At 37.7% G+C, this 144,179-nt stretch overlaps 1 protein-coding gene and 1 pseudogene across 2 annotated transcripts; both read left to right on the top strand.

The window, feature by feature from the left end:
* Positions 1–23,872: 23,872 nt before the first annotated feature.
* On the top strand, positions 23,873–113,558 carry GABRG2 (gamma-aminobutyric acid type A receptor subunit gamma2). Of its 2 annotated transcripts, XM_059699120.1 has the most exons (10): positions 23,874–24,107; positions 51,858–52,009; positions 53,835–53,902; positions 55,927–56,147; positions 59,234–59,316; positions 62,743–62,880; positions 103,481–103,633; positions 106,612–106,817; positions 109,041–109,064; positions 111,111–113,558. In XM_059699120.1, exons 1-10 carry the CDS (start codon positions 24,001–24,003, stop codon positions 111,384–111,386), a joined length of 1,428 nt encoding a protein of 475 aa, XP_059555103.1. In that variant the 5' UTR covers positions 23,874–24,000; the 3' UTR covers positions 111,387–113,558. The 2 variants fall into 2 exon arrangements, with proteins under 2 accessions (XP_059555105.1, XP_059555103.1); XM_059699122.1 differs by lacking the exon at positions 109,041–109,064 and having other exon boundaries at positions 23,873–24,107.
* LOC132234354 (large ribosomal subunit protein uL23-like) lies at positions 33,147–33,618 on the top strand (annotated as a pseudogene).
* Positions 113,559–144,179: the final 30,621 nt, after the last annotated feature.

A 144,179-nucleotide genomic window follows, 5' to 3' on the forward strand; every position in this document is an offset into this window, starting at 1 on the left:
CTATAACCCGAATACTGATGTCACTATTTGGCAAGAAGCCTCTTTTTGTCTAAGTTGGTAGAAAGTGTATTCCTGAGCAGCTAGTACGAGGCTGCTTTTATGGGCTGCTGTGTGTGCAATGGCTCCTATGTTTGTTGAGGCTGCTTTGTGTGGATACTGCTTTGTAAGCTACTTTGACGAACTGTTGTGTCTGATGGCTCCTTGTTAACAATGGATACTTGGCCTGCAATAAAGCCTCTCCTATAGGCCTATACCTTCTCCTGTCTTCTCCATCTAATGAAGGTCCATGAAGGTCCAATTCCTGGCAGGGGAACTAAGGCCCCGACAGTTGGCATAGTTGAAAAGGATCAAGGAGGAACTTACTCCAACAATTAGGTATTATGAAAGACACATGGTTGATACATATTATGTTACCTTCAAAAAGTATTATAATCTGTCTGGAAGTTAAATTGTAGGCATCACCTTGACCATGTTAAACTTTGGTTTTAGCCTTTTTGGTGAGTCTATTTCATGTTTGTTTGTTTTTTTCTCAAAACTATATCATGATCTTTATATATATCCTAGGCCAGTGATGGCGAACCTATGACACGCGTGTCAAAGGTGACACGCGAACTCATTTTTTTGGTTGAATTTTCTTTGTTAAATGGCATTTAAATATATAAAATAAATATCAAAAATATAAATTTTTGTTTTACTATGGTTGCAAATATCAAAAAAATTCTATATGTGACACGGCACCAGAGTTAAGTTATGGTTTTTCAAAATGCTGACACTCTGAGCTCAACAGGTTTGCCATCACTGTCCTAGGCTATGCCTCTACTATATGTTTCTGGAGCTGGGCTCAGTTTTTAAATTCTATCTCCCAACAATGAGCAAGGAATGACACATCTGCCCAGATCTCCAGCCTGCAATCATCTTTCCCTGTGTATCTATAGCTTAGGAGTTGGTACAGAAGCCAAGAAGGTGACCTTTGAAGCTCTTTCCCCACTTCCTTCCCTTTGTGGCCAGGTTTCCCAAATCCCAGCTTTCTGGGCAGTCCGCAGCTCCAACTCTTCCTGCTCTGTCTGATGAGACCACAACTTCCTACTTGAAATCTATTTCCTGCACCACACTTTAGAATAGGGGTTGAAGAAAATTCTGAATAGAAATGGTGGCTATAGTTTGCTGACCCCTTTCTACAACATGCTCTCAGATTAGAAACCAAAGTAAAAATGGAGTTCAATTCCGACACATCCCTTCTATCAAAATATTTATATGCCGAACATAGCGCCGGTAACTAAATACTACGCAGTCAGCTCTGGGCAGTGAACTTCCACTGGAAAGAGAGGCCCTATAGCCCCAGAGGCCAACCCCAGAACACTGCCACCCAGAGGCTGACCCACAAACTGACTCTTTGCTAAACACAAAATAAGGCAGTCTGGGAAATAAATGCGACCTGCTTTAAAATAAGGACTGTGGTTCACAACACAGAGGAACAGTATATCGCAGGGAAACTCAACACTCTCCTGAATACCTGGAAGGTCTAAGGCGAGCCACACTGAAGAATAGAAGAACCGAAGGACCTTCACTACTGCATTTTTTTTTTCTTTTTTCACTTTTTAACTAAGAAATCAATTTTTTTTTCTGTTCTTTTTTTTTTTTTTCCATCACCTAATTTTACCCTTTTAATTACTACCTTCTTATTTTTTAACCAGTATTATTACTGCTACCATTTTACCATTTTTTAAAGTGCCATTTTATTTTCTCTTTATTTTATTTTGGGATTAGTGTTCTCCATTCTATTTTCATTGTTATATTATTGGTTGTTTCTAGTTTGCATTCATATCCAGGGAGCTGTTGCTGGAATTTGTTGGGATTAATGGCAGTTCTATAGGAGTATTCTCCTCATATAAAAAGTCTCTTCCCCTCTTCCACTTCATTCTCTCTTTTCGCTCTTTTTTTTTCTTTTCTTTTCTTTTCTCGCTTTTATTTTCCCCCCTCCTTTTTCCCGATTTCATTTTTGCACTCCTTTTTTTGGTCCCTACTTTTCTTTTCTTTTTTTTCTTTTATCTTTTTCTCTTCCTTCTTCCTTATCCCCAAATTCTCTTAATTCAGGTGGTCACCTTTATTTGGAGTTATTAATATCGTGAATATATTTGTGTATAGTGCCTGGTACGTGGTGCCTTGTTGTGTTGTATTTTGTGCCTTTAAATCAATGCAGCAGATCCAAGCAACAGCAACCTCCTGAGCACCACATCCTCTGCTGAGGAACAGCAGCTGTACGTGAAACCTCGCCCCACCAGCCAGAAGAGCCACCACAGCTGTGAACAGCACCCACCAGAGGAGCTGCTGCCAACTGAAGAGCAGCAGCTACCGCAACCGCCCGAAGAGCAACCACAGACCAAGGAGTCACTGCCACCCAGGGAGCAACCACTGAACAACTCAACATCTAGATATGTCAGTGAGATCAAACATGGGTAGACAAAGAAACCCCCAAAGGAAAGAGAAGGAGGACTCTCCAGAAAAGTAGCTAAGTAATACAGAGGCATGCAACATGACAGATAAAGAATTCAGAATAAGGGTCCTAGAGTGCATAAACCGGATGGAGGAAAAAATCGACAACCTCTTCAAGAAGCAAGAAGAAACAGATGAAAAAATCAATAACATATGGAAGAAGCTAGAAGAAACAGATGAAAAAATCAACAACTTAAGTAAGACCCAAGAAGAAATGAAGAGTGATATAGCTGCAATGAAAAACTCCATTGAAAGTATCAACAGTAGACTAGGAGAAGCGGAGGACCGAATTAGTGAATTAGAAGACAAGGAAGCAAAACACACCCAAAATGTACTGCAATTGGAGAAAAAAATTAAAAGACAGGAGGAGAGCCTAAGGGAGCTTTGGGACAACATGAAACGAAACAACATACGAATAATAGGAGTACCAGAACAACAGAAGGATGAACAAGGATTAGAAAACCTACTTGAAGAAATAATATCAGAAAACTTTCCTGAGGTGGGGAAGAAAAAAGTCACACAAGCCCAGAGAGTCCCAAACAAGGTGAACCCGAAAAGACCCACACCAAGACACATCATAATCACCATGGCAAATGTTCAGGACAAAGAGAGAATCTTACAGGCTGCAAGAGAGAGACGGAAAGTTACATACAAGGGATCTCCCATTAGACTGTCAAATGATTTCTCAACAGAAACACATCAGGCCAGAAAAGAATGGACTGAAATTTACAAAGTGATGCAAAGCAAAGGACTGAATCCAAGAATACTCTATCCAGCAAGGCTATCATTCAAACTTGAAGGGGAAATAAGAAGCTTCACAGACAAAAAAAAAGGCTAAGGGAGTTTGTCACCACCTAGCCAGCAATGCAAGGAATGCTAAAGGGACTGGTATAAAAAGAAGAAATAAAAAGCTCAGAAAGAAAACAGCCACACACACACACAAAAAGAAATGGCTACAAACAAGTACCTTTCAATAATAACTTTAAACGTAAACGGACTAAATGCTCCAACCAAAAGACATCGAGTGGCTGAATGGATAAAAAAACATGACCCATACATCTGCTGTCTACAAGAAACCCACCTCATTAGAAGGGACTCACACAGACTGAAAGTGAAAGGATGGAAAAATATCTTTCAGGCAAATGGAAAGGAAAAGAAAGCTGGGGTAGCAATACTTATATCGGACAAAATAGACCTCAAAGTGAAGGCCTTAACAAGAGATAAGGAAGGCCACTTCATAATACTAAAGGGATCAATACAACAAGAAGATATAACCCTGGTAAACATATATGCACCCAATGTAGGAGCACCCAAATTCATAAAAAAACTCCTGGAAGATATCAAAGGAGAGATCGACAACAATACAATCATAGTAGGGGACTTTAATACACCATTGACAGCACTGGATAAGTCCTATAGACAAACAATCAGCAAAGATACAGCAATCCTAAATGACTCACTAGATCAGATGGACTTAATAGACATCTTCAGAACACTTCACCCCAAAGCCAGGGAATATACGTTCTTCTCAGGTGCTCATGGTACATCTTCAAAAATAGACGACATATTGGGTCACAAGCAAAGTATCCCCAAATTCAAGAAGATTGAAATCATAAAAAGCATCTTCGCAGACCACGATGGCATAATACTAGAAATAAACTACAATAAAAACAACCCAAAATACTCAAACACCTGGAAGCTGAATAGCATGTTATTAAATATTGATTGGGTTACCAATGAGATCAAAGAAGAAATTAAAAACATCCTGGAAACTAATGACAATGAAAACACAACAATCCAAAACCTATGGGACACAATGAAAGCAGTCCTGAGAGGGAAGTTTATAGCTCTACAGGCCTATCTCAAAAAACAAGAAAAAATGGTAGTAAATCATCTAACTCTACAACTCAAAGAATTAGAAAGAGAGCAACAAGAAAACCCCAGAGTGAGCAGAAGGAAGGAGATAATAAAGATTAGAGCAGAAATAAATGACATAGAGACCAAAAAAACAATACAGAAAATCAATGAAACCAAGAGCTGGTTCTTTGAAAGGATAAACAAGATTGACAAACCTCTAGCCAGACTCACCAAGAAGCAGAGAGAGAGGATCCAAATAAATAAAATCAGAAACGATAGAGGCGAAATAACAACAGACCCCACAGAAATACAAATGATTGTTAAAAAATACTATGGACAGCTCTACTCCAACAAACTAGACAACATGGAGGAAATGGACAAATTCCTAGAAAAATACAACATTCCAAGACTCAATCAGGAAGAATCTAAAAATCTCAACAGGCCAATAACTATGGAAGAAATTGAAGCAGTCATCAAAAAGCTTCCATCAAACAAAAGCCCAGGACCAGACGGCTTCACAGGGGAGTTTTACCAAACATTCAAGGAAGAACTAAAACCTATCCTCCTCAGACTACTACAAAAAATTCAAGAGGAAGGAACACTTCCAAGCTCATTCTATGAAGCCAGCATCACCCTAATACCAAAACCAGGTAAAGACAACACAATGAAAGAGAATTACAGGCCAATATCCCTCATGAACATAGATGCCAAAATCCTCAACAAAATCTTAGCAAATCGGATCCAGCAGTACATCAGAAAGATCATACACCATGACCAAGTAGGATTTATCCCAGGGATGCAAGGATGGTACAATATCCGCAAATCAATAAACGTGATACATCACATAAACAAATTGAAAGAAAAAAACCACATGGTCATATCAATTGATGCAGAAAAAGCATTTGACAAAATTCAACACCCATTTTTGATAAAAACTCTCAGCAAGGTGGGAGTAGAAGGATCATACCTCAACATAATAAAAGCCATATATGACAGGCCCACAGCCAACATCATACTCAATGGACAAAAACTAACACCATTTCCCCTAAGAACAGGAACAAGACAGGGATGCCCCCTCTCACCACTCCTGTTCAACATAGTACTGGAAGTGTTAGCCATTGCAATTCGGCAAGAAGAAGAAATAAAAGGCATCCAAATTGGAAAAGAGGAAGTAAAACTGTCCTTATTTGCAGACGACATGATATTATACATACAAAACCCTAGAGATTCCATCAAAAAGCTACTAGACTTAATACATGAATTTGGCAATGTAGCAGGATACAAAATTAACCCCAAGAAATCTGAGGCATTTCTATACACCAATAGTGAACTTTCAGAAAGAGAGTTTATAAAAACAATCCCGTTTACCATTGCACCAAAAAAATTAAGCTACCTAGGAATAAACTTAACTAAAGAGGTAAAAGACCTCTACTCAGAAAACTACAGGACGTTGAAAAAAGATATAGAGGAAGACATAAACAGATGGAAGAACATACCGTGTTCATGGATTGGTAGAATCAACATCATTAAAATGTCCATACTACCCAAAGCAATCTATAAATTCAACGCACTTCCCATTAAAATACCAACGGCATACTTCAGAGATCTAGAACGAACTCTCCAAAAATTCATCTGGAATAAAAAAAGACCCCGAATAGCTGCAGCAATCCTGAAAAAGAACAAAGTAGGTGGGATCTCAATACCAGATATCAAGTTGTATTACAAAGCCACTGTTCTCAAAACTGCCTGGTACTGGCACAAGAATAGGCATATAGATCAATGGAATAGAATAGAAACCCCAGAAATCGGCCCGAACCAATATGCTCAATTAATATTTGACAAAGGAGGCAAGAACATACAATGGAGCCAAGATAGTCTCTTCAATAAATGGTGCTGGGAAAATTGGACAGATATATGCAAGAAAATGAAACTAGACCACCAACTTACACCATACACAAAAATAAACTCAAAATGGATAAAGGACTTAAATGTACGACAGGAAACCATAAAAATTCTAGAAGAATCCAAAGGCAACAAAATCTCAGACATATGCCGAAGCAATTTCTTCACTGATACAGCTCCTAGGGCACTTGAAACTAAAGAAAAAATGAACAAATGGGACTACATCAAAATAAAAAGCTTCTGCACAGCAAAAGAAACCATCAACAAAACAACGAGAAAACCCACTGTGTGGGAAAACATATTTGCCAATGACATATCTGATAAGGGCCTAATCTCCAAAATTTATAGGGAACTCATACAACTTAACAAAAGAAAGATAAACAATCCAATCAAAAAATGGGCAAAGGACCTAAATAGACACCTTTCAAAAGAGGACATCCAGAAAGCCAAGAGACATATGAAAACATGCTCAAAGTCACTAATCATCCGAGAGATGCAAATCAAAACAGCAATGAGGTACCATCTCACACCTGTCAGACTGGCTATCATCAACAAATCAACAAACGACAAGTGCTGGAGAGGATGTGGAGAAAAAGGAACACTTGTGCACTGCTGGTGGGAATGCAGACTGGTGCAGCCACTATAGAAGACAGTATGGAGTTTCCTTAAAAAACTGAAAATGGAACTCCCATTTGACCCTGTGATCCCACTTCTAGGAATATATCCCATGAAACCAGAAACACCAATCAGAAAGGATATATGCACCCCTATGTTCATAGCAGCACAATTCACCATAGCTAAGATCTGGAAACAGCCTAAGTGCCCATCAGTAGATGAATGGATTAGAAAACTGTGGTACATCTACACGATGGAATACTATGCTGCTGTAAAAAGGAAGGAACTCTTACCATTTGCAACGTCATGGATGGAACTGGAGAGCATTATGCTAAGTGAAATAAGCCAGTCAATAAAGGAAAAATACCACATGATCTCACTCATTCATGGACAATAGAGACCATTATAAACTTTTGAACAATAATAGATACAGAGGCAGAGCTGCCTCAAACAGATTGTCAAACTGCAGTGGGAAGGCCGGGGAGGGTTGGGGGGCAGGAGGTAGGGGGGTAAGAGATCAACTAAAGGACTTGTATGCATGCATATAAGCATAACCAATGGACATAAGACACTGGGTGATAGGGGAGGCTAGGGGACTGTCTAGGGCGGGGGGATAAAATGGATACATATGTAATACCCTTTGTAATACTTTAAGCAATAAAAAAAAAATATTTATATGCCATCCAGATTATGGAAAAGAACAAACAACTCATATTTTAAAATATCCACTTAGTTTTTATAGTCTTGTTTTGTTTTTACATTGAGATGGCCTGATGACAGATCATCATCTTTGTCAGGACCAGTAATTTTTTTTTCTTATTTCCACATAAAGTTTATATTTCAATTATAACAAAAATAAATATCAATTATATTGTAGTGATAAATTTCCTCCTTGACTTCAAAGGCAGATTTGAAGCATAAAGTTTAAAGAAGGGGTGGAAATGAAGGCAAATGAAAAAGGAAGTGGGAAAATCTCTATAAAAAACTGGTTTTGCTTCAACCACAGAAGTTACATTGTCACTCTGTCTCAAATTGAACATTTATGTGAATAGCAAGCATGTTTGCTTAGAGCTTTCTAATTTGACTTGAGTAATTTCTTATTCAATTCACAACACATCAGATACATTCTGATTTGAGAAATATATAAATATCTCAGAGAAATATATAAATAATTTGAAGCTTGCTTGAAGTTTTAAATTCTCTGAAGTATTTCCCATTTCCATTAACATGTATTATTAAGAGGTACTCAATTATTAGAGGCTGGTATAGTCTCGTGATCTTTTTTCTGCAAGAGTACCTATGTCTAAGAATACATTGAAAAGATGTATTCTGAGAGTGTTCTGTTCTAGGATTTAAATAATAATGTTTGAGAATAAAAATTAATTAATGCAGTTGATTTATTTTATTTTATTAATCCTCACCTGAGCATATTTTTCCATTTATTTTTAGAGAGAGTGGAAGAGATAGGGAAAGACAAAGAGAAACATCCATATGAGAGAAACACATTGAATGGTTGCCCCCTGCATGCACCCCGACCAAGTCCCAGGCTTAGGAGGAGCCTGCAACTGAGGCACATGCCCTTGGTAGGAATCAAACCCAGGACCCTTTAGTCTGCGCTCTATCCACTGAGCCAAACTTGATAGGGCAATTCAGTTAATTCAAAGGTCAAATATTTTAGCCTACAATTTATTTTTTTCCCAAAGGATATTTTCTAACCCTAAAGAAAAGAAAATAAGTGATAGTATTTCCTAAGTAGCTAGAAAGTATTGGGGAAATAACTCACAAAACTTAGAGACAATATTTATGTCTCAAGGTCATGCAGGCATTCTGATTCTGACTTAATTCAGCTCACATCCTTCTCTCCACTCTAAAGCAATGTTTGTGAATGTTAAAATAAACCAAATGTTTTGTATTTGCCAGAAATGCATTTGTAAAATCACAAACCTATTGCAAGGAAATGTCCTTGATTTATAATTTACTTCCAGTAAGCTCAATCCAATATGAAATAAAGAACACTCAATTGGCATATACAGACATTCCTTGCTGCAACTGCCTGTGGTGTATTTATACAGAAGAAAGCTTTGAAATATTTCCAAAATATTGGTGGATAAATTGCCTCTGAGAAGAAAGTATATAGAATCTCTCAGTGTCAACTCCTTACTTGTCATATAACTGATGTTCCCATTCTAAATATAAACTTTGACATGTAGAATTAAAGATTAAAGGACATGAAGGAATATCCTATTTGACATTTGTTGCAAGTGATAACCTATGGACAGATGAATTCACTGTGTAAGGAGGAGGAGCACCACAAATTTCCTATTATAAATCCCAAGAGTTACCACTTACTGAGTACTTCATACAGTGTCAAACATTTATTATGTCGAACACATAGGTGACTGTTTTAACTTTCCCACTATGTAGTTATAAAGAATTATCTCCATTTTGTAGCAAATTAAACTGAAACCCAAGATGTTTAAATGATTTGTTACAATTCTGGGAGCTAGTAATGCTCATCCCAGGTCTCTCAGAATCCAAAGCTAAGGATTTCAATGCCTTTGCCATCTTGCCTCTGAGCTAATATGAGAGTTATGCAAACTCAGTTTAATAATTTTTTGATTATCAATTAAATTGTATGCTCATAGAGAGTAAGACTATTTCTAATCTACCTCAAAGTGGTGTTCATTTTTATTATTTTATTCAGTCATTTGTTAATTAATTTAATAAATATTTATTGAGTCCAGGTTCCTTGGACATTAGGCATTTAAAACAAGACAGATAAAGTCCCTGTGGAAATCACATTCTAGTGAGGATGACTAACAATAAGCATAAAAAAGAAAAAAATAAACAAATAAAATAATTTCCAATAGTAATAAATTTTATGGAAATAATTAAATATACTGTGTCCCAAAGAATGTATACACATATTTTGAATAGGTAGTTTATTAAAAGACATTTCATTTTCAAAATTGAGCTATCAGCTATTAAAGTGTATATGCATTTTTGGGACACTGTATAATAGAAATGAAATCTAATTGAACTAGCTGGTCAAGGGAGACACCCCTCCTTTTTGCAGAATTAACATTGGAGTTGATAAAATGCATAACACACTCACCATTTTGAAGGCTGGAGTCCATGTCTGTCAAGCCTTGAGATTAGTTCATTCAAATTCAAATTTGCTACCTATTCCTTTAATATTGATTCAAAGGGAGAGCCACTGAACTCTTCAGATAGAGATGCATCCTTCTATTGCTAATATTCTTTCTAATCACGGCTATTGCTTTATAGTACGAGCATTTTTTGAAAAGAATAATTGGCTCCTATGATAGTGTAACTTCAAAGAGAATGATACTTTTTCCTTACTTGTTCCTTACCATTTCAAAGGCTCCCTTCTCCCATTGTTAATCTCTTTGAACATGGTTCAAACAGTGAGAGTGACCTGCTTAGTGGAAGGGGTGTGTCCATTCATGACATGGTGGTGAGTTTCTTTTTTACTGATATGTTAGGAAAAGTGATAATCAACCAGGAAAATTGGGAAAATGTAGTCAGAATACCCAACAGTCATTTGGGCACTATTGTTTAGTTGGTTTTCCCAATTTGAGTAACTATTCATAGCTTGTATGAACCAAACTCTTCCCTAATGTTTACCTGTAATGCAACAAAAAATAATATAGGCTAAAATTATAAAAATTAAAGACATCACAAAATTCTTATCACCATAACAATACACTGCCAAATTTATTGTCTGCTTACTATATTAAGGTAACCTTTGAGTCAAATTTTTATTTGCAATGTTGCCTGATAGTATCAAATAAAAGCTGTCTGTAGTGGTAGTGAGAAACTTGCCTAATACTGGGGAGAATGAACCACTCATGAGAAAGGCTTTAAGAATATATTTGTTTGGAGGACAAGATATCCAACGTCTATTAAATCTCTGAAACTGCATTGCAAATTGTAATTACATATTGTTTTGTTATGGCAAACTATGGTTAAAAGAATATTTATATTCTTGTTATCAAAAAGGCACAGCACATTTTTCTTTTTGCTTCCTATTAATTGAAGTGATATAATCTCTAAAGGTGAGAGTAGAGCCATCTGCTTTCTTAGCTTCCTTTAATTATTTTGTGTTAGCTTAGACAAGGTGTTATTGGAGATTTATTGCAAACAATTTCACTTCACTGCGGCTTAGGCCTGATTGTGTAAGCATGGCCAAACCTGAACTCTCTATGGCTTCTGTACATCATTTTGAAATAGCTATATTTCTAAAACAAAGCTCAATATCTAGAAAAGAGACAAGATATAACAGGTGCCATATATAACGCATGATTGCTGAAGGAAGGACTTGCTAACCAAAATTACTTTTTTAACTCCTTTATATCTTGCTTGAATAATCATTCTATCTCCTCAAGCTTTTGTTCCACAGATGTTCAGTCCTCTGCTTCTGTTGTACCTTCTTTGTCAAGTCCATTAGGGATGGTTATTTGAAGAATAAATGTTTCCTGTTCTCCCCCGCCCCACTTGCTGTCTCTTTGTAACTGTGTTAGATGGTGATACTTTCTTGCCCTCACTAGTTTGGCTCAGTGGATAGAGTGTTGGCCTGTGGGTTCAATTCCAGTCAAGAACATGTACCTCCGTAGAAGGTAGTAACATCAACTCACAGAGATTTTTGTTCCCATATTATATGTGAAATGTGCAAGGTCCACCTCACTACTGCCTCAATACTCACAACCAGCCAGTTCTTTACTAAAAAGTTGATTCCATCTAATACAAGTTCTGCAAAATATGTTTCCATGGGCAAATAAGGTTGGGAAATACATTGTCAAACAAAGGTAGTAAGTTTACTACAGCACATTTTAGAGGATGTGAAACACTGAACTGCATTTTGATTCTCTTCTAAGTGGGAGACATTGTACACACTGTTCCTCAAATTCATTTGATCATGATGACGTTTTCCTCCTTGGAGAATCACACTGAGGGGGTTAGTAATTTGTGTAACAGACTTTGAGAAATGCTTCTAAAATGTATTCTATTCTTTTCTCTACCTTTTCCTCAAAAGATATGGTAATCAGAGAACTTAGGCCATGTCAATAGATTTTTAGAACTTATTCGGGATGAAGGAATGGGAAGAGAAGCAAACAAATGAAACTGATTACACATAAACTCTTATTAGAAAAATCATTTTATAAAAGCATATTTTATATTTTTTATCACCCAAGGTGCTATAAAAGGTTCCCTTTGCCTTTTTAAATATTACCTGTTCATCCTATTTTATCTCTTCCCCTCTCCCCCACCATCAAGATACTATATTAATTGATTAAATCTAATTTGGCCTCTAAACTAAAAAAGTAAAAACAGAAATCTTTGAATAGATTCACCTTCTCTTTAATCAGGCCAAAGAATTTTCACTTTAAATATAGAAATGTGTCTCACTCACGCTTCTGTACAAATATCATGAGACCCACATCCTACTTGGTTGTTTTTAGATTCTTACTCCTCATGAAAGGATAAGATCAAGAGGTGAGAAAAGTTAGGTGCATGTCCTGAATAGAGTGGAATAAAACATTATTTTATACTACATGGAACTATGCTTTATTTAAGTGTGAAATTGGTATAAAAATAAGCTATCATGCTTTTATTATGACTTATGGGTTTTCAGAATTTTAAAGTTATTTCATGCCCACCAATTCCCTCCACAACTTTATTGAGCTTATGCATATATGGGATTATTATTTCTATGTAATGATTGGAAATGTGCAATACAACAAATTTAGATAACCTGTATAAAGTCACAGGGGATAGTATGACATTCATAAAATGAGTGGGTTAAATTAAATGAACATTAAGAGCTGAGTTTAGATTTAACGCTATTGGATTCTATACTATAATAATGTTTTTTCTGGTCACACTATATTCCAGTAATATTAAGAAGATACAGTAATAATGAATACAACCAAGATCATATCTCAGCAATAGTCTTGATACATAATACTAACCATTTACCAAATTGATTAATTTCTAAATCAGCCACTAATCTTTAGACCAAATGTGACGGCAGGTGCGGACTTACCTGGGGTTCATTTGTGCCCTACTTGCCTGGGAATGGGTAGGCAGAAATGATAACCTCTATGTCTACAATAGGTGGAATCCTGCCTGCTACAGGTGCACAAAACAAACTAAAATGACATTAAGATGCTGGCTGGATTAAACATATTAAACAAATATAAAATAAGGCAGATAATGGGATGCCTAATTCCATAATTCTTGGTCTACTGAGTACATGAGATTTATAGTTTGTGCTATGAAGTCCCCAGAAAATGAAGATTGGTGGTAATATCAGCTATTGGGTAAACAAGTGGTAAGTATATTTGATAATGACTCTTGCAACTTCCACATAGATTGTACACATGAGCAAAGGATAACCAGGTGTTAGAATTATAAGTATTAGCGGAAGTGTAGAAAAATATAGGGGAGACTTATCTTGTGCTGAGACTACTCTGCCAATTGAGAACTTGAAGCAAATCTCTGGTTGCAACCTGCACCTCTTAAAAAGATTAGGTGGGCCTTGGCACTACAGAACTGTAGGAGGGTAAATTCCAATGTTTCCATATTACTTAAGCCTTGGAAACAATTCTCACAGAATACTCTGACTGTTATTCCAACTATATACAACAGGAAAAAATACCTCAGATGGGTTAAGAAAACTAACAGAGATTTAAAAACTGAAAATGGCCAATCCAGAATTCCAATTCAAATGTTTCTCATTCCAGCGCTCAAAATCTTAAGTCCTAAGGTCTGATGATTCTACAGAAACGAAAAGCACCTAATGTGGAAGAGGTGTTCTGGAACCCTGAAAGAATATTGTTGTGATCCCCGCTATGTGGAAAGCCAGTTCTGCATCACTCCCACATTTTCCTCACCATCAGGGATCAATTTTGACATATGTCAATGTGAAATTCAGGATACTAAGATCTGAGGTAGGTCACATCCCTGTTTCAGAACTCAGTTTCCCCATTCATATAATAGGAAGGTTGGAGCAGATGATCTTTAAGATTCCCTTCAGATTAAACCCTGTTCAAAATTCCATCATAATTTTCCTTTTAAGTCTAAGATTTAAAAACACTTCTAATGCATGATTCTATTTGAAAATGAGATCATACCATAAATAACTAAATAAATGTATTGACATTAAGACTTTTCAACCTAAACATTGTAGTACTTTCTACCTTATTCATTTTCATCTTTGTATAGTACTCCATAGAACTCTGTGGTATTCCATAATACACCCAGTTTATTTAGTTCTATATCTATATAAAATTATATAATGCATACCCCCTTCATCCTGTTTACTTATTTAGGAAAATATCACAGACATTTCCCATATCTCTTAATATTAGTGTATACTCTTGGTGAAACATTTATATTTCCCTATTTTTAAGATTATCTTACCTCTCTTATCAAAAGTGGATTGTGCTATTTTTATTTTCTTCTTACTTGAAACCTGTCTCAACACAAATTAATATTTTAGCTTCTTAAAAAATAAATAGAAAAGCATGGTATTTTACTCAAGAATTATTCATAAAACAGTCAAATATGGCCCTGAATTTAATTCTGTAATCATAAATTAAGTACAAATTTATAAATACATAAGTAATTTTAAAAAATTCCCTTTAATTTAATAGCTACAGATCATATAGAGTTTGAATTTTCCAGGAATTTTTCATTCACTTAAAACTGAAGCTCAAAGTCTAAAATAAAATGATAAATGACTAAATGGGTTCTCCTCAGACCGATGGAGATGACAAGGTTAATATGATCTAAAGAAAAATGAAAAATGTTTGAAAGCATGAATTTTTATTTTTCATTTTTCTTTGCTCATACTTTATGCCACCCCAGTTGAAATGAACACATTTTTCTCAAACAGAAATAAAACTTAAAATTACTGCTTACATTTCTGTAGATGTAAGGTACACAAAGTACTTTTTAAAAGTATCCACAATAAAAGGTTTGGCTGTCAGTTCGCTAATTACCTGAGTAGAATCAAGATTCCAAGAAAGAAATAAAAGAATATTGTTTGAAGGGAAGAGTAGGAAGTTGAGAATGTCACCAACTCAATGGTTCAAACCAAGTTCTATCATTAAACTAGACTTTAAGCCACCAACACCACCTAACTGAATCCCACCCCCTATGCTTCACAGTAAGTACTCCCTTCTTCTGCATCCCCAGTATAACAATTGATAACCATGATACTTCTATATCAAATAGTTAAATGTCAGGATTCAAATAAAGAAAATCGTCCTTTGAAGACTGGATTAAATAAATAGGAAACAATCTCATATATTGCAGGGTACTGGATAAGAAGAACTGCCCTAGCCAGTGTGACGCAGTTGGTTGGAGCATCGTCCTATACACAACATCCTGTACACCAAAAGGTGGTAGGTCAGGGCACATACCCAGGTTGTGGTTCGACCCCTGGTCGGGGCACGAACAGGAGGCAACCAATTGGTGTTTCTCTTTCAAATTGATGTCTCTCTCTCTCTCTCTCTCTCTCTCTCTCTCTCTCTCTCTCTCTCTTTTGCTCTCTCTCAAATTAACAAAAAACATATCTTCAGGAGAGGATTTAAAAAGATTAGAAAATAAGAACTAAAATATAAATACTTTACGGGGATATTCTTTATCTTTGTCTTAAACTACAAATTGAAGTTATTTTCATGGGGGTAAGTACTTGGGGGTGGGGGGATATTTGAGGCCTAGCAAACAGAAAATCTGCATTTCTCATTGTGGCTCTGTCATAAATCAACTCAGTAACATGGTATCAGTCATTAATTTCTCTGGGCTTAAATTATTATTATTATTATTATTATTATTTACAAAAAGAACCTTTGGTTGAATATTTTCTAAAGTCAATATCAGGTCTAACATAACTTTTACTGAGTAATTAATTTGACATTGATTAATGGAAATGTGGGGGAGAGTAACAAAAGTATGAAAGTATCAAATTTGACCAATATAACATCAACGGACTATGGTGATTTCAAAAAGTTTTCATTGACATTCCACTCAATATCAATTCCCACAACCAGCCATGGGTAATTTCTTAGAATGCCAACAAATATTTCACCATCTTAACTGTTTTTCCAAAACGTGTATATAGTGCCTGAAAAGTGAACACCAGACTGCCTTCCTCGTGAACCTGTGTGAGGCTTGAGGACAAAAACCATGACTTACTCACTTTTATATCCCCTGTACCTGGCACAGCATATGAAACTGTAGTAGAAGATCAGTAGTATTTATTAAATGAGCAAATGAATGGATTGATAAATTGATTTGATCTGGTTTGCCTAGGTTTCTGAAGATTAAGTGCAAAATGATTTCTATTAGAAATAGGATCCCATCAAGTAGAAATAAACCTTATAAAAAAGTGAAGTAAGTAGCTGCCCTATTAATATGAATTGAGTTAATGACAAAGAAATTATCTCTCCTATTTATTGTCATAATGTTGTGTAACCATCACTACCATCCATCTCCAGAACGCATTTCATCTTGTAAAACTGAACGTCTATACCCATTAAACTTCATTCCCCCACACCACTGTCCCTGACCATTGTGTCACTTCCTGTCTATAATTCTGACTACTCTAAGTATCTCATGTTCTTGGAATCATGCCGTGTCTGTCTTTTGATGACTGGCTAATTTCACTTAGCATAACAATCTTGTTGTTGCCTATGTCAGAACTGCATTCTTTTTAAGGCTGAATATCTCATTGTATGCATATACTACAATTTTCTTACCCATTTATCCTTTGATGGACACTTGGATTGCTTCAACTTTTTAGCTTTTGTGAATTCTGCCCCTTTTAAGCCACAGATTTGGAGTTCAAGAGAACCACTCAAAGAGAATGATATGCACCCCTTGGCAAATGTAGAGGACTTGGGGATCTACACATGACTCAGAACTGTAATAGTCTAAAGGCAAGAGGCTGTGACTAGAGCTTTCTGGTAACAGAGGAAGAGACTGGATGGATTGGAAACATTCTGCACTTTGAGAGCTTGGCAACAAAACTGTGTGTTCACCATGAGTCAGATGTTAACTCCCAGGAAAGGGTTGGCCATGGGCCATCTTGACAGAGTCCACATAAAGGACAAAGATACTGAGATCTACCTAGAGGTGCAGAAACTGAGGGAGATCATCGCTACCACTCAGATGCATTGTCAGAGCCAGAAAACTGCTTTTGGTGGCCTTTAGTGGGTATCTCCTAGGAACTGTTAAAAGAGCCTCACAAGAGAGAGACAGTAATTGTGTATCTAAGGCCCTGACACCAGATTATAATGTACTAGTCGAGTGGTATCTTTTCTCCTCCTCACCCTTGTTAAAAAGCAGCTTAGGGTACGTACGTGTTTGGGTGTGAATGTGGTGGTGGGGCAGAGAGTTCTGAGTTAGCAACAGAATGAGGGAAAGTATGCCAAGAAAGAAATGATTTCTCCCTTCCCTTATCAGGTTTCTTATCCTGAAATAAATCTTTTCAGTGCCACAGGAATGATTCAAATTGCAAAGTGTTAGAGTCTTATGCTAAGTTGAATTGCACATGTTAATACTTGGTAAAGAACCTACTCATCTATTAGCTCTTCTTATAGGAAGAGCTGTGGGATATGCTTGGGATTTCATGTGGGAGAAAGAAGAGAGTCCACAGAGAGACTTGAAATACATTTTTGTGAGAAAGATCTTGCAAGAATCTATGTCTTAGACACACTGAGTTAGTTGTTTTGGGAGACTGCTAAGTGAAGGGGTCTACTGGCCAGTTGGCTATTTGTTTATGAAACCTGGAAGAGTGTTGGCAAAGGGCTTATTTTGTGTTCCAGTAAAAATAAGAATAGAAAATTAAGTCACTGATCTATTATCTGTTCAAGGGCAAGAAATATGTTTAATGAAACTTTAAATGATACCTCAATTGAGGCCTGGTAGCAATTAAGTATTAAGAAATGTTACTGATTGTTGTTAAATAATAGAACAATAAGTAATAATAGTAATGATAGATAATATTTTGAACATTTAATATGAGCCAGAGATTTTATAAATTGTTTACATATATTAATTCATTTCATCCAGAGAGATCTGTGAGCTCAGTATTAAGATGATTAGGCTATATGCAGATGAGAGAAATGTAAAAAAATCTTAACAGTTGTGACTTGGGCATGATATTAAAATTTCCGATAAGACTTAAAAAGTGTATCAGTTTTCTTACTTAAACCTCTCACTTTTTGACAAAGAGAGTAGAAATTTAAAATATATTTTCTGTAAATTTAAAGAACAGCTGTTTTCTTTAAAGTATTAATCTGAGATGCTAACATTAGTTTCCTCAATGAAATGGTCTTATGACTTTAAACTGAAAGTCTTCCTACAGTTTAGTAGATCCATATTGTATTTTCTGTTTTCACATTTGTTTTCTGCTTATGCAAACTGTGTCAAATAAATGGTAATGGTTGCAATAATGATTTTATATATAGGTGTGGTTTTGTTACCACAATTAAACTTTTAAAAAATGAAATCAATCATTTAAGAACTGATTCACTTTTCAATAGAACCACAAAAAATATGAAATTATTTTTTAAAAAATTCCAGAAATATTATAAATTATCACTGCCATTTTCACATGTCTTTTACTTTACTTGCAGTTTATAATCCTTCAATACTTGAAGGGATTCTAAAGCCAACAGAGAAGGAAATTCATGCTCTAGTTCCAGGCTGCCTGCTCTACCAGTCCCATCCACTAACAGTGTCACAGTAATGACACTCCTGTGACTCCAAAGTCTAAGAGAAAGTCCCTGGGAGGCATGTTATTAGCAATGAGAGACATTTGCCCAAGGAAAGTCGGCTTTACCAGGTCATGATTGCCAATGATATCTGAGAATCATTACAAGATAATTCACAGCCTTGATCAAAGTTCTTATATCATGTATAAATGTTGAGAATGTTTACAATTTTCAGACAACAATTTGACATTTAAAATACACATACACACACACACACATTTCAAAAGATTGGTCAGCTTAGGATCTGAAGATTCATACATTGTTATTCAAATGCACAATGACATGCATCTGGAAGATACCTTATAAGATTCAACTTTTAGATTTCAACAGCTTTTCAGTGAGCATCTACTATGTGCCAGGTCCTCTTCTGGGTGCTGGGGAAAGTGCATTAGATATGGCAAGTAAATACCCTGCTGTCATGGAGAACTGATGTTCTTACATGGTGGTAGGATCATTACAAGAGGATGGAAATGGAAGTGGAGATGTCTTTGGGCTCAGACTTCAGAACTCACATATACATATATTCTATTGCACAAAACGAATTGAAGGCCAGCCCCAATTCAAGCTTGGGGAAACAGACCTGACTTCTACATCTGGTTCATCTAGTATCCTGAGCAATGAGGTATTTTCACTCTCCCATGAGATTTGAGAAGATTAAGACTGAGATAACTAAGCCAAACTTTTTCTTCTCAGTTATTTTAATACTGTGTGCAATAACATGAACATTAACCCTTGTAATATCATGCTGCAATTACAGAAGCTAACATTTGAAAGAGCTATAGATATCTCTTCTCATGTCACTCACAAGGAAATGCTATTCAACTTATAGTCACTAACTGTTAAAACTGAAAAGTATCACCCATCATTTTATTGATGAGAAAATATGACAGAGAGAAATGAAGTAATTTTCCCAAAGTCACAGAGTTAATGACAAAGCCAAGATTTCTGATTCCGAACTGTATGCTCTTTGTATTATATCATGTTGCCTCTAAAGTTTTATTATAGCTGATGATTAAAGAAGTGAATTAATAGCTATGTTATTTATTACCAGAATCATGTTATTGAGAAATGGTTTACAACCATGCATAAGAGTTCAATTTCTCACATCGGATTGCCTGGATTTAAAATCTTTTCTGCCATGAACTATATAATGAACTCTATAGATTATATTAGGCAAGTAATGTACCCTTTCTAAACTTTAATCTTCCCAGGTGCAAAAATGTGGATATTAACAGTACCCACCTTGTAGTTTATTAATGAAGATCCAATACGGTCTGTCACACAGCACTATGCCTGATTATGCTTATTTATAAGGATAATATTTATTTTATCAATAGGATTTTTATTGAGGTGAAATTAGCAAGTTCAGATTTTAAGTATATCATTTCATAAGTTTTATCAGTGTATAAGACTGTGTAATTAGATATAGAATATTTAATTTACCTCCAAAATTTATCTTGTGCCTCAACTGTTATAGGCACACTCTGCTCTTATTTTAATCACATAGAATTCTATGGCTGCCCTTGAAGATAATATAAACGGCATCATCAGGCAGTATGTACTGTTTTTTGCCTGACTTCTTTTGCTTAACATAATATTTTTGAAATTTGACCATGCTGTTGAATATATATATATGTTTGTATGTATATGTATATTACATATTTATATGTGTGCATTTATTTATATGTGTTATTCATAATTATCTACTTTCCTAGTGATGATATTTGGATTGTTCCAATATTGAATGAATCTTCTACAGAATTCTTGTTCTAGGCTTTCTTTGGGGCACATATTTTTATTTTCTTTGATAAATATCTTGAGAAAGAATCAGTTGGTCATATGGAAAGAGAATATTTAACATTGTAAGAAACTGCTCAAATATTTTGAAAGTAGCTGTACTGTTTTACATTCTCACCAGAAAGTATATGAGTTTTGTTTACTCTATATCCTCAAAATTTTTTGTTAATTTTGTAACTTTTGTTAACTATCAGTTTTGTTAATTTTAGCCATATAGTGCATATAAAAAGATAGCATTATAGTTTTAATTTCCATTTCCTTAATGAAAGCTAATAATAAAAACCTTATCATGTACTTATTAAATACACACATGACTTTTTTCATAGAGTCTGTTCAAGTATTTGGACCTTTTTTATTGTTTTTTTACATGTTCATCATTAAGATTTAGAATTTCTTTCTGTATACTAGATATATGTCCTTTGTTAGATATTTTCATTGTGAATATTTTTTCTCCATATGTGACTTTGTAAGTTACGTAAATGTCTAATGACTATACTGTACACCTGAAATTAATATAATATTCAATGTCAACTGTAATTTCAAAAATATTAAAAAATTAAAATAAAACCCATGCACAAACTTTTCTTTTGGGGCATTATAAATTTTAGTTCTAGAATTCTCTTTTTCGCTTTTAAAAAATAGTTTTCATATATTTGCTGAGATTCTCTACTGTACAGTCATTGATCATATAAACATCATGACCATTTTTCTTTTAAGTTCTTGAACTATTAGAAATAGTTAATTGAATGTCTTTATTTTCTGGTTGCATTTCAGGTTTTGTTGGTGTATAAAGACTGCTCCATTTTATATTTTTATTGACTTCAGAGAGGAAGGGAGAGGGAAAAAGAGATTGAAACATCAATGATGAGTATCATTGATCAGCTGCCTCCTGCACACCCTTACTGGGGAACCAGCACAACCCTGGCATGTGCCCTGACTGGGCATTGGACCACACTCAACTACTGAGCCACACTTACCAGGCTTAGTTGCTATTTTTTAATGTGTCTTATTATGCTGCACTTTGTATATCTCATTTTTTTACCATGTGTCAAACATGTTATATATTATCATCATTCTGATTTTTAGTACACCTCTGAAGAATGTCAGCATTTGTTCTAACAGGAGTTAAAATATTAACAAATCACCTTAATCTTGTGCAGGATTAGTTTATATTGCTTCCAGATTAATTCCAGTTTTGCCCTTAGGCTTCCAGCAAATTCTTAGTTCTAAAACGGGGAAGGGTTATGGTACTTCTAGGGTTTTAAAGGAATGTCTGAAATGCTTATTATTAAGACCCTCTCTCTGGTGGGATTCAAACTCCAATCTCATTATCCTCTGCAATGAGTGGCAGCTGAAATGTTGGCTCAGCTTTTTTAGGATTTTAGTTTTTGCTTTCTTCCAGAATTTTTTTGGTGTCTTTTCCCTCTTTCCACCCCCAAACAAACATCTAAGGAAAGTTTGCATGTGAATTTGGAGTTTTACCTCTTGGTTGTTACTTTGTTTCTATGATTTGCTCCTCAATTTGAGCCTCTCACTAAAAAAAAAAATAAATACAGAGCCATAAGCCACCTAAGTTTTGTGGGGCTTTTCTTTTTTTTAAAAAAAAAATAAAGGTAAATATAAAGAGGGCTAAAGTTTCACACAGTGCAGCAAGGAACAAGAAAGTTACTAAGAAAGGGGCTTACATTTGTATTGCCTCCAATTAAATCATTATAGAAAGAAGTAAATTGACTGGGTAGTGAATGTTGTTGTTGCTTTAATTGGATTATTCTCTAACCCCATAAAGAAGTGTCTAAGGCAGAATTGTAAAGACATGCAGGTGTCCAGGTGTGTCTGTTAGGCCCTTTTGGCTTCCTAGTCAGAATGTGTCTCCTCAAGCCTCTGTCATGAGCAGAAGCCACCAGTAATTATCTCTGCTTTCCTTGAGTATGTTTTAGGGTTGGATATGGAGTGTGGACCTACTCATCTCAGGTTCTATTCCTAAACCTCCTGGACTCCTTATTCATGTTGCCTCCTGGGAACACTTAGTTCATATAGAAAAGGCACTGGCTTTCATATAACATCTTGCTATGCTCCAGAATGGAGTCCAGTTGGTTCTCTTCGCCTGCATCTCTGCATGAACATCTTTGCTGTGGACTGGACTCTACAGGAACCTTGAAACACACCTCTACTTTCTTCTCCATGGTCAGTGAATGGAGTTCTCTCTGTGGTGGATGAACTGGGTGGTCATAGAGGGAGGTCTCCCATGTATCAGTATCCATGGTAACATTCTAGGTAAGAAGGAAGCATGCTAACCACCACTCATTCACCACAGAAATGTTCAGGATTGTCACAAAGCAGAATGAAGAAAGAAGGTCAACCCTGCACAGCAAACATTATATTGTTAAAATGCCCTCTTGACCTCCCTGTGTCCAACTTCCCTTCAAAAAGTCCCTCCTGTTTTATGGTTTATATTCTTTTCCCAGGCAGTTATCCCCATGCAGTTACATTATTCAACCTTCAAGTAGTTTGTGTCTTTATATTTTCACTGGGGGTGGAGAGCAGAAAAGGGAGGAGTGCATCATGGGGACACAGAATTTCTTCATGTCTTTCAAATCTATCAATGTTTGCTTCCTTCGGTCAAATTGAAAATCCATCAACTCTCTTTTCAAACAGGATGGTTTTACAGTGAAACAGCCACTCCTCCCCCACACTGGGCTCTCCCTCCTCCCACTCGGCTCTCCCTCCCCCCACATTGTAATCAGGATTTCTAAGACTGCTCGATTTTAAATAAGGATTCTTGGCAGATCTGAGGGGACAAACCTTCTGCCATTGGTGTATAGTTTATGGGCTTGCTAAAGCATCTCCTGGCTTTCATGGGGATGAAAGCCAGCCTTGCATACTTGTGTGTGCAGTGAAGGGTTAAAAAGCACTAGAGAGACACAGGCATGTGTTAATTCCTGCTGCTGCAGCAGCATGCATTGCTTCCACTTTGACCTCATAGTTAATCTGCGTGGTAGCTGATCACGCAGAGATTCTTGTGGTTTTTATATGTCTTTTAAACACACACACACACACACACACACACACACACACACACACACACACACACACACACACACACGGCCCTGCCCCCTCTAAAAGAAAAATAAAAGCAAAGCAAGTAAATAAACCTACAAGGATGGAACTGGAGGAGTACGTGTGAGTGTGAGGGACATGAGAGTGTGTATTAGGGTCCTTGCTTTCTCACCCCCCCTTATTTTTCTCTGAGTGTCTTTCCCTGAACCCTCCCCCTACCTCAATTATATTATTCCCCCAGACTTGGAAGCTGCTCCCCGAGCTGATGCTCTGATGGTATCTGCAAGCGTGTGCTGATCTTATTTCTGCCCTCTGAATATTAATTCCTGAAGCTGGTAGCAATATATCTCCCCAGTGACGGGACCTACTAGAGGCAGGTGGGGGGAGCCACCACCAGATCATAAGCATAATAATAATACAAAGGGGAGGGATTCTTCTGCAACCGAGAGGCAAGAAGCAGGGGGGGGGAGCGATGAGTTCGCCAAATATATGGAGCACAGGAAGCTCAGTCTACTGCACTCCTGTATTTTCACAGAAAATGACGGTGTGGATCCTGCTCCTGCTAACGCTCTACCCCGGGTAAGATGTGCTGTTTTCAGCTTCGTTTTGTTCCGGAGAGGTGGGGGAAGGGTGAGGATGTGGCACTACGGAGACCACCCAGATTGAAAACACTCTTCTAGGATTTGGGGCTTTGTAAATTAGGGGGATGTGAATGGGTGAGGAGTGGAGGAAGGGAGGAAAGAGGAAGGTCACTTTGGTTTATTTATTAATTTATCGCGTTGCTTTGTTTTGTTTTAGAGTGGGCAAGCTAATGTATTAAAGACTTTGTGTTTGAGGAGTAGCATGTTGATATTACCGCAAAATGATGTCTAGGTGGGCTGTGCTGATACATGCTTGGCATTGAGGCCATGTTGGAGGAGGCGTTTGGGGTGGGGGGTCTAGAGGAGAAAACTGCAAATGAGGTCCTGGCGTACACCTGGGAGATACACGTTCGGGGGAGGGGTTCTGTTCTTATACATCAAAGTATTGCTTGCTCCTGCACTTTGGCATTCTTAAGATCAGTTTTCTATCCAGCCCCACTGACCAGGCAGCAGGCTCCGCGACACACAGGCACGGTTCAGCACCAGGGACAGCAGTCCCGCTTAGAGCCAAATGGAAAGAGGCTTGTCTAACCCGTAGGACACCCCTAAATTCACACAGGACATCCATGTAGTGCAGACAGAAGGCCAACAGAGTCATGGAGCACTAATGACATCCGAGGACCCTACTCTGATTATTCCTACCTCCTCCTTGAGATGAGGGGGGGAGGGGCTTTGGGGCATGGGCTTAGGAACCTAGTTGATGAATGCATGGAGGGATATAAGTCTGGAAAGAGTTGTCCTTGCTGCAGTATTGAAAACTATGCAGAACCAAGGGAATGTGATGCCAACATTGTGAAGTATGCATTAACGCCCTAGAGCCTTGATTCACTGAACAGAAAAGATGGGAGGGGAGTATGGGTTTCCCAAAACCCTGAGCAGGTGTGTCATCTGAAGTGCTTTCACCTACATTCTTTGAACTTCCTTGCACCACAAGTATTAGTGGAATATGCTTCCAACTATAGTTCACCATTGATCTACCCACCTACACATCCACAACCTCTCCCCGCAACACACCTCAGGATTTCCAGCAAGGGCAAAGTGCAGGTTAGATAGCCACTATTTACAGTACTTGAACTCTCCTGTATTGCTATTTTGAAATAAAACTCTATATTTAGGGTAATTCTACATCCCTCTAAGAAAAGAAAAAAGTAGCTACAGAATATATCAAGCCATTGCCCTAAGGGTTTTGTGGGAATTGACACTCTTATGTAGTAGTTGTAACAAAGTGAGATAAGAAGGATGGAGGTGAAACTGTTATTTTATTAAAATTACGAGTTAACTTCTCTGATGCTTCATTTTTTAGGGCAGGTAATGGAAGATGCAGATTTCTGATAAAGAAGAGACTCAGGCAAAACAAGGAGTAAAAGCCTCTCTTGGAGTTTCTAAGCAGAGAGAGGACCTACTGAATTTTTCAAGCATTTTTTCTCACTTTCCTCCTTCACTGTAAAAATAGAGTGCATTTTCATTAAGAATATCATATTAAGCAGATTTTTTAGAAGAGAAGAGGTCCTTTTACTGGAAATGGTTTATGGGCAAATATATTTTAGTGGAATCCTGGAAAAACATTTTCCTATTCAAAATTTGCAGACAGTTTTTTTCTGTCTAATGTTGTGGTAGCTCTTAATCTGTTTCAGAAATTAGACAGTTGATGGTGGTTTTTGGATAGAAAATATCATTCTCATATCCCTACTTTTTATGAAACCTGTGGATTAAAATCTACACAAGACAGAGGGAAATAGGTCTTTCCTTCCCATGCACCTTCCATCCATCTTAATAAACAACTTTGCAACTAAATAGATAAGGACATTCTTATGTATTTTATCCTAGTGGTCTTACTTCAATGAAAAAAAATGTGTAATTTTATAGTTACTCATAATAGTGGCTATTTCTCAGTTATAATTTCCTAGCCATTCCAAGATAGACGTTCCACAGTTTAACTACAAATAGCTATAGTGAAAGGGAGGATATCTAAGATGTCTTACTTTTTTGCAACAGTACCACCTTTTCTTTTCCAATATACAAAACATAACACTTGGAAATACATTTTTCTTTTTAATTCTTGGCCGAGTATTTTAAATAGCTCTAAATACTGGGAGCCACGTGCCACGCGAGCTCTCCCATAGGGGGATTTCACATTTTTTCAGTGATGACAGAAACAAGGCAGGTCGGTGCAGAGGATGAGATCAGAGCTTCAGTTTGCTGCAATCCCATAAAAATGCCAGTTGCATGGCTGAATCGGGATGGATGGAAATTGAGGCTTTGCTCTGAAGCTGCTCCTAAAGAAGGACCATAAGTAACTGGAAAAAATGTGGGATCCTAGGAGACATCCTTCTGAAGAAGGCTTTGGGGTTAAACAGTGGCAGTAGAACCACCTAAAACTTTAAGGGACATTTTAAAAACATTTAATTGACTTTTTCATTTATATAACTCCAAAGGATATGTTTTCCTTCTCATTAATTGATTAAATTCATTAAGTTGTGTTCACCTAAGGAGGAAGAGAAGGTTTGGAGTGAAGATATAAATAGCTAATATCTCTTCTTATGTGTGAAGTCGTTAATTTATAAAACTCAAAATTACCTAAACTGGCCTTATCTTGTATATAGTGCTGTCATTAGCTTCGCCTGAAGAAAGTGCTAAAATGGAGATTCCTGGACCATACCCTGGAAGATTCTGAACCATTATGTCTGGGGTGTAGCCCAGGAGTATTCATTTTCAATAAGTACCTTGGACCATCATTGAAGAAAAGTGGCATATGCCTTATTAATCTCCAAAGTCTATTTGCCACCATATTCAATGTTTACAAGTGCTTGGATTATTGCCACTTTTTTCATCAGCTGAGCACAAATAAGTCAGAATTTTTTGTTTGTATGTAAATCATTGAGTATATTATAGAAACCATAAAGGGTCAGAAATAGCTATAAAAATTTTAGTAAACCCACCTCATGTATTAAAAAACATTGATTGAAAAATAAACAGAGACTTCTCTCATTAAGAGTATGTATGCCTGTGTATGTAATTGAATTTTCAAACTATATACACTTTGTAAGGTCCCTATAGTCCTAACACACTCCATGTACACATACTCATACATTTAGGTTTTAAGACAAATTTTCTACTTTTATAAACTTTTTTGATATAACTACATTTCATCTCAGAGTAGAAATACCTGAAGAAGAAGAAAGAAATGAATATAAAAATGGAGAAAAGAAATGGAGAAAATTATTTAGAGTAAACAGGAGTAAATGCTAGAAGTAAAGATGGTTTATTTTTTTCTTAGAACAAAATTAGATTTCATAGTATAGTTTGAGTGATAAAGAACTAATTCTAAAGGACAGACTGAGCAGAGGTGAATTTGTTTAAATTTGTGGTAATCTAACCCTTACTTGAAGTGCTAGCATTTAAAAATGCACTGAGTTACACTTTTGTAAATGTTTTCTATTGCTTGAACAGAAATACTTCAGGTGACTTTTCTTATGAGCTGCTAAAGCTTTTTATCCCATAACTAGTTTTTCAATTTTTAACTTTTAACATGCATGTAGGGGAATACTGTGTCTCTTCACTATAACCCTGCTCATTCACAGCATTAATCTCTACAGACAAACTTGTTATTTCCTATCTTTCCTAATGTTCCACTTGGTTTTATTTAGAAAAAAAAATGTTTCCTCAGCAGATTTAATTGCTTACTTGTAGACATAATATTGCAATTAATCTACACTGAGGCAAACATCTACCTGAAAAAAAAAAAAAACAGAGGGGAAAAAAAAGTGTCACCAAGTACTTCTAAAATCCAGCTGCCCACCACCCTGTAGACAAAACATCTGGATCATAGGCAGAAGTTTAAAACTTGGCTTTTAATTTAAATAATTAGTTACTTAAATAAATATCTGCTTGATTTGCTAGACTCCATTTAGAAGAGCTAAGAGATAATCTACTCAAAACATTGAATTACAGAATATTTAATGCTTGAAGCCTCTGTTGTACATATCTTAAAAAGTGTTTCATGCAAGGATTTCTGCTCAAGTTCAAGTGAAGTTAGGACTAACTTTAGAGACGTTATCTTTGCTGTAAATATTAGATTACTAAGGTTGTGGCTATTTCTCAGTTATAATTTCCTAGCCATTCCAAGACAGACTTTCCACAGTTTAACTACAAATAGCTATAGTGAAAGGGAGAATTTGCCATCCCATAATATGCCTCCTTAGCATAAGGAATATTTTAGGCTGATTATTTTTAAGAAATAGCAGACCCAGGAGAAGCTCTGAAAGCCAGTAGAAGTTACCCTTTTTGGAAGAGCCATTTATATTTATAAGGGAAATCTCCATTTGTAAGGGTGTCTCCTTCCCCAGTGCCTGGAAGAGAAGGATGACTAAATCTGTAGGAAGTCTTATCAATTGAGAAGGCAGGAATTTAAATCTTCAAAATCACCATGCCTCCAGTTTACTGTGCTTGCTAGGTAACTTCCTATATCTGCCTCCCCCCAACATAATCTTTTGTCTTTAGCTGGAGATGATATGTAAGGTGACGGATTGGGCATTCCAGGAACTTACTCATTTTCCTGGATACTTCCCCTCCATATAGGAGGTTATACATGTTACCAAAATTGTGTTTAACGCATCTTTTTATTACAGCCAAGAACCTAGAGAGGTAGAGAGAAAATTATTTTTCCTCCCCTGCATGTTTCTCCAAAGTACTTCGGCTAAATTTACAGATCACAGAAAAGTGGTTAAAAGTTATAATTAGCACAGTTCCGGAATTGTTTGACCATCGTGGGTGTCAGCACAATTCATGTGCTTAAATTTCAGTATTTCAATTGGAATGAGCATTCCAGATATGATAACCTATTCAGATAGATGTAAAGAGAAGAATTCATCCCTCTACTACTGGGTTATATCTATGTGATATCTTCAAAGTTAGTGTGGGTAATCAAGAAATTTCCCTCTACTCTCCTAGGTTCTTTCAGCTGGTCTAATAATTAAACCTACATGAGCCAGATTAAGAAAAGAAAATAACCAAATTTAATGACATATGTACCCATGACAACCCCACATACCTGAGAGGGTCAAAGACCCCACACACCCCAGAGCTTCAGAGATAGAGAGGGAAAATGTGATATATATGATATTCTGAACTAAGGATGAGATAAGGCCCCTTGGGGCTTCAGAGGGTCATTGTCGGTCAACAAGAAGAGTAGATGTTCAGTAACTGAATGTTTGCCCTGTTCTATGCTAGATCACAAAAGCTTATCTCTGATAATTTCTTATTATGGGAAAGGCCTCTAATTCAATTTTTTCTAGGTATCTGGGGAAAGGGCAGGAGCAGAAATTTCTGTTGAGCCCAGAGGGTCTCAGTTACCTTTAGCTCAAAGTAATCCACATGCCACAGAAGCACATATTGGGATGACCTGTTCTGAATACCTACATCAGAAAGTAAATAGTCACAACATAATGTCAATTTCAGACATTCAAAGCTACTCATGCCATGCACACACACACACAGAGAGAACCAAAATTTTACATATAAATATTAATTTAGAATATATATTTTAATTAATATATAAATAATATATTTAATATATATGAAATATTTTAATGAATATATGATTAATATGTATTATATATACTTAATTTTACTAACATCTGTGAAGTAGTTATTGTCAACCACATTTGAAAAATTAGGAAATCAAGATTACAGAGCGATTAAATGACCTGCTTAAAAGCAACAGATAATTGGAAATATAAAACATTTATTTTATAAAGTAATAAAGTGGTAAATTAGTAAGTTTGTGGATAGAGATAGATGTAGATGCCTAATGATAAAGTCAGATACACATATAAGTGTGTGCATGCATGTGTGTGTGTATATCCCATCCTAGGCATTCAGTCCCCTGTCCCTAGTGGGTACCTTCCAGAAACCAGGGAGCAGCTCTCACTCCAGTCAGCAGCATTAACTGTGTCCCCTAAAAAATTATCAGCAAGGTCACTGTGAATCCCTCCCCTGACCTATCAACAGTGCTAATCAAACTGAAGTTTCTCCTTCCTGTGGGCCCTAGCACTCACGCACACAGTACTTCTCACCATTTATCTAGATCCCTTCCTTCTCCAGCAGGGCCTCAGAAGGCCTGCCACCTCTTTGCTTTATTTCCTGGGCTACAGCCACTCTATTTCAGTGTGTCCTTTTCTAAATATCTTTTTTTTTGTATAAGAAAAAGAAGATTTGGAGTCTATATATATATATATATATATATATATATATATATATATATATATATATATATATATATATATATATATATATTTTCCCCCCAAGTGATCATGAGAATGGGTTATATTTTAGATTTGTCACTAATTATTTTCTATACTTTTTGACCAGTTTTACCCTACCAATACTCTTCTCTCACAAGAGTATTTAATTAGTCTAGATTATATATATTTATCAGCATTAATTTTTATAATTATTTGATTATATCTTCAGACAGTAGAATTCAGGACAGATACCTTACTTCCAATGAGCCTACTGAAGAAATTAAAATAATCTATATACTAACATGTTTTGAGGTCCTCAGTCTCCATCAAGTACACCATTCTTAAATTTATCTTATTTTTATTGAAAGCTTTAAGCAGAAATGCTTAGGAATAATCCACTATTTGTGTTTTTTTTAATATGTTTAAAAACATGTTAAATAGCATTATTTAGATCCCAAACCAATATTATACTTAGAAAATACATTTTCTTAATGGTTAATTCTGTGTATATAACGCATAGCTTAATCTGCAATTTAGTCATTTAGCTTCTGCATGTCACCCCATTTTCAAAGAAGAGATCTTGCCCCTCCATTTAGTAAATTTAAGGATAATTTGTTGCAATTTTCCTACAAAAAATCCTTTGAAAAATGAAAGATAAAATCAAGGCAACTATAATGAATATTAAAATAGAAATAATATTACTATTTTAAAATCTGGATATTTGTACCTTCAGTATATAGATACTTAAGGTTGATGTTTTTAATCACCTCAATTATACATGCAACTGCTCTGATAACTTTGGCATGTGATCTTTAATATCAAGTTTAATTTCTAGAGGAATAAGAAGATATAATTTCTAGAAACTGGGGCTTTATTTTTTTTTGAGAATTTTTACATGCATGTTCTTATTCTCTCTATAGCCTTATGAGTTAATTAAAGAAGATGATGGCTATAAAAAATGAGATACAAAGAGCCTAAGGGACTTGAACATTATCTGTAAAGCAGATTTTAGCCTCCCCAGTTTCATTTTAGTCTATATGCCATATCATACAAGTATAGTCACCCTTTTTATTTCTAAAAGTAAAAAAAAAATATTTGGATTGTCTTGAGATATAGAAGGCCTCTTCAGTTTGCATTAGTGGAGTGTTATTTGCTATGCATGTTTTTATTATTCTAGAGAATAAATATCCTTTAAGAGGAAATAAAAAGTTCTTTTAAGGTACATATTAGGGTAAAATAAAATTTAACTTCAAATCATATTAATTTGTATACTTTTATGATATGGGTACAAAATATGGTAATAATTCTATATCATTAGGAAACACATTGTATAACTCTACAGATAAAGTGTTATGTAAATGCTAAATAAGTAGTACTGATATTACACTCTCCACCCATTCATAAAAAAAACTGTATGAATCCCAAATAACATAGTAAGAAAAACAAGGAAGTCTTTTAAAGCAAAGATCTCTGCAATCACTGAAACCCTGCCACAAACTCAAGTTTAGTTGTACAACCAAAATTTGCTTAGTCAGACAAATACATACTGAGTTCTGTAATTTATTTGGATGTATTTAAATAAAATGGCCAAAACAAACTGAATATAACTTGCCAATGTAGTTTTGGTAGAAAAATAAGTGCCTGACTCTTTTTTTTTTTTTAAATATATTTTATTGATTTTCTACAGAGAGGAAGGGAGAGAGACAGAGAGTTAGAAACATCGATGAGAGAGAAACATCGATCAGCTGCCTCCCGCACACTCCCCACCGGGGACGCGCCCGCAACCCAGGTACATGCCCCTGACCGGAATCGAACCTGGGACCTTTCAGTCCGCAAGCCGACGCTCCATCCACTGAGCCAAACCGGCCTCGGCACCTGACTCTTATTTATGTTATATTTTGAAGGTTATCAGTCCTTTTTTATAAATTGCTTTTGAGGTACATTTGAAATACATTGAGGAGAACTACTCTAGATACAAAATGTAGTTAGGTTCAGTGTTTCAGATGGGTCTGTGCTAGGAACTGGATGTATAAGTATGGGGCAGTAGAAGCCATGATTTCTGCCATCATGGAGTTTGAATCTCAGGAGATAGCAATGATCAAAGAGGTGTCAAATAATTATTAAATTTTAACTCAGGAAAATACCACATGAAAAAGTCACACGGTGCTATAACAGCTCTCTAGCATAGTGAAAGCAAAGGACAGAGAAACGGAGATCCACAGTCCTGCTGAAACAGATCTACCATCATCTAATTGGTTGATTTTTAATAGTCCAACACTTTTCTTGGTCATAATAGTTTTTGCTGAATTTGTTAGCTTCGATTACAGAGATTTTCACTTGAAAATCAATGGTATTATTTTGAAGAAGTAGAAAAGTGATGTAATTTTTTAATGTTCTGAAAACTATTTTTTCTTTAGTATTTTAAACGTCATCTACATAATAAACAAAGATCGATCGTATTAAAAACAATTAAATAAAGCAACATGGTCATATATGACACTATTTTAACATAGGCTAAATTTACAAATCAATGCCAGCTGATGGAGTTTTGCTCCATTTACTCCCTATCTTATAGGTATTCAAGTTGCATGCATGGAAATGATCTATTCCACCCCCCACCCCCATTACCTGCAACTGATTCACCTTCTCTGAGTCATTGTCAAACTAAGTAGTCAAATACAGTCAAACAGTGGGGAAAACAACACAAACATAACCACCTTGACCTTCTTACGAAGATGGTGCCAAAAGCTAAGAAGGAAGCCCCTTCCCCTCCTAAAGCTGCAGCCAAAGCAAAGGCTTTGAAGACAAAGAAAGCAGTGCTGAAAGGCATCTGCAGCCACACAAAAAAGATCTGCACATCACCCACCTACTGATGGCCAAGACGCCCAAGGTAGCCCAAATATCCTCAGAAGAGCGCACCCCAGAGAAACAAGCTTGACCACTATGCCATCATCAAATTCCCCCTGAAGAAGACAGAAGACAACAACACACTCGTGTTCACTGTGGATGTCAAGACCAACAAGCACCAGGTCAAACAGGCTGTGAAGAAGCTCTATGACATGAAGTGGCCAAGGTCAACACCCTGATCAGGCCTGTTGGAGAGAAGAAGGCATATGTTTGACCGGCTCCTGACTATGCTGCTTTGGATGTTGACAACAAAATTGAGATCATCTAAACTGAGTCCAGCTGCCTAATTCTAAATATAAAATTTTTTAACTGTAAAACAAAACAAAAAAGCATAACCACATTAAATATACATACCAGTTGTGAGCTTCAATTAATTTCAGAAATATTAGGGCTTGAAAACTTAGATGTTGTAGGATAAAGTAACACAGTGGACATTTTGAAGCTTTTTAAAATTAAGTGCAAAATACACTGCATATGGCTATTAAAATACATACAGAACAAGATTTTAGTGCCTTGGTAATTTTTCAGTGTTGATACATTATAATCTTTGGTAGGAGTATAGATCATAGTAATTATCTATATATATATATATATGAAAGCCTAAGCAACCATTCAACTAGTAGTTATGATGTGCACTGACCACCAGGGGACAGATGCTCAACACACAGGCATGGAAACATGGAACAGACTGATGAATCTCAGAGGGATGGGGGTAGGGGGGAGGGTGGGAAGAGGTTAACCAAAGATCTTGTATTCATACTAGAGGCCCGGTGTGCACCAGTGGGGTATTTAGGCCTGGCCTGCAGGATTAGGCCGAAAGCAGCAGTCCCATATCCCTCAAGGGGTCCAGGGTTGCAAGAGGGCAAAGGTCAAGCCTAGGGACCCAACCGGTGCATGAATCCATGCTACGGGCCTCTAGTATATTAATAAATTGCCATTGACTTTTTAAACATAGATTTAATTTTTTTTCATAAGATGATGCCCCCTTCATCATCCTATTCAATTAGAATAAGCAAGGGAGCATTTAGTTCCTTTCGAATAATCTACATTCTAAAAGCAAGGTGTCCTATCCATATGCACACACATGCAAATCTGTCACCTTTCGATGTTTTATTTAAAGCTCTAGAGACTCTTGCGTTTTAGCCATTATTGTGGGGCTAAAGTTGTATCTATTAGATTCTGGGTTTTGTTTTATTATATTTTATTTTATTATGACTTGAAGCAGTACTTTATGGATTTTACTTAAAAATCCATGGCAGATATCTATAGTGAAAATATTTTACCCGTTTTGGGGTTGATTATTTATTTATTTGAAAGTAAAATTTATCGTGTTTTTTTTTTTTCTGTATTCTCTAAGAAATTTTACCTCCCCTAAGTATGCAAAGATATTTTTATATTTTTTGGAAGCTTTGTAGTTACAGGTTTTTCATGTAGCTCTATGGTCCATCTCAAATTATTATTTTTATATAATAGATGTTAGAAGTTGATATTCATTCCTCCCCATGCATTTATCTAATTGTTCCAGCCCCATTTTTTTTTTTAATGATTTTACTTTTTCCATTGACATTCCACAGTAACTTTGCCAAAATGTTATTAGCTTATATGTCTAGGTTTCTTTCTGGAATCCGTATTCCATTTTATTGATCTACTTGTCTATGCTTATGTCAGCACTGTATAACTTTGATCATTGTAGCTTTATAGTAAATCTTAAAATCAGGTAATAAACATGCAACATATCATATGTGTTCTTTTTCAAGACCAAATTGTCCATTTTAAATCTTTCATATCCTTATATGTTTTAGAAAATTTTCAAATTTATACCAAAACAAATCATCTTTGTTGAAATGGTATTGAATAAACAGATCAGTTTAGAAAGTATAAAAATTGTTGACAATTTTAAGTCTTTCAATCTATAAGCATGATTTATTTTTATATTTTTTCATTCTTCTCACTAACTTACTGTATATTTCAGTGTCAAAATTTTGCACATTTTTCTCAAGTTTATTCTTAAGTATCTTATGTGTTTTATTCTATTTTAATATTTATTTTCCAAATGTTTATTATATAGAAAAGCAATTTATTTTGTATGTTAATGCATATCCTATGATATTAGTTCTATTAATTAATTTTAATAGTTTTTGTAGAGTTTGTGATTTTTATATATAATTAGAGGCCCGGTGCATGGATTCATCCACAGGTTGGGTCCCTAGGCCTGACCGGTGATCAAGGCGATCGGGCCAACTGTGGGGAGGGACCATGGGATGTTGGCTGGCTCGGGAGGTTGGCTGTGGGAGTGCATTGAACTGCATTGAGCATCTTCCCTCTGTTGGTCAGTGGGCATCATAGCTAGCAACCAGTCGCCTGGTCTTCTTGTTGTCCAGTCTTAACGGTCACTTAGGTTTTATATATATAGATAGTGTCATCTGCAAATAAAGACAATTTCACTTCAGAATGACTACCTAAAACATAAATATGGTCATGTTATATTGTTGTATTAAAGCTTCGCAATAACTCCCATTTCTTCCTAAGATCCAGTCTTATTTAGAGTTGTAGGCAATATGACCATATATTTATTGTGCAAAATGGGAGAACTTTTTTTAGTGAAAGAGGGCATCATTATGAATAATTATGTCAGATTCACAGATGCCAACTGGAACTTTCCCAGGCAAACTGGGCATATGATCACTCAGTATGGTCTTTCAGGATCTGATCCCTGACAATCTCTCCAGCATCAAGCTCCTGTCCTCTCTCAGACACAAGTCAACTGCCACCTGTATTTCCTTAGATTCCTATAAATATCAGCATTATTTTCTGACCTTCTTTCCAGCTACCCGAAGAGCTTCTAACCCTTCTTCCATTTTGTTTTAAACTTTTTAGTCTTTAATACAGAATTTTCATCTGAGAGATGTTTTAGGATCTGTGAGGTATTTTTATTATAAATTTTTCTGTTTGTGGTTAAAAAGGAGAGATCACAGTAAGTTAAACTAAGCTAATATTTTTGAGAGCATGAAAAATATTCAACAGGAAAAGTGACTCTGAATAGATTAAAATTTTTTTCCAGTCATATCACATGTCACTTGACAAAAAATCCTTTATGTAATAAGATAAACAGGAAATAAAGTCAGCTCAGTGCCATAAAACCAAGCATATCTTGGCACTCAAATACTGCTAGAAACATCCATCACAGTGGCTAGGTTTTTCCAGGTACCCTTGTGGGCAATAGGCCCTTAACAGAATTTCCAAGGTCTGTTCCAGGAGCTCCTTTTTTGTAGACCGTCTGCCATTTGTATTTTTGCAGATCAATTTCCCTGATGAATGAATATCATAGTAAACTCAGCAGAGAATCACAGGGGGAAGGAGAGATTTCCTCATTCAATTTTATTCTCCTTGACTTCAGACTTTAAGTAATTTCTCAAACATATTCTTAATAGATGCTTAAGTATCAATTAAATTGATCAGAAAATTGCAGATGAACATAAAGCAGAAAATTGGAGATAGAGAGGTTACACACTCTGATTTAGGTGATCTGAATAGTGACCTGTTTAATTCCTATTTATTTTGTGTATCACATTTGGTTTGATCCACATCCAATATGTTCCTGGAACTATACCTGATAAAGAAAAGAGCATTGAACAAGGAAAACATACTCCTTGTTTCTGTGGAATTTATAATCTAGAGTAAAGACATGCTTTTAAAAAAATACACTATATTATATTAATACTAGAGGCCCGATGCACAAAATTCGAGCAAGAGTAAGCCTTCCTTCCCCCAGCTGCTGGCACCGGCTTCCCTCAGGTACCCAGTACCCGGGCTTCCCTCCAGCCACAGGCAGGCAGCTGGGACCCAGGATTCCCTCACAGCCCCAGCTTCGTCCTGAAGGATGTCAGGTCTAATTAGCATAATATGCTTTTATTATTATAGATAGTAAAATATTTTATATATCGTAACCATACTTTTACTTATCAGCAGTGTTCTACCTTTATATTGATTTGTTTCACTTATTATCTCTGATTTAAGTAAGTTGTGTAATCAGATACACATTTTATATTCAACCATTTTTAACCCACAAATTTATGTGAGTCTGTCCTTTTCCCCTACTAAATGGGCTAACATGGGATATCAATTGACTCTTGTTGAGTTATGTTAAATGTGGAATAAAAATCAATGCAAAGTGGACAAATTTCTTTCTTTATGCTTCTGGCCTTCTTGGCATACTTATTGAGTTCCTAATACTTGTTTTGCACTGTCTGGAGATAAAACAGTGAGAAAAACAGATATCTTTTTAATCCTCTTAAGACCTTGAAGTTTGAAGACAGGCAGACAGTAAACAAACTTCTAAATATGATCAATGCTGAAGAAATCACCAAAAAAGTGGGGCGTCATGGAGAAAAATCAATAAAAATGTACTTCATATAGATGATCATGAAAGACTCTTGAATAATGGATAAGAAGTTGAGATTATAAGGAGATGAAAAAATCAGCCAGGAAAAAACTGAAGGGAAGAACTTTGTCATCATTGGTAACAGTAGGTTGCAAGGACCCGGAAAGGAGTAAAAGCCTGGTTTGATTGTGGAACTGAAAGATGCCCCAGAAGGCTGGAAGACGATGATTAAGAATGAAGAAATAGGGATATAGGGTTTGGGGGACAAAAAGATGCTTTCTATTGCACAGCCTTGCAGCCACACTGAAGAATTTGAATTATATTCCAGTAAGGGATTTGAATCGTCAGAAATACTTCAGTTTCCTGTTTAAGGAAGAAGTGTGCCTTTATGATCTGGGAAATGGTGAGGGTTGCAATTTTTTTTTAAATATATTTTTTATTGATTCTTTACAGAGAGGAAGGAAGAGAGATAGAGAGCCAGAAACATCGATGAGAGAGAAACATCGATCAGCTGCCTCCTGCACATCTCCCACTGGGGACGTGCCCGCAACCCAGGCACACGCCCCCGACCGGAACCGAACCCGGGACCCCTCAGTCCGCAGGCCGACGCTCCATCCACCGAGCCAAACCGGTCTCGGCGAGGGTTGCAATTTACCTATCTATATTTAATTGCTTGGTAATTAACTTAATGGTTGACTTTTAGCTTCCTTAGCGTTATATATAGTATTGCATATATATGGTTTTATATATAGTTATATATGATTTTATACAGTTATATATGATTATATATATATGTATATATATATATATATATATATATATATATATATATATATATATATATATATATATATATATACACACACACACACACACACATAGTCACAAAATTTTATCAGGATCAAGAATTAGTTATTTGAAGCATAGTAATTATTTTATGCAATTGTTATGAAATTACTGCACTACAAGTAACTAATGTATTTAAATTGGTATATTTTTATGAACATAAATACTTTGCATCTATTAATGGCAAAGAAGGTTCCTAAATTCCAAATTAACCAATATGATTTGGGAGCAATTATTTGAATGACTGATTTTTAAATTTTAACAAATTCTCAGAGGATTAACAAAAGCACATTTATTTCTTGTCCACAACATACACTGTTGGAGTTAATTTGTGTACAGCAGAACCATGGAGGGTAATATCCCACATAAATCTGAAAAAGAAACAAAAATCTATATACCAAATTAAAAAGAAACCACAATACCATTTCCTTTCTCACCAGGAGATTTTAAAATTTTAGACTCAATTACCTCATACTTTATTATAAGGAAATTTCATCAAAAATCTCATGTCAAAAACTATTTTAAAATTCAGTGATTCACTTTACAACATGATAGTTTTGTTTTTCTTTCTTTAGTTATTAAATATACTTTTACTGATTTCAAAGAGGAAGGGAAAGGGAGAGAGAGAGATAGAAACATCAATGAAGAGAGAATTGGCTGCCTCCTGCACCCCCACAGTGGGGATCGCACCCGCAACCAGGCATGTGCCCTGACTAAATTGAACCATGACCTCCTGGTTCATAGGTCAACACTCCCCCACTGAGCAACACTGGCTGGGCTTTTATTTTTAAGTTTGTATAGAGCAAGATTGACCTTTATTGGTGTAGAGTTTTGTGAATTTTAACACACATTAAATTCTTGTAGTTCAGTATCCCAAGTCAAGATACTGAACAGTTCTAGCACCCCTTCCCACAAATAGTTGCCCCTGCCACCTGTTTGTAGTCACACTCTCTCCCACACTCCAGTCAACAACTGTTGTTTGATTTCTCACTGTAGTTGTTTTTCTTATCAAGAATGTCATATAAGTAGAATCATATAGTTCACTCAGCACAGTGCTTTTAAATTCATCTAAGTTACTGAGGTGTTAATAAGCACATTAAAAGATGTTCAACATTAATAGCCATTCGGTAAATGCAAATTAAAACCATAGTATGATAACACTATATACCTATCAGAATGAGCAAAGTAAAAACAATATTGGCAAGACCAAGTGTTGGAAAGGATGTGGGGCAACTGAAACTTTCATACATTGCGAGTGGGAATTTAAATATGGAGAAAAGTTCCCAATTTTGTTTAAGATTAAACATGTACCTAACATATTATTCATTTTTAATATATGTTTAATATGTTTGAATTTGATACAGGTGAGTATACATCTAAATATAGGTAGATACTTCATGCAATAGAATCAGCCTTCATTTTTATCCCATTGCTCTCAGTGACTAAACTATTCTAAATCTGGGATAGTTTCACCTTTTGTTCATGGACCATGAGAAAGTACAGAGATTCTGCTATACACCTGTGACCTCCCTATAATTAAGTGAACTATTTTAAATGTTTATATGTACTACATCAGCTTCTATTTTCTAGAAGAGGGAACAAGAACTTTTAGCAGTTCCCCAAAATGTTTTATATTCTAGAGAAAAAATATTCCTCTTACCTCAGCAATTGAAATTTGGAAGTGAATACAGAGTCACCCTGATAGAAATAACCTTAACAGCAAGTTGGAGATGCTGGTAGACAGAGATTAGTCATAGTCTCCCCTGTGACAATGTTTTTTTCTATTATTGCCTTATATTGTTATGGGTGTTGCATTTTTCTAGCTGCTAGGGTATTTGTCTCCTCAAATAGATGAGAGGTGTTTTGATACCAATATTGCAGTTTGCACTTCATCCCATCTGTGACTGCATCTTGCACAAAAGAGTCTAAAATACACGCCGATTAACAGAAGGGTGAAGAAATCTAAACCTATAAGTGATTGCTACCTAAGTTTGGCCACTTGCGCAGCTTCACTTTTTATAACAGAAGAAAACTACAGAGTAAATACAATGAAACCAGAATACTGTGCTTATGTCGTAATTATATATTGTTTTCTACCAGAAGTGCTGAGCTTGATTTGGCTATCATTAGAAATTAGGTTAGCAAATTGGAAAATGTGGTTAAAGGCAAATTGCAAATATAATGAGACTCTGTCCTTAATATAATTGGAGGTGGTGGAAAAAATTAAAAAGGGGACATTTTTCTAATTATGTGTTTTCATGTGTTTTAATGCTATGCCTGTGTGACATTTAAAATTGTCTTGGGAGTCAGGGGCAGGTACCCTCAGCTTTGGGAAAGGCTAATATGGGGTAAGCTTAATAGGACATAAATATCGATGGCAATCGCATGATGATGGCATGTTATATAGGCAGCACATTTCCATATTAGTTCCCACTCTTAGATATGCATATTTGTAAAGAATGAGTTTTATCAAGTTAATTTTCACCAACACTGAATCTTTAAAAATAACCCACACTCTCGTCGATTCGTTTAATACTCTGAAAATCATTCCGTTGATGTCTTATCAATTGCCAGATACTTGAAAAGGTTTGGAAAAGACACTGTTGAAGATAGAAACACTTCTTGCTCTCAGGGACCTAATAAAGTTCTACTTTTAATCCTCACACCTAAACCTATTTTTAAATGCCTTTGTTGTTTTTAATGTGAGGTAACATGTGTGAAAATTCATAATACATAAATATGGCTTCATGAATTATCACAAATTGAAATAAAACCCATACAATCACCAACCACATCTGAAAATAAAATATTGCCAACATCCCAGCAAGCACCCTGAGGCCCATCTCAATCCCTTGCCTATTTCTCTTCCCTCAAAGGGATCTTTGTTCTTTCAGCTCTATGGTTGAAATTTGCTGATTATTAAACTGTACAAAAACAAAAACAAACTGTGTATGTGTTCATAGGTATGTGTAGCATCTTTTGCTCAAACTTTTAGTTTTCAGATTCATTTTGCTGCATGTTGCAGTAGTTCACTAATTTGTATTGTCATATAATATTTCAGTGTGTGAATATACCATATTTTGTCCATTCTCCTCTTGATTGTGATTCTAGTCATTTCTATTACCAATAATGCAACTGTGAGCATACTTGTGCATGTTTTTGAGTAGACATATGCATGCATTTCTTTTAGAAATCTAGGGATGGCCTTTCTGGGTGATTGGATTACCTGCAGGCTCATTATTAGAAGACTAGGGGCCCGGTGCACGAAATTCGTGCACTGGGTGTGTGTGTGTGGGGGGGGGGAGTGTCCCTCAGCCCAGCCTGCCCCCTCTCACATACTGGGAGCCCTCAGGCGTTGACCCCCATCACCCTCCAATCGCAGGATCGGCCCCTTGCCCAGGCCTGACGCCTCTGACAGAGGCGTCAGGCCTGGGCATGGGACCCTCATTTCCCCCATCACTGGTTCTACCCCCAGCCCAGGCCTGATGCCTCGGCCAGAGACGTAGACCCCCATCACCCTCCGATCGCCTGATCGGCCCCTTGCCCAGCCTGACGCCTCTGTCCCAGGCTTCAGGCCTGGGCAAGGGGACCATCATATCCCCCCAATCCCCGGCTCAGCCCCCCGCCCAGGCCTGATGCCTCAGCCAGAGGAGTTGACCCTCCTCACCCTCCGATCACCAATCACCGGATCGGCCCCTTGACCAGGCCTGAGGCCTCCGGCAGAGGTGTCAGGCCTGGGCAGGGGACCCCCAGCTCCACGCGGTTGCAGGCTCCGCCCCTGCGCAGGCCTAACACCTCTGGCCTAGGAGTCTGGCTCAGGCAGCGGGGACCCGCAGCTGCAGCGGCCCCGCGATCGTGGGCTTCGCTTTAGGCCCAGGCAAGGGACCCCTAGCTCCCGGGACTGCCAGCGTGGGGCCGCCTTTGCCCTGCCCCCCAGCTCTTAGCTCCCCCCTGGGTTTCTGATCACTGTCAGTGGCAGGGGGCTTCTTCCTGCTTTCCCTTTCGCCTCCCTGCATTGTGCCTACATATGCAAATTAACTGCCATCTTGTTGGCAGTTAACTGCCAATCTTAGTTGGCTGTTAATTTGCATATAGCCCTGATTAGCCAATGAAAAGGGTATCGTCGTATGCCAATTACCATTTTTCTCTTTTATTAGATAGGATAATGCCAAAATGTCCCTCCAAATAGCATTGGAGTCCTTGCTGCTCCACATTCTCCCACTTTTACTTAAGAAGGCTAAAACAAAAAATAGTAACAAAAGGGGGCCAACCCAGAGAAAATGGACTTCGGTAATAATCCTAGAACAGTGATGGCGAACCTATGACACGCATGTCAGAGATGACATGTGAACTCATTCTTTTGGTTGATTTGTCTTTGTTAAATGGCATTTAAATATATAAAATAAATATCAAAAATATAAGTCTTTGTTTTACTATGGTTGCAAATATCAAAAAATTTCTATATGTGACACGGCACCAGAGTTAAGTTAGGGTGTTTCAAAATGCTGACACCCGAGCTCAAAAGGTTCGCCATCACTGTCCTAGAATATGACCTGATATTGATGGTCTTTGCTTATTTACACCTCTTGCCCCCAGTGAATGTTGTAAGTTGCCTTCTCCACACTTTCCCTCCTCACCTTCTTAATTATCCCAACTTTCATTTGGTATTTGTGAAACTCATATGCTTTTTGAGAAGGCGATTCCATCTTTGATACCACTGGTGGAACAGGAAATTAGACTAAATAATTAGTATAGTCCAATACTGTAAACAGACATATCAGTTTCAAAGTATTCAGGCTAATGATACTCAAAATGAGACAGGCTTTGTAATTATATATGCCAGTGCCTCCCAATTTAGTTTGGAGGTCCTAATTCTTGCAATAAAGTTCATCTTAGCTAATAAAATCATACGCATTTATTTGATATGGGTCATTCGTGATTGCTAGTAAAATACACAGTTTGCACATATTGGAACATATAGTTCTGATAATGGACTGGGTCAAATATACACTCTTGGCAACAGCTGTTATTCTAACATTAAAAAATAACCTAGGCATGAGCTAAGGAAATCATTACAAGTAGGACAATTCAATATCAGAATTGATACTTAGGGATTTACTTCCCTGCCCTAGCTCTACTGTATGTGTATAATGAGCAACTGCGCATTGAGCACCTTCCCAAGAGGTTCTGTGCAGTATACGCATGTCCTTCCTGGGAGGTATAGAACCCCAGAGGCTACTAAAGGCTCTGTATGGAAGTGCCATGGGTGCCCCAATGCTCCTATTCACTGAACACCACCAGTGTCCCTCAAAAGCTCCCAGTCCTCCAGAGTCCAGACAGTACAGAGTCCCCTCCTCCCATGATCAGACTCAGACCTATGACCTTTGATGATATCTACTCACCTTACTAGTACACACCTGCTCCTATACTTTCTACTAAAACCTACCTTTTGCATTGGCTGGAGGAACCCTATGAAATGACCTCGCTTACATGTATGCCTTGCCCCTGCAGTATGCATTGCTTTCTAAGCCCAGAAATTGTTTTAGTGGGGCATCTTATCATATCCATTAAGTGTAAATTGTGAGCTTTGCTTTTATTCCTCAGCGTGGGGAAATCAAATCATTGGTATCTTCAATGGCAAGCTTATGAAATTCGAATGTTATTAACTTTGTGCTGAGGGTGCCATACTTTTATTGAGCTCAGGCATAAACTAATTTATTGCCCTAAGGGAAAATTAGCTTAAGCAACCATTCATTTTGGTTGATCCTATTTTTTGATGAATGTCCAGTGGCAGGTTCTCTGGCCCCAAATCCTGTTTAAAAGCCTTGTGGCATAATGGTATGACATTGTGGTTTTGGCAACCTAAAGTGACTATTGGTAAATATCATTGTTTTCCTTCAAATCTAATGGTGTTTGGCATCATGAAGACAGAATACATGTATTTCTCTGACACAGATATGTAAATAGGGATAACAATAGAAATATCAGTGTTTTAAGGATTAAGTGGAAAAATGTATGTGAGTCCCCAAGTTATTCTTAGAACACAGTGAATATTTACCAGTAGCTAGTGTTGGTTTTATTATTTACCTTAGGAAAACTAGTTAGCAAAGTAGCTCAGCTGATTAGCGCTTCATCCAATATGCCAAGGCTGTGGGTTCGACTTCAGGCCAGGCACATACAAGAAGCAACCAATGAATGCATAAATAAGTGGAACAACAAATCAATTTCTTTCTCTCTCTCTCTCTCTCTCTCTCTCTCTCTCTCTCTCTCTCTCTCTCTCTCTCATTCTCTCAACCAATTTAAAATTATTCTTCCCAAAAATCTTAATTAAGCATGTACTCATGGAATATATAAATATATAATCTAGTAATAGAGACAGACAATGGATAAGTCAATCAAAAATACACATTATGAGAGCATTACCCTAAGCGAAATAAGCCAGTCAAAGAGAAATATCACATGATCTCACTCATATGTGGGATATAATGATCAACATAATTTGATGAACAAAAATAGATCCAGAGACAAATGGCAGGGGAGGTGGGAGGGGGGTGTTAGAGAGCAACCAAAGGACTTGTATGCATGCATATTAGCATAACCAATGGACACAGACTCTGGGGCGGTGGGGGGCTTGTACGGGTGGGAATGGCTGGTGGGGAAGGGGGTGTCAATCAGGGGAAAAGGAGACATATGTAAAACTTCAGCCAATAAAAAACACACACACACACACACACACATTATGACAAATGCTAAGAAGCAAATCAGGGATTGGATAGAACATACAAAGATGGAACAGGTGACACAGGTCATTAAACAGTAACAGATGGCCTGCATGAGAAGGTGATGCTTGTGTTGAAAATTGAAAGGGAAGAAGGAATAAGCCATGCCAAGCATTGTTTTGGCAGATGGAGAGAAGGAAAGGTTATCAGTAGAAAGGACAATACATGCAAAGGTACAGGAGTTTGGCCAGGTTTCTGGAACTCCACAAACTTGCAGGTAACACCCTGATGTAAGGAACAACACATTCTCCTGTTACTGTGAAAATCCCAACAGGATCTTATAGCCTGATGAGAACTTAGGGTAGCAGGGGATCCCTGTGGTTGTAGTAAAAAGAAAGAATGGATTTTAAGTTATATAGTGGAGATACACAATACAGGTAACATTGACGGAGCAGAAAGTCCAGTGCACAGGAATTTTTAATAGGAAATTTTCAAAAGGTTTTATTTTGCTGACATACTAGCATATGTATTGGGAGATTTATATTGACATCTAAAATATTATGCTTTTGACATTGCACCAATAAAATAAAATTAATCCAAAAATTGTACCAATAAAAATATTAATGGTTCAAAGGAATCAAATAGTAATCACTTAAAATATTTCAAGTATAAAAATAAATGAGTTTTTGTTTATTCAACTATTTACCTACTTGTGTCAGAGAATATCTATCTGTATCTATATATACAGGGTGTCCAAACATGTATATACACTTTAATAGCTGTTAGTTCAATTTTGAAAGTGAAATGTATTTTAATAAACACTGACTTTATAATTATTCAAAAGATGTGTATACATTTGGGGGACTGTATATGTAATCTGTCTTTATGAAGCCAAACTATAGATTTAAAGGTACCTAAATGAAATGTTTTTATATTCATCTAAATGTTTGCTGTTGTACTACCTGGGGAGAGTACAATGACTAGATTTTCCCCTCACAAAACTTAGGGCTTTTTTGAATCTATGGGAATCTGAAATACCTGAAATTGAAGATTTCATAAACTGCATTATTAATGTTCACAGTGGCAAATATCCAGGAAATGTAACAAAATTCAAATATTTAGAATCTTCTACATTAATGAGAGCAATCTCTCATTATACTATGTCTACCCAGTATTTGGTTTATTTTTATAAGCCACTTGTCCTAAATAAAATCATTTTTTGTTTCTAATTATAAATGTGGACTCATTACATGTTTGTATTCATGCATAAATTTAAATCATGCATAAAACTGTAAATAAAAATTAATAATCTAATTCATAACATGGTGATCCAGAGTCATATCTAAGGTATGAACCTGGGAATCTATATTTTTAAAAGAGCTCACCCCAGTACACACACACACCCCAGAGTGAAAACCACTTATTGAAACATTCTACTATTGGGATTCTCAAATTTAAATACATATATGAGTCACTTGTAGATGTTGTTAAGACAAAGATTCTGATTCAGGAATCTTTGTGGAGCTCAGGGTTCTGAATTCCTAGCAATTTTCCAGGAGATGCTCATTTTGCTGTCCAAAGTGCTGGGTCAGATGGCTTTCTAACAATTTTTTGAAAGCTGAAAGCTTTATATTTTCTGTCACTGTCTTTCAGAAATTATCACTCAAACTATTTAAAAAGTTTCTATTATGATAAGATAATTTAAGAGTAATTTCAATTTTAGCTCTTCCCCTTTATAAGTTTTACTTTTTTAACTAGAGACCCATGCATAATCACTTCTAGAGGCTATTTATTTAAATAGGTGCCTTCAGCTAGAAGTTTGAATTTGTGTTTGCTCTTAGCCCTCTCAATGTTAAGGAGATTTTCTTGAATCTTTATCATTCAAATAGAGGCCCGGTGCATGAAATTCCTGCACGGGGGTGGGGGGTTCCCTAAGCCCAGCCTGCACCTTCTCTAATCTGGGACCCCTCTCACAATCCTGGACCACTGGCTCCTAATTGCTCACCTGCCTGCCTGCTTGGTCGCCCCTAACTGCCCCCCCCTGCTCACCCGATCACCCCTCACTGCCTCTGCATGCTGGCCTGGTCGCCCCTAACTGCCCCCCCCCCCCCGCTGGCCTGGTCTCCCCCAACTGCCCCCATGCCAGCCTAGTCACCCCTCATTGGCCCCCTTCCAGCCTAATCGCTCCCAACTGCCCCCCCTGCTGGCCTGGTTGCCCCCAAATGCACCCCCCGCCAGCCTGGTTGCCCCTAACTGTCCCTCCTGCTGGCCTAATCGCCTCTTACTTCCGCCCCTGCTGGCCTGGTCACCTCCAACTGCCCTCCCTGCCGGCCTGGTTGTCCCTCATGGCCCTCCCTCCAGCCTGATCGCCCCATGCAGCCTGTTTGTTCAGTCATTTGGTCGTCCCTCACTAACTCCCCTGCTGGCCTGGTCATAGGCAACCATCTTGTGAGGGCATGAGGGTTAATTTGCATATTCCGTCTTTATTATATAGGATTAGAGGCCCAGCATGCACAAAATCATGTGTGGTTAGGATCCACAGGCCCAGCCTGGCCTCCCGCTGGCCTCTGCCGCCCTGTGATACTATGTGAAGCTCCCCACCCTGGGACGCCCCACGGTGCTCGCAGCCCCTCGACTGCTCCACAAGGCTCCCCCAGCCCCGCCACTGCTCTGCGAAACTCCCCCAACCCCGTGACTGCTCCGCCAGGCTCCCCCACCCTGTGACTGCTCCACAAAACTCCCCTGCCCTGTGACTGCTCTGCCAGGCTCCCCCACCCTGTGACTGCTCTGCCAGGCTCCCCCACCCTGTGACTGCTCTGCCAGGCTCCCCCACCCTGTGACTGCTCTGCCAGGCTCCCCCACCCTGTGACTGCTCTGCCAGGCTCCCCCACCCTGTGACTGCTCCGCCAGGCTCCCCCACCCTGTGACTGCTCCACAAAACTCCCCTGCCCTGTGACTGCTCTGCGAAACTCTGCTGAACTCACTGCAGCCCTGTGAAGCAGCCCGCCGGAACTCAACAGTCCCTAGTCCTGCCCACCGCCACCTCCCCCTCAAGGCGAACAGCTCAGGGGCCAGAGGGAGGGGTGCTCCATGCACTTCATGGTGACCGGTCATCCGTTCAGTCATGATGACACCTGTCTCTTTATATATTAGAATTCCTACCCTGGCATTCTCATGATGTTCACAATTCTATAGAATGCCTTCTTGAATGGTCAGACCTCATTACTCCTATAGCTTGTTCACCTATAGACGTTTTTGACTCCAAAGAATGATCAAGAAACAGGCAACATTGAGTGAGAAAGGTTCTTTTTCTTTTTTAAAGACAAATCTGGACACAATCCCAGATTATTCATCAGCCCTATTCATTTAGACCTCAGCTGGGAAAGTTCTGGAGAATAATAACTCCATTTATTTATAATGGAAGGGCTCATTATTTTTCTTCCTGGAAAACATCTGTTTTTATAGTCCTTCTCAGACCATATTAGTTAAAAGGCAGCATCTGTAGAATCAGGTTGTAGTTACATGGTTGGAGCTAATATTATAAACATAGTAAGGGTCTCTTTATATTAATAATTATAATAAACCTGTTTTCAAAACTATGTGTCAGGCATCATGCTAAGCATTAATAACCTTACACAAAAATTCGATATAAACTCTAGTATTAACTTTATTTTCAAATGAGAAGGTTTCATCCTAGCCGGTTAGGCTCAGTGGATGGAGTGTTGGCCTGTGGACCAAAGGGCCCCGGATTCAATTCAGGTCAAAGGCAGGTACGTTGGTTGCCGATTCCTCCCCACCCTGGGCCCTGGTCAGGGCTCCTGCGGAGGCAATTAATTGATATGTTTCTCTCACATTAATGTTTCTCTCTGTCTTTCCCTTTCTCTCCTACTCTCCCTAAAAATCATTGGAAAAAATATACTCAGTTGAGGATTAACAAAACAAAATAATAATAATAATAATAATAATAATAATAATAATAATGAGGTTTGTTAAGCTAGGTTAAATAATTTGCCCAATGGCATAAAATAGTGACAGAGGCAAGATATAAATCCAATAAACAGACCTGGTAATTTCTAATTCCCAAGTATATATTCTAGTTTCTCTACTCTGTTTAACCTCTCTGTGGCTAAGTTGGTTTCCTGAAGTCTGGAAAAAAAAAACACACAAAAAACCATCACTGACACTTTTAAATGAGATCAATTTAAGTACTGTTATGGCATCCAATAGGTGATAATATTAAGAGAATTATTGGTGCAATTCTGGAAAGTAGCATTCCTTCTAAGCAAGTATCCCTTATCTTTTCATTTGATGTGTTTTTCCTCCTAGTTGGCCCAATAATAGCAATGTCAGTAATACAGCACGTTGAGGCTTGGATAATTTCTTTCTTAGTATGAAGCAGTGCTATAAATAAGAAAACCAAACAACTTACTATATATGTCACCTTCCTTTGAGGAAACTTTAATAAGGTGTATCTGTCTGATAGAGAGACAGAGAGGCAGAAAGAGAGACAGACACAGAGGGAGAGAGGCAAAGAATGAGGGATAATTTTTTTAAAGGCCCTATTGCATGACCAAATCAAAAAGGAGTAAAATTCTATTATGAGGACATCTAATGGGCCAAATATATTCTTTTCCCCAGTGATTTATTGGAAGGACTTAAAATTTTCTTAGAGAGTTTTTTTCTTACTAAACTAGTAAGATTTGGGTCATAGGATTAGAGTCCCATTAGAGTTCCATTAGGCAGAGTTCACAGTGCTCTGGAGAAATGATGAATTGAGGCCCGAGAGGGATTTTCCTGGCAAGAGAACTGGTGTCTCTGCTGGTTGGAGCTTGTCCAGCCCTTCATATCCTCTACAGGTACGCTATGAAATTCACATTTTGTTTAAAGTTCCTATGCTACTAAAGTGCAAGATGTAAAACATGGGCTATGTTAGGTGTTATGCAGATGTGTGACTCAGTCTGTTTCCTTTTCATAAAGCTTTAAAAGAATATAAAGAGATCACTTGCTTATTAAGTTGATTTATGGCAGTTATTACTCTTAAAACATCATCTCCCTGTCCTTGCTGGTATGGTTCAGTTGTTTGAGCATCTTCCCATACACCAAAAGGTCAGGGGTTCAATTAACAGTCAGAGCACATATCCAGGTTGGAGGTTCGATCCCTGGTCAGGAGGCAACCAATTGATGTTTCTCTCTCACATCAATGTTCCTCTCTTTCTCTCCCTCTCCCTTCTTCTCTCTCTAAAATCAACAAAATTGTATTTAAAAATAATAAAAACGTCATCTCCCTCACTCATTCTCAAATCACATTAATTACTTATCAGCCTTCTTCTACCATATTTAATCATCTATCCATCTATTTATTTATCTCCAAGTTACATATATAAAACACAGTCATATATATGATTATGACTGAAGAAAGGTGATAAATATGGTTTGATATATATATATATACTTTTTTTATTCAGAGTAATGTGGCAGTGATTTATTTTCTAACAAGATCCAGTCTATACCATATATATTTGGGAAAGTAAACTGACGATGGGATAGGAAATTTTATATTTTACATTTGTAATTTTTTCATAATAAATAATAGAAAGAACCTATATTCACTGAGTGCTGATAAAAATGAAAATGGCAGCTTTTGCAAGGTTTTGCATTGCCCCTAGGTCTGGAAAATACAATTATCTTGTTGTGGGGGGTGAGGGGGATTGGAATGTGGAGCAGTGGAGAGATAAGCTATAGAAATTTTAGTATCTTTCCAAAGTCAGCCTTAGCTTCTGGCCCAATCGTGGGGCATAGAAAACTGAGTCAGGATATTATGTGGCTTTCTGATCACTCAAAATAGGTAATTTCATATCTATGATTGCAGTACAATAAGCAATAGTATGAGTTTCCAGCTTAGGAACTTTTGCTGTAGTAAAAGGTGGCTTAAAGTCTGTGACTACATTTTCTTTCATAGTCCCAGGTTCTTAACAATCAAAGATAAATGAACCGCCCTTGCCTTCAGTGCAAGTCAGGAGACAAAATGCACATACACACACCCTGGGGGAGGAAAAGGCAGCAAGCCTGAGCTCTCCTCAGTAGTTCAATTGAGGAGGGAGAGGCTCGTCTGGCGGTTTGTGGGAGTGAATCTAATTATCAGTCTCTTACTTTCATTAATAGGTTGAAGCAAGTTAACTTCTCAAAGGAAAAAGAAGTAGACATTATGCCTGAATTCTTAGCCTACATTATGATAGTTTAAGCATCACTTTCACAAAAATAGTGTGTGGGGTTTTATCCATCTTTCATAAGGCTGGGCAGGTGGGCAAAAAGAACCGCTATGGAAAAGGCAAAAACTGGTAAACATAGTCTACTTAGAGATAGGAGGGCGGAGCATTCTGCAAAATGGAAGAGTTCACTTTTATAAATTATAATGTACATCTGTACAGTTCAATTACCTAGACAAATCCTCAGGTGAAAATTTACACTCTAATCCATTTTAATGATTTCCTATAACCTGGTGTCACTTCTCCTTTTCCACCAATAGTCTGAAGATAAAAATTAATTTGAGTATAGTCTATGTGTTTTGTAACCAATATTTTTTGTTTTCTTAGCCTTACTAGCCAAAAATCTGATGATGACTATGAAGATTATGCTTCTAACAAAACATGGGTCTTGACACCAAAAGTTCCTGAGGGTGATGTCACTATTATCTTAAACAATCTCCTAGAAGGATATGACAATAAACTCCGACCTGATATAGGAGGTATGTTGAAGTCTTTTGTACCTTGGTGTGGATCGAAACTCATAAACATGCCTACCATATTAGAAGACAACACTAGCATATTTCGATAACCAGAATTATTTAAATAAAACCTTCACTATATGTTATAAAAACAGATTAAAAAATACATAAGTAGCATTCTGGCTTGAAGGTAGGATGGGCATTGATAAGTTCAAATGAGGAAAGATGATTTTCAAGTGAGATTTGAGAGCTAGAAATTCAATTTTTGCTAGGTATCCCAGACAAAGGCTGTAGAAGAAAAGTGACAAGTTCTTTATAAAGAGACATAAAAAAAGCATATTATGATAAAGGAAATATATACTTGTTACCTATTGCTCTTTAATAAACAACCACAAATTCTCAATGGCAAATTACAATAGGCATTTTCGTAGCACTTGTTAGGGGCGGTGATTTAATGTAAGCCAAACGGGCTGTTCATTAAGGAAATCTGTACTCTCTCTTATTTTACTCCTGGGACCAGCACACTAGCTGGGAGTATTTGTCTCATGGTAATAGCAAAGAGCAAAAGAGAAAGTAGAAGCTCATAAGGCTTAAATGCTTGTGGTTAGAACTAGCACACTCACTTTTGTCTATATATTATTAGCCAAACCAAATCAGATAGTCAAGCCCAAAGTTCGAAGAAGAGAAGTAGCCTCAATGAGGTGACAGCAAGGTTGTAGATACAGGGAAAAGCAAATAATTCAATCCACCACTGAGAATTAGGGCACACTTTCAAGGAAAGTGGATAAAAATGAGATACATGTTGAATTGAAGCCAGGAATGATATTATGAACCCTTGTTCATAAAACGTGAAATGAAAATAGAACATATGCATTTGGATTTAGTCATAAATGTAACACTTCATGATTTTTAATATCAGCCCTCTTTGACAAATAGGTGTGTATTGGGTTTCCATATGGTTTCCTCATATTATTTGATGAATCACAGAATCCATGAAGTCACTGAGGAAGATTGATTTTGTTTTGGCTAGAGGTATATTTGGATAAAGCGGTCATAAACGGAACCAACAGGTGCAAATATTCCAAAACAATTCACAATACTTGCTCTTTATATCTACTTCATGTTTCTCATGCTTATTTTTATAGGTCACTAAGTAGTTATTTTTTTCAAAATGGGGCAAGTCAGGTAATGAGGCAGGGGGTCCCACGGGGGTGAGGCCGACAGAGTCCTAACGAAGCATGCCCAACTCCGGAGACGCGTTCAAGACGCAGTCTGAACTTTATTGTTTAAGTACAGGGACATATATAACTTTTTGGACCAATCAGAAGTTTACACCATCCTTAGGGCAACCAATGGTAGTAAAGATAGGGTACTATGTAGGGGCTCTAGGGGGCTTACTCAGGCGGGTGCTGCCACTTCCCAGTGTGCCGAGGAAGCTTGTACAGGCGGAGTGCGCTCACGCCATTGCATCTGCCACTGCACTGAGATAAATCTCCTGAGCTCTTCCCACAAGGTAATAATGCCTAAATAGATTTCAGAGCTTGAAGGAAAAATGGTAAAATTCAGGATATCTGAAGGGGGGGGGAAATCTGAGGAGTTTTTTCTTATTTGTTTATCTTTACATAGTCTTGAAAGGAAAACCAGTTATGAAACTCTACTATGCTTAGTTATAGCATTTACATGCTAAATGGAGATATTTCGTTGAAAACAGAGTCGTTTAAAAGAAGAGAATTAGTCACTGGCACCAAATTAGTTGTAAATAAACCGCTTCTAAAATGACAAAGTAAATGTATTTCTAGAATAGCACAGTTTAAAATATTGTGCTTCTCTGTGGTTCTCTTTACAGTGAAGCCAACATTAATTCACACAGACATGTATGTGAATAGCATCGGTCCAGTGAATGCTATCAATATGGTAAGTTTCTAATAGTTTGTCTATATTATTAGCATATTAAAGGGTCCATGTGGTATGATGAAAATAGCAATAAATATGCCAACAAAAAAAATTCAGAAGGGAGAATCTTTCAGTTTTTCTCTCTTGCAACATAAGGATAATTTTAATGATTTGTTATGAGAATTAAATGTGATCATATGTATAAAATTAATTTGTGTAAAATGTTATAATTAAAATTCAATAACTGTTTACTTGGTAAGTACTGCTTACTACAAAATACAATATAGGGCTCCACTACTTTTTAGAATAGTGTTGGTGTGGAGAAGGCATAGTTTGCTTCAAATCAGAACTGTTTCTCAGAAGAAAGAATTGATTAGTTGTAACAATAAATGCAAGTTATTATTGTATCACACTTTCTATCCAAATCTGAAATGAGAAACTAAATTGGAGTCTATAGTATAACAACATCATATAATATAACATAACATCGTAATGCTAACACCTTGAAATAGTATTTACCAAACTAGCAATTAGTACACTCTACTGAGTCAGAAATATGAGGAACTTTAATTGCTCTCAATTGGGGTGATTAAAAAGTATACCACCACCTGCATAATTCACAAAACATAAGCTTACTTACTTAACCATTAAACAAATGCCAACACATTTCTTCTTTACAACTAAAACTCTCAGAATATTTAGCATTTTGATGCAAACTATAAATCTAAGAAGAAGGAATAGAACTTTTACTTTCCGGAATACTAGTCCCCAGAGCTACTGGTTTGATTACTCTTAAAGCTCTTATTTTTAATTTTCATTATTTATTTGTACGCGTTTTGCCAAAGTGTACATCAGAAATTGTTAATTTACTCTACTTACTGGCATTAATTCACCGACAACGAATTTCACAAGATAGGTTCCCTTCTCATGCTGTGTAGACGGCAAATATGGAATTAAATGGTGAACCAAGTGCCATGTCTTACCCCAGTGGAAATGTAGTCAAGTGCAATGAGGTGTGGCACCAGGAGGTACTAGGAAATAATACAGAACAGTAAGGATGAGGCAAAGTAATGAGAGTCAAACTAGAATTTGGGTGTTCTGATGCCAGGCCTCATGGTCTGAATTCACATCATATTTAATTCTCTTTGATTACAGTCAATCACTTGCCACTTTAGTGGTATGCCCTTGAGAATAATCATTGCGGAGTAATTAATCACCACAGCAATTTGGCATTTTGGGAATATGCTTTGTGATAGAGATTAGTAAAGTGTTAAAATTATTTGGAATTGGTTTATTTCTTCTTGTTTGGAGGAAAAGACAACAACTATAATAGTTTTGTGTGTGTTTTTAAAGGTTACCGTGTACATTATATTGGTGTTTGCTATCTGCCAGACACACTGAAAAGCACTTGATGTGTGTTCTCTTTTTCTGTCCTCACACTACCTAGCAAGATAGATTCTTTAGGGTCCCCATGTTATTATGAGGTGACTGAGGCTCCACAGCTCCAGCTTAGGACTGTGTTAAGTATTCTTCACTTTCACTCTACAGCAGAGGTTCTCAACCCAAGTGATTGTCTTCACTGAGACATTTAGCAATGTCTAGAGGTATTTTTTAGTTGTCACAGCTTGGTGGGTGATGTTTGTGTTGGTGCTACTAGCATCTAGTGAGTAGAGGCTAGGTATGCTCCTATCTTAAAATACACAAGACAGCCCCCACAACAACATATTAGATAGCCCAAATAACATGAGAAACTCTGCTCTATCCACATCAAATGCAAACAAATGTACCAGGGCTCTGATCTTTTGCCAGAATTTATTTATACCATCCTTTTTTATTGTTTTTTTTTTCATAAAAATATCAACTCGTCTACCAGAGATAGTGAGTCTCCTTAGCAAAGTCTTTGCTTTCTTTTGGACTATTCAAAGCCAAAGTGTAGCTCAAAATAGCAATGAGAACAAAGATGACAAATACCAAAAAAAAAAATGCTCTACAATATAACCCAACTGAAATATAAATATTGTGTTTCATCTTTTTCTTTGTAACAGGAATATACAATTGATATATTTTTTGCTCAAACATGGTATGACAGACGTTTGAAATTCAACAGCACCATTAAAGTCCTACGATTGAATAGCAACATGGTGGGAAAAATCTGGATTCCAGACACTTTCTTCAGAAATTCAAAAAAGGCTGATGCACATTGGATAACCACCCCCAACAGGATGCTGAGAATTTGGAATGATGGTCGAGTGCTCTACACCTTAAGGTATTCTTTCAGAAGAAAAAAAAAGAGTAATTGCTGGGAATAAAACAAAGATCAACCACACTCTCCTTGAGACCAAACACACACACACAAAACCGCCAAGCCAACATCAGGGTTGCCATGTTTGAAAAAAAATAGTATGTGACACTACAAAATTAGTTTTCTTTCTGTTGTCAGTAAGCTTTTTCAAAGGACTAGAAATAGGTGAAACTTATTTTCTATGACTGATGTGAGAACTCTTTTTTTCCTTACAAGCACATGAAATTTTCCTTGCCTTTGTAAGATCACCTGATCTTGCATCAATCTTGGCTTTTGTGTGTGTGTCCTGCTACTTTAAAATATGGAAACTAAAACATAGTCATCCTTAGGACTACTAGTTGTTATGCTTGGAAATATCTCTGTTTCCAAGGAAACTGTTGCAAAAGAAGATTTTTTTTTATGCAGAAGTCTCCTGTATGTCTTTCTCTTTTTAGCTACACAATGGCAAGTACCTAGAATGAATTCTATCTCCCAGCACCAACTCCCCACTACACTTGTAGGCTGTTTGAATTAATTTACTGGCTATTTTGAAAGACATCTTTAGGGAAAACTTGGAGCTTTTTTTATTTTTTGAAGTTAAACATTAAGTAATATTTGGGAGGTTTTCTATGCCATTATCTTAGCATAATACTTAGACATATTTAAAATAATTCTATGCTGGATTTTTTTTTCCATTGGCAAGCATATATTACTAAATAATATAATAGAGAAGCACATAGACTTAAAAATTAGACAAACCTGCCTTTAGTTCCTAGCTCTACAGCATACTATCTATATGTACTAGGGCAACTCTTCAGAATTTCTATGTACAGGACTTGGGGGCAGCTATTTGTAGCAGGGGTCTTAGTGCTAGATAGAAGATATATCTCAAAGCCTTATTTGTACAGTAAGTTTGATGTTTTTAGTTGGTTACATTTTTATTGAGAGGATTTAGGTTGAAAATAATGGCGATTATTGGGAAAGAAGGCATGACCACCCCACAACACACTCCCCATCCAACTGAGCTAACTCTTACATTTAATTTCTTTGATTTCTATAAAATAGAGATGATGATTCTTATCTTATGGAGTTGTTAGAAGGACTAAACAGTGTGATAAGAAAAGTGCTTAGACTCTGATATATAGTAAGCATAGCAGAGACTAAATTTATTATTAATTTTTTTTAGTAAAAGATATAAATATGATTCTTCTAGGTCTTAGTATCCTAGAACTATTAACTTCCAAATGATTCATGTTAAATGCCCTTGTGACATATACATAATGCCTTCCATAATAGTCAACATACAAAATAAAATACTTTAAAATGGCTTCAAACATTTATATCAGTTAAACAGAGTTCATCACTAGGAATAAATGGCTACAAGTATAGAAGGAAGTCATCATATATATTTTGAATTCATCATGAGTTTTATTAAATTAGACATACGGTAATGACTGTAATTAGTATCTAGTGGAAATCAAAGTTTGATAAATCAGGGCTTGGTCTAAGCTTTTGAAGTATTAAGTTACACTATCTCAAGTTCCTTTATATTCTCATAACATTATAGTCATTTTTCTAACTTCTCTTGATTTGCAGAATCACTATAGAATTTTTAATTATGGAAACCACCTCAAAAATGTCACTCATAAAATTCAATCAAAGTTTGAATGAGTTGCCAATCTATGCTGAGAGATGATTTTATTATTGTTCTTATCTATAACGCATTATGAACGTGTGTGCATAGATATATATGTACGTATCTATCTTGGTTTCTGCAAATGGCCTATATTGTTTTCAATTTTAATAATTCTAGTTTAATTTGTAAACAGCCTAGATATATCAAATTTAATTAAAGTTTTACATATGACTAAAACTAATCTTTTCTTTGAAAGAGCATATAATTATTGAGTGACAATGATTAAAACCTCCAGCTTTGGAGATACATCATAATCTTGGGTTCAGATCTCAACTGTGCCACTAGTTTGGTGACTTCGGTCAAGTTCAAAGAAAATAAAGCCATAATAATGCTTATTAAATGATAGAACAATTCACCTTTGCCCCGTGCCATATAAACAATTAATGGCTCAGTGATTATCAGTTATATTTCAAGATCAGTAATTGCTCTACTATACTACACAAAAATAAAATCTCCCAAATGAAAAAATATGCTAAACTGTAAAATCTTTTACATTAATAAATGTTCATCAAAAAACATTTTAATACTTCAAGGTTGATATCACTGTAAGAAATATAGCTAAAAAATGTGAAATTTAAAATATCAGTCCATCACTAGTACAATTTTAGAGTATGTTCATACTGTCTCCTAAAGTGATCAAATCATCTGAACACCTTTAAATTTTCTCCCTTCTAGAGATCCAGCCCATTGGGATTCAGAAAACCTGTATGTTTAATAAGTATTCCCAGATGTAAACTATTTGAAACTCATTGGCAGACATATTCCTAGTATGTCTGTGTCTATTTATTCAACATTTCCTGTTTAGCATTAGATATTTTTCTACTTTATAAAACCCTAGTTAATGGCATCATGGTGTTCCATTATAAAATGCATAATAACCTACTATGAAACATAGGTATTTTTAAACTCACATATAGTAATTTAATGCTAACAGCTAACAAGTACTTACAAAAAGTTCTGCTTTAATTGCCAGATAAAATCTGAGAATTATCAGCATTCATTTATACGCAAACAGTAAATGCACTTAAGTTCTTAAAACAATTTGTTCTGTTAAATATATTCACTGAACAATTTCATTTGTGCAATTAATTTGCCAAAAAAAAAATATTGTGATCCTAAGGTTTGAAAAAAATGGAGTTGAGGTCAATGAAAATGTTCAGTTTGTGAAAATGAAGGGACCACATTAGGTTTGAAATGCTTTTCTCCTGGACTCGGTGGATTTCTTCAGTGAGAATCATCTTGTGTTATCCGTAAGAATGTGAGATATACTCCCCAAGAATGAAGATGGAGAATGGTCATTAGAAATTGTGCTAATGTACATTTTTAAAACTATGTCTAAAATATTTTTAGTTATCTTTCGTATGTTTCTGTTTAGGTTGACAATTGATGCTGAGTGCCAATTGCAGTTGCACAATTTTCCAATGGATGAACACTCCTGCCCCTTGGAGTTCTCCAGTTGTAAGTAACACTCATTCTGTGGTCTGTAGCTCCTCTCACCAATAGTCTAATTGCGTTGTCAATTAATTGGGAGATTTACAGAAAATACAAAATTGCATTAAGCAATGTTGTTTTCTCTGAAGATTTTGACAGTTTCTTTCAACATAATACCAGCTTGGTCTTTTTAGAGTGATTCTTGCAGAAAAGGGTCTAATTTATCAGGAGTTACAAATAAGTTTTATTGATGTATAAACTTTTAATAAATTGGCAGTGGTTGCTAGGAGCCCTTTGTTGAGGAGAACTGTAAAACCAGGCCTATGCTGAATAGAAAGGGGTAATGGTGGATTATACATCTCCCTCCCTCCATGGGCCCAAGAGAAGAATAGCAGCAAATTTGTTACTTATTTTCTCCCTTACCTGTCAGGATGCACAGAGATCAGCAGTGTGGTTTGTACATTCCAATTCTGTATACCTGTTAAAGACAACAAAATTAATGACTACCTTCCCCTCTTGGAATTCTAGTAAAACCTAGAACTAGTTCTCCACCAGTGAGTAAAAAACTGATTATGGGCATTCCATAGTCCAGTTCAAATTCCAACTCTATCAACATAGACTTGAGCAAATTACTAAATCTCTCATCAGTGAGTCCACATTCCCAGATACCCAACAGAGATTATAAGACCTGCCCAGCACAATACTCTTTTGTTTGTAAAATGCTTGGTATGCTATCTTAGTACACAAGATTCAATAAAAACCTCTATTATTTTTCTTAATTATTATTACCATAATCAGATAATAGACTATAGTAAAAAGATTCATGATGATTCTAGCATAAATTACAATAAGCTTTAGTAATATTCACATATTTCCTGCCTGAATTAAAAACAAATATTTGTCTCAGTACTTGTTCAGCAAACGTGTTAGGTTGCTCATCTCCTCCTTATTATTGATCTTCCAACTGTACATATAAAGCAATGAAAACTGATTATGAATTTTAATTTTTTAGTTTCATAAAGATAATTTCCCAGCCTTGGATTGAAGGAGACTCTTAAGAACCAATTAAATCATAATAACCATCATTTAAAAAAATCAGTGATGAGAGAATCAATCGTTATTTTATCACTACAGCAATTCCCGATGGAATTAAAGGAAAAGCATCACTGTATCTTATATAATAAAAGCTAATATGCTAATTATCTAGTCGTCCAGTTGTCCATTCAACCAATCAAAGCATAATATGCAAATGATATGCTAAGGGCACTCAACTATTCGCTATGACATGCACTGACCACCAGGGGGCAGACGTTCCGACCGGTAGGTTAGCTTGCTGCTGGGGTCCAGCAGATAAGGACTGAGCAAGATGGCTGGACATGCCCTGGAGCCTTCCCACGGTCCCTCCCCAGCTGGCCAACCTCCCACATCACTCCCCAGCCCCAATCATGCACTGGTGGGGTCCCTTGGCCTGGCCTGTGCCCTCTCACAATCGGGACCCCTCAGGGGATGTCAGTTTTGGTCCGATCCCGCAAGCCAGACTGAGGGTGCACGAATTCATGCACCAGGCCTCTAGCACCATATAAACAGGATTGTGCAAAGTAGATTTATAGTTGTTCGTATAAAAATACAATAATTTATAAATAATAATATAAGAATAAGCTCTGCCTTTTGATACTCACAACTGGAAACCCACTTTTTCCCCACCCTGTATTTACAAAAGGTTTTACTATAAAACTTATTTCATATGTTTTACTTCATCCAAGAATGGAATATTTTTAAGTGAAAACTTCTCCAAGCTTTAGGAGATTAGATTTATTTTCCTTTAATCTTTCAACTGGGATTTCTCCTGAATCAGCTAAGCTTAAGAACTGGTGATTTCTGTGCCTTTACATCACCAATTGACAACCGTCTTCTGAACCTAAACACAACTTAATATTACTTATTGCTATCAAAAATTAAATCATAATTACATTCTCCATAGGAAGTTCCTTAATATCATCATTATTTTCCTGTTTCCAGCACATCCTGCCTCCCCAATCCTGCTCTATCAGGGGATACTTCTTTCTCTTTTCCTTCTTCTTAATTAATAAATACACAACAGACACAGAGTTGGGCCAAAAGAAAACGAAGAAAAGGAAGACACAAATAATTTTTTGCTAAGTAGTGAATCAGCCTCCATAATCAAGACTCATCTTTCCATAGCATTATTAGTAGACAAACAGTTGAGATGCTTTCTAATTTTTTAAAATCTCTCCTTATTTAACTAATTTTTAATTGAAAGTTTATTGTATTGTTTACTTAATAGTAATGTTTATCCATTAAGTGTACATTGATCATCAATTTCATGAAATAAGTATTATCATAACCACAATAAGGAAGCAAATAATTTGTAAAAAATTAAGAAACTTGTCTAGGGCCGTGGTCGGCAAACTGCGGTTCGCGAGCCACATGCGGCTCTTTGGCCCCTTGAGTGTGGCTCTTCTTAAGCCTTAGGAGTACCCTAATTAAGTTAATAACAATGTGCCTACCTATATAGTTTAAGTTTAAAAAATTTGGCTCTCGCCCTGACTGGTTTGGCTCAGTGGATAGAGTGTCGGCCTGCGGACTCAAGAGTCCCAGGTTCGATTCCGGTAAAGGGCATGTACCTTGGTTGCGGGCACATCCCCAGTGGGGAGTGTGCAGGAGGCAGCTGATCGATGTTTCTCTCTCATCAATGTTTCTAGCTCTCTATCCCTTTCCCTTCCTCTCTGTAAAAAATCAATAAAATATATTAAAAAAAATTTGGCTCTCAAAAGAAATTTCAATCGTTGTACTGTTGATATTTGGCTCTGTTGCCTAATGAGTTTGCCGACCACTGGTCTAGGGTATTGGGCAAAGAAATGGTACTGATAGTCACTGCATTATCATTATAGATTTCTGTGTATACTAAAATGAAAACCAAAAAAATGAGAAAGAGAATAATTAATGTAAATAGTTGAGGTTATTTTTCCCCACCACCTTCTACTAAGGGTGCATGTCCTGGAGAGGAACTTAAGGCTGCTCTTCTCTCAATATTTTCTGTTTCTGCATGATTCCTCTTCCCTGGTTGACTGCCCTTCATGCTGAAACAATATCTTACATATGTACTGTCTATTTATACTGACCACATATATCTCACCCCAATGTAGACTGTGCATATAGTATACATTAAACCATGTATTGCATATCTGCTATGCAATTTAAGTGACTTGCAGGGATGATTTTAACCTCATAATGTTTAAATCTAACTTCCCATTAGGATAGGATGTCACTGTATTTATTTTCTCTATGGTGAGACTTGTTAGTCCAGGGTTCTCATTAAGTCATAACTTTATCTCTCTCAGCACATTCTCTGGTGTCTTGTTCCTGGAAGGTGGTTGCTACATATGTTCATTTATAATCATTTTAAACATGTGCTTTCCCACCTCTTGGCAGATGGCTATCCACGGGAAGAAATTGTCTATCAATGGAAGCGTAACTCTGTTGAAGTGGGTGACACAAGATCTTGGAGGCTTTATCAATTTTCATTTGTTGGACTGAGAAATACCACAGATGTAGTGAAGACAACTTCTGGTAAGATACATTTAAAGAGAATTCTAAATGACCCTTTAAGAGCTAAATTTGTGGTGTATATGATCCAGAAGGCTTTTTAGTAGTTGTCTACAGGTGATATTCAGAAAATTAAAGTGTTTTAATTTACTAGAGAAAATTATAATTGGTATTCTTGTATAATCGAATATATATAAATGGATTATTTCAATCTGAAGCAAATTGAATTCAAATTGGATTAGTAAATTATTTGCTTACTTTCTTTAAGCAAGAATAAGCAGCAATTATTTAAAAAGAAAATATTTATTAGGTATAGATATAATGCTTCCTTTAAGAAATGTTTTGTAACATATTGAAGTAGAAGTGTTTAAAGTAATTGCACAGAAAAAAATCAATTGTGCAAAAATGTAGAAAAGTGACCATAGTGAATATGGACTAATTCTCCATTCAATAAGTTAATCTTTTGAACTGACTCCATCACTGGAGTATCAAATAGGTCTGGGTTCAAACCCCAGCTTCATCAATTACCAGCTGTTGATACTGAGAAATTATTGAAATTCTCAGGCATCAGTTTTCCCAGATAACTAACGTGAACAAAAAGAGCTGTACCACAGGCTTATTATGTGTAGGAGGAAAAAAGTAAAGTGCTTCCAATTTCAAATATAAACCATGTGTTCTCAGATTACCATTTATTAAGACATGTCTTTCAATTGGTTGAACTGTTTTCTGTTGATTTACTCACATATACCCGATTTTCCCTCCACACCTACCCTGGATTTTGTAAGACACAGTGACACGGTTTTCTGCTGACTTATAGGGAATAAGGCCTTGGTCTTTTGTACAGAAGCAAATTTAAGACCTATACAAAAATGGAAATTTAAGATTCTACCTTCATAAAAACCATCCTCAAATTCAAAGAGCTATCTGGCCCTCACATTGTTATTGGCATTTTCAGATTTCTCCTAAATATTCTTTTATTTTGAAAAAAGAACCTGAATGAGGGTCAAAGAAATGCTCAAATACACATTTTTAAAAGGGGCCTTCTGCTCCATTATTCACTAAAAACCCTGACCATCAAGTACTAGAACAGTGTTTCATTTGGTGCCAAAAAAAGATTCAGGATTGCCTTAGAAGTAAAATCTTCCATCTGTGGAAGGAAGAACATGTGTAAAAATAATCTCTAAGTCTGCACACTTCCAGAATGTGAAATTGAACATCAAGTTCTGTTGTATATTCATGTCTATAATTATTTCAGTACCCTAAAACAGAACCCACAGAGTCATGACTAGCCAATCTTTTGTTCAGTTATTTGAGCTCAGAGTTGCATTAAAACCAAAAGGTGATGAGGAAGGGGTTGGGTTTTATCACAGGGACTAACATCATCCCCTTCCCACTGTCTCATATTGAGGACGATCTAGAGTATTTACTGTCTCTTTAGAGATGCTGCCAGAAGAAAGTGATCCACTTACTGAAAGCACAGCAAGAAATATCACCCAGGCGTCACACAGCTATTAATCTTCCTAGGGAAATCCAAGCAAAACTGCTAAATATCAGATTTGATACTGAGTAGCATCATCTAATTGATCACTTCTTCTCAATGAAAATTTTAATATGGTAGTTAGTCTTTGCACTGGTCTTCCTGTCCACTCCCTGCTCTTGCTGGTTTGTATTTGTGGGCAGTCCTATTACCGTTGCCTCTGTGAAGAGGGCTGAACTGAAACTGAACACCAGTGCTGAGAGGCAGCCTGATTCTTGTGATGGTTGATTTTGTAATGACTGGAATTTTCCACATGGTCTTTTGTTTGATGCCTGATGTCATTCCTGTCTTCAAGCATAGCTCCATAATTAGTTAACATCCACAAAGTTATGTTAACAACTTTCTTGGAATATCACATTTCTAGTTCTAGTTCTTTTTCATCTTAGCCATTATTGCAATATGGTTTTCTCCTAGACTAATATGAAATGTTTTCCTTTAAGAGCCTTTGTGGAAATGGGGTGAGAATATTGCTTAAACTGGTACCTAGCTTACTGTAGGAGATTTCTAACCTTCAGTCATTCAAGCCTACCTTTCATGACTTTGTTAAGCCAAGTGACTCTACTACTGGTTCCTTAGTATTTTTTTTCTTTAAATTGATTTATTGTTTTTAGTTATAAAATTTTTAAAGAAAAGTTCATATTAGGGCCATAATTATAAACTAGAAGCATTTGATATCAATGTAAATTTATATCAAAATTTCATTAAAAAACATGTTTTTATATTATTTAAAATGTCCTTAAATGTTAAGTGCATATATATTTGTGTTCCCCAGACTCTGAATATGTTGAAAAAGAAACAGAAAGAGAGGTATTAGAAAGAACAGGAAAATACAGCTATTACCAAAGTAAAAATATACTTGATGTAAACAGAACAGAGAAAGCATTTCATAGGAAATAATTTTCTCACCATGGAGACAACCCATGCATCCACCACTCGGATCATCTCCTACCACCAGTTGATCTGTATCACACTTGTTTAAAACATTGCCTTGGTGACATTCTGATAAAACTTGAAGAATGCCTTTAATCCATAGTCAATACATCAAAACAGATTATGGGTCCATAATTTCTTCTCCAAATCATCATGTCTTCCTGGTTATACTATATCTGAAAATAGCGAACCAGGCATGAACACTCGAAGAGTCACATCTCTGCCTCCCACACCTAATGAATCATAAAGGCACTTATGAAATATCTTGTGTAACTGTTCTCTTTTTAGTTGCCATCGCCATAGTCTTAGTTCACGATGTTGTCTATTATCATCTGGACTGTATTGGTAGCCTATTAAGTCCGTCCCTGTTTTCAGTCTCTTCTACAATCTATTATTTACACATTAACCATAAAAGCTAGCACTTACTGAGTACTAAATACATGCACCATAGCAAGAATTTTACATAAATGTCCTACTTTAATTCTCATAACCATAGTCATAGTTACTATCATTAACACTGAGGGTAACACTGTGGATGAGGAAACTGAGATGTCTAGGGGTTCACTGACTAGCAGGGATCATTATGAAAGATAGGATATAAATTCAAGAGGCTTACTGGCAGACTCAGGCTCTTAATCATTACACTATGTTACCCCCACCACGGCCCAGGTCGTCTGAAGCACAACTTGCATCTTGTCTCAAGAATTCAGTACATTCCATGAAGCACAAGCTATTGCTCCTAATATGTGAGCACCTGATCTCAAGAACTTCCCTGCTTTTTTTTTCTATAATTTGCCAGCATGTGATAAGACTAATCTAATCTGTTTTCCTGAATATATCTAGCCAATCTCACTGAATCTCAGCCTCCTTTCTCTATCAAATGGTTTCTCCACTCATCCCCTTCTTCTTCGTGACTTTAAGGTTTAAATAAGCAGCACCTCCTAAATGAGGCCTTCACTGACCCTATCGCCAAAACAAAGTCAAACAATTTTTAAGAATGTGCACCCTTGGAGTCAGGCAGCTCACGTTTGAATACTGGCTTGTATACATGATTTAATATAATTAAGTTCAATAATATTGCTGGGTTGCTCTGAGGATTAAGTAAGGTACTCCATTAAAATGCTGAAAACTTTGTCTAGCACATACAACTGACTCAGTATATAAAAGGCATTATCATCATCATCATTATCCCATTAATTCCCCTCAGAGCATTTTCACCCACCATCTGAAATCACTAGAGGCCCGGTGCACAAAAATTTGTGCATTTTGAGGGGTCCCTCAGCCCGACCTGTGCACTCTCGCAGTCTGGGACCCCTTGGGGGATGTCCACCTGCTGGCTTAGGGCCACTCCCCGGGAAATGGGCCTAAGATGGCAGTCAGACATCCCTCTGGCAGCATGGGAGCCCTCGGGGGATGTCCACTTGCCATCGGGGAGCAGGCCTAAGCTGCAGTCGGACATCCTTAGCGCTGCTGAGGAGGCGAGAGAGGCTCCTGCCACCACCGCTATGCTGGCAGCCGTCAGCCTGGCTTGTGGCTGAGCAGAGCTGCCCCTGTGGGAGCGCACTGACCACCAGGGGCAGCTCCTGCATTGAGCATCTGCCCACTGGTGGTCAGTGTGTGTCATAGTGACCAGTCATTCCCAGTTGTTCTGCTGTTAGGGTCAGTTTGCATATTACCCTTTTATTATATAGGATAGAGGCCTGGTGTACGGGTGGGAGCCGCCTGGTTTACCCTGAAGGGTGTCCCAGATCAGGGTGGGGGTCCCGCTGAGGTGCCTGGAAAGCCTGGGTGATGGGCTCATGGGTCTTTGCAGGCTGGTCACACCCCCTTCAGGGTGGGGGTCTTCTGTGGGGTGCCTGGCCAGCCTGGGTGACGGGCTGAGGGCCGTTTTCAGGCTGGCCAAGGCCCCGGTGACGGAAGCTCCAAGCCTCTCCTTTTTTTCTTTTTCTTTTTTGTTATTCTGGGATTTATTTACCTTCTATAATTGAAACTTTGTAGCTTTGAGAGGAGCTCAGAACTTGCCAGGGTTGGTGGGAGGGAAGCCTCCTGCTCGCTCCAGCTCCGTGGCCACAGCCGGCTGAAAGCAAGGTATCTGGGGTTTATTTACCTTCTATAATTGAAACTTTGTTGCTTTGAGTGGAGCTCAGAGCCGGTGAGGCAGGCAGGAAGCTTGCTTTCTCCATTATTTGGGCAACCAAGCCTCCTGCTTGCTCCAGGTCCATGGCTTCTGGCCGCCATCTTGGTTGGGTTAATTTGCATATAGTTGCTCTGATTGGCTGGTGGATATGGCTTAAGGCATAGCGAAGGTACAGTCAATTTGCATGTTTGTCTTTTATTAGTGTAGATAGAGACCTGGTGCATGTTTAGGGGACGGCTGGTTTGCCCTGAAGGGTGTCCCGGATCAGGGTGCGGGTCCTGCTGGGGTGCCTGGCCAGCCTGGGTGAGGAGCTGATGGCCATTTTCAGGCTGGCCATGGCTGCAGGCTGGAAGCAGGTATCTAGGATTTTATTTAACTTCTATAATTGAAACTTGGTAGTCTTGGTCCCACTCGAAGCCTGGGTTGCCCCTGGCAACCCATGTTCCCAGCTCCTCCTTGAGCAGAGGCCATGCCAGCTGGAAGCAGGTATCTGGGATTTATTTATCTTCTATAATTGAAACTTTGTAGCCTTGAGCAGAGCTCAGGGCCGGCCAGGGCAGGTGGGAAGCTTGGCTTCCTCCATCGCTGGGGGCAACCCAAGCCTCCTGCTCGCTCCAGCTCTGTGGCTGCCACCATCTTTGTGATGGAGTGAGGGTTAATTTGCATATTACTCTTTTATTAGATAGGATAATTTCTGCATCATGTTGCTGGGCATTCATTTTTCTCCTTTTCTGCCTCCTCACTCCAATAAATTGCAAACTTCAGTACAGAATCCTTTCAGTAATTACCGAGGTATCTATCATGCTTTTAGCATGGTAGCTTGCCTAGAGTGGCTAATTAGTACGTAAACTGTTGTTTATGACAAGTATATGGATAAAACTGTACATTCTTTCTCAATTTAGTAAACAAGGCAGGATCCTAGTGTGTATTTTTCTATCAATGTTTATTCTAAAGTAGAAGACTTCTTTTTGGTCATGCTCCCATTTCCAGTTCACTAAATTATCTAACCCAATTTTCAGTATTAAGCAGAACTTTGTTCCTTCATGTTTTCAATGTGAAATGTGGGCTAGAAAAGAGGGAAAATTAGTCTCATAGGGGAACCTATCTATGTTCTTGGGATCCAAATGCCATCACATTTATTTAAAAAATAATATATCCCATTCTTCCCATATTAAAATGCCATTAAAACTTCCATATTGTGGCCCTGGTCAGGTAGTTCAGTTGGTTAGAGCATCATCCTCGTAAGCCAAGGTTGTGGGTTCAGTCTCCAGTCAGGGAACATACAAGAATCAACCAATGAATGCATAAATAAGTGGAACAACAAAGCTCTCTCTCTCTCTCTCTCTCTCTCTCTCTCTCTCTCTCTCTTCCTCTCTAAAAGTCAATAAATAAAAATTTAAAACTCCCATATTGTCTTTAGAAATGCAAACATCAGTGTTTCATGAAATAAATTCATAATTTTTTGACAAACCCATGTACATTAACTATTATTTACTTCCTTTTTGTCTTTAACGTTTTCTTTTTTACTTAGATTCCATATCCTAGTTATATTTTCCTGGTTTCCAATGCAAGAAATGCATAAATGTTAAAATGAAAGGTTCACATACCACTAAATTCATCTTACTTTCCAACAGTGACATGTAGACCACAATTTTAGAAAAGTCAGCTGCATGGGTAAGTCTCTGTTCACTGCTTGATTCCTAACCTTTCCTACTATTCTTGCACCTTCCTTCCCTTTTCTGTGTAAGTTGTACTCCAGGTCTTTGTGCCCAATTTGCCTTATTTAATACCAAGTCCAAACTTTTCTGCTTATATCAGTGTATATATACTGGTCAAATAATTCAAAATAACTCTCCAAATAAGAAAAAATTAAAAAGCTCCCTTCTTCCAGGCTGTATTTTTTTTTTTTAAGAATTAACAGGCTTGCCCTGACAGGTTTGGCTCAGTGGATAGAGCGTCAGCCTGCAGACTGAAGAGTCTCAGGTTTGATTCCGGTTAAGGGCATGTACCATGGTTGCAGGCACATTCCCAGTGGGGGGTGTGCAGGAGGCAGCTGATCAATGTTTCTCTCTCATCGATGTTTCTAACTCTCTATCTCTCTCCCTTCCACTCTGTGGAAAATCAATAAAATATATTAAATAAAAAAAAGAATTAAGAGGCTTATAGCCTCTTTTTTTAAAAAAAAAATGTTTATTGGTGGTGTTTTTGTTGTTGTTGTTGTCTTTTGTGTTTTTTTTGAGAGAGAGGAAGAGAGAGGGAGAGAGAGATAGAAACATCAACGATGATTTGCCGAAACCGGTTTGGCTCAGTGGATAGAGCGTTGGCCTGCGGACTGAGGGGTCCCGGGTTCGATTCCGGTCAAGGGCATGTACCTGGGTTGCAGGCACATCCCCAGTGGGAGGTGTGCAGGAGGCAGCTGATCGATGTTTCTCTCTCATCGATGTTTCTAACTCTCTATCTCTCTCCCTTCCTCTCTGTAAAAAATCAATAAAATATATTAAAAAAATAAAAAAAAGAAACATCAACGATGAGAGAGCGTCACTGCACTGATTTGTTGCCTCATGCATGCCCCACACTGATGATCAAGCCCACAATATGGGATATGCCTGACCAGGGATTGAACGGTTCATAGGTCAACGCTCAACCACTGAGCCATGCCAGCCAGGCCAGGCTGTATTTTAATTAAGATAATTTTTACTCATTATTGAAGTGAATTATTTGGAGGAAAGAAAAATGAAATTTTTAAAAAGATACACGTTAATGGCAATTTTTTTCACTGAAGATGTTGAAAGAAAAAAATAGAAACCTAAATGATAGAGAGAAGTAAATAACTACAGCATCAATCCTAGAGTTTCCCCAGCACTTCTGAGTCACAGTAAGTTGTGAGCCCATTTTAGTCAATAGTAAAGTTTACAAACTACTTGAAGCAGCATACTATCTTAAAATAAATCAGTGGATGACCCGCATAGTATTAGAGTTTTATTTTCTTTAAGCTTTAATTTAGAAAAATGAGTATGCTTTCAGGAGAGGAAAATGTATAAATTACATAAAGAGAGTTGGGCCAGTAACAGCCATGGGAATAAGCTTAGGATGAAAGTTTATTTTCTTAAAATATATTTTTATTTATTTCAGAGAGGAAGGGAGAGGGAGAGAAAAATAGAAACATCAATGATGAGAGAGAATCATTGATTGGCTGCCTCCTTCATGCCCCTCACTGGGGATGGAGCCTGCAAACCAGGAATCAAGCCATGACCTCCTGGGTCATATGTCAACGCTCAACCACTGAGTCATGCCAGCTGGGCAAAAGTTTCTTATTTTTAAAATAAATGCATTTGACTAGATGCTCCTTTAAAGTCTTTGTCCTTAGAGCTATCCATAACATCTGATGTAACCAAGGTCACACAATACATGTATAATGTAGGAGCGACTTTCTTTATAAATTAATGTTCTCCTGAAATGTTTTCCTTCATTAAGTTTTTAACATGTTTTTAAAGCAAGCCAAATGCAAAACTCCATTAAGTTTTTAATTTAGGGGGAATGGCACCATTTTCTCTCTCTCTCTCTCTCTCTCTCTCTCTCTCTCTCTCTCTATATATATATATATATATATATATATATATATATATATATATATATCCAAACATCTTTGTTATTTTCTTTCAGTTGCAATATTCATATATGACATTTAAGAATCTCACATTTGAATTTTTAAATTCCAAGGTTGCTCTGGCGTTACCCAGTGGGGAGATAGGACTTGGAAGATAGAAAGAAGTTACATAGTGAAGTCCTATTAAAATTAGGAAAATGTTTGGTGTCAAGGTGACCCATTTCATTTCTGTTTACATTCCACTGGCAAGAACTAGTTGCATGTTCCCATGAGATAAAATGGGGCTGGAACGTGTAGCTCATTTGTGTGCTAGGAAGGGACAATGGGTTTTATAACTTCCCAGCATCTGTGCAACATGCATATCATTTTTATTTCTCTCAACAAACTTCTGAGAAAGATACTATTTTTCCATTTGATGGATGAAGCAACTTAAGTTGAGAAGGGCTAAGTAATTTGTTCAAGGATATTCAATAAAGCAGAGTTATTTATCCAGATCCCAAATTAGGTAAAAAGATGAATTAATTAAAAGTTATTTCTAAGCTTCATAAGAGCTAATTTTACAGCGGCAATGAAATGAAATAACAGCACTTAATATGAAAAATGCATACAGGCATCAACTAAATGTTAACCTGTAGGAATAGCAATTATATTTACACATAGCAATAAGATCAAGTGAAAAAGAATTAAGCAATGATAGTCTTTCATTTTTCTGAAACATGTTTACTGCATATGAGATGTTATCATTCACTTGCTAAGTAGACCTATGGGTTACCACCCAAATCTGGACTTAATGAACTGTTGGATCCACTGTATTTGTATAAAATTTTTTCCTCACAGAAAAATCTCATCAGAAATAAAACATAATAAAAGATTTTCATGACTATATTTACAGTAGTTTTGAGGATTAATATCTTATCTTCACAGTCTATCAAAACCAACCAGATCAAAACAACATGAATTTTTATCCAAATTTTTGGTGTTTCCTAACTCAATTAAAAATCCCATTTTGCTGTGTTCAAAAGACACATTCATCAGTATGATTGACATAATAGAGCCCTCCTGTCCAGCTGCTACCCCAAAATAAATGTAATAAAACAGTAAGTAGTTTTAAAAACATAGAAATGTGAGATGATGAAGACTAAGACTACAGACGCCATGCTGTATATGCAAACTCATTCCTTTTACTCTATTTGACACAATTGAGTAATTTCTTCATCTTATTTTTGCATTTTCAGAAAATAATGCTCTCCAGCATTGCAGATATGCAAATTTAAGCATGTCAGAGACTGCAATGGGCAGCAAATAGCAATAAAAAAAATAATTTTCATTTTTCTAAAATTTAACTTTCTTTCTTCAAAAGGAAGCTGTTATGAGGATCATAGCACACAGCAGTGCTTAACAGCCCAGGATAGAATTTGCTGGGCATACAAACTGGGACTGACCAGAATTTGTTTACCACTCTCATCTGCCACTCCTGTAATCTATTGCCTTTGGAAAATCAATTAGTATATTCAATAAGGCAGAAAAGGTCAAGGAAAAGAGATTGACAAGTATGTTAAACATGACTTAGTATAGTATTTTTTGTTTACTTTTACATTTTTTGTTTATTTTTTTTTGTATGTGGGTGTTTCTGCTGTTCAAAAAATTGACAATGCTTCACTTTTAACATATAAATCACATCATAAATATATAATTTTTCACATTTGTCTTCCTATTTATCCACCCCAAATTAATTGCTCCTTCTATAAACCATCTTTGAGAATTATGACCCAAAAAAATCCTAACAAAAAGTGTTTTTTGAAATTACAGTTCTATCCCCACCACAAACCTAATTGTTTTACCCATAAGTGCTTTTCTATCAGCAATATATCTTTATTTATGAATATGTAAGTACAATAATTGATATTGCTGATAATATGAAAGCTTCAATTTAAAAAACTGAGTACATTGGAATAATTTCCAAACACAATTTTTAATCTGCCTACACTCATATTACTTACAGTACCACACACCTTGTTTTCCATCATTATATCTATTGTTCATTGCTAAGTGGTAAAGTGCTATCTATACTAATAAAAGGGTAATATGCTAATGACATCTTCTGGACAAACTTCTGGACGTCCTTTCAGACAAAGCCACGGTGGCAGGGGCCAAGGCAGAGGCAGTAAGGGGCAACCAGGCCGGCAGGGGAGGGCAGTTAGGGGTGACCAGACCAGCAGGGGAGGGCAGTTAGGGCAACCAGGCCAGCAAGGGAGGGCAGTTAGTGGCGACCAGGCTGGCAGGGGAGGGCAGTTAGGGGCAAACAGGCAGGCAGGCAGAGTGATTAGGGGTGATTAGGCAGGCAGGCAGGTGAGCGGTTAGGAGCCAGTGGTCCTGGATTGCAAGAGGGATGTCTGAGTGCCCGTTTAGGCAGTTGGACGTTCCCTGAGGGGTCCTGGAATAGAGATTTTGCAGGCTGGGCTGAGGGACACCCCCATGCACGAATTTCATGCACTGGGTCTCTAATGTAATATCAAAGGAAATGTTTACTTCATGAGCTGTGTAAGAGTTACTTGTTAAAGAGATAAGAGATAATGCAATTATGGAGATAAATTGTAACCACCTAATAATTACTTTTTCTTGGTTGGTGGTTTCTTGTTCCCAGGATTAGTGACAGAGACAAAAATTAGACTGATAGAAAAATAAAAATTAGGGCTAAATCTTGAAGATCAAGCCCAATTTTAATTTTACTTTTAAAGAAATTATCCAAAGAGGCAAAGTATATTGTAGTCAATTCTCTAACTCTAGCCTAGATCACAGATCATTAGACAAGAACAGAGTTAAATTTTATTTATTTTAGTCAACATTGAACAATTGAGAAATTTTACATGGTAATTTTACATATCTTTCCATTGTAAACATTGGGGTCTTCACTGGCATTTGAAAATGATTGGGCAGAGCTGAATTGTCACTTGTCCCATTAGGTGAGGCACAATCTCGGGTTTACCAGAATCCCTACCACTTCCTGCTGTCTTTTCAGGGCTATATGTCTTTCTTCTTAAATAACTATTTCCTTATTTTAGAAAATTATGTGCCTCTATATCTCTACCTAAAAATAGGGAAAATGAAAGATAATGAGAGCAAATGAGAAAACATATGTGTCTGTGAAAATAAATATTTTTACCTTTGATAGGCAAAGGGAGTTTCTATCATGAAACAACGCTCTAAGGGATGAATGTGATATGTATTACCCAACCAAGGTTTGCCTGAGAATATATAGTGAGTTACAGAGAAGTGCCAGAACCTGGCTGACCTAGGTCTCACTTGATTTTCACATTCCAAAACTGGGTTTATTTATCATAACTGTCTAGTACATATGATTTGAATTGATTTTAAGTTCATTCACTTTAGCTCTACGACCCACTTTCATGAAAGATGGACTTAAAGTAAGTATAAAATTGTGAAGTTTCCTATACAAACATCTGTGCATCTAGCCTTCTCTGTGTTTTTTCTTTTTCAGCCCACATACAAGCACCAAAAGCTTTGTTGCAATTTTCCTGCACATTACTGATTAGCAGTCATACATAGCCAATTAACACTTTTTTTAAAAGATGAATACAGTTATTGTTCTGTAATAAAACCCTGTTCTCTATTTTCTTTGATAAAATGAGACAGCTGGGTATAGAGCAAAAGACTATGACTGCTATTTGAGAATGGCCTTTGAGGTTGTGCTACCATATAGGTGAATGACCTTGAACTAGTGATTTTCTCTCTTGCCCTTTAATTTCTTCATCTCAAAAGAAAACACCAGACTAGATTGAAATCAAAGGTTCTTTTTGTTCCCGAAATGTTGTGTAGTCTTTTCTTATATTTAGCAGCTCTGTGAAAAGCAAACTTCTGGTCGTTATGTAGGTTTTCTATATCCCCATGAGTTCCTAACAGAAATTTCCTCTGGTTTTCTGATTCTGTGAAACTCAGAAATTAACAGATCTTTTTTATCTATCATGTATAGAGAACCTTTGTGGCAACTGTGGGGGCAAGAGGCCCAGGGTGTTGTCATAGAAATGGTTGATAAGTTAGTTAAGGTCTGAAAAATGAATTTGGCACAGGAAAAATAGGCTCGCTGTGGGTGTGAGGAGCGAGGGTGGATGTCAACTGAATTTACTGTGAATGAGAAATTGAGAGAGGGTCAGGATAGGACAATGATAATGACAATGCTTTTGAAAGGAGAAAGGACAGTCATTGACCTTAAATAGAGAGAATACTTGTAATCAGCAGTGATTAGAATAACCTTAATTTATTATTTTATTTTTAAAAGCTTAATTACATAAATTTGACTAAAGTATATATGCTGTGAATTGGCAGTCCATTAAAGTAGTACTGACTCTATCCTAGCCAGTTTGGTTCAATGGAGAGCGTCAGCCTTCAGACCAAAGGGTCCTGGGTTCAATTCTGGTCAAGGGCAAGTACGTTGGCTGCAAGCTCCTCCTGGGCCTGGGCCAGGCTCATGTAGGAGGCAACCAATGGCTGTGTCTCTCCCACATTGATGTTTCTCTCTCACTCTTTCCCTCTCTCTTCTACTCTCCCTAAAATTCAATGGAAAAATACCCTAGGGTGAGGATTAACAGAAAAACAAAAACAAAAAAAAAGTACTGATGCTAACCCTTCTACAACAATAAGAAAGACATGATGTGCCAGCATTGGTAAGCCCTTTATATAAACATCACTTCATTAACTTTGTACAGTGATTCTATAATGTGATGCTTATTTTCCAGGTGAGATTATTATATACAACCAATCTTGTAGAAATGTATCAAGACAGTAAGGACCTTGTTCAAAACCAGAGAGTAAGTTACTAAACAGACACCCATTTTCCTGACTGATAGGTTGATTTTCCAATCCAGTGATGACATGAAAGCTAGAGCTGTTTCTGAATTTGTGTTTGCAGAAAGACTTTCTCTTGGCTATTTATCTTTATCTGGTGTGTAATTTGTTTTCTTTGTATTGTTATGGCATCTATTTGTCCATCTGTCTGTCTGTATATCTTTCTATCTATCATCTGTCTATCTAAAGCTGGTTGTATACAAGAATTAGATAGTACTGGCCAGTTTAAGCAAATAGCCCTCAAATCTCAGTAGTTTAAAACTAATATATAATGTATTGCTCTTCCCCATTTCTTTTCATTCTTTGGCTTACCATTCTCATTGCCAAAGGGAGAAATAATTTTAAAAAATGATTCTTGAAATGTCTGCTATGATAGGCATGTGTCACTTGACACACATTTTATTTGCCAAAGCAAGTCATAGGGGCAAGCAAAGGGCCACCAAGAAAGGCCTCTGTAGGTATGAACTTGATAGAAAAAGATAGCAAATAGTTTGAACTACAAAATTATAACCAAAATTTACCATTAGAATAATCCTTTATGCTACACATGGCCAACCTACCTGGCCACGTAAGTAAGTGTACCTCAAGATCACATGTCAGGATGTCATCCCAGCCAGGGAAAGCAATGACTACCTGTCAAAGAAAACAGAGCCCAGGCATAACATGTCTCTCACTCTGAGAATTATCCTCTAAAAAAAAAGACTGTTTGGGGTTAAGCCTGCTTCACTTTGTCAATGACCTGGAGCCATGATTTCCTACTTATGTAAAATTGGCTTCAGAAGAAGAGGTGAGAAGACACAATATTAACATGAAAATGACTGTAGGGTGATAGGAACTGTCACGTTTTATAAACATGGGCAAGATTTCCTCTGCTGTACTGCCGGAACAGCTTATTAATTACAACAAAAAACAAGTCCATAAATATTGGTCCTGTACTAAATTCAATTTTACAGATATTAGGTAATGGTGACTTCTAGGAAACAATAAACCATGAATCATCCTCATGTCAGTAGGAGAAAGTAATTGAACACGATTTAATAAAGAATGGCCATAAAGTAATGCAGAGGTCAGTCTGTCTTGATTGCTGTTACTTTTTACATGGAAAAAAATCCTGAATGTCTCTAACAGTCCTGTCTAAGAAAGTGCAGATAGAGCAGTTGCAAGTAAATTTTATGTTTTATTTTATTTAATTGTAACAATGAGCTAAAATTTTAACCCTTCCTCTATGAAACAGTCTTTGAGTTAATTATTTCTCTATTGACAGATGAAGTACTTCATCTATCAATAATTTAAAACATTTTCTTTTGTCCAGTTATTAGCAGAACTAGAACTAAACAATAGCATCTAAGTCCCCAAGCCCCTGTCTCCTTGCCATTACCTAAAACTAATCCTATATAATAAAAGCATAATATGCAAATCCACCAAATGGGGACCGACTGGTCGCTATGATGTGCAATGACCATCAGCGGGCAGAGACTCAATGCAGGGGGAGCGTTGCTCAGCCACAAGCTGGGCTGACAGCTGATGAGTGCAGCAGCAGGGGCAGGGAGCCTCTCCAGCCTCCACGGCAGCACTAAGGATGTCCAACTGTGGCTTAGGCCCGCTCCCTACAGGCCTAAGCTGGTGGTCAGACATCCCCCGAGGGCTCCTGGACTGCAAGAGAGTGCAGGCCAGGCTGAAGGAACCCTCCCCCACACAGTACACAAATTTTGTGCACTGGGCCTCTAGTCTAATTTTAAAAAAGAACATTTCATTGGCTGTCAATGGATAAGTAAGTAGTAGGAGATATTTTGGTCCTAACAATCTGCCATTATTAATCTATACACTGATAAGTCATGTTGATAATGACTTGATGATGATAATGTGGATGTTAAAGCCAGCTTTTATTGAGAATGTCACATCTATGTGAGGCACTGTGCTAGGTACTTTTCAAGATTCATGTAAACATGCAGCAGAGTTAAAAAGATGACATATGTCTACTTCTATGCTTTCTGAAAAATCTCGGCTTTCTGTAGAATAAATTGCATATGCTTTAGCATTTTTAATAGTGCTTAGAAAGTTAAGTCATTAGTCACATGTGATTAATGACTTAGTTACAATATCATGGAGCAGTGAAAGAAAAGCTTTAGTATTTCTTAAAATCCAGTTTCACTCCTAGACCTGCCTCTAACTTGTTGGCATCACCTTGATCAAATTATTTTCACCCTTGCGCTTCAGTTTCTTGTCAGTAAGGTATATATGACATCAGCAGGCGTCTTTTCTCAGACAGGTGTAGAGAGAGCCAAATGAGACAATGAATGTGAAAATGCTTTATAACAAAGCAACATCATCATCATTGCATTAATAATCATCTATAAGGCCCCTGGAAATCTGATGTCTAAAGCCTTGGAGTTAAGACTTAAGATAGACATAGTAGTTTATATATATACTAGAGCAGTTAGGGGCATCAGGCAGGCAGATGTGGTTAGGGATGATCAGGCAGGTAAGCAGTTAGGATCCAGCAGTCCTGGATTGCAAGAAGGATCCTGGATTGGAGAGGGTGCAGACCGGGCTGAGGAACCCCCCTTCCCCCGTGCACGATTTCATGCACCGGGCCTCTAATATCTACACTAATAAAAGACAAACATACAAATTGGCTGTACCTTCTCTATGCCTTAAGCCACACCCACCATCCAATCAGAGCAACTATATGCAAATTAACCCAACTAAGATGGTGGCCGGCAGCCACAGAGCTGGAGCATGCAGGAGGCTTGGGTTGCCCCTGGCGATGGAGGAAGCCAAGTTTCCCACCCGTCCTGTCTGGCTCTGAGCTCCACTAAAGGCTACAAAGTTTCAATTATAGAAGGTAAATAAATCCTAGAATTAAAAAAAAAAGAAAAAAAGGAAAGGCTGGGAGCTTCCATTGCCGGGGGCTTGGCCAGCCTGAAAACAGCCCTCAGCCCCTCACCAAGACTGGCCAGCCACCCCAGTAGGGACCCCCCACCCTAAAGGGGGTGTGGCCAGCCTGAAAACAGCCATCAGCCCCTCACCCAGGCTGGCCAAACCTCCAAGGGTGAGGGTTCCCACTGGGGGTGGGGCTTGACCTGCCTGCAAACAGCCATCAGCCCCTCACCCAGACTGGCCAGACATCCCAGTGGGTCCCACACCCTGAAGGGGGTGTGACCAACCTGTAAACACCCATCAGCCCCTCACTCAGGCTGGCCAGGCACCCAAGTGGGACCCCCACCCTGATCTGGGACACCCTTCACGGCAAACCAACTGGCCCCCACCTGTCCACCAGGCCTCTATCCTATACAATAAAAGGGTAATCTGCAAATTGACCCTAACAGCAGAATGATTGGGAATGACTGGTCACTATGACACATACTGACCACCAGGGGGCAGATGCTGAATTCAGGAGCTGTCCCCAGGTGGTCAGTGCTCTCCCACAGGGGGAGCTCTGCTCAGCCACAAGCCAGGCTGATGGCTGTCAGTGCAGCGTTGGTGGCGGGAGCCTCTCCCGCCTCCTCAGCAGCACTAAGGATGTCCAACTGCAGCTTAGGTCTGCTCCCTGCTGCTAAGTGGACATCCCCCGAGGGCTGCCGGGCTGCCAGAGAGATGTCTGACTGCCAGCTTCGAAATCAGAGCATACCAGGTTCTTAAACATTCTGCTCTGTAAGTTTCCTTTATGAGGATCCCTTTAGTGAGGGAGAGGGGTGAAGAGGTAGGGGAAAAATAATTCTGCAGTTATGATGTATTTTAAAACCACTGTAATCTGAGATCAGCAAACCTAGAAGGCACATGCCAGCAGGTGGACATCCTCCGAGGGGTCCCAAACTGCAAGAGGGCATAGGCCGGGCTGAGGGACTCCCTCGAGTGCACAATTTTTTGTGCACCCGGCCTCTAGTGTATATATATATTCGTGCTATGAAGACATGAAAAAAAAAAAATGAATCACTTATCCCAGCTCCAGAAGGAGCAAGTCTGGGAGTGTGACTCAGCTTCCTGCTTCTCACTCTTGGGTTCCACGATCAGATTTTGTTATTAGCACTTCATCAAAATAAGAATCATAATAACAATCAGGGGAATTCTTAAAGCAACACAAGAGGTAAACTTCTGACATTTTTTTGCTATTCTTGGGTGTGTGGGGGGGTGATTGCTATGAAAAAAATCAAGGCTAAATTTGGAAATGAAAGGATAAATAAAGTTACATACAGAGGGAGATGGGAGAATGGATTTTGCAGGTCCCTAGGACTAATGCATTGTCATCTAATGCCAAGAAGGAGCCTGTAGCATTTGACAGTTTTGAAGTCCCTAGGGGTTTGCAAGAGAGCTGAGCAGGGCTGATTTCAGTCCTTGAACTTTCCTGGGACTGAAAAGTTAAACCTTAACTTGAGGAATGTAGGGTGAAAGACACAAAATTCACGTAGAGTTTTAGAAACACATTTTAAGAGAAGTATGCTTTCATTTTAACACATTGAGTGCAGTCTCTTGCCTCTAAGAGGGGACGCAAGAAGCATTATCAAACTTTACATGAGTGCTAGGCTCTGTTCTGGCTGGGATGGGAGAAACAAATGCTTAGTTCTTCTTTAAAACTGATGGCCTCATTGAATATTTCTCTCAGGATAAGTGCTGTTTATTTTAAGGTAATAAAGTTAGTCAACGAAATAATGAATAACTTAATTTATTTATTGAAAACAAATTGCGAAACAAACTGCACATGACAATTTCTATAAAGTATATCTTTTAATCCCCATTAAAACCTCTAAGTAGATATGATTACTACCTTCTTTGAGAGAAAAGAAACTGTAAACTCAAGGAAATTAGGTACCTCTTCCAAGCACTGACATTCAGTCAGAGAAATAAAGGGTCCGAAATCAGAGCATACCAGGTTCTGCTCTGTAAGTTTCCGTTATGAGGATCCCTTTAGCGAGGGAGAGGGTGAAGAGGTAGGGGAAAAATAATTCTGCAGTTATGATGTACTTTAAAACCACTGTAATCTGAGATCAGCAAGCCTAGAAGGCACATGCCAAAATGCTTTTGCCAAAGGCAGGTTCAACAGGGTGGCTCCAGTTTCAATCTCATTCCCTCACCATATGTTAACTAATGAAAAGACACATGTTAAAGGTCTCCTCACAGGCCCCTGAATGTGGCAGTTTCCTTTGTCTTAGAGACTTATTTACTGTTGAATTTCAGCAACTCTCAGAATAGTCAGAGACACAGCATAGAATGCATGCAAATTAGTGGGCAAACCCACTCAAAACATACTGAACAGAAAAATGATTTCTTCATTGTTTTCTTTTAACTGACTCAGGATTTTTATTGCTCTAAAGAAAATTAAAAATATTTTTAAAGATATTTTTTGGACCTAGCCGGTTTGGATCAGTGGATAGAGTGTCAGCCTGTGGACTGAAGGGTCCCAGGTTCGATTCCGGTCGAGGGCCTGTGCCTTGGTTGCGGGCACATCCCCAGTGGGGGGTGTGCAGGAGGCAGCTGATCGATGTTTCTCTCTCATCGATGTTTCTAATTCTCTATCCCTCTCCCTTCCTCTCTGTAAAAAATCAATAAATACATATATTTTAAAAAAGGGTATTTTTTGCTATTGAAATAGTAAATAGAGTCAATGTTATTTAACTCTCTCAATGACTCCATGCAGTGGGTGTTAATACAGCCATTTAACAAATGAAAAAATAGAGGCTCAGAAAGGAGGTGTAAGTTGCCCATGGTCTCAGGTCTAATGAGTGGGTCAGACTCAGTTCAGATTGCAAAGCCTGCCTGTATACATCTGTGCACCGTGGCTCCACTCTACCAAGAGTGGTCCTGGCTAGCTCCTCTCTCTGATACCAGCTAAGTTCATTTCATTGTGATTCATTCAGGACCTCGTATGTTTCAGCACCATTAACAGGGTTCAAGACAATAAATTAGACATGGTTCTTGCCCTTGAGCAGCTGACAGTCTAATGGGATGACAATGAGCTGTATCTAAGTGAATTTTAAATAATTTTACATGAATCTCTGTGACAAGCCTAATGAAGCATCACGCACAGAAATCCATACTTTTTCCTGCACCAGAGCACATCCATGCATACATGCTCCAATAGTACAGTATGTCATCCTCACTCTTTTTTTCTTCCTGAATGAAGAAACTATGATCCTAAAAATATCTCAAATTTTTAAAATACCTTAGTATACCTTTGGAATATAATTGGAAAGTATTGGTACAGTCATTAGCCGGTTTAAGAGCTACTGTAGTTCTTAATTGTGACTGCTCCAGGAGCTTATGTTTGCGAGGTGCCTAGCCCCACCCACCCCTCTTTCTGGCAGTAGGGATGCTTGCCCCCTGCCTGCAATGCCTAGTGCCTCCCAGACAGAAGCTGGTGGGAGAGAGGTGTCTGCAGAGATCAGCTGCCAGCCACACTCTGAGAAATGAAGTTTGCTTGGGGAGCCTTCACTAAAACCGCAACCAAAGTGAGGTTTATATAGCTGTGTCAGCATAACGCTCAGTGAGTGAGATGCTGTAAGGTTTCTGCTTATCTTCCCCTGCTTTTTGCATTTCCCTCCCATGGAAGTGCCAGGAATGAGCTTTGCATCCAGACAATTCTGATCTCTAGATATAATAGTCATTTGATGCTATAGTCAACCTTTGATCCACCATCAGTCCTCTCTGTGGCCTAGGGGGATATAATAGGTCATAGTCAAGGAGAGTATTGATATTGAGCTCTTCTTGAGATCCATCACTCTAGGATTGAAATTCCATGTCTACTAGAATTCTCTGGACAATGGTGACATTAGGAAGTTGCAATCAGCACTCCAGTGCTGCAGCGTTTACTTGAATGATGCATCTTTCTACGTAGCTAAAGAGCGAGATGGGAGAATTCTGGATGAGGAGGCAGATACCTAGAGCTCTGGTGCCATCTCTGCAAACTACATGGACTAGGGCATGTTTCTGAGATAGTTTCCATGCTTATAAATAAGGACTAAGATATTCTATTTAGAATCTTTATAATAATTGAATGAGATTAAAGTATGTGAAAATGGATTTGTAACTGCAAAGCATTATACATAACTTTATAGGATCATTTATACAGCATTATACAGCAAGGAAGCTTGCCAATTTATATTAAAAATTCCTATTAAACATGGTATAAAATCTAACATTTCTTTCATTAACCAAGGTGTTCTTCAGTTGGTTACTTTGTTGATCATTCGTTTAGTATTTCCTAAGCACATACGATAAATAAAATACTGTGTCAGGAGATAACAGGTTAAAAGTAATATGAGGCATACATCTCACTTTTAGGAAGTATAAGGACTAGTTATTTTACTTAGTTATTCAAATAATTATAAAACTGTAGAAGCACTCTTTACCCTCTTTATTTAATTCACTTCAAACTAATCTATGCAGCTACCCTCTCTATTACCTCTGCAGCAAGTACTGACTGATGTCCAAGGCAATTTGAATACTTGAGGCTTATGGGTTACTATATTACATGTCCTTAAAATTCTTTGAATTTAATATTTAGCCAGTCTGCTGAATTTCTACTAGATCTGTTGATAAAAGTTAAACTATTTTTTTAAAAGATATATTTTTATTGATTTTTTACAGAGAGGAAGGGAGAGGGATAGAGAGAAATATCAATGAGAGACATCGATCAGCTGCCTCTTGCACACCCCCTGCTGGGGATGTGCCCGCAATCAAGGTACATGCCCTTGACCAGAATCGAACATGGGACCCCTGAGTCCACAGGCCGATGCTCTATCCACTGAGCCAAACCAGTTAGGGCAAAGTTAAACTATTTTAATAATATATTAAATACTACAGTGAGGCATATATTTAGTTGTGGGCTAATTATAAATTACTAGTGGCCCGGTGCATGAAATACATGCACGGGGGATGAGGTTCCCTCAGTCCAGCCTGCACCCTCTCCAATCAGGCCTAAACCAGCAGTCAGACATCCCTCTTGCAATCTGGGACTGCTGGCTCCTAACCGCTCATCTGCCTGCCTGCCTGATCACCCCTAACTGCCTCTGCCTGCCTGCCTGATTGCCCCTAACCTCTCTGCCTGCCTGCCTGATTGGCCCTAACTGCCTCTGCCTGCCTGATCACCCCTAACTGCCCTCCCCTGCCAGCCTAATCTCACCCCCAATGGCCCTCCCCTGCTGGCCTGGTCGCCCCCAACTGCCCACCCCTGCAGGCCTGATCTCACTCCCAACTGCCCTCCCCTGCCAGTCTGATCTCCCCTAAGTGCCTCTGCCTTGGCCCCCACCACCATGGCTTTGTCCAAAAGGAAGTCGGACGTCCGGAAGATGGCCGGTCGACCCAGTTTAATTAGCATATTACCCTTTTTTGAGTATAGATAGATTATATAGAATAGGATTGCTTAAATGGGGAGAAAAGCCTTTTTTATCAGGAGGAGATGCTCTTGGCAGACAAAAATACATAATCCCTATATGTGGACTGATAGCCAGCCGTATGCACTATACTGCCAAACCGGTGATTAAAAAATTGAACCGCTTTCTTACACCTTACATCAAACAGCTGTTGCCCTTAAAGTTTATTTGTGATTTATGCATGAAAAGTGACAGTTTTAGAACAAATTGGCAGGTTCTTATTCAAAGAAAAAAAAAACCTTGGATCTGTTTGTTTTCCAATGGTGGATAAAGTGTATATTTTTTAGGTTAAAATGCATTTTAAAACATTGTATAAATCATATTTATTAATACCTGATAAAAGACCACTTCTAATTAACTGACCTACTGCAGACTCTTTGTATTTGATGACAGGGCTTCTCCTTTATAAGCCTGAGGGCAGATAAAATGCCATGGAAGCCCAAATTCATGGTCATCTCCCTGGCAGCCAGCTCAGGACCTGGCACATAGTAGGTGTTCTATGACCATCTGTTGTAGAATTAAAGGAAGGGAGCTAAAAGAAAGAATTGTGGATATACAAGCATTTGACTGAATCTTGAAAACAGGGAGAAATTAGCTTGCATAGAGATGTGGACAGAGCAGAAAGAACGTTAATGTGATCTCTCTCGAGCAAGGGAGTATTGCCTAATGTAATTACGATTTGTAGGGTTATTGCAGAAAACGATTCAAAAATTCCGGGCTTGCACTTCTCACAAGTATTGGCTTCAACAGAGAGTGAGAAGATGACACCAGGAAAATTAATTCCTGTTTGTGCTGAAAGATCTTAGTTTGGCATTTAAATGTCTGTTCTTGTAAAATGTGGAAGAGCTGCAATCAAAGGGTCAGATAGAACTATGCATGGATGGATAAATTAATGCTTTCACTGGCTCTGTAATGTCTTAGTGTTACTGAGGGCAAAAGTCAGCTTTTAAAAAGTTCTTAACTTTAAATTATACAGAGAAGCATAATAGAATTTGTGGAATTGAGTGAGATGAGTTTCATATATATCTTTCTTTATTCCTCTAGCCTAGAGATTGAAATATTTTGCTGACGTATTAAGGAACACACACACACACACACACACACACACACACTCACATATTTATTTTAAAATCAGACAAAAATTTACTTACATATTTTGAAGTAATTTTTATTTATGCAGAGCTAAAAGAAAGTTACATTGATCAAAATTAAGCTGGGAGTTGAATATTTAAATGCAATTCATAGAGTTAGATCTCTAATGCAATGTTGTGCCTATAAAAAACAAATCAGACCAAAACAAAACTAAACCAACTCTTCTATAAAATAGAATAGTGTCTACATCACAGGATTATCCTGAGATGCCAAGGGATACACTGTGGGAAATGGGCCTTGCCCCATAGCTGAGTGAATGATAGGATAGTGTTGGTTTCTCCATTACCATCCACTACAATTCTATTCCCCCTCCTTAAAATACTCAGCTCCTTTCTTTATGGTCAAATCATGCACAACCTTTCAAAAGCCAAGATCTAGTGATACTGTGTGCATGACATCTTCCCTGACTCTTGTTTCTTGCACTGCTGCTTTCAAGGTGTTTATTGCACTGATAGTCACTACCATGTAGCTAAGCACTTTGTGTTTCCTTAATTATTGCACATGTTTCTTGCCTCTCCAAATAGATTATAAATTCACTGAAAACAGATGTATTAAGTGACACCCCTGCCCTCCCTGCCGCCACCTGAGGCGCGACTTTGAGTGAATATGTAAGGAAAGCTCAGTGCACACTTGGGGAAGTCCTAAAGCAGTGATGGCGAACCTTCTGAGCTCGGTGTGTCAGCATTTTGAAAAACCCTAACTTAACTCTGGTGCATGTGTCACATATAGAAATTTTTTGATATTTGCAACCATAGTAAAACAAAGACTTATATTTTTGATATTTATTTTATATATTTAAATGCCATTTAACAAGGAAAAATCAACCAAAAAAATGAGTTCACATGTCACCTCTGACACGCGTGTCATAGGTTCGCCATCACTGTTAAAGCCTAGTCGGTCACTGGTTCCACTCAAGAAAGAATGGTCCACATATTCTAAGTTATTTAAAGATAGTCACGTTCCCTTTGTCTCAAAGTACTCTAAGGAAAATTTACTTTGAGTATCAAGATATGTGACAGACAGGAGGATTATTTAAGTGAGATTCAGTTACTCAAAAAAATTTTACCAAAGATCTGACTTCTGTCTTTGTCTTTCCTCTTCTATGCACGGTTTGGCTCCATCCTCAGACTCTAGTCTGTGGATGATCCACCATGGAGATCCAACTTCTCACTAAGTAGTAGTAAAATGACCCATTGAGACCAGACCTCATATCTTTCCACCACACTAACAAGAGCACTTCCCCTTGGAGCTCCTAGTATATATCTTTACTGGCTCTGAATTTGTTCGGATTCACATCCTTGAATCACTCTAGCCATGAGGGTAGGATCTGCATTTTAATCCTGACCCCAGGATCTGGAGTGAGATGCTTACCCAAATTCAATGACTGAGAAAAGAGAAAAGTAAATTCCCAAAGGGAAATTAGGGTATTTTGGTTAAAGAAAAAGGAAGGAATAAGACACTGAGTAAATGACCTATAAACTTCCATTACAATGGTGCTCATTTTCTTAAACCTAGAGAAGATTAGAATGAATCTTACTAATATGAAGAAAAACAAATAATAAAAATCAGTGTAAAAATAGGTTATCATCAAATTTACATTGTCTTAATATTTAAAAGTAAGCCTAGCAGTTTGTAGCAATCATTGATATCAGACCAAAAATATAACAGAATATATTTTCTTATATTCCTTTAATAATATATTGCTGATGGAAAAGGCCCAGGGTAGGAAACAGTGGTAATGCCAACAGCAAAATTAATACACAGCATTATTTTAATTGTCTAGGGGCCTGATGCACAAAATTCATGCATGGGTAGGATCCCTAGATCTGGCCAGCCATCATGCCGATTTGTGGAGTGACGGGTAGGGCGATCAGGGGGGCCCTCCCGCTGGCACGCACCTTGGCTGGCTTGGGGCCTGAGGGTAACTCGTGCATTGAGCATCTACCCCCTGGTGGACAATGTGTGTCATAGCGACTGGTGGTTCCACTGGTCATTCTGCCATGGCTGATGTGCATATTAAGCTTTTATTATAAAGGATGTTTACTTTGGTCATTTTAGAGTTTAGGAATGGAAAATGAAGCTAATAATATAGATGCAAAGCAGTAAAACTGAGTGACAGCAGATTAATGCGCGTTGTAACAATCAGGATTAGGCTCCCTTAGCAACCACATGGCCACAACTAACTCCAATGGGGATGAAGGAGTGGTTTTCTACCATGATCCAGAATACAAGGAGAAGGCGAATATTCGTGAGCTGCACTAAAGAACTACATGAATGCATACAAGTAAAACATTTTAGGAATTAATATCAAGAAATTTTAAAGATGCATTTATATTGCCATTGAAGTGCAGTTTTTCTGTCTTAATTTAGTAGCGAAGGAGACAATTTTGGAGCCAGGCTGTATAACACAGTGTAAAGGATCACATCGTCCTTATAGTCAGATCAGCCACGTTCTTATCCTGCTCTGCCCCTCCCCAGCCTGTCATTGAGAAAATCATTTTAACCCTCTGGGCCTTAGTTTCCTCACTTTTATGATGAGATGAGAGCAATAAGCCATTTTCCCCCAGAGGAATATTGTGAAAACAACAACAACCGATCATATGTGAAACACAATACAATGCTGGGCAAATATTAAGTATTCAATAAACTGTTGCTATTAAAAGTCTATAGTGTCTTGTCCACAGTATTCAATCTCAAGTTATAACATTAATCTGAAAATTAAATCTTCTATTGCATTGCCACTAAACCAACCTGAGCTCAATGCATTTGGCAGAAAGATCTGACCTGAAAGGACACCAAGCTTGTTATAGACTTTATCTCTCATTTAGTATGAATATTCATACATTTTCCTGCAGAAACATTGGCATGTTTGAGTATGGCTACTGTCCCAGACTCTTCTGAATTGTCATCAAGACATAACCCATGTCACATGCATAGTGTTACCATTTTAAAATCATTTTTTACATGGCCTCAAAAACACATCTATCCCCAAGAGGTGTGGAATAAAGGATTTTGTGTCTTTACTTAAAGCTCTGCAATTGATCCAGATGACTGTGTTATCCACTCCTATCGGTCATTAAAATGACTTATGGGGACAATTGATTCTCTTCACCTTTACAGCAATGAGGGTGCTTTGAAAGAAAACGAGGTAGCATTGGAATCCCTCAGCTGTTGCTTCATTCCTAATCTTTGTTAATTGGTCCTCTACCCCTCTGGTTTTCTTTTTACTTTAGTTTTATTGTTTACACTATTACAGATGTGCCCATTTCCCCCTCTGATTTTTTTAGAGCATGATTTCTCAGAGGACGTTATGAGTACTTCAGCATCATTTCTGTTCCTTATTCAAAGTGCAGATTTCCAGGCCCCACCTCAATCTGTGGAATTAGAATCTCCAGAACGTAGCCTTAGAATCAGCATTTGAAACAGGACCCCAGCGTGATTCTTAGGCATCATAAAGCTTGAGAAGCGCTGCCTCAGATATTAAGGACACACTGGCCTCATTATTTCCTCTTACACAAGTGGTTCCGTCTCCCCACAACACATTTCTGCAGGTCTGACACTGCGGAGCATTCTGTGTTCCTGTACCCAGGAGTGTCACTGGAAGTCCACTGCATCTGATATGCTGGTTAGTTCCTGGTGTACTTATCTGGACCTTTCTTACTGCCAATGCTTGCCACCTGGGCTTAGTTTCTAAGTAGAGGTCATGAAACAGCACCTGGCAGAAGGAAAAGGCATAACCTTCTTCGGAAAATTAATCCAGAGGAAGCAAGGGATACTAAGGAAAGTCTGGGATGTAAGAAAAGGTGTGCTTTCTTTCTTAGTTAATAAGAGGCATGTGGTGAAGAAGTGGTCTCTAGGGTCAAATAATACTATGGAGCTTCAAATGTTTCCAAGGGAAGCCTCTAAATAGATATTAATTTGTTACCTTAGAGCAGTGGTTCTCAACCTGGGCTGCACATTAGAATCACCTGGGAATCTTTTTAAAATCCTGTTTCTGGGTCTCATCCTCCGGAAATTCTGTTTCTTTGTTACTAATGTTGTGGCCCCACCCCATAACAAAGAAACAGAATTTCCGGAGGATGAGGCCCAGAAATCAGGATTTTAAAAAGATCCCCGGGTGATTCTAATGTGCGGCCAAGGTGGAGAACCACTGCCTTAGAGCCATTAACTTCCAACAAGCCATGGTTCTTCAAACAAGAATGAGAAAAACATGGCTCAGTTTTTGGAAAAATTTAGGTTTAAACTACAAACTCACCAAGGAGCAGTTAGTGAGTCAATTTATCTGTTTTTAACAGACATTTCTTCATCTATAAAATGGAAGTTTACTTGGATTAAATTACCTTGAAGTTTACTTGGATTAAATAAGTGGAGGGCAAAATACAGTACTTGACATTTTATATTTTATTTTATTTAATAGAAAACTGTCTTCAACCCGTTCTAGATTTGGATTACTTTTTTAGAAAAATATCAGATAAGAAAACCAAAACGCACCGGCTCCTCTTAAAAATTCCCAGTAGCAGTGAAGTAGAACTGAAATACTCCTCTGCAAAATGGCTCAGGAGAGCTTATAAGTCACCTAGAAAGGGCGTTTCATAAATATAAGTACAGTTTTGAAATTAGGAACAGTCTGTTCCTTTTGCAATGGAGGAATATGAGTGTGTATTTGCCCCTAAGCATATGAAAAACTGTGTGTGAGACAAGGTTCCTCACCTTGGGTTGTGCTATTTTTTTTAAATTTTCTTTTTACTATACTTCATCGTGTTCAATAGTTTGAATAAATAAAGCTGGAAAGATAAGTGCCAGGGTTCTTATCCCAGAATCAAGAAGGGTTCAGGAATCTGGAGGAGGGGCTGTGCATAGATTTAATAGGATTCCAGAGACTAATAAAGAATCCGGAGATGAAATATAATTTTGAAAAGCACTGGGGGTGAGAGGAGCTTAGCTAAAGGAGCTAAGATCCAAGATCTTAAGTCTAAGGTCTTAGGCTGTTCAGGTGTTTGGCCAGTAGGAGGCAATAACATGTAGATTAAGATGCCCTTTAACCTTCTGGCAGCCACGATCAATTTAATGAATCCTATTCAGGTTTGGGGAAATGTCTTTACCCATTCCCAACAGGTAACTACATGTGTGACGCAACCCTGTTGAGTCCCCAAGTCTCATCAACCTTTTGATGAAACTCTTGAAATTATGACATGCTGGAATTGGCCTATGGCAGATAAGCCTTGGAGTAAATATTCTGTATCCTGAGATGTCAGAGACTTGCACTTTTTCGTAGAGAAACAACTACAAGAACCTATTGCCTCTAATATTTTTTTCTTCTAATCCCTAAAATGTGTATCTATTTGCTTCCGGTTGAATTTTTGGGCCAGCTATATTTGGTGTTGGAGTTCTATTTAATCCTTTGGATATTCAATGTTATCTTGCTGTCTTATGTATCCTTTCTGCCTTAGAGTTAAGCTTTATAAATCATTTTAGATTTTCTTTTCTTTTATTTTTCTTATGAAGGTATAAAATAATCAGTGGGCATCTGGGTTCTAGTGACCAAGCCATTTCCCACCAACATTGTGGGTGACACAGACACTGAAGAGCCCTCAGTGCAAACACAGAACAGTTGCACTATCAGGTTTGTTGGGACCCTGTAGACCAGTGGTTCTCAACCTTCCTAATGCTGGGACCCTTTAATACAATTCCTCATGTTGAAATTATTTTCGTTGCTACTTCATAACTGTAATTTTGCTACTCTTATGAATCATAATGTAAATATCTGATATGCAGGATGTATTTCCATTGTTACAAATTGAACATAATTAAAGCATAGTGATGAATCACAAAAACAATATGAAAATATATATGTGTTTTCCAACGGTCTTAGGCGACCCCTGTGAAAGGGTCGTTCCACCCCCAAAGGGGTGGCGACCCACAGGTTGAGAACCGCTGCTGTAGATTCTGCAAAGTTAGGATCCCCAGAGTTCTAGATACTATCTGCTGATTGCCTCAAAGTTACTAAGGCGAGAGGATGGCTGGACTGTCTAAGGAACAGCAAGAAGGCCAGCTCTGCCTGGAAGTCTGTGATTCACCAAGGAGGCCAAACCAGAGGGAGGGAATGTGAAGCAGAGGAGAAGTGAGTGTAGATATGAGGAGACTGGTATTCCAAGGAGCTCAGTCACTTCCCTAAGGTGATACAGCTAGTAACAACTAGAGTCAGGGTGCACACCCAGATTTGCTCGCCAAGCCTACATGGTTTGCATCGCATAAACACGAGTTGAGCACAGAGCATTGCCTTGGGCAAGAAGAGGCCATGTGTGAAGTTAGGCAGGAGGAGGAAAGGAGATGGTGGGTCCCCTAGGACAGAGCACATCAAGAGGCAAGAGAGCAGAGAAAGGGGAACCATGAGATACAAATTCAGCCTTGACTATGCTTTTGCTTAGAGCCACAGGATTAACCAGAAAAAGGGAAAAACCTCATTTCCTTGGAACTGCCGGTCCCGTTTCCTGAACGCCCTTCCTTTCTGGTGATTAAAGAACGTGGCTCCATGCCAAGCCAAGATGCTCCTCTGCGCAGCTATCCCAAGTGCTCTTCCCTGGCTGAGACCCCGGGACGAGGTGCATTGATTTCAGCTCAGATTTTCATCAGGGTCATTCAACCCCCACTCCGCAAGCGGCATGCTTTCTACTCCTAGCGGCAGAGGAGGCAGAGACGCTGCCAGTCCCTCCCCGGAGGGCAGCTGAGTACGCGTGGCGAGCCTGTTTGTTGGCATCCCTGTCCTTGTCTGGGTTTGTTTTACATCACAACATGCCACAGCTCTTCACAGAGCAACGCTAGAAGCTGCCCTGGCTTCCCTTCTCCTGACACATAGGAAGGAAGCCTCGGCACTGGCCGACGCTGTTGCTCCAAGCTCAGTTCCCAGCAGGTGGATCATCAATTTGCCCCGATGCCAAGCTCCTCTCTCTGTTCGACTCTCCCGCTTCTGCCACATTACACATGGCCACCTGACAAGGACACAAACAGCTCTCGGTTCTCTCGGGGAAACGGTGGGGAGGGAGAAGCCTCTCTTTGGACTCAGTTTCCTCATTTCCAAGATGAAAGAATTGAACAAGTTGATAACTCACATTGCGTATCTCTATGATTATGTTAGTGTGTTATTATTTCAGGGGCATGCCATGCTTTTAATGAAAAGCACTATGAGAAAATCTCAAATTCCAAAATTTTTTTTAAAAGACCAAGCTATTGGAATTTTATATTTTGTGTCTCCTACCAATTAAGGGTGTGATCCTGAGTGTATAATTTTAACTCGGAGTTTTAGTTACAACTGGGTTAAGTGATTTTGGAGATCCCCTCTAATTCTACATTGTTTAAACTATATGCTTTCTCTTTTCTTATTAACATATACTTTGTTTACTCTTCAGTGATAGTGGTTAAAGGAATGATTTTAGAATTGGAACAAAAGCAGTCTGTTTATAGTCTATTCTGTATTTACCCTTGTCTTTCCCTCTACAGGAGGGAAATAAGAGTTTGTGGGGAATGTTTACGTCACTAGAAAGACAGGCTACACATGAGCTTGGTGACTTTGTCATCGGGGTATATTACAGATTGTTCACCAAAGCTGACACATGGCAAACAAGGAAAGGAGGATCTTCTCCTTTTTCAGAACACAAGCCTGAAACCATCACCAAGGGTATCTTCCATTGAAAAGTTGGAGATACTAATATTTAACCTAAAGCAGCCTCATTCAGTTCCATAATGTCCTAAAGCCTGCAAGCCGGTTTTTACAAATATTTCCCATTAGTAGTTCCATGCCACCAAATCAAATAGGTTGTTAAGAAATTGGTTGGGGTGAAAGACCTATACATTAGCTTTAATACACTCTACAAAGTGCACATCCTATGGAAACTGCTTGAAAAGAGAGTGAGATATTTTTCCCCTTTAAGGAAGACTAGAAAGGGGAAGAAAAAAACTTAATTTTCTCACTACTTAAACAGATTTGGAGCAGGCTACAGTTTCATTAGTACCAACATCAAATCTTCCTTGAGAAATATCTCCTGACCAGCTGGCTGAGAAGTTGCCTCGGTGCTGAGAGGACAAAAGTTCTTTAGCAAATAGTACAGATTTTACAATTAAGGATTATCATTATTTTTTCCATCTTATTCTTTGAAAATCATAAAAGCAGTTTACTTTGTAGCAAGGGCTGTTTAATTTTGGAGTGTATCCAGGGACTCAAGCATGGGAAAGGGGAGAGAGAATCTAATTAAATATTTAATGCATAAACCATAGTTCAACTTACAGCTCAAAGTGTAGTTATGTAAATGATAGTGTTAATGGAAAGAAAGCACTCAGTGGGAAACAGAGAGACCCAGCTTCTGGTGCAGGTGCTGTGGGTGAACAGTGACCTTCAGCAAGCTCCTGTGCTCCTCAAAGCTCTCCTTTCTCACCTGTAAAGCAAAGACACTGGCCTGATCTCTACATTAGCTTTCAGCTCTGACACCCAGAATCAAAATCCCAATTCTAATTCAATAATAGAAGCACCGAAAACTCCCTGTATAATGAGTCAGTTTTGGCGAGTAGAGTGTTACACCATTGTTCTTGATGGACTACCATCTGTGAAAATAAAGTAAATGCCAACTCAAGAAAAAGGGGGGGGAGGAGATTTGGAGGGGTTTCTGATAATCTCCTATCAATCCGGCAATAGCAGAAGCCAGATGTGAGGCAGATACCACATACATTGGTTCACATGACCCTTCACTCAAAGAAGTTGCTCCCAGAGACCCATTTTACTCAAAAATAAAACCCTGTCCTCATCTTCCCTGTGGACAGAGTGCTGGACACCAACTCCTGATCTAGACTGACCTTTATAAAATGTAAGAGGCACAACACACCATGAGGCAAACAGGCTAATGCTAGGATCCATTCTTTCACATATAAATTGAAAACTCAAAGAGCCTTGAGATTTGAACCCCAAATGTAACCAGAAAATGGATGTAGTTGTCTGCTTTCCTCAAGATCCATTATCTAATTGAACTAGTTATATTTTCTAAAAAAGAAATACAGAGAAGCAGAAAGGAGAAGGGATTTACTCAAGATCACACAAGATCATAGCCAGGCAGGGATCAGAACCCAGGTCTACTGACTTGAGCCTAGCCCTTTCCCCATCAACGGGGAAAGCTTCTTCATTCAGAAAAGTTGAGCCTTTTGAGAACCAACTTTATGTAGTATGATGTGATTTACAAATATATTTTTACAATAGTAGTTATTTTTGACAGACATCTTAAAAATTACCTTGAATATCACAAAATGAAAGACTTCCTGGGTGAGGGAATTCCAACAGGGAAAAACAACAACGAAAAAATATATAAAAAAATAAATATTTAAAAAATACTTTGAAATTGAGTGCTTGGGCATAGAGCAAAGAGCCAGTGAGGTCATGTTTTTAATCCTATAATTTTGCAGAGTATCCCCAGCAGTGACTTCACATCTCGGGGAACATTTTGTGATTTGACCTTTTGCAACCATTGCCTGCAGTTGACTGAATTTAAACGTTCTCTTTCCAGCTGCTTTCAAAGCCATTTTAGAAAGCATGGTATTCTGATAACATTAAGTTTCTGAAGCTCTGTGGAGTCTTTTCTTTAAGAAAATGTCAATGCCTGGCTTAGATTAACCAGGTCTTGCTTCAAACACAAAGCTATGCCAAGCCCATTGAAAGAGTGAAAATAAGAAGAAAATAAAGTATTTCTATTAATATGCTTCTTTCTCCAGAAGAGGTTTCTGAGTTTTGACTTACAATCATTCACAACATTTCTATTTTTGTCTTCTTATTTTTGGAACCATTTGTAAGATACATTCATAAATTAAACGGAGTTTAAATACCATCTTCATTCCTAGTAGTATTGGTTTGGAAGATAAGTCTATTGTCACAGATGTGATTCTTACTCTTCATCACCCAAATCTAATCTTTGGTATTAATAATACAAAGGACAGGTGAGTGTGCAAGACCGACATACTTGCTAAAAATAGCTCGCTGGCATCTATTGAGTTCCTAAAGAGAGGACTGAGGGAGGCAAACTTTTAGATTAGCTTTTAGAAATTAACCCAGGCCTTGACTCAGAAGAGCTTATCAAATGTATAATAGATCCGCTGGTGTCACAGTAATACTCTAAGCAGAGATTAACCACACATAAAAGGACATTTTGTTGCCTTTTACTACCATGTTCATATGTAATTCTTCTACGCTTCAGAGTCCAAGTTGAACAGAAAAGAGTACATAGTTTTTGTGACCCAGCCTACGAATCATATTTAAATGATGGTATTAATGGTGTTCATGGATACATTGATGTTCATATAAACAAGAACAAATTTGGCTGCTTTACTGTTATTCTTGACCGTTCCCGGCAGCCTTTTAACAAGGGCTAAAAACAAACAAACAAATAAAAAAACAACAACAAAAAAACACTCAACAGGCAGCTTACCTACTAATGTCATGGAAGCACTTTTACAAATAACTGTCCTTAGGAAGCTACAAGTACCACCTCATCTATACATTGTCTCTGAAAGATTACAAAATACTTTCCCAACCATTAGCAAATGTGGTTTTCACAACCTCAGCAATAGGTATGATATCCCTATTTACTGGAAGAATATAACTTACCCAAGTCTTTGCACCTTGATAATGTCACTAGTATTTGAATCCCAGGTCTGAATCCTGTATATTTCCTGCAACCATGAACGACTCTGCCCTTACGTAAAAACATGTTTTCGTATCTAGTCACATGTTTGTAGGAGTCAGACTTAATTATGCTGGGAAATAGCGTTCCCTTTGGATGGATCAAAGTGGCAAATGCATTCATTTGTAGCTTCAACTTTAGACTTCTGAGCCAAAGTTGTTTTATTACTATAAATCCCAAGGTGAGTTTATTCGCTGTATTGTTGGAATTTTATGATGGGCTCACAATAATGAATTGTATTACAAAAGGCCACACTGAGCTAAGAATCTGATGGCTTTTTCAGAGGGCAGGGAAGAGAAGCTATTACACTAATAAACGTCTCTAGCAAAAGCGTAGAGAACTGAGATATTAGCCAATAGGTTCACTGTGTGAACTTAGAGAAAACCACTAATCTCTGGAGGCTGTAAATATTGAGCTTCCCTTCGTCTGAAGCTATTCTCTGAGAGAAAATCTCTAGTATGGTTTGTTGAGTCAGACAGTCTGGTATTCCAGACAAATGAGTTTTCATCCTCCTAAAAGCACGACATTTGTTACATAAGGTTCAAGAAGAAATGAAAGGAATTTTTCTCTGTGTGGCTGGGGCTTTACATCTATGATCCTGATCACTGGATCAGAATGAACAGGCTGTTGACTCCAGAAGCAGTACTGGTTTGGGCAGCAGGATTCTTGGGTCTGACAGTTTCATCTCCGAAGATAAAACATGCATTGTCTTCCATGAATTTCAATGGCTTCCTTTATATAACATTACACTAGTTTGTAGTAACTGACATGCATGGACCTTTTACTCTGAGTCAGGAATTACACTAAGGAATTATACTAAGAGTATTAACTCTTCTTATGTTCACCAATAACCCTGAGTTCTAGCAAAGAAGTTGAGACACAGAATATTAAGGAACTTACCCCAAGTCACACAACCAGGTAGTAAAGGGCCAGGATTTTTTTTAACCCTGGGAGCTGCAGAGGTTGGCTTCTACCAGCCTGCTACTGACCCCTTCTCTGAAGAGTTGCCTCTGGTCACCACAGAACCATCTCCCCCAGCCTGGAGAGTACTAATGACTGCTTCTCCTGCCTCAAGGCGGGACTAACTCCGTGGTGCAGTTTGTTCCAGAACCTCCTGGAAGCCCTCCTGCATAGGCTGAAATAAATCATGCTTAGCTTTTCCCCACTGACCTTTCCTGCTTCTTTGATCCCCTTTTCCTGACAGATCAACCCCTTATAAGTCAGCCTTGAAAGAAATCTGGACTCCATCCAGCTCTGCCTCTAACCTGAAGTGGTCCCTGCTTTTCACCACCATCCTATGCTCTCTTTCCTCACTGGGGATAGATTTAGCCTGGAAAATATGATATATTATACTTTCATTTTTCATTGTATTTCCCCAATTGTTATTTTGTTCTTTTTTTTCACATAGGAACTTAAACAAGCAACAGATGAAATAAAAATGGTGCCGTTCTGTGATGGAAACGTACCTATTAGGCTTGATGTGGCAGACTGATGGTTCTGTTTCAGCAGCCAAGCCCTTTGTTCTCGTCTGGCACTAATTGGATCTGGCTGAGAAGCTGAAATCACCAATCGATTCTTTAATAAGCATAATGTAGCCACTCTAATGTAGCTAATTTCCTTTCCCTCTTTTCTCCTAGGCAAGCAGTTAATATTGCTAACAGCTCTCTCTGACCTTATATGTACATCTGCAGGCTTCAGCAAAGTATCCAGTAAAGTTATTTCCAGAAGCAATAATTTCTAAAGTAAAAGTTTAATATTTTAAAAGTCCATGTTGATCTCTGCCTTGATTTTAAATGCTTTTGGTGTATAATTTAACCAGAATTTTCTTCAAGGCCTTTTTAGCTAAATTTATTCATCTCTCTATATAAAAGCCTAAGTGACCAAGCGACGGGTCAACTGGTCACTATGATGCGCACTGACCACTAGGGGGCAGACGCTCAATGCAGGAGCTGCCCCCTAGTGGTCAGTGTGCTCCCACAGCCAACCTCCCATGGTCCCTCCCACAGCTGGCCAGCTCAGATCGGCCCGGATCAGGACTGGGCGAGATGGCCCAAATCAGCCCTGATTGTCAGCCAGGCTGAGGGACCCCACCTGTGCATGAATTCGTGTACCGGTCCTTTAGTTCAATAAATAGTTGTTGAATTCCTTCTATATATCAGGCACTGTACTAGATGCTGAGAGTAAAATCAGTGAGCAAAGTAGATACAGCTACTTTGCTCATGGAGCTCATGGGCTAATTACAAACTAGAGCATATTCCAACATGCACACCAGTCATATACCTTCAGGTACAATCAGCTCTACTGTGGTCATAGATGGTGCTATGAGATCTTACTAAGGACAGCTGATCTAATAAGGATTGATAATGTTGAGATAAATTGACATCTGAGAAAGAATAGAGTCAGTTAAGATGGAGGTATTAGAGTTTGCACCAAGGGAATCATCCTGTGAAAAGACTCTAAAGCAAGAGGCAGCAGGGGGCACTGGAGGAAATAGGAGACTCCAGATGGAGTCTGAAGAAATACTATTTAAGATTAGGCTGGAGATGTGGTCAGGGAAACGACCATACAGAGAGTTACAGGACAAGTTAAAGAATTTTAGTGTGTACTGACATCAACTGGCAATTATGGGATGGTTTAAAGGTGTGCATATGTGTATGACATGATTAGAGAAGCACAGAGTAGAGTAGAAATTCAAGGTACCATGATGGACAAAGGAATGAGCAGGTCCCCTTGGGACAGCAGGAAGTAAATCTGGTTGGATGGTCATAAAATGGAAAGGTCATAAGTGATGTGAGACACAGCTGGGATGGTGCAGTATGGTCCAAGGCAAAATGGACTAGAATCATATGCTAAGCAGTGTGGATTCTATACTCAGGAACTTGAAGGGAATGAGCAGAAATTCATTCCAGAAAGATTAATTTAGATCAGCACTGTCCAATGGAGCTATCCACAATGAAATAACTTTTCTATAATCTGTCATACCACAATACAGTAGTCACTAGAAACGTGTAACTATGGAGCACATAAAATGTAGCTTGATCGACTGAGGAAATAAAGTTTTAACTTTTATTTAATCTTAGCACAGGTCTGGTCACAATAAAGAGTATGTATGTCTGTTGGTTGTAGGGAAGTGTTTGGAAGGTTGGAATGAGGAAAAGGAATGAGATGAGTTATGGATCTAGGTGAGATATGATTCCAGGGCAGATAAAGACAGAAAGAAATATAGAAGCATGCAATAAAAATTTTTAATTTTCATGTGCATTATTTATATTCACAGTTAAATTTGGGTCTTTGGTCCATCCATTTTAAATTTATTTTTGTGTGTTAGGTACGGTATAGATCTAATTTCAGAAAGTAATTTCCCCAAATGAAAATGCAACCAACCATTCTACTTGCTAATGGTCAAATGAACCTCAAGGAATTATGCCTCAGATTCAAGAGTTTAACAAAAAAGACTAAAGGAAGATATAATGCATTGTCTCAGCATAGCTCTCTATCTAAGTTGTAGTCAGATAGAAAATACTTTTGTTCCCATTTAATACATTTAATTTATAATTAGTTGTATAATTCCTTTGGTGCTAACCTCCACATTACCTAAATAAGTGTTCTAGGTATAGCAGAGATTAAAAATATTTGTTGACTTAAATAAAGATGAGACTAGAGAAAGGAATGTAAAAAAGAGTACAAGAGTAATTATGTCTTCAAAGTTAACCTGGTGGAATAAAATATACTCTATTCACTATAGTTAATCGGAGGAAGAATCATGAGAGAGTAACAAAATAAAGTCTTTATTATTATCTTGACAAAGTGATTAGGATGTTTAGAGATAATATATGCACATCATTCAGCCCAGTGTCTGCACATAGTAGGGCTACATTACTGGTAATGAGAAAGTATTTAGTTTTTTCTGATTTTAGATGTTCAATGGAGGGGCATATTTCTTTATCATGGAATCTTCAAGTTTTTTTAAAATATATTTTTCTTGATTTCAGAGAGGAAGAAGAGGGAGGGAGAGAGAGATAGAAACATCCATGAGAGAGAATCATGGATCGGCTGCCTCCTGCAAGTCCCCCACTGGGGATCAAGCCCACAACCCAGGCATGTGCCCTTGACTGGAATCAAACTTGGGACCTTTCAGTTCGCAGGACAATGCTCTGAGCCAAACAGGCTAGGGCGGAATCTTCAAGTTTTTAAGAGATAGTTTCATGTATGAAATAGAGCCTAAATGCTCTAGTAAATCTGAATTTTAAAACTTTCATATGGTTTATTTCACTCCAAAGAAATAATAACTGGAGTTCACTGTTCACTGATGTTGACAGTCTCTTCCAGAGACTAGATATAAGAAGCTTACAAAAAATAAAGAATAGACATTAATGGATGTTTTTCAAATTCTACGGCTTCTCTCCTCAATCATAGCTTGCACATTATGACCTAACTTGGGACAAAAGCAGGGAACACACTAATTTATAATATGCTATGACTTTAAATATTTATGTTAGAATAATTCAATAGAAAGAATAAATTTGTAGTGGCTGAAACTATCACCTTCTACTGGGTTGACACTGAACCCTTTGACTTGGTGAATCACTAATGCGGCACCCTCAGGGGATTTGATTTCATAGGCTCCTGGGCCCAAGAGTTTTTTAAAATACAAAAAGTGATAAGGCCTTAGAGCCAGGCATCTGGCTATCACTGGGAAGCTGCTTTCTTTTTAAATGGCCCGTTCCCAAATTTGAATCTGTACTCTAGTGGTAAAAAAAAGCTTTGGATTTGCTGGTAAAGATGAAAGATGCTCAGAAACTATTATCTTAAAATAGAAATCGATGGATTAAAAAGCTATGGAAGTTTAGAAGCTGGCCTAAAGGGAAGAGGAGAATTGAATTGAGATAATTATCTTGTTATTTGAGGAAAAATTAAAGTTCACCTTTCAGAGAGTCAGAACATTAATGCCAAAGTGTAGATTCTCTTTCATGATAAGGAGTAAAAAGAAGTTACTAAAATTGTCCAGATTTATTTAAAATAGTATAACTTGTAAAGTGTCATTTAACACATTTAAAATATGCAGAAAAAACTCTCAAGGACTTGGAAAATACTCTTTCTCAAAGGGAGAAAAAGTATCTCCTGAATATTATTATTTTAAAAGAAACCTATTTTTTTTTCCATCTTGCATTTGCCTCTGGTATTCAGATAAAAGAAACAGAGTGGGGAAAAGATAGCCATTAGTAGGGATCATCTCAAATTAAAAGTCTTTAATCCTCAAGCATAGCCTGTGTATATTATATTCTAAATAAGAAATTTGTACCTTTGCCCCTTTGCCCTAGCTGGTTTGGCTCAATGGATAGAGCTTCAGCCTGTGGGCTGAAGTTGTCAGGTTCAATTCCAGTAAAGGGCACATTCCTTGGTTGCAGGCTTGATCTCTGGCCCAGATTGGGGTACATGCAGCCAATCGATGTGTCTCTCTCACATCCATGTTTCTCTCTCTATCTCTCCTCCGCCCCCCCCCACTTCCAAGCTCTCTAAAAAAAAAAAAAAAAAAAAAAAAAAAAAAATTAATGGAAAAATATCCTCAGGTGAGGATTTTAAAAGAATGATAAAATAAATAAATTTGTACTTTCAAATTTGAAGAGGTAATCACTAAATAATTGCTACTTATTGATCTATGAGAGGAAACTGATGTTCCAATGGGAGCCAAATTCCCCAGTGTCCAGGTCATTGTCACTGCCTTCACCACGCCTGACTCAGACAAGTAATAGTACATTAATCCACCAAAGGCAGGGTTAGCAGCTACTCATAACTCCACTTCGAAAGGGAGAGTCTTTACTTCCTTGACAAGGAGCCAATGAGGGCTTTCTGTCTCAGCAGCTTGGAAGGGTGTGGCTTTAAGTTTGAGAGTGGGAGGAGGAACTGGGCTGAGCAGTAATATCTCATCCTGCTAAATCAGTCTTGTCTGCATGAGGCTTCTACAGTACCTTATTTTCAAGTCAGATCTAAATCAGCTAAGTCAGTAGGGAAACGTGGGCATGAAGCCAAATAATTAAAATGAAACACATAATTTGGATTTCATTCTCCCTGCATTTTAGGACAAATTACAATTTGGTAAAGAGAAAAGAAGCAATATTTGAAAATCAGTCTCTTATGTGTTCATCTCCCATTGCAAGAGCAGATATATTCTTTAAAACTGATGTTCTCTAAGAATATAAAGAAAACATAAATCTGTGATAACTGGGATATATCCCCATAGTACATTTTCTAAACTTAAAAATCAAAATTCCCTAAAATTTCATTTGAACCATGCAAAATGAAGGGCATGGACATTTAAAAGCAATGCATGACTCTTGATTGTAAAAAATCAGAGACCTGAAATTGTGTCCATTAAATTGTTCTCATGTATAGCTATATGGTTATTCCTTGATTCCTTTATGACTCTATTCTGGATTATTTACATAAACTCCTTTTTTTAAACCAAATGTTCAAAAATACAGCTTCTTGATATTTTGTTTTTTGCTTTATGCTTACATTTTTAAGTGTGTTCAATTATTTGATCGTTTATTCAACAAATGTTATGGAATACCTATTTAGAATTAAACAGGATGCTAATTACTAGTAGTGTAATGATGGGCTAAAATAGGCACTTTTTGGACTCATGCAGATAAAGTCTAATAGTGGAGACAAGCATTACAAAAACAACCACTCAAATAAATGAGAAATTGCCAATTGAAGTAACTGCTATGAAGCAAAACCATATTATTCAATGAAAATATGAGAAAAAATGTCTCAGCATAGGAATTTCATTGTAAACTAGTAATTTACTAGTTTTAAGCACCAGCATATTACCCTCTGGTTGTATGAAAATAGGTCCTGAGAACAAGAGAAAATTGTTACAAATCTTAGGATTCATTTTAGGCAATGAGACACAGTATAAAAGCTCTGTTCCATCTCTCCCCACCAAACAAACATACAAACAAACAAACAAACAAACAAAAACTATGTATATTGTGTGTGTTAAGTAGGCAGAAAAGGCACCATCAAAAATCACCTGAAAGAAGAAAATATGATGAATATGCTCAAAAATGCTTCCTTCTTTTTAGTAGTCACATTGCTTCTAGAAGGATCAGACTTCAGTTTCATTTGGATTTTGCTTTTGCTTTTTTTTTTTTTTTAAATTTTAACCTAAATTGGTAGAAGATGGTTTTCAACATACCCTTGTACAGAACTCTCATTTTAAATGTGAGAGATTTTAATATATGCTCATTTTTAAATGCTTTTCAGTTTTTGATAAGGGGTTGCATGGTGCTATCTGTGGTCTGTTCCCAGGAGATTATGTGGTCATGTGTGTCTACTTTGACCTGAGCAGAAGAATGGGATATTTCACCATCCAGACCTACATTCCCTGCACACTCATTGTTGTTCTATCCTGGGTGTCTTTCTGGATCAATAAGGATGCTGTGCCAGCCAGAACTTCTCTAGGTAAGACACAGTTCTTGGTGTTATAGCACTTATCCAAGGTAAGCAGTACCCCAAACGAGTAATCTTTATTCCCCTTTCCAAATTGATTTGCTTTTAATCCATTCGGCAATTACATAGAAATGCTCTTTGTTTCATTTTAAAGAAAACTAGTACATTAAAAAGGAAAAACAATGTTTAAAGTTTCCTAATTCTGTTTTTCTTAACAAACTTAATATGCTTTTTTTTCCCCAGTAAATTATCTTAATAAATTTAAGTTAGCTTAAAAAAAAAAACCCCTTCTAATTTCAACAGACTTTTTGTGTTGGTCTCTGGGCAGTTCTGTATGCTGGAGCTACTCACACCAGCTCATGAGAGCTGATCATTTGTCCTTTCCCAATAGTGTGTCTAGTGATGTCACATTGGCAGCTTGACATCAGCCAAGGTGAAAGTAATAATACCATCAAAATAGGCAAACACTAAAAATCAAGGCATTCATTTTTTCTAGAGTAATTTGTTACACCTTTACCAGAACACCATAGGCTGTTAATTAATTCCAACATGCATAATTATGATGACATTAGAGGACATACATACATGTTAATTGGCTACTTATGAGCCACTAGGAAGATTATTTTTGGGAGGACACAATTACCTGTGAAATTTTGAGAATCCATCTCCCCACTTTCAAGATTATTTACAGTTGCTCAATCTATTGTATAATGGTGATATTTGTCTCAGGTTTTCACATATTTTTTTCTCACATGAGGAAGAAGGTGCACAGAGATTATAAGAAAGCCACAGAATCACAGGGACATTGGAGTCTAGGTCCATGAATAAAAATTTTATACTACATAAAATTCCCTAAAGACTTAACTAAGAATAAAGCTATTGAAAGATGAATTATTAAACCATAATCCCTTTCATCAGCTATGAGAAAATTAGAACCACATCTCTTTCTCAGTCTTTTCTAGGGAGGCAGTATCATGCAATAGTTAAGAGCTGGGGCTTTGAAATCTAACCAATCTGAATTGCAACTCACAATTATAGTATGGACTTGGAAATATCCTTTAATCTCTATTCATTACAGTTTCCTCACATATAAAACATGTATCATTTCCTTTACCTAACTTATGGGGTTTTATTAGGTTAAATAAGTTATTCCATGCAAAGAATACAAACCATAGTAAGACCTAGGAATGTTGGCAATTGTGGTCATTTTCTGAAGAAATGATCTGTCCCAGGCTACTAAACCTGAGGGCAGAGTGATTACTGGGGACATTTTTTAAAAATATATCATTTGCATATTTGTGCTCGGCCAAATCTTATTTAGTCTCCCAACTGTTTCAAAATAAAGTTATTTTGATTTTTCCCGTTATATGTGGTACTTTTGTTATAAGTACTATTCAACAATACAGTGTCTAATGCTACATGCTAAAACAAACCCAAAATAGTGTGAGCCTATTACTTTAGGATGATTAACTGTCACTGTGAGTAGAATGTGTTGTATAACATACTATGTCTGTCTCTCACATCAGCATACAAATATCTTTTATTCCCAGTATAGTGTGTGGCACATAGCATGACTATTTGAGTAATGTATGTATATTTATGAATAAACTAGAGGCCCGGTGCATGAATTCATGCATGGGTGGGGTCCCTCTGGGTGGCCTGCAGGGATCTGGCCGAAACCTGCAGTCCAACGCCGCCTGCAGCTCCTACCTGTTGCTCCCGCTCATCCTGGTCCCACTGTGCCTGCTACTGGCTTGTACACAATCAGTCCTGACCAGGAGAGGCTTGCGCTGTTTCTGGTGCCCTCCCAAGGGGAGTGGCCTGCTGGATTAGGCTGAAACTGGCTCTCCGACATCCCCTGAGCAGTCCCGTATTGCGAGAGGGTGCAGGCCAGGCTGAGGGACCCCACTGGTGCATGATAAGGCCAGGGAGGGACCACAGGAGGGCTTCAGGACATGTCTGGTCCATCTTGCTCAGTCCCTATCAGCCGGACCCCAGCAGCAAGCTAACCTACTGGTCAGAGCATCTGCCCCCTGGTGGTCAGCGCATGTCATAGGGAGTGGTTGAGCAGTCTTAGCATATCATTAGCATATTACACTTTGATTGGTTGTTCAGTTGTTTTGCAGTTTGGTCTATTTCAGTGATGGTGAACCTTTTGAGCTCGGTGTGTCAGCATTTTGAAAAACCCTAACTTAACTCTGGTGCCGTGTCAGATATAGAAATTTTTTGATATTTGCAACCATAGTAAAACAAATACTTATATTTTTTATGTTTATTTTATATATTTAAATGCCATTTAACAAAGAAAAATCAACCAAAAAAATGAGTTCGCATGTCACCTCTGACACACATGTCATAGGTTCGCCATCACTGATCTATTTGCATATTACCCTTTTATTATATAGGATGGAACAAATAGATTGTTGCATTCCAATCTATCCATCCCATAAATATTTCAAGGAAAAGATTTCAAATCAATTTCCTCTCCTGAAGTCCACACTTCTGGTGATTAAAATCCCTCTTATGGCCACTCTGTTAGCTCATTTAACCACTCATTAAATGAGTGCTCACCAGCAAAAGACCATGGTGGGAGAAGGGAGCAAGGTGAGTGAGCTAAGGAATGAGGGAGAGACCCCTGAGCAAAAAGCAGGTCATTGACTACAAGTTGATCATTGAGGACAAATCAGGCATATTCAATACGGTCCCTGTGCCTGTTCTACTCTTCACAACTAAAGCATGTAAAAGTCATTGTAATGATTACAAAATTATCACATTTTTTAGAGCTAAGGAAGCAGGGATGCTGCGAGGTTAAAGGGCATTTAAGAGACAACCAATATTTGGGGACATAGTCTATGATTCTAATTGTACTTTCTTTCCCATTACTGAGGTTGCTTATTAGAAGCCACAAAACAGGTTTAGCTTCCATCGTGGCTGAGTCACCCAACTCGCTGATGTGGTCACATGACCTTTTCTACTGTGCTTCTCTTCAGGTATCACAACTGTCCTGACAATGACAACCCTCAGCACCATCGCCCGGAAGTCACTGCCCAAGGTCTCCTATGTCACAGCAATGGATCTCTTTGTATCTGTCTGCTTCATATTTGTCTTCTCTGCTTTGGTGGAGTATGGCACCCTACATTATTTTGTCAGCAATCGGAAACCAAGCAAGGACAAAGACAAAAAGAAGAAAAACCCTGTATGTATCATTTCCCGCTGGGACCACTGAAATTTTTATGCAGAAAGACCACCTGGTTTGGTTTTGGTTTTGTCTCATTTAGTCTATCTGCAGGTTATGCCTCAACACTTTGGGCTCCAAGGTGACAACTGAATGTGTGACTTTGACCGGGACATAAGGATTAATTATGGTTATTAGTTAAGAGAGACCTGATTCACTAAGGCAGACTCTTGCTCTCTTCATTTCATGGGGACTATAACCATTGCTGAGAGATGCATCTCTCTCATTGCTATTATTCCAGCTTTCATTGATTTTCATCTTTCTGCCCCTTACTATAATATTTTCAAATTACTAATATTTTAAATTAAAATTTTCTCTCCAAAGCTTTCTACCAAGAAGTCATAAGAACCTTTAAATTTAAATTTCAAATTGGAGTCTACACTTTTGCAACTAATGTCTGTGTGTGTGTGTGTGTTGCCACCAGAGGACTTCTATTGGTTTCATACTCTGTGTACCTTCTTATTTTAAAAGAAATGTCTCATCTATTGTTTGGACAAGTTATTTAGCCTTCCTATGTTTTTATATTGTCATATATAACAGAATATTATAAAATATGTTATAGGGCTGCTGTGAGAAATAAATGTGGTAACAGAGGTAAAAAGCATTACATAGTACCTTACACATTAAAGTTCTTATCATTTACTAGTTGACAATGATGGTTGATGTGGATAATTATATAAGTACTAACCTGGATTGATTTCAGTGATTTGGAAACAGAGAGAATGACTTCACCTTGCCACCAAACTTTAAATAGAGATGATGACGCACGATCTTGAATGCCAAAAGCAATTGTCTTTTATTATTAATGTTGAAGAGAGCATAGAGCTACCCATTTACCCACCTAAACACAATGTCTGGCTCATAGGAGGCCCCATGGAAGTTGAAGTCCATTCCCTTCCAAGGCAGGGGCCCAGGAATTCACCCCATTGAATAGCCTTTCCTGATCTTCTGTTCTAAAGGGCTTGAGAGATAGGATAGTGGCTAGCTGTCTGACCCGTGGACCTTGGGAGACTAAACTATAGTGAGGAAGTCTGGCTGGTTCTAGGTTGTATCTGGATGCATCTCCAAGAACACCAGCGAGATTCTCTACATGGTAAATGTTTATTTGAATGTAAGAATTTATAACAGGTACAGAAAGAAGCATCATTTTTTTATGATTAATAAAAAAATAAATGCTTATCTCTAATTACCCAAATACTCATTATGTTTTATGCAGTCCTTCTCTTCCCTGTCTGTTCTGCCTCTCTTTGCCTTCACATCTTCTTTCTCCTTATTTTCATTTCCTAATTGTGCTTTTGTTTTCTCCCTCTCCTTCACTTTCCATCTCATCCCTCCCCTCCCCCTGCAAGAAGATGGTTTTACTGATACTTAGCATTATTACCTGCCAGCAATTACAAGGCACAAGACTGGCTTTCAAAGAAATCTGAAGAGTTCTCTCTCTTTCTTTCTTTCTTTCTCTCTCTCTCTCTCTCTCTCTCTCTCTCTCTCTCTCTCTCTCTCTCTCTCCTTCCTTCCCTTCCTCCTTCCCTCTCTCTCTTTTTCTGAGTCCTTGGGAAAAAGCCCTTTGCTCCTCTCTAACAGGTAGGTCATTGCAGAGTGCATTTTGTTTCAGAAATAGAAACATGTTGATTCCTTAATCCAGGGTCATGAAGATGACAGAAGAAAACAAGGCAGAAGATAAAGAAGATGAAAGAAACTGAGAAAATGAAGTTACCTGAGAATTTCATGCATTTCCCCCTTTTAAGTCAATTAGATGCTTTATCAGAACAGGCAAGAACCTAAGGAGTGAAAGAGAGGCTGAATTTAATTTGCCCATTTAATATGTGCTTTGATTCATTATGTTGGGATTCACTTACTAAGACCTTCTTAGTGATAATTAGAAAATAAAATAATAGAAAGATTCCTCACAAATGAACAACCCTAGCTTTTGTAGTTAGATAATTGTGGGTTAATATATGGAAGATTTCACTAGCAGTCACCAAATTCTCTTTTTCAACATTAGGCATATACTTTGTTCCATGTTCAAATTTGTCCTTCTGTGTTTATAATTTTAGTTTATTTCACCTACTATGTTTTCAAAATGCATTTTTAATTTATCTTATTTTGTCTCTTTTTTCTTTTCTTTTTCTTCCTCTTCTCTTAATGAAATGAAATGCATTCTCTTTTCTGTCTACAAACCCAAAGCTTCTTCGGATGTTTTCCTTCAAGGTATAATGTTTTTGGAATGGAAATTCACTGCATGCAACGGCTGAATTTAAGTATTAACGCTTACATGGTGTTTGTTTGTTTTTTATGAATAGACATTTAAGCATTCTACTAAAGATAAAACATTTCAAATGAGAAAGTTCTGTTTTTTTCTAGAGTTGATTCAGCAATCCTATGCTAATTCACAGAGGTTTTGACCTTACATGAAGCTAAAAAGCTATAAGCACTAAGAGATGTCATTAGTAAAGAGGGCTTCTTTAAACATCAAAGCCAAAACTTACCCTTTCTTCGCAGATGAAAATGAAATCCAATGTCACTGCCTGCATCTGCCATATACCACATATAACCTATGTGCCCTTAAATTTTAGTTCTGTAAATCCTAATGCAAAAAATAATCTCCTGTGGCCTACGCTTTATCTGTCAGTTCTGTAAAAATAATACTCTCTTTAAAATGCTTTAGTTAAAACACCCATCCCTTCCTTCTAGGGTGATCCAGGAGGCTTTTGGCTCTGTCTTGCAACATTATAAGGCTAGAGGCCCGGTGCACGAAATTCATGCAGGGTAGGGGGGGAATCCCCTCAGCCCAGCCTGCACCCTCTCCAATGTAGGACCCCTCAGGGGATGTCCGACTGCCGGTTTAGGTCCGAACCCGGGGATCAGGCCTAAATCGGCAGTCGAACATCCCTCTCACAATCCTGGATTGCTGGCTCCTAATCGCTCACCTGCCTGCCTGCCTGGTCGTCCCTTAGTGCCCCCTCTGCTGGCCTGGTCATCCCCAACTGCCCCCAAATGTTGGACTGGTCACCCCTAACTGCTCCCCCCTCCTGCCAATCTAATCACCCCTCACTGCCCCTCCTGCCAACCTAATTGCCCCCAACTGCCCCCTTACCGGCCTGGTCATCCCCAAATGCACCTCCCCCCCCCCGTGAGCCTAGTCTCCCCTAACTGTCCTCCCCGCCAGCTTGGTCGCCTCTTACTGTCACCCTTGCCGGCCTGCTCACCCCCAACTCCCCCCACCCCTTCGGCCTGGTCACCCGCACGGCCCCCCCACTGGCCTGGTTGCCCCATGCAGCCTTCTGTTCAGTCGTTTGGTTGTCCCTCACTAACCCCCCTGCCGGCATGGTCGTAGGCAGCCATCTTGTGAGGGCGTGAGGATTAATTTGCATATTACCTCTTTATTATATAGTATTAGTATTCCCAGTTGAATTCTGACAGCTGATTCGGAGACACTGGGATTTGTATTTATATTATCATAAAACTAAATCATCCAAATTAACATCAAATAGACCACTGAGTCTTAAAGCAATTTTATAATTCATCCCAAAGCAAAAGTTAGATTAGCATTCAGTTGATTAGTACTAATTTCTTCTCAAATGCTAAGTAATGTTTGACAGGCAGTAGCATATTTTTCTGAATCTCATTCACAAGTAGGTAAACCTTGCTGACATTCTGAAGCTTCTAGATGGTGAATATTACACAAAGTACTATATTCTTCTAAAACATAAGCCATACTCTTATGGTATAAACTCAGGAAACTTCTATATTATACATATTTTTAACATTTTATATTAAAGCATATAAAAATTTGCCCAGTCTAATGGGGTTTACTATTTGTGATAGGTAAGCATGACACAAAATTTGATTTCAAAATTGATAGATTTTTTATTTCTCTGTTCTACTCACATGCAAAACCATTAAATGCCTTCATGTAATCCAGCTCGCATCTAATATTTACTAGAATAAGATTCCATGTAGTTGTTTGATTTTAACTCTTTAAACTTTGCGTTCTTTTGGTGTTAATCTCCTTGCTCTAGCTATTAGCTTGATGGTATTATTTTCAGCTGCACTGCTTAAACTCAAAATTCAAAATCTGCAAATGTGCTATCCTTCTGAGTTCAATTTCACCATTGTAGATCACGATGTCATAGCAATTTCCTGAGTACTCATTTTCAGATTCATCATTCACATTGGTAACATTGTGGAGAAATAGCCCAAGATTTATCAAGTGGCATTAACTCTGATCTCTCTTTGTCCCTCCCCTTGTCTCAGGCCCCTACTATTGATATTCGCCCAAGATCAGCAACCATTCAAATGAACAATGCCACGCACCTTCAAGAGAGAGATGAAGAATATGGGTATGAGTGTCTGGACGGCAAGGACTGTGCCAGCTTTTTCTGCTGTTTTGAAGATTGCCGAACAGGAGCTTGGAGACACGGGAGGATACATATCCGTATTGCCAAAATGGACTCATACGCGCGAATCTTCTTCCCCACGGCCTTCTGCTTGTTCAACTTGGTTTATTGGGTCTCCTACCTCTACCTGTAAAGAGGTAGGGGTCTTATTGTTGTAAGGGTCTTATTTACTAAATCTCATGGAGAGAAGATGTCCTTTCTAAGTCCACTTAAATAATCCTCTGTGCAGTTTATAATGATCTGAATTTGTTTCTTTGTTCTAACCTGGTAAATTGTATTAATGTCATACTGTTTGCACCCAACTCGCCTTTGATAAGTGTAATTTAAGCTATAATGTTTCTGTGTTGCAAACCTGCAGGGCAAGTTGAAATTAGAGCAAGAACATTGAAACCAAACAAGATATTTCCAGCTACAGAACTGAAATAGTAAAAACAATGATTATTTGCAGTGGTGGTGTCCTCATTCCATTCAAAATACAGTTAGATGCAAAATATCCCAAACTGTTCCCTCAGATCATCTGGGGTCAAATTGTAGTAAATTGGTCCCAAAAGAACATCTCCCTCATTTGAGACAAATCACAACTAATTTTAAATATAAGAACCTAGACAAGAAACCTATTATACCTCGATCCCAAGATAGAAAGAAAATTTCCTTCACATCACATGTACAATGATGTAAATATTTCAATAACATAGAATGCTTCAAGTTTAATGCATGCATCTCTTTAGAGCCAAAATAAATGGACTGAAGTTAACATCATAAAGCATTGTCTTTTACTCTTTGTGTCTTTGGGCCATAAAAGAATCATGAATGCAATTATAAGGATTTGGGATTGGAATTGGAGGGGAAATTTTTCACTATCTTTTCCCTCATGCATAAAGATTGAAATAGCTTATGCTTCCTCATATGACATATTAAAAACTCTAAGTAAAATATAGACTGAATATTAGACATTTTCCAACTCTAAATATGCCCAATTTCATAGAGTATAAAGTGATTGTATGTGCTTGCTGCTATTTTTCCTTCCTTTTAGGACTATAGATCTTAACAGAACTTACTCTCCATCTCAAGATCTGTGATTGTGAGTGCCTTGGGGACAGTGAACTTTTCATGTCCTCTCTGGGTCCTCAGCACCTTGCTTAGTGCCTGGCACACAGCTGGTGCTCAACAAGTATGGTTTGGAGTGAACTGGCCCCATATGATGCCAGTGCATCTCCCTGTGCTGGCCTGGAACCAGTGACTCTTCTTTTCATGTTGATATTGTCAAGTGATATTTGACTTTGTAGAGAAAAACAGAAGGATCCAAAGAACTAAGGCTATTTATATTCATTTTCAAAATTTTTTTTTAGCTAATGTCTATATTCCTTTAAAACAATACTTACGTCTGCTATTTGTATACAAAAATGAGTCTGCTAGGGAATAATTAAAAGTTCTATATTATTTCTTCATGTTTAGGAGTGAGTCAACCTTGACCCATGACAATTGTCCTTGAGGACACATGACAGGTATTATCAATACTCATACCTGACTAGTATTTAGAATATAGTATTCTATACTCTGTGAAAAATATTTAATGTACTGAAGATTAAATTTAAAAAAATGAAATAACAAATGAATGACTTACAAGGAGGCTAAGCCTATGCAATCATTCAAGTAGATTGTAATCACATAAAGTGGTTGTCCCAGACTTCAAAACATCATGAACAGAGCTCCATCTTTGTGTATTCATCCTGAATCCTTATTTTTCTATGTTAGCATCCTTTGTCAGTTCTTCTTTTTGGCAATCATTGCTCTAAGTCAGAATTCAATCATAGCTCATTAAGCTTTATAGATAACCTAAAAAAGAGTAGAAAAAAGAGACAGTGACTTTGTTCATATAAATCCATGTAAAGTCATCATCAAGTCATCTGGATGAATCTTGAAACACATTTAGCTGCCAATTTTTACGAACATTTAATATACCAGTGCTCTAGTATATAACCTCAAACACATGTAAATAGAATACATTATTTTCTTGTTTTGGATTGTTAACATATTAAGTGTTGACTCCTTGGGAGAGTTGTTGGCAAATTTTCAATGGTGAGACACATGTTATTATTGTCAACTTGAAATGTATTCCATAATGGGGATACTCAGAAAAGCTGGCTTTCCAATGTGTGCATAGTATTGGCAATATGAATATATATTATACATACCCTAAATCTTAATTATCAGCTGCTCCCTGTCTCTGTATTTGAAAACCTTTTCGCAAAGGCAATTGCCTAATATGTGGACTTTTACAATAAAAATGCTGCATTCTCATCCATGGTGGCATCCCAGTGGTCTGGTTGGACGTGTATATCTTAAAGATTGTGACCATTTCTTCCTGGCTCATTCCCCAACACTGCCTTCCCTTTCTGTGAGATTCATGTGTGAGCAGTGTGATCATCTTTTGCATCATGATGCCCCTCACTCCACAAGAATTAAGAGATGCATTTGGGGTGTGGCGTGGAGACAGAAGGTAGAAAAGTCATGATGTAATAAAGCTCAGGCCCTCCGTACCTCAAAACTTGTGGTGTGGTTAAGAATATGGACACAATGTCAGACATAGTTGGGGTCCGAACCCTACATTTTTAAAAATATATTTTATGAATTTTACAGAAAGGAAGGGAGAGGATAGAGAGTTAGAAACATCCATGAGAGAGAAACATCGACCAGTTGCCTCCTTCACAACCCCTCCTGGCGATTGAGCCCGCCCGCAACCAAGGTACATGCCATTGATCAGAATCAAACCTGGGACCCTTCAATCCATGAGCTGACATGCTATACACTAAGCCAAACCGATTAGGGCCTAACTCTACATTTACTAGTTATTTGACAATTGTCACCTTAGCCTTAATGAGGCTCCATTTTACCTGCTATAAATTAGGTACAATAATGCCAACCAATGTAGTGTCACTCAACAAATGGGGCAAAAGTCCCTCCCCTCACTTCTAGTGCCTACAGTGCTCAGCTAACCATGCACCCTGTTGGCTCAGCTCTCCTAAAGGAACCCCCAGCCTTAATGTGACTCTATGTCACAATGTTTGATCTTTAAAGAGTATACATTGCAAACGTTCTTTAAAATCTAGGTTGAAAATCTAAGTCAACTGTTGAAAAAAAAAAACTCACACATTAGATTAGTATTTTTAAGGTCAAAGAGCCTTTCTCTGTATCCCTGAAACTTAAAAACATAGGGAGCTATCCTCCAGAACCCCATTTTCTTGAAGTCCTTTGAAATTTTCAAACGAAAGTAGCATATTTTTTTTTACAAACACAGCTGCTCTAACCTTCCTATGCCTGTCATTATCTTGGCCCCTCATGGCTTCCTGCATCCAATTTAAACATCTATTTCTCACCTCTCAGAAGTGTAAAGAAAAAGAGTTTTTACCTAGGTCTTGTCTGTTCTCTAGCTAATGCCCTTATCTTTAGCTGAGTGGATATTCATGGTATGGCCTTTGCACACACACACACACACACACACACACACACACACATACACACACACACACTGTTTTAAAGTAGCAACATTATTCTGACAAGTAGCAACAAGTTTTATGTGGTGAAGGTCAAAGTACATTAACCAAATGAAGTGGCCTTTAGGGATTTTGTCAAAAATTGCTCTCTCTATGCTTTGTCACTATGGTTTTTTTGTCAAACATGTAGGAGAAATGGAGACTGACCTAGGCCAAGAGCTCTGCTATTTTTTTTTTAGTACGCATTGAGTTTCCAAAGGTCACACAACCAGTTAATGGCAAACATGGAAAAGCCACCGGGGCATTGCTCTTTCTATTGAACCTCATAGTGTCTCAGGATTGGGAAGTAAAATTTTGAAACACTTTATCCTTCTATCTTTAGGATTTGCCAAACTTGAAGATGGCTTCTTTCTCTGATCTTGACCTCACTTTAATTATTTTAATTTCTCTAACACCAATTTTAAAATACCTAGCAACAGAAATACTAGTAAGTTAATAGATTTTGCATTTCATTTCTTCTCTAATATAACAACCAGTCAATATTGAATGTTACCCACAGTTTTCAAAATTCTGTTTGAAAGATGGGATCTACAATGGTATGAAAAATTGCAGAATGAGTTGGCCTTTGTCCCTCAGGGATTGGGACATTAGACAACCATGCAGTTTCCTTTGGCTGGTCCATAGGCTCATTCTTTCTACTATAACAGGAAAGTTGTGGGAGGGATCTATACCATTCATTCTGACATTAGAAATTATAGGCTAATTACAAAATCCAGTTGTCACTTACTTTGCTATAATCTTTTATAATAAAACTCTAATATGCAAATCGACTGAACGGCGGAACCACTGGTAGAACGACTGGTCACTATGATGTGCACTGATCACCAGGGGGCAGACGCTCAACACAGGAGCTGTCCCCTGGTGGTCAGTGCACTCCCCCAGGGGGAGTGCCACTCAGCCAGAAGCCAGGCTCATGGCTGGTGAGCACAGTGGTGGTTGCAGGAGCCTCTCCTGCCTCCACAGCAGCGCTAAGGAGCAGCTGCAAGCCGAGCAGTAAGGAGCAGCAAGCAGGCAGGCGGTAAGGAGCGAGGGGTCCCAGATTATGAGAGGGATCCCAGACTGCAAGAGGGATGTCCCAGACTGTGAGAGGGAACACATCAGGCTGAGGAACCCCACACCCCAGGGCACAAATTTCATGCACCAGGCCTCTAGTTAGGATAATAAAAGTCTTCCCATATTATTGTTTGTATAACAAAATAAAAAAGCAGAGGCTTTTGCCCTAGATTACCTGGGTTCAAATCCTGACACTGTTCAAACCTAGTGTCCAACTTTATTTTGCCTCAGTTTCTTCATCTGAAAAATGGGGATAATGATGGTTCATAGTTTTATTGTAAGGAATAACTGTGTTAATACTAAAGGATGATTGGATGTTAGTAATTTTCCTCAGCACAGATATGAATTGTCAGAAATAAAAGGGCACAAGAATCGTAGTCTACCTTGCTTAAGAATAATTATTACTTATGAAGTTAAATACTACATTTTTCTACTATGTATTGAATGCATTTAAATAAACATCTTTACTGACATCATGCCGTACCTGGGAAATCCATGTACATAAAGAAAATTATAGAGCTAAGTAACTATTTCCAAGTGGAACTGTGTATCATTTAAGTTACTATATGTGATATATATGAAGACACAAAGGTAGATATTTTTTAAAAGTAAAAATTATGATTTCCCTTACAAATTCAGAAATGCCTAATTGAATTACTAAATAAATAAATAATGTTATAAATAGATGTGTAGTGCCATTTTAATGTAGTGTTTTTTGCAATATAACTAAGTCAATACATTATTTTGTAGCTAAGTTTGCAAAACCATAATGAAATGAACATGAGGATGCTTAATCATTATTGAGGACTCTTTTCATAAATAATAATAATAATACTGGACTAGAGGTAGAGAATTCAAGACACACCTGGGATTTTCCTAAATATTCTTAGCTCAGGAGCCTCAGTCTCATATATAAATGAGGATATTTAGTCACTTCTCCTTCTGATGTCTCTTTTTTTTTCTTTTAATTGAATTTATTGGGGTGACATTGGTTAATAAAATTATATAGGTTTTAGATATACAATTCTATAGTACATCATCTGTATATTGTATTGTGTGTTCACCAGCCCAAGTCAAGTCTCCTTCCATCACCATTTATCCCCCCTTTACATTCTTCTATCTCCAAATTCTTCTGACATATCTTACTTCTATCTCTCCTCTGCTGCTTTATTATGGTATGATGTTATTAATTATCATCTAACATACAGACTCTCCTAAACTCATATCTTCACACTGCTATCTTCACTCATTTGTCCTATTTTCTCCTTCAATTTTCTCCAAAAGAGTGCCATATTCCTAGAATGCCTCTCTCTGATCAACAGGCAGAACAGTCACTAATTAAAGATTCTACCTGGTCCATAAACTTTCCAATTTCGCTAAAGTACAATAGGCTATTTTCCTTTATCTCTTCCAGTACTTGATGTGATTTTTGAGTAGCCTAATTCCAATGTTTACCTCAGCTAAGTACTTACATTCATCCAATCTTCTCAGTAAACATATTTTAAATGAACAATTCTGTGACAAGAATATGATATAAATAATTCACTATTCATTTGCATCTTAAGAATCTTCTGTGTATTCCGTGGTTTTATAAATTTGCCTCATAATTCCTTCTGTTACTTGCATTTTTATGGATCTGGAAATAAGTTTCAATTAAGCATCTATAAATTCAATTCAGTATAAAGCTTTCTGTAAACACATACTGCAACTCTCACATACCTGCACTATGAGTGCAAGACAAAATAAAAAGTAGGGCATTCTCTGCTGTAAGATGTCCATAATTTGATAGAGGAGTAAGATAAGAATACAAGTATTCCTAATGGAGCTGCATAAAAATAGTGATCTAGACTAATAAAAGAGAAAGATGCAAATTGACTGTACCTTCATGATGCCCACCAGCCAATCAGGAGTGAGTATTCAAATTAACCCAACAAAGATGGCAGGTTAATTTACATATGCAGGCTCCAAGTGGCCAGGGGCAGGGCGGGAGGCCTGCATCATTGCCATGGTGACGACACAGGTGTTCCACACTGCCCCAGCCGCTCCGGGCCTCTGGGCATCATGGGAAGGTGGAAAGGTGGCTCTGGGCCAGAACGAAGGCAGTGCCAGAAGCCAGGGGAAGGAAGGCCCATTCTTGCATGAATCTTCGTGCATCAGGCCTCTAGTAGGTAAAATAAATCATTATTCTAATTGTGAGTGAAACCATAAAATATTTTTTCTGGCACACAAAGCATTACACTGTATGTGAAGGGTTCCCATTCCTGCTTTAAAACTTTCATCTTAAGACTATAAATGAAAACCTTATAGAAAATTTTAAAGAGAAAACATATCATCTTTCATCTACTAGCAGACATTAACCACTAAACACATCATTTATCTTTCCAAAAATATCTTTCCAAAAATTAGCACATACAGTTCATGAGAGAGCCTCTTTATTTGCATGGTAGTCATAATAACTCTGACGATAAAGGTAAAATTTAGGTGTTTTAATTGATTCCTTTTTCATGAATAAAAGCGGTCGTTAACAGTAATCACATTGGAATACTAGAGACTTATATATGTTATATGGTGTATTCTGTTCAACATCAACAACTTTCCAATTGGTTTTATAACAGTCAAGAAAATGCCTCCAGAAAACTGCTTTCTGGGAGTTAATGTGGGTTAATAGCCTTGGCCCTCTGGTGAGCACCATGCAAGGGTGCCAAGTCAGCCAGTGATTTGCAGTCCAAGCAGCCTGGAGCTGTTTTAACAAAGGGTGCACTTTCTGAGCCAATACTTCTCATCTGCTCAGTTTTAAAAGAGACAGGGCTTCTGAGTCAGTGGGAACCCAAGGGTACAATTCTATATTGGGTTTAAGGCTAAAAATAGCAATATCAGGAGTCCTGGTTTTGTAAACAATATGACTACAGGGACAATTAAAACTTAACTGGTACAACTTAACCTAAAGTGACTATAGCTGGACCAGATCAGATCAGTAGACACTCTGAACCCAGTGTTCAACAGAATGCAAGACTATGACATTGTCATTGAATATCTTCCACTCCCATAAAAGATGGAGGAAATAGTCCTCCTCAGGACCCGATTTAACTCTGTTGAACAGAAGAATAAGGCAATTTTACTTGGTACTTAAATTTAATTCCTTTCTTTTCCTAAGACTCTAGATAATCTGTCTCTACCCTTTCACTTTCTTTTTTCAAAAAAAAAAATAAAGATAATTGATGCCTTTGCAAAGTATTGAAGATGTGATTCCATTCAATTAAGTATATTGAGCACCAACTATATGCCTAGCAATGCAGTAAGCTTTAGAAATACGGTAAAAACTACTGGTACAGGCCTATCCTTACAGTTTACAATATAATGCCAAAAAAGTCTTAAATTTGAAATTCAGTAGGTGGTGATAATTATTACTGCATAAGTAAAGATGTAATCACAAAATAGTTATCCCCCCAATACTATAAATATGGGGAAGTTGCCTTAAATTGGTATTCTGTCATTAATTTAAATATATTTATATCTTACAAATAAAAAAGAAGCTTAAAAGTGATGTGTTATAGGATTTCCCTAGACTAGAATTAATACATTTTTTATTTAAAAAAATCCCTTGTTAAAGACATTAAGTAAAACTTTTTTCAATACTGCACTGAATCTTTAATGCTTAGCAAAGTCCTACTCCATAATAGGCACTTGAGAGATGAAGGAGAGCTTTCAAAACAAAATCTGTAAAATGAATGCTACTTACTATTATTTGTGACATTTCCACTTAAAATACTAGTGATATTTTTTATTCTTGAAACAGGTTACTCAGAATAAGTATATATACATATATTTAATATACATAATAAATATATATACATATATGTATGTTTATTTATGTATTTATATTTGCATATCTCCACAATCTTCCAAGGCACCCCTCCCACACCCCATCCCTCAGAAGAGTACACTAACTTGTGCAACATCAAAAGTAATCTTCTGCCCCAGCCAGTTTGGCTCAGTGTATAAAGCATCGGCCTGCAGACTAAAGGGTCCTGGGTTCAATTTCGGTCAAGGGCACATACCTCAGTTGCAGGCTCTTCCCTGGTCTGGGCCCTGACCCGTGCATTAGGCAACCAATCAGTGTGTTTCTCTCACATTAGTATTTCTCTCTGTCTTTCCCTCTCACTTCTAAAAATCAGTGAGAAAATAGCCTTTGGCAAGGATTAAAAAAACACCACACGGAATCTTCAAAGTTTAGTCTAAAACCAACATCAAAGCCAATATCTAGCAACAGAAACAATAAAATTTCCTAAAATGTAATGAGATTTTTATTTACTAATTATCCATCAATGACAACCAATAGACTGAATTAGTTTGGGGGGGAAATTAAAAAAATATATACAAAAAAATTTTCCTTAAATTAAATTTTGCCAGGAACAGTCTGCCCAAAAAAGGGCAAAACTAGAAATGCTTTTCTTCCTGATAAGTTAGCTATTCTTTATAATTTTCTTAATTAACTTTTTTAAGTGATTGTAAACCCAATTTTGTATGCTTCTTGTTTTTCATACCTGATGTTCTAATATCTAATCAGAAGTAGGAAAATAAAAAGATGACTATTTAATGGTTATTTTGTATAGCTTCTACATCTTTCAAATAATTATTTTGACTACATCATACTGTTTGTATGAAATATAAGAAATAGATCACCTTTATGTATTCTGAGTGAGTGACAGTAAGAACAACACCAATAACAAGTTATAGAGATGAAGGATGGGGGAAGGATAAAGATATTTATACTTTCCTGACTATCAATCTATTAATGTCAGGAGTAATCTAACTAGAATTCTGAATGTAATAATTCTGTTATATTGTGATTTGATTTTTTGTTATTAAAATTTACATATTACCTCTTGTAATACCTTAAGCACTTATATTTATATATTTAATAGAAAATATTTCACAATTTTTCAAAATGTTCTGTTATTTATGACATAAAGCTTAATCACAGTAGGCTGCTCAAAGATGTTACTCAATAAATGCCTGCTTTAGTGACAATGATAATGACAAAAGTTGACACACCAAGAAAGATGTGTTGCTATATTTTGATACACATCATTTTTATACAGTTTACTTTACAGACATTGATATTTTAGATCTTTGCACATTCCCAGAGTATTTTATTTTTCTCCTAACAGATTATCCCTTGTATAACTTTTGTTATGTAATTCAGACAAAAATTTTAAATATTTAAAAGGTTCTTGAAGGAAGAAAAGATGTCTTAGTTAAGATTTTTTTTTTTTAAAAAAAGGTGCTAACCATAATATAAACAGTGATGAATTGGATTATATTAAGAACTATTTTTCTAAAGACAAACTTAAGAAAGCAGCCTACAGAGAAACTAGAAATTGTTTGAAATACATAACTATGACAAAGGACCCACTCAAATTCTAAAAAGAGGTCATATAAATCAATAAGAAAACGACAACCCAATAGAAAAATGGACAGAAAGTGAACAGGCTCTCTTCACAAGTGAGGATACTCAAATAATTTTATATAGTCCTCACTGGTGTGTAAATTAAAACTACAATTCCACGTAACTAAACAACTGCTGAAACTGATTTAAAAAAAGAAAAGAAAGAAATTTTCAAGCATTGGCTAGTATGGAGCAACACAAACTCCCACACTCTACTTGTGGATGTGTAAATTGCACAGCACTTTGGAAAACTGTTTAAAGAATCTACTAAAGATAAACTATACATAACCAAATGACCCGGCAATTCCGCTCCTAAAAGCATTATGTTCACTAAAACAAAAATGGTTACAAGAATATTCATCATACCACTATTTTTAATAGCTTATATCCTGAAAATACTTAAATATCTATCAACTGCAGCACAGATAAAAAGCTGTGATATACTCTCACATAGCACATTCTACACAGTAGAATTCACAACAGATAAACTATAAGCAACAATATGGATGAATCCACATCTGTGATTTAGAGCCAAATGACAAACTCAGAGGAAAGCACCTGTAAGAGTCAATGTATATAAAATTCAAAAAGAATCCAAACTAATCTGTGGACAGAAGTAGGTAGTATTCTTATGAGTGGTGTGTGTGTGTGTGTGTGTGTGTGTGTGTGTGTGTGTGTGTGTGTGTCTGTGGGGTTGGGGGGTATACAGGGGTGGAAGGAGAGGATTCCTGGGCACAAGAGAGGCTTCTGGGATACTGCTAATACTGTTTCATTATATGGATGCTGGGTACATAGATAGGTCATTTTGTGAAAATTATTTATCAGTGTACTTTTCAATATATATACTAAAATATATACTTTTAGTACATGCTTTTAAATATTTAAAGGGATATGTTTACCCATACTCATTTTCCATATTCATTCTTATCTATCTACAAACACTATCAATCCTTTGGCTGTGAAGTCATGGGGCACAATAGAAAGAATATTAATAGAAAATCAAATAAATTTTAATCTAGCTCTGTTTTTGCAACTAGCCAGCATTGTGACATCAGGGGGGAAAATAGCTGGCTCAGAATGTTCTCATGAGGGATTTGGATCACATTAACTCTAAATTTATTTATTATATCTTATATAAGCATTTGAAAAAGAATGAAGAGAATATATATGGTTTGTTGAGTATTAGTAGAGCCGCGGTTATGTTTATGTCCCCTGGCCAGAGCCCCATGGCCCTGTAGCTGTGCCTCGATCTCAGCTGCTTTGAAAGCCAGCTCCCAAAGCGAGCTCTCCAATGAGAACTTAAAGTCCTTTGCCACCCGGCTGAGGACGGGCTACAAAAGTCATGCATGTTTGAAGCAAATCATGACCTGCAATCTCTCTGGGTTTCTAACCCTGGACTCCCCAGAATAAATTTTACTTATGCCACCTAGCATATTTTAAATCAGAAAATCATAAAGACAGCTTCCAAATGTGGTACATAGATTAGATAAATGGATGAAAAGATGATAGAAAGAGATAGATAGATAGATAGATGATAGATAGATAGATAGATAGATAGATAGATAGATAGATATATAGATAGATAGATAATACATGATAGATAGATAGATAGATAGATAATAGATAGACAGATAGGTATGAAGAAAAAAGCTAAATATATTTATGCTGTTTGGAGCATTAGAGATTATTGGTGCTTTTCTTTCAAAAATCCTCAGCTATTTTCTAAAATCCTCAGTTATGCAGATGAATTAATTTAGTAATCAGAAAAGGGATATACTATTAAGTTAGAAAATTGCTATGATAAAAATCTGGATTTTTAAAAAAATACATTATATGTAGTCAGTATATGAAAAAGCTCAGAGAACAAGAAATTCTACCTAAAACATTACTACCAGCAAAGTAGGCCTCAGTGATACACACACACACACACACACACACACACACACACACACACACACACACCACAAAAAAATATTTTAATGTATTCACTTTCTGTTGTTGTTTAAAGGCATCCCCATGTCCTTTCCTCTAAGCCTTTCTTTTTTCAGACAGCATTTCAGGAAGCTATTTGAAGATTAAGCCCACCCCACAACCACACCCACACCCACACCTTCACTTTCAATTCAATTTTTTTTAACGCAGAAGATGTTCATGGGGAGTGTCGGAACAATGGATCTTTACCTTTCTGTCATTAGTGGAGCTCAGGAGGCAACAGTCAGTCTATGTTGCACCATCCCACAGTGTGGTTTTTAATGTTTCTCAAGTGACAGGGCCCCAAACTGGGTCATGGTGGCCCTCCTCCAATTAGAGCTACTCTGCTGTGAGGGCGATGAAAAAACGTTGCTGCATTCTTCTTCTCTAAGGTTAAGGATGACTCAGTAGTGTGCTTTGCTCTCCACAGTGCCCACACCAAGACTGTAAAGTGACATGTTTCAAGAGGACACTATGCAAGGTGCACATTGATTATTTTTATTATAAAATCTCACAGCTTACAAGAACCTTAAAGATCATCTACTTCATTCAGTGAAAACTCTATTCAATCATTCATTCATTCAAGATATTTATTAAGCTTACTAAATGCTACAAATGATGCTACACACTGGGGATTCAACCATAAACAAGTCACCAAAACTTTCTCCTTTCTTTGTTTTTTTAAAAAATCACTTATTTAATAAATACTTTTGAGTACCTACTACATACCAGACAGTGTGAGGCGTTAAGTCTAGAACCATAAACCAGGGGGTAGCAAATGTTACCTTCAGCTGCCAGCTCTTAAATTTCTTTATTTGGGGGTCTTTGTGTTATTCGAGTTAATTGTGCTGCCTACATAGCAGGCTAGAAGTGTCAGAGAATCAATGCCCTCTCCTCCACTCGCCTGCTCTCCCCTTAGCTTCCTTCAACCAGTAACTGATAATAGCTGGTGGTAGGGTGATTAACTTCCCTGGTTTGTCCAGGATAGGGGTTACTCAGGGCTAAAACTATAATTGTCAGTGGAACCAGTATAGTGTGTGAAAATGCTAGCTCTCTCATGTGGGGTAACTCTGAGGCACAGATTTTATTAACACTGGGACCCACAGTGCCTCAGCATATTAAGTTCCACTAACCCACACTGGTAATGGACTTGAACTGTTCACGGACTACCTTTCCTTCCCTTCCTCACTTCTTTACTCTGCCTCCAGTGTTTACTGAGATCACCTCCAAAATTATTTATAATTGAACCATTCCCTCAGGCTCCGCTTGTGGAGAAAACGAAAATAAAGTCCTGATGGCTACTCTTGAAGGGACATAATAAAGTGTAGTGACAGTCAGGCAAGCAAATGGGTAATGATGATGCCTAACCTCATTATGCTTAAGAGCCCTGGGAGAACATAGGGGGATCTTGGTGGGACTGAGGAGGCTTACAAGAGTAAGTTCCATCCAAGCAGAATCGTAAAGGATGAGATGCAGTTAAAATTCATTAAATGGGGAAAGAAAGATATAATTTTTCAGCAAGACAAAAATAATTTTTTAAATCTTAGAACTAAAATAAAAGCACAGCCTGCTCAGAGATCTACGAATAATATCTGTTCATAATTGGAACTTAGAGTGACGTGAGTAGTTTGGATAGAAGATGCCATGGGTTTGGAGAGGCTCCATCACAAATGACCTTGCATGCCCTGAGTTTGGACTTTATCCTGAGAGCAGTCCAGTGGCACTGACAGGCTTTAAGCCAGCAAGGAAATGACATGAACAGATTTGACTTCAGCAAATCATTCAGACTGCATTGTGAGAATTGGATGGGAGGGGCCATGACCTGAAACAGGGACACCAGTCAGAAAGCTGTTACATTCATTCAGGGGAAGATTCTGGGGCTCTGACCACTGGGGATAGGTAGAAAGTTTTGTATTTTTAGGTATTAAGGAAGTAGAAGTTATTTTGTAATAAATAGCAAAAATTTGTGATTTATTAATTATGGTCTATAAGACAAGAAGTCCAGTTTCTTCATTGTGTAATTGACTCAGAATTTCAAAATCATTGGGTTAATAAGTCAAATGAAAGAGTTCAGTTTAGGGCCTGTTGAATTTGAATGTTTGCAGAAAATGCCTTGCATATATATGAGTCAAAGTGGTATAAAAAAAAATGGTCAACCACATGAGATTAGGAAGCGAGCACATCTGGGATTCTAATTGCATGCATTAAGTAATTTATTAAATATCTCTAAGCCTCAGTTTACTTATCTTAAAATGGAGACAATATTTGAAGCTATTTTTTTTTTAACTTTGAGATAATTCATGTAATGGATTTAGTAGAGTGGCTGGTCCATAGGTATTTCTCAATTATTATGACCCTTACATTTAATAGTAGTATTTTGATCCAGGTTATGATATGCATTAGATACTTGGCTACTTAGATTGGAGCCAAAGAAAAATATAAACTGAAAATATCATCTAAAGTATATTGATATAAGGAATGCCCAAACTTGCAAATAATTTTCATAATATTTTATTTTAGCTAAACTGACAATAATCACCCAGAAGCAAGATCTCAAATGCTCCTTAGAATAAAAGTTTTGCAGTTTCTATTATGCATTTGAAATTAAGGAGGGGCCTTAATTTTTACAAGAAGAAAAATTACAAGAAGTTTCCAGGAGAAAACAAGGCAGGGATTGGATTACAGGAGAGTTAACAAGATTATGTGCTCTCTTGAGGATGGTTAGCTTATTTCAAAGGTGTGCTAGCATAGATGTACAAAACCAATAAAGAGGACTTGCTTAAGTCAAAGATAAACCTTTTACTAAAGAAGTTATATGCCTGGGGCATGACCACCCACAATGACATGCCCAGTTAGGAATTTATGATCAAACCACTCTGAGATTACTTTCTGTAGAAACCATTTTTCGTCCAGGATTACCCTCCTATATAATAAAACCCTAATATGCAAATTGACTGAACAGCTGCTATGACACGCACTGACCACAAGGGGGCAGACACTCAATGCAGGAGTTGCCCCCTGGTGGTCAGTGCGCTCCCCCAGGAGGAGCGCTGCTCAGCCAGAATCTGGGCTCATGGCTGACAAGCGCAGTGGCCGTGGCAGGAGCCTCTCCCGCCTCCACTGCAGGCAGGCAGTACAGAGCAAGGGGTCCCGGACTGCGAGAGGGATGTCTGACTGCCCGGCCTAAGGATCGGGCCTAAGCCAGCAGGCGGACATCCCCCAATGGGTCCTGGACTGCGAGAGTGCACAGGCCAGGTTGAGGGACAGCACCCTCAAGTGCACGAATCGTGTGCACTGGGCCTCTCGTTAGGATATAACATAGTACATGAAAATCAGAAAATGGATAGAATTACTGAGGGAAAGTGTTTAGGATGAGAGAGAGAGAGAGAGAGAGAGAGAGAGAGAGAGAGAGAGAGAGAGAGAGAGAGAGAGAGAGAGAGAGAGAAATGTAACTAGGATGAAAACCAAAGGAAGTTCCAATAAGGACATAGCAAAATGTGTGGTGTCACAGTACCCCTGCCTCCTCTAAAATAGAGGGCAATGCAAAGAGAAGTTCATGAACATTAAATTCTGCACAAAGGCTAACTAAAACTAGGATTGAGAGGTTTCCATTGAATTTAGTAACAAAGAAGTCAATGGTGATTTTATCTATGACAATCAGCTGAGTGGAGGTGGCAGAAGTCAGAGTATAGTTGTCTGAAGCACAAATGGAAGGTGAAAAAATGGAGACAATAATTGTAGACATCTCTTTTAAGACACTTGGTATTGAAGGGAAAGAAGAGAAATAAGAAAATAGCTCCAGGGGGTCTAAGAGAGGTGAATGAAAATATTTATCTTTTAAAGATGGGACAGAATTTCACAGGTTTAAGTGCTGTTGGGAAGGAGACAGAGAAAAAAAAAAAAAAAAGGTTGAAGATAAAGAAAATCTTATCACTAACATCCAAACTCTTAAGAAGACTGACTGCAAAGGGATCCTGTGTGCAGGGGAAGGAAAAACACCTTTCATATCATAACTCAAGAAGGAGTAAAAAAAAAAAAATAGGTGCAGATGTGATGAAATATGAAGGTGGTTTGTTGAGAAGACAATAACATAACTGATGGTTCTAGGAAGGAGAGTGGTATACTTTTTAATTAACATTTTTGAGAGCTTTCAGTCAACAAATTTTACCAATCCATATCAATATCAAGACTGTTAATATTCTTGTCAGTGTCTTAGTCTGTTTGGGATGCTGTAACAAAGCCACCTATTCTTATAAACAATATACATCTATTTCTCCCGGTGTTAGAGGCTGGGAAATCCAAGAGCAAGGGGGCAGTAGAGCTGTTGTCTGGTGAGAGCCCTCTTCTGATTCATAGCTGGCCATCTTTTCACTGTGTCCTCATATGGCTGAGAGGGCAAGGGAGTTCTCTGGGACCCCTGTTATAAAGGCATTAATCCCATTCATGAGGGTTCTATCCTCATGACCTAATCACCACCCCAAAGGTCCATCTTCAAATACTACCACATTGAGAAGTTTAATTTCTCTGAGGCTCATTCTCCTCTTCTGCAAAGAGAGAGAAGGCCTCCTCGGGTAGATGTAAGAAATACATGAAATAATGTATCTAAAACAAATCAAATGTTTGAGCCAAAATACACATTCAAAAAATGAGAACTGCTAATAGTATTATCATGACAATCGTTTTCATGGTACACCAATTAGGCAAATTATTCAGTAATGTATTTCTCTAATCTTTAGTCTTTGGTATGCTAAATATGGTTAGAAGATTAAGTTTATATTACTTAATTACAATTAAGTTATTTAATTGTTAATATAACATTTAAAATTGCATTTTAAGGTGTTTTGTAAACTCCAAATAACCAACTGGGTGAATGTAATTTATTCCTTTGGATAAATCAGATTCAGTGTGAAAATCAAAAAAAAGTTCAGGATTCAATTCCCTGTGAGTACTACATCTTTTTATGCTACTTCACATTGGCTTTCCCCTTCTACTCAATAAATTGTGTTTGTCTCTATAATATGTCTTCTCACACTATCCACAGAGAAATGGAAAATAGTGATATTTTTAATGTAGGCTTTTTGCTCCCCAGAAATTGAGCTAAAAGAAGGTGAGAATCTATCAGAGATGCCAAAAGAGAAATGTTTGGTGATAAATTATCTATCTGAGCATGTACAATGGACATACAAGATATTCTGAAACTGTCAAATTGAATGTGAGCATGATTAGAATAAAGTTGCTCTGTGTCAGGGTCTTGCTTAAATAAAAGTGACAAGTTCTGACAGAATTTCTGCCTGGTGTGAATGATTGAGCAAACAGCATTGAGATGATTTCTGAAATAGCTTTTTTTTTTTTTTTTTTTGTTAAGGAAACATTAAAAAGTCAAAGTTTTTTTGCTCTATATCATCTAAAGACAATACTTTGGAAATGAAAAGCATATTTTCCCAGAAGTCACACTTTTCACTGATTCCAAAAGTGTTGCCTTTCTCCCTTTGTCACTTTCAGCCTGGTCCTGGTCCTTGATCAGCTGTAGGTAAAATGACATTATGGTTTCCAAAGTTACATGGGCAAGCTACATGAGTTAGATTACATAGCTTTAAACTATTACATGTGGATTGAATTCTGGGAGGGTGGGGAGTCAGGGTCATAGTTCTACCTCTGGTGGTAACTAACTGACCCCTACCCCTCCCTTTGCCAGGCCAGGATGCGTTGTATTCTGACTCAGTTAATGTTGTTGAAATATATGTCCCAATGCCCAATGGCCAAGTATGCCTCTACGAAGGCCCTGTGCGATTGAGATGGATTTCAGAGTCCACAGAGATCAGTTTTCATTTTCTTGGATGGCTTCACTAACACTCACACAATATAAAAAAATGATTATATTGTTTGCCAGTTCTTTATTTGTTCATTCTGGCCTTCTCAACTGGTGTTTTTTGAATGCCCCAAAGGAAACTGATATTGTGCCCAGGAAGAAACAGAAACAAGAGACATTTTTTCCAATTAAATACTTGTTATAGCTTTAGCTCCTGTTTTTACAGCCAGAGGAGAAACTAAATTTATTAAATAAGAAAAGATCCCCCCCTCTTTTGCAATATGTTATTCTCTTAATATGTGAAAACATTCAAAGTAGAAAGTTATTTCAATGAGGTCTCCTTACAAATATGACACATGCAAACTTATGCTTTCTGGGAGCTGCTGATGAGTACTATTACCATGGGCTAGTACTTGATTTTCCTAAACATAATTGTCTTAGTACATGTTTTGATACAATAGGGCCTACCTCATGTGGTTGTTTTTTTAAAAAAGTAATACAATTAAAGAGATTAATAGAATGTGCAACATGGGGAACAATAGGGTTCAACAAATGTTAAAGGGGAAAAGGTACAGGAGAAGGAATAGCAGGAAGAGGAGGAGGAGGGGGAGGAATAGTTACATTCAGTGGAGAAGAGAATCCAGAATAAGTAAATACCTTGTAAGCCATTCATGAGCAAGGGATGGTGAGGGAGGGACAGAAACATATTCCATTGCTGAACATTATGACATTGCTAATGGATGGGTCCCTAATGATGTTAGCAATCAAGCTCACTAAAAGTAAAAAAGGGAATTATCCAACCCATTCTGGTTTTGTGATATATCAGACATTTTAATCATATGTTCCATCATTAAATAAACATTGTCAATACTATGTGCTGAACATTGTGTCATGCTTCAAGGAGAGACAAATTAAAAATTATTTTGTTTTTATTGTGTTATTTCTCAAGAAGAAGGAGAGCATCTTCAAATTTAGTAATTATTGGCCTTAAAAATTTCTCAAAAGATAAACTTAATGTTAAGAATCTACATAAGTTATGATCAATATGCATTCATTTGGCACTTAAATGGGCGATATCTAATAAAATTAAATCAGCCCTTTTATTTAATTTTAAGTAAAATTAAATAGCTGGTTTGGCTCAGTGGATAGAGTGTTGGACTGCAGACTGGAAGGTTGAGGATTCAATTCCAGTCAAAGGCACATGCTCAGGTTGTGGGCTCAATCCCCAGTAGGGGGTGTGCAGGAGGCAGCCGATCAATGATTCTCTCTCGTCATTGATGTTTTTGTATCTCTCTCCCTCTTCTTTCCTTTCTGAAATCAATAAAATTGTATTTAAAAAATAATCTACACTAATAAAAGAGAAACAAATTGGTGTCACTCCACTACACCCACCAGCCAATCAGGATGCGTATGCAAATTAACCCAACAAAGATGGCGGTTAATTTGCGTATGCAGACATGGAGCAAAGACTGAAGGCTCCGCTGGAATGAAGACTAAAGATGACTGAAGACTGAAGAGGCTTGGCTTCTCCGCTGCGGCCAGAACGAAGGACTGGGTCCCGGGTGCCAGAGGAAACCTGTTGCCCACAGTCAGGGGAAGGAAGGCCTGTTGCACGAATCTTTTCATGCAACGGGCTTCTAGTAATAAGATAAAATTAAACCAGCGTTTATATTAACTATCACCACTATCAAGTTATATCCACCAAACTGTTAACACAGTTTTCCTACCTACAATTTTGTTGCTACAACTCCCACTGCATTATCATCCATTCTATGTCCATTGCAAGAGGAAGTCCCAGCCAGCAGGCATGCCTCCTAAATGTTTTTAGCTTTTACTGCTGGTTCTTATCAGTGCTAACTCCTGCTAGGCAACCAACCAAAGATTCCTAAATCAAGTCCTAGCCAGATGCACCCAGGATTGCCTCAAACATCATGCATATTTAGGATGTTTGGGCTCCTTTTATTCAAATGTGATTGCAATATTCTGTCTTTTAACCTATGTAGCTTCTTTCAGCAAAGTGTTTATTTGTAAAGATATATGTACCCCTGTGTTCATTGCAGTATTATTCACAATAGCCAAGACTTGGAAACAACCTATGTGTCCTTTGATTGGATAAAGAAGATGTTGTACATATATACAATGGAATACACTCAGCCATAAAAAAACGATGTAATGTTGCCATTTGTGACAACATGGATGGATCTTGAAAGTATCATGCTTAATGAAATAAGTCAGGTGGAAAAGGACAAGAACGACATGATTTCATTCATATGTAGGATATAAAACAGAAAGCAACAACCAAACCAAACAAACAAAAACCCACAAACACAGACAATAGTATGCTAGATACCAGAGGAGAAGGGAGTGGAGGGAAGAGAAAGAGGTTAAAGGCAGTCAAATATGTGGTAATGAAAAGAGACTAGACTTTGAGTGGTGAGCACACAATGCAATGTATAGAAGATGCATTATAGAACTGTATACCTGAAACTTATGTTATTAACCAATACATTTAATTTAAAAAGTTATATCTCTGCAAAATAAAACAGGTGGTAAAAAAAAAAAGTCAACAACAGCCTCTTCTGTAGATTTCCCAGCTACATAGTATCATCTTGGAGCCTAGCAGAGACCCTTTCTGGCTGACTGCCACTCATCTCCCACCCTATTGCCACAGGAACTGACTGCACTGGGGTATCACCCACCTCAATGGCTTCTTGCATTACTCTGTATTATGAAAGGAAGATACTTTTCTTCTAAAATAAGTGAGGACACATTAAAATTAATGTCAACTTTAAACCTCAATCTCCTGTGCTGTACTCAGCTGGAAGAGTATGGTAGCATTGATCATTGTCATTAGTTCTATTTTTATAACTGTGATCAAGCTGAATTCTCATCAGCCACCCTAATATCCTGACCATAGTAAGATAGTGAGAGGCAATTAGCTGGTTTTCATCATTATTCTTGTTTTTTAACCCTCTGAGTCCTGACCTCTCATTACACTAAACTGATAAAAAGCAGGAAATCTGTCCTTTCAATAACAATTATGTTTATCTATTGTTTGGTTAGGCAGAATGAACTGTAGAGCTATTGAAAAAAGAACTCCCATGAAGAATTAACTATATTTTATTTATGTAGGAACTGAAAATAAAATATGTTCCCCATAAAATATTGGTATAGGAAAAATATAGGAATTCTTCTAATTCTTTCAGAAAGTTTTAGAACAGTAACAGAATTAACATCCAATAAAAACAATCAATTATTATACATTCCCTATTACTTCAACACTAGTTCAATGAACTATATTCATGATATTCTCTTAGAACCCCTAACACATAGGCGTCACACTTTTTAATATTTAATAATTATATAAGGCATGGGGAGTGTGAGAGATTACTTAATAAGAGATTACTTAATACATTGGGGTGTTCTATAATCTCCATTGTGTCTTCTCAAATTAAGGGAAATAATTTGGGTTGTAGTATAATGCTAGTTAAACCCAATCCAAATTTATTATGTTCAGGACTCCATCCCACAATATTGAGTGACTACTGTGTGTCAGGCACTAGGGTAGATATAATGGATGCATGTATAAGTAAGATAGGGTCCTTGTATTCAATGGTCTCATTATATATCTGGATAGAACTAGTAATTAAATAAAAAAATTTCAATATTTTTAAATACATTCTATATTGGAGTAAACATAATGCATTAAAAAAGCACAGAAAAGTTGCACAGATTCCAATATTATGCTATCTGTCATGGATTTTCTTTTTTAATTTATTGGAGTGAAACAGGGTTAACAAAATCTGGTACGGTTTTCCAAAGGTGGAACACTGAAACCAATTCTAAAGGAGGAAGCAAAAGAAGTAAAATTGTGAAGGTTGGTGTTTAGGGCCTGTGGATGACATAAGAAGGCATGAAGTAAGCTATTCAATTCTTTTTCATTTCAAAAAGTGTACTTTTAGAAACCTTGTAACACCAAAATAGAGGTAGCAGGATGTTAGTATGTAAGTAGCAAAGCAAGTAGACCCTTGCTGTACTAACTTGTGAAATACAAGGAAACTCTTACAGTTAGTTTATGAATTATTCAAAAAAAGCTATTCAACCTTACTTTTAGAGAGATGAATATATATATTCATTTACAAAGTATTTTTCTTTCCCAGAAAATAATGCGTATTAACTTACCTTTTATTTTTTACTAGAGGCCCAGTGCACGGAATTTGTGCACTGGGTAGGGGTTGTCCCTCAGCCCGCCTGAGCCCTCTCACAATCTGGGACCCCTCAGGGGATGTCCAACTGCCGGTTTAGGCCCCCAAGGGTCCCAGATTGTGAGAGGGATGTCCGACAGCTGGTTTAGGCCCAATTCCGGGGATGTAGCAGTGCGCCAAGCAGCAGGCAGTCAGGGAGGAGCCAGAACTGGGGCTGGGTGCCGCACCACTTGCGCTCATCCTGGCCCACTGCACCTGCTGCTGCTGCTCAGTAGTGCTGCTGTGGAGTTGGGAGAGGCTCCCAGCGCTACAGCGCTACAGCTGCGCTGGCCAGACGAGAGCCTGGCTTCTGGCTGAGGGGCACTCCCCCTGTGGGAGTGCACTAACCACCAGGGGGCAGCTCCTTTGTTGAGCATCTGCCCCCTAGTGGTCAGTGAGCATCATAGCCACTGGTCGACTGTTCCAGTCGTTCTGGTCGTTCTGTCGTAACAGTCACTTAGGCTTTTATATATATAGATTCCTTAACGTATAACTTCATTAAAGACAGCTTTGTTTTTTTTCCTTTTTATTATGGGAATTCTCTTAAAATATTTTATTGAATTTATTGGAGTGACATTGTTAATAAAATTATATAAGTTTCAGATGTACAATCCTAAAATATATCATCTGTTTATTGTATTGTGTGTTCACCACCCCAAGTCAAGTTTCCTTCCATCACCATTTCTCTCCCCTTTACCTTCTTCGACCCCCACTCCCTCTTTCCCTCTGGTAATCGCCACACTGTTGTTTGTGTCTATGAGGTTTTTTGTTTTGTTTTATTTGTTTTGCTTAATCCCTTCACCTTTTTCACCCAGAAGCTACCTGGTGTTACTAAATTTTGAGATCTGGACTTAGTCAGGGTGCCAGCAAGAAACAGATGGCACATTCAAATTAGGATAACTCAAGGAGTTTACCAAAGGGACCTGTGATCAGGCCAGCACCAGGGCTGTTTGCACCCCTGATGGGGGGAGTAGGCAGAACATTTATAGATATTCTTAAAGAGAGTCATGTGGAGAGGGCCACATGGAGAGGAGATCGGACCTTTAGTTAAGGGATGCAGTCAAGCCAATGAGAAACCATACAGCTGGGAGAATAGATACCCTGAATGATCTCTCTCTCTCTCTCTCTCTCTCTCTCTCTCTCTCTCTCTCTCTCTCTCTCTCTCTCTCTCTCTCTCTTCAGTTGGCAATCCGATGGAAGACAAAAAGATCCATAAAGGCCAGCCTTTGGGAGGCAAAGAGCAAGAATGAATGATCTAAGGGCATAAGAAAGCTACCCAGCACAGTGTAACTCATGAATCAGAAATGGGACCAATTCACATGCACCCACTTAATTATTTTCTAACCCTTCATACTGCACTGCTTATGAAATTCTTTACAAAAAGATCTTATGATGGAATTGCAATTATTAAAGAATTATCGTGTGTGTGTGTGTGTGTGTGTGTGTGTGTGTGTGTGTGTGTGGTGAGGGGGGTTTAATTATGCCTTTCTAATTCTTCTGAGTCTGTATTACAGGCCTCTTAGCTGATCTATTCATCATCACCAGGGAGATCATTGAATGGGCTGAGTCAATTTTAATCTCCTCTTCTGTAAGATCACCATGTTTTAGAAAAAATACTATAGACCTCACCAAACAATATAATTAATCACCAGAAAATGTTTATAGTCCTATAAAACTGATCTAGCACAGCTAGTATTGTTGCTAGATATTACATATTCACCGTCTATGTTTGGGGATGAAAGCCAGGCAGTTTTAAATGGAGACATTCTATGGTTGAAGAATAATAGATGCCAAGAAAAATACTAGGACTAAAGCCAGGAACAATTTTTCTATTGGATAACTCTGAGGTTCTAAATTTGATCTTCATCTATTGCTTCCTAGATTAATTTGAAGGTATTCAGAGCCAGTCCCACATTAAAAAGACACTGACAGATTTCAACAAACAGGTAAGATCCTCTCCCTCTGGTTCTAGGAAATTCTAACCATAGGAAATGACTTTGGAGGGATAGTGGCTATTGTAACAGAAGGTGGCCAATATTTCCCATTGTCCAGACTGAGGAAGTACTTCCTATCCAGACCATAAGCTAAGTTCAGTGTATTATCCATGACATATAATAAATACAAAATAAACATCATTTATTATTATCATAGAGCATGTTTTAAACTTGCCCGTTTGCACATATCCTGTTCATATTCTATTCTTATATCCTTACCATATCTTGTCTTCTTTCCACCACGATATAGTAAGTAAAGCTTATCCCAGGACAGGGGTATTCTCTTTATTTTATTTTGGGTTCCTGATCACTAAGCCCCAATGTTGGAGGAAGGTTACAAGACTGCAACCCCCCTCTCCTGCTCCCAGTTTAGCTGCCAATTGCAAGCCCAGGCTTCTGACCAATCAGCTATAAATCAGAGGCCTCCACTACTCTCTTCTCTCAGATTTGATTAATTTGCTTGAGTGGCTCACACAACTCAGAGAAACATTTTACTTACTAGATTACAAGTTTATAATAAAATGATATAACTCAAGAACAGCCAGACAGAAGAGATGCCTGGGGCAAGGTGTGGTGAAAGGCTTCTGTGCCCTCCCCAGGTGCACACTCTTCCCAAATTTCCACGTCTTCAGCAACCCAGAAGCTCTCCAACCCATGCCATTTGGTTTTTCCCGGAGCTTCATTACATTGCACGTTTCATTAAATCATTGGCCACTGACAACTGAACTCAATCTCCAGCTCTTCTCCCCTCCAACTCTCCTATCCTTAGGTGCTTTGCAAAAGTCACCTCATTAAGAGTTTCTCTCTCTCTCTCTCTCTCTCTCTCTCTCTCTCTCTCTCTCTCTCTCTCTCTCTCTCTCTCTCTCTCTCTCCATCTCAAAGGCCGAAGGTCAACATCATCATTCAATACATCATATACCGATACATGATATACCAACATCATTTGCCAATGAGTTTAGTGTTGCCCAACTATAATTAAATCTAGCTGATGCTAAAAAACATTATTGGAAATCTATTATCTTCTTGTTTATTAGAAGACTTATGAAGACTCTCAGGATTGCTTTTAAAACGAACAAGATTAATTACATAAAGTGAAGTGTAGTTATCCTCCATTCACATTTTTTAGTGTATTCTGTTACAGTGAATTTTAGTTTTCATAGTGTTAAACAAAACCCAGCTTTAAAATATTTCCTTTGGATTTTGACCAAGCATAGCTCTTTACCAACAGGAATCGTCATTATTTTCTCAACAACTTTCTTCTCCGTCATCATTTTCCTCTCCCTTTCCCTCAGCATTTTTCTATCTTCTTCATCCAAAAGCAATTCTATTAAAAGCCAGAAACCTTGCAGTAATTGCCTTCTTCGGGATTCTGAAATTTGTATACCTCTACTTATTTATTTAGCTTTTTGAAAAGAACCAGAAATTCTTTCCACAACCAAAGGAGACAGAATTCTCACACTCTGTAGCCTGGTATGATGTCACCATGAATGCAAAACATTTCGGTAAGTTATTGGGCTAAGTTTTATAACAAATGTCCCTGTTAAGAAGTATATAGTGAACAGACTCCTTTTCATAGCAATCTCTTACTTTATTTACCTACTTACTAATTTATTTACTATCCTTGGGCAAGTCTTACTTTAAATAAATGCTTAAAGCCCTTTTCTATGCTATACTCTCACGGATAATTATCTTTTCACAGAGCTCCCAGAGGGGGTCAATGCAGCATTTTCAGTCTCCTACGAACCAAAAGTGTCCTTTCTCATGGCAAGATCCCTAGAGTTTCAGGGAAACTAAAAAGGCTACATTTTAAAAAATGCATGATTTAGGTGTGTTCTCCCTCCTGGGAGCACAACTGTGCTTTCCCCTTCCCTTTCTTCTTCACCCATAGGCATGCATCTTCTAAACTCTAAAGGTCCCCATGAGACTTACAGCTAGGGGAGCAGTGGGCAGCAGCAGCTCATCCTGGGCTAATCCCCTGCACCTGTCCCCAAGGCCTCCTTCCTCTGACTTCCCAGTGAGCAAAAACAGCCCAGCCCAGGCTCATTTCTTTCCTACAACATTTCTAGAGAGCTGAAGCATCCCTGCTTGGTCTCTCTCCTGCTGCTTCTGCTACCTAGGCCCTTGTTACACTGTCCCCAGCTTTAATTAACATACTCTCAAAATGCATAATTTAAAGCTCTAATTTTAAAAAGCTGGTTTTTACTTAATATTGAAAGTGATATGGAGAGGGGTTTGATTCAATAGTGACAGTGTACTTATATTTCCAAGAGAACAGTCCCGTATCAAGTGCATGCTTACAGTTAAGGGGGGCAACACTCAATCCTTCTGCTCCCTGGAATTGTTAAATTAGGAGAGAGTATGTTCAAGGATGAATATGCAAATGAGAAATAGAATTCCACTTTATTACTTTAGAACAGTACTCTCTAGCTCACTAAACATCAAGGATGAATATGCAAATGAGAAATAGAATTCCACTTTATTACTTTAGAACAGTACTCTCTAGCTCACTAAACAAGGGGGTTCTGAATGTTGGACAAGGCAGCTTAAGTTGGAAATTGAAATGAAGCTTCCTTCCCCATTTCCCTCTTGAATTTAAAACAGTTGTATCCAGAGAAGATTCAGATTTACAACATTACACTAGAAATAACCAGCTTCATTGAGCATCATCAATTATATTATACTGTCACTTACCTAATCTTGAATATTTAAATTCATTTTTAAAGACAGCTATATATGCATGTGCATGTATTTCCATTGTAAAGGATTTAAAGCAGATATAAGGATTTTGTTTACTTGTTTATTTCTAAGATTTCTGCAAATAAACACACACATACTTTACATATTGTGTTGTGTGCATGCCCGCATGTGCGCGCACACACACACACACACACACACACACACACACACATAGATAATGTCTGCATATAGATGACAACTTAAATCAGTATTGACTCCTTGAGTCACAATTCATTTTTCCTCAAAAATGTCAACATCATTGCATTGCCTTCTGGTGTCTCATGCTATAGAGGAAAAGTATAAGAGAGCTATTTTCCATATATATATATATATATATATATATATATATATATACACATATATATATAGAGTGTATATATATAGAGGTTACATTTTCTTTATTCTTGAATTTAATATTTAAGTCTGAATATTTTTAACTTTGTGGACTCATTTTGATCTACTTTCAAATGTTTCTTCCAGGATGAACTTAATTATTATTCATATTATTAATTATTATTTCACTGAGTATTTCACCTTCTTTGTCCATTCTTTCCAACACTACCCCCTACCCCAGTGTAGTAATCCCCATATAGAAACCAGAAGTCCTGTATCTATTAATGTATTTCTTTTGTAAAAATATTTTTTTATTGATTTTTAGAGAGGGAAAAAGGGATAAGGAAAGAGAAACTTCAACATGAGAGGGAAACATTGATTGGCTGCCTCCTGCACACCCTCTTCTGGGGATCAAGCTCACAACCCTGACTAGGAATGGAACCAGTAACCTTTGGTGCATGGAATGACACCCAACCAACTGAGCCTCACCAGACAGGCAATGCCTTTTAACTATTATATCACTTCTAGAGGCCTGATGCACAAAATTCATGCAAGGGGCTCAGCCCTCGCAGCCCTGGCTTCATCCGAAGATCATTTGGAAGGATGCCTGGAAGGACATCTGGTCTAATTAGCATATTACACTTTTATTCTTATCTTGTGGATTTCAGTAAATACCTCAATTTTGTCTTCTATACTTGCTTAACTTTATCTTTATTTGTAATTAGGAATTATGTTGCTCATCAAATATAGTTTTCTAATTTTTATATTTCCCCCCACTTCATATCTGCTTACTTCAATTTCAAAGATTAGACATCATTTGTAATCCATTTTTGTTTTAGAACAAAATCACTTTCAAATAAAAGTTTTCCTCTAATTCTTTACGATTTTTCCCTTTTTGTGGGCTGTAATAAATATTTTGCATAGGCCCACGCTTTCCTTCTGTAGTAAGAATTTGACAGGAAGTTCTACTCAGTAATATTGAACTTATTGTGAACAAACTAGCTATTGAGGCCCATTTGGAACAGGTTTTCTGTTTGTTGCAGCACCTGCTTTGAGACAAAGCACTGCCATTTTTATTCATTCAATTCATTCAGTCAATAAAAATTGCTTATCTGGTAGGGCCTAATGTTGGCAATGGAAATAATGGAAATATAATGGAGAACCAAGTAAGATGCTTTGTTTGGCTATATGCCCCAGAAGAGAGAGATGGGGTGGAGGGGGCAGGGGGGAGAGAGAGAGAGAGAGAGAGAGAGAGAGAGAGAGAGAGAGAGAGAGAGAGAGAGAGAGAGAGAGAGGATAAAAGGACCAAAACATCTCAGAACATGTAATAATGCCATTATTATTAGCATTGAAAGTTCCCTCTATGCCAGGCTGGCTGTGATCCTCTTTAAAAAGGCAAAGCAGCCCGGGCAGCATGGCTCAGTGGTTGAGAGTCAATCTATGAACCAGAAAGTCAAGGTTCCATTCCCAGTCAGGGCACATGCCTAGGTTGCTGACTCAACCCCAGGTGTGGGGCATGCAGGAGGTGGCTAATCAATGATTCTCTCTCATCACTGATGTTTCTGTTTATCTCGCTCTCCCTTCTGCTCTGAAATCAATAAAATATTTAAAACAAAACAAAACAGCAAAGTAGAGGAAACAAGGGATCAGCTATCCTTTCCACCCACACAGTGACATGCAGTTTTATTTCTGGCAATATTTTTATTGCTATAGTGGCCCTTTATAATTCCTTTATTATTGCTTTCTAGACTCTGGTCCTTGCCAGGGTCTTTCCTGAAATCGAAGTATATTAAATGGTACAAGTGGGGAGGGGACAAAGGATACTTGTAGTTCTGATTTCTTTACCTCTAAGTTCTTTGCTCCACGCACCCCCCTCCATTTACTTTGTTAACATTCTATTTAGAGTCCTACCTGTGTGTTCTGTTGAGGATAGGAAAATGAGACCATCACCACACAAACCCAAAAGGCAGAAGAAGGATTTTCATATAGTTGTTAGCTCTGTCAGCTCTAATGTGTAGGCCTCATTACCCAATGAACTTATTTATAAATCATGAAGTTTGCTCCGATTATAGTCTATAATAATTTATCTAATTAGTCATTTTCTGTTTTAGTGTTTCACTCCCAAAATAAAAATCCTTTGTATTTCATTCCTTTCTTTCTCTTTCACCCACCTCTTACTCACATTTATATCTTTTCTCTGAGGGACTTTCTGACACATGCAATTACGCATAGATGATAATTTGGGAAATTCAGCCTCCAGCCTCAATAGGAACCGATTGGTTTGCTCTTCACACTTGTACAGCAAGTCCTTGAATAAAGTTTCATTCAAGTTGTTTTGTCATAAAGTTAATGAGATGCCATAAGAACTTAACTCTTATTTATATCAATTAGCCTATGGTAAAATTGGTTTCATTATACATCGTTTTGCTTAAAGTGGCAAAACATTGAGGACTTACTGTACTTTGTCTCATTTTCTCTCTCTTTCTTCTTTTCAATGTCATTCCCCAGCATTTCTTGGCCTCTTATACTCAGGAATAAAATGTATTCTTACATTCAGAAATGGATTAAATCATTCATTCAGCTAAGAAATACTATTGATTGTCTATTATGTACAGGCATTGCACTGGACATTGGAAATCCATGGAGACACCTACTCAGAGACTTTAAAATCTGAATTTTTAATTAATACATTAAATTAAAATAGCTACTGCTTATTGTACATTTAGTGTATGTCAACACCATGTTAAGCATTTTCATGCTTTATTTAAATTCACCCTTGTAAAAAACTTCATGAATTTAATACTGTTATCTTAATTTTACAGATGAATAATCTGATGCTTAAAATAGTTAGAAACATCTTTATCTCACAGCTAGTAAGCAGAAGGTTTATAAAACTAAATATAAGATCATCTAAGGTCAAAACCCACTAACTCCCAACCAGAATATAGTAAACATATTGCATTATTTGGGATATCATTTCAGCAGTCATTGCTACTTCTTTCTCTTAGCCTCTCGTCAGTTTTAATATTTTTTCAATTATTTGATTCCACTTAAGGCAAAAGCACATTGTATTTTAGGGAAATGTAGTTTATCCTGCCCAGAGGTGGCTGTCTAGTTCACTAACCAGCTAAGGACAGGGATATTTGTCACTGTTCCAGGTGGTCAGCAACCTCTGATTTGAAGTTGTTTAGAACAGACTTTGAATTTCATTGAACAAATAATGAACCCACTTCATAAAACATTGAAGATCTTCACAGGTACTCACAGGCACAACTGAGTGGAATACAACAGCAGTTTAAAAGACTATACAAAGTAGAAACAAAACTACTATGTTCCATCTCTAAAACAAGTATGTTGGGGGAATTGATTTGGTAATCGGTGCCATACCTGCAGAAATAGAAGAGTGTTGTGCACAAAGCAATGCAATGCAGTGTATTATTATTATTTTTTAAAATATATTGTATTGATTTTCCACAGAAAGGAAGGGAAAGGGGTAGAGAGTTAGAAACATCCATGAGAGAGAAACATCAATCAGCTGCCTCCTGCACTCCCCCTACTGGGGATATGCCCGAAATCGAGGTACATGCCCTTGACTGGAATTGAACCTGGGACCCTTCAGTCTGCAGGCTGACGCTCTATCCACTGAGCCAAACCGGTCAGGACAGTGTATTATTTTTTAGATGGGATTCTCTAAATGCAAGGTAATTGCAGAAATTGTTGTTCAAAGGGTTGAAAGGAAGTGTTTCAAGGGGCACCAAAGAAACTGCTGCAGCCTGGGAAGGAAGCTATAGGGGCTTAGCACCAGGGAGTCCTGTAGAAAGAAACTGCTGAGGAAATAATTAACTTCCCTTGGAAGAATGAATGGAAAAGCTTCACTATCCAGTAGGAGGAAATACTTCTGAGTTGAGCCTTAGGAGAGTCCATGACTCCAACACATTAGTCATCTAGACAGGCATTAGTACTAGGGGACATGCCTTTGTTACTTATCTAATCTCCTCCCCAGGCATTTTGTTTTGTTTTGTTTTTATAGTACTAGTATTTAAAAGATACATTTTCAAAAGAGGGTATAATCAGGAAGCAATAAAATAAACACATGTCAAAGCTTGTATAAAACTCATTAATAAAGGACAGAACCAGTGATATGTTACTTTACATTCTCAAAGAAAAGTCTAAAGAGAAGGTGACTATATCGGGCAATCAGAAATGCTGAAATTAATGTGCTTAAATAGATGCAGAATTGGCAAAACTGTCAATCTCCACATGGATTCAATCAACTGAATCTCCACTGGAAAATTTACATTGTTATAGACAAGAGTCTTTGCATAATTACCAGTCTCCTACAACTGACAGACTTTTAACATAATTCAAAAACAATGAAAAGCTAGATATTATCTGGAGAGGAGGACTAGACAGGACACTCAGTAATCTTTTACTCAGTAATCTCAAAGTCTTTCACAACTTTTCCTTATATAGAATTTAATTTTTTTAAATACCTGCATTCTTTTATTTAATCTGAACTTATCAGATATTATTTTCATCATCTCCATGTTTGAGGTGACCAATATGACACAGCTAATGACAATGCAGCTTAATACAGATTTGTCTGAATTCCTAGTTCATATTTTTCTCTAGTCTACATCATCTTACTTAAACCTACACAGTGATTTTCAAGGGAAGGAATGGGAGAGGCAGAAGAAATATGCTCAAGATTGGATAGTCTGAATAATTTTAGGGGCTCTAAGGCATAGAGACTGTCCCTAGGCATTTGATACTTGCCCCTGAGGCATCTAAAGCAAGTGGAGAGTGGCCCAGAGTATGAGAGCTTCATAAAGAATGTGGGTGAGGGTCTGGGTGGGCTCTGGATGGTTGGTGTGCACTGCAAAAGCAAGCTCTTGGGCAAGTTGTTTACTATCTCTAGGAATTGGCTAACCCTGGGAGGGGCAGTCCCTCTAGAGTCAGCAAGGCCCTTGATGTCAAAGCGGCAGAATGTAGATAATAAAATACATGGTTAATACACTCATATGTGTCTTTTTCTTTATGCTCAATACGAAAAGTTGTTAGCACTACAGGCAGAGAGATGAAGATCATTCAAATGACCAGAGAAGGAAGAAAATGAGGAGTGATGCCATCACAAATGAAAAACAAAAACAAAACAAAGTACAGAAACCCTTTTATTCCTTTCCAGCTTCTTATAGGATGAATAAGATGGACCAGTTGAGCAAGCTGTGATTCCAGAGGAAAAGTACTAGTAATAGCAATAGCTAGTCAAGGATTGCTTATTGAGAGCCAGGCACTAGCTCAGTGCTTTGCATGTAGTTATTTTATTTGATCCCTTCAATGACTCCAACAGCTTCAGAAAAGTGAGGCTTACAAAGTTTAAGCAATGTTCCCAAATTTACATAGCAAGTAAGTGGTAGATCTGGGATTTATGCTGAGATCCGATGGTGTCTAGAGTTGGATCTCTTAATTCTTACACACACAGACACACTTATTTATACATGCATATATGTGTGTATCCACACACCAGAGAACTTTTTATTTGAAGGAAGAAGAAAGATTTTTAAATGCATCATTCAAATTATATACAGTAAGATTTAATTTCTAGAATGCTTTAGAAATGGAGTGTGGGAATGAGATTAGAAGAGTCTTGAAGAGATAACTAAGAATGTCTTTCAATAATTATGATTGAAAATCTTCACAAGCCATATAGTCTTATCATGCTGAAATTCTTCTAAGAAATTTAATATTATCTTTGATGATTAAATACCTTAGCAAGCCTTAGT

Source organism: Myotis daubentonii, chromosome 5, assembly GCF_963259705.1.
Source record: "Myotis daubentonii chromosome 5, mMyoDau2.1, whole genome shotgun sequence".
NCBI classification, from domain to species: Eukaryota; Metazoa; Chordata; class Mammalia; order Chiroptera; family Vespertilionidae; genus Myotis; species Myotis daubentonii.

Bases quoted from the DNA above. Each gene is read 5' to 3' on its own strand.
- GABRG2 (XM_059699120.1), top strand. From the start codon at position 24,001: ATGAGTTCGCCAAATATATGGAGCACAGGAAGCTCAGTCTACTGCACT. The intron at 52,010-53,834 runs GTATGTTGAAGT...TTCTCTTTACAG, and splicing joins ACTCCGACCTGATATAGGAG to TGAAGCCAACATTAATTCAC. The intron at 62,881-103,480 runs GTAAGATACATT...GTCTGTTCCCAG, and splicing joins TGTAGTGAAGACAACTTCTG to GAGATTATGTGGTCATGTGT.